A 120,401-nucleotide genomic window follows, 5' to 3' on the forward strand; every position below is an offset into this window, starting at 1 on the left:
CAGGGTGAAGTGTTGCCTTCGAAAACCTACCTGCCCAATAGCTCACTACCCATGACCCTCTATGTGGTTGTTGATCTCTCTCTCTAGCATCGACCCATATATCTTAGCAAGAGTGGGGCCAATCATAAGAGTGCGATAGTTTCTAGTGTCCATGGGATCGCCTGCCTTATGTATCGGTACTATAGTGGTGGTGCTCCAAGTAGGCGGGAAGCCATGGCATACGACATGGTTGAACAGCTGTGCTAGTACTAGGGTCAAGACCTCTTGTCCCTCATGATCTAGTGATCTCCGGTTGTGAAGCTGGAGAAGAGCAGCTCATACATTCTATGCAGTAAACAAGTGACAAGTAGTGGGTCTAGGCATAGAGGACATATTAGGTGGTGCCAAAACCGAGACATCATAGAGAGAGCGTGCATATGTATGCTAGACTACTAGATTGGTGATGGGGATGGGTGCTTCCCCTCCGACAAGAGTCCCAATCTCGTAGTCGGATCTACACCACAAAAGGATCTGATCACTTCATCCATCATGTGTATGAGGAAAGCCCGCTTCTTACGCTGTGTCACTTGGGGTGAGATATGCTGCACCTCTGGTAAAGTCAAGAGTCCCAGTGCTCGCTCCCGTGTGAGGTGGGCTCTTGTCTCTCTGTAGTCATCGTCAAACCAAGGATTCTGGGGCATCTTCCAATCTAGGACATGTGCAGATCGAGTCGTGGGAAAGGATCTAGTGGCAACATCCTGTATCACCGAGACAAGTGTATCTGATGCGTGTGCGAGGTCCATGCCCTCTCCAAGTAAGACTAGAAGCTTAGAAGTTGGGTGACTCACATATAACGGGTCAAGAGCACAGTCAAAATGGATCTGGATGTGAGTGGGTGGTGGGGGGGCCCTCCTCATAGTTGGCATGGCAGCCGAGATACAGAAGGCAAGGTTTGAGTGGTCAGTCCCGAGTGCAGGAGGCACCATAAAATCATGTATCCGTGGGACAAAGGATAGTGGACCCAATAGGTAGTCCATTGTACTATTGACTTCGCCATGTGGGAAACACCCAATGATGACCATCTCCGGATCCCGCTATATATGATCAAGTCATGGATAGCTCCCAACTCAAGTAAATGCCTCCCATATGCTGTCACTGGTGCATCTGCATCTATCGACTGCCTCCTATCCCCTGGTCTGCTACATCCATCTCTGGTACTATGAAGGAATCCTCATCGAAATCTAGCAGTCCCACCTGTTTGTTCCTAGTACGTGCATTGAAGTCACCAAGGAGGAGAGTGTCCCCCTGTCTAGAAAGCTCTATGATGTCCTCATGAATAGTCTCATATGGGCTATGCCCGTTAGTGGTGACTTCTCATGCATAGGATGATGTGTCTAGGGGAAAGTAACATACTGCAATGAAAATCGAACGTGTATCTGATAGCTGAACACACACTCACATGTATCGTGTGTGCTTCTCTCTTCAGATCACAGATATGAGTGGTTTTAGATGTGCTCTAAAGAGGACAACCACACCTCCCGACCCCTGTACCCCCCAGTCTCCTCTCATCTTCTTCTTGTGGGCTGATTCACAGGTATATCCCGTCACTGTGGGCAACCCTCTTTTCGGGCTTTCATGGTTCTCAGTGTAGAAGATCATGTCTCTATTGGCATATGTTTCTAGGAAACCCCCAGGGTCAAACCAAAGAGTACCATTACAGTTACACTGCTATTCTCAACCTCCCTTGTGCCCTCATATCTTGGGTCTGACACAGTCATGTGCTGTCCATCTCCCCCTCTTCTCCTTCATCCCTTTCCTCCCGTTCTGCGCTCTCTGATTATCACTTTCACATCTCTGTAGACAACCCATTTACCTATATCTCTTGCTTCCATAACACACACCATTCCCTCCCTCCGATGCTCTTGCTATAGCAATGTGAGGTCATCGTCCAAGTATATGCTCGTCGCTTTCAAGGTTGCTGTCATGCTCATGAGGGTAGACCTATCCATTGTTGCTTGAAGTTTCAGTATAAGGGATCTTGTTGGGCCTCATCTTTGCCAACGCTCCATGCTTTCTCGCATGTGAGGTTGACTCCTATCTTGGTGAACAAGGTTTTGGCATATGACATAGGGGTATCTCCCACTGTTAGGCCTCTAACCAAGATATTCAAAGCCTTGTTGCTGCTCTTCTTTTCTTCCTCCAGAGCCTCGAAGATGTTCTCTTTCTTGGGAGCTGCCACACCTTTCTTTACCACATTCTTCCATTCTTAACATATATGTTTCTCTTTTGGTGATTTGTTTTGTAAACTTAACATGCTTTCCTTGAATGGTTGTCTGCAAGGCTAACATCTCCAGTCTTAGTTGTTGTAATTCTGTCCCGATGGCTTGCAATTTGTCATTAAGGCTGGTTTTTTCAATTTCCCATGTTGCCTTCTCCTTCTCCTACTCATCCTTGTTTCTCTCCTTCCTCGAGTCATCTTGCATACACCCTCCTTGCTCTTGACTTCATTGAGTGTCTTATCAATGTGTGCTTTCTCTGCCATTAATGCCACTTTGTTGGTCTCTAGGCTATCTACTTTCTTGATCAAAGCCACACAAATCTTACTAAGGTGAGTGAGAACCTCTGGTGTTTTTAGGTGGTGATCTTTGCCATGTAAGCCGTCATTGCACAGAGCTACTCACTGTTCATTGCATGTTCCAAGAATAAGAGACAAATAGTTGTTGCCCTTAAGGCCTTCAAATGTGCTAGTAATCTTTCTCAACCCTTGCCTTTAGCTTTCCACTATTGCATTTGCTCGTGCAGCTTTCCTCTTTTATCTTCCTTGATGTTGATGCTGATTTCCTTGACTTGGTGTTTTTGTTGTTTTTTTGTAGGTTCAAAGCTTGTGGCGCGGGCTATGCTGGTCAACCTTGCAAGCCTTGCAAGTCTCGCAAGCTCTGAGGGAGAGCGGGGCACTGTGCATGGCCCCCGAAGGACAATAGGCACATATATATGCACCAAGAAGTGGGATGTGTGTGAAGAGGGCGTGCAACTATATAGCAACTGCTACATCACAAGAGGTGGATTGGATGCAAGGGAGGCTGTTGAGGTGCCGACAACGAGAGCTGAAGGCCGTGGCACCCGTGGCATCCGTGGAGGTGCCCACAACTAATGAGTGCCGTGACGAGGAGCTAGCTAGCACCACGAACAGGTAGGCTGGCAGAGAGAAAGGGAGAGGGCTTGCGGAGAGGGAAGGAGAGGGATGACTGGGAGGGACGGGGCTAGCGGGGGGGGAGGAGAGAGAGAGAGAGAGAGAGAGAGAGAGAGAGAGAGAGAGAGACGTCTATAGAAGAGCTCACGGGTCTATGAGACATAGTACCAACACCAAAAAGTGACTACATCTAAATAGCCAGAAAATTGAGGGAGTGCACAAAGCTAGCTCCTCGAGTTATTATAGGGCATAGCTACACTCTAACACTATCATAGTGGCCTTTACAACATCAGTTAAAGATTGAGAGTCTTTGGGTTTGGATTAGTTGGTTGTCATTATTTTAGATGGATACAAGCTACTTGCACCTCAACAATTGAAGTGATGATGTGAGCTTTCTTTAGTACATTTAACTAGTGGTTGGTGAGGAATGAAACGTTAATCTCACATTGTAAGCTTCTTTAACTATCTTATTCACTAGGTAGCCTCAAGCTCACATTCTCTTCCCAAATATAGCTATATAATACACATAAACTTGGTAGCTATCACACTCACTAGGTAGCCTCAAGCCCACATTCTCTTCCCAAATATAGCTACATCATACACAAGCATACTACCCATAAAGCTCTAAACCATGAACTACATCATTAGTACAATCATCAAGGCCTGGCTGCCTAAACATGGAGACATGTATTCATTGCATGAAGAAACAAACACAAACACTTTTCGCTAGGGAAATCCCTTCCCTGCAGCACGAGTGAAACATTACGTTCAGCACAAGCTATGTACTCTCTCAAAGTCTTACGCATGTAAGTTACTCATGTGGCGGGCCATCAATCAAAAAATTTAGTTGTCATTGTCCAACCCACGAGGATCTCATAGCAACTCTTCTCTTGTTTGTAAAGGAGAGGACAGACACATGCCAAATCATACAGATATCATATATAACTTCAGAACATGTTAAGGCATTGCATTCTGACTACACGTTTTTTTTGGGCAACATCCTTCTAGTCCTTCCAACAAACTCTCCTACTGCCCACACTCCCAATCGTGCAGACGTGTGTCAAAGGAAGGCCAACAAAAGAGAGCAGCGCAGATGAGATACATTTCACCAAGATTGGTGTAGATTGGTGTAAAAGGATTGCCCACTTCACACCAGTCTCCAGCTAATCAGCCAAATGACCACTAACATAGCAGCCACAACATTCAGAGAATCTGCATGTTCAATTAAAGCATCTTAAGCTAGAACATGTAGGTGTACCAGTGGTACTCACTATACGAAGCTCCTATGAAATGGGACAGCCGAATCCCATCACATAGTCCTAGTAATAATGACAGCACGATACATGATAAAAAATAGCCCCCCAATTTAGTCTATGATTTGTTTCCTTATCAATCCCCCCAACATTGACCAAAATTTCTTGCCCTTTTAAGGCATGTTTTACGAAATGGTACATTTCAAAAAAGTGCAGCCAACGTGACTTCATTGGCTTTCCTGAAGCCTTAAATCTGATTCATATTTGCTGCAATGCTAGCCCCACTCCAGAATCCTGTCATCAAATTGCTCATGATCCAAGCGGCCTCTTACTTGATGAACCATAACGGCCAAACCTGTGTGTAAACAGTTCAGAAATTGTGAGTTTTACAAATGCAAAACTCCATTGACAACGCTGGTAGTGTATGCAACATTCTGAAAATGAATGCCCTACAACAAAAGGAAAATATATCTGAATACAACCTCACAATTTCACATATATGACTAACATGATGTCACGACTTCAGTTATGTGCAACAGGGTAAAGGTTGGGGTGAGGACCTTCAATAACCCGTGTTAATGCAGACCACCATCTTTCCCTTGGAACTTGCCGCCTTGACAACTCTGCTGTGATTGTATCATCGTGTTGGCCTTGCAAAACATCCCGTAATACCTGAACAGCACTCCGTGCTGTCTCCAATATAGTATCATCACCCTCGATCTCAGCGATTTCTTCTAGATCTTGAAGAGAGGAAGACATACTCAAAGCCAAGGCCCACTGAGCAGCAGCTGCCCATCGTGCAGAAACGGTCCATTTACGTTTCTTTTCCTCTGCTACTCTATCAATGTCTGCCTTCAGATCCACTTCTCCCATTACAATACTCTGCCACATGTATAAAATTCCATGACACAAGAACTCCAGATCTTAGACTAGAAAGAATTCCTAGTAGTTGTCCAAATATAAAGGTCCAAACAATACAATCATTATTTGCTTTGCTCTGACATTCTTTATTTACATATCAGCGCCCAACACCATGCTCAATGCATATATGGAAAACATATTTATCAGATTTCTTACAACACTAAGTCACATATGTGTCCAAAACAGCAAGCTGAGTTCACACCAATGAATGACACCATATACAACAAAAGAGGTATTGCCATATGACCCACCCTCAAATATTGTGCATTTGCGGACCCAGTGCTCTTAACCATTTTGGAGAAAGCACTGTCTTCCTTTAACAACAAATGCTCTGGAGTATCCATCTCCACTGCCTGAGGTTGCCACAATAAGGTAAGAGACATTAAAGCAAAAAAAGGGGAAATTTTACAGAAGGATACCCCAGGAGAAGAGGGAAGTTTTCAACTTGTCTAATTTCCTTGGATAACATAGGAGAGATTAACATCAGTACAATAGAGTAAAGAAACACCTTAGAAAGCAATAGAACATATAAACAGCATAGAAAACAATAAAAGACGGAAAAAGTATCCAGGACGGGCAGTAGAGCTTTGACATACCCGGCCAGCATCCAACACAAGTATACGGTCACAGTCGATTATGGTGTTAATTCTATGAGCAATGATAAGCATTGTACAAAACTTGAACTCTTCTCGTATAGTCCTCTGAATTAAGGCATCTGTTCCAACATCAACAGCTGCTGTCGCTTCATCTAGTACGAGAATTTTGGATCTTCGTAACAATGCACGAGCAAGACTAAGGAGCTGCCTCTGTCCCACGCTGAAATTCTCCCCACTTTCTGCCACCTTCATTCATCACGCAAGGGTCAGGTTAAGGAAGCCAACCCTCAGTCAACACAAACTTCAGTGTACACACACACACATTTACATTCACATCCTTACATGAACCAGGAAATATGTTTAGTTAGAAACCAAAAGTGCTTGTAAACTTTATGGTGAATTTTACTTTTGCTCCCAGGCATGCATAGAAGGTCTATGTGTGCTTAGAATAAAAAATTCAGAGCATGAAAGTGAAAAGACAAGACCTCTGCGTCAAGGCCTAATGAGTTTCTTCTAACAACATCTTTCAAATGAGCCCTTTCCAAAGCCTCCCAAATCGAAGCATCATTATGCTCACTGAATGGATCTAAATTGAATCGTATACTGCCTGCAATGATGTCCACAATCAGACGGCTTAACAATCAGGTATAGCTTCAATGACCTGTAATACGAGGCTTGAAAAGCTTAGAATGAAGATGAGCCTGACAATTTGAACAGGATCCCTAGCACACCTGAAAATAAAACCGGTGTTTGTGGTATAATGCCCAGAGATTTCCTCAGATCATTTAACCCAAATTTGTAGATATCATATCCATCGATCAGAATTCTACCACTCTCAAGTTCAACAAGACGAAAGAGTGAATTTATCATGCTGGACTTGCCTGCCCCAGTACGGCCAACCACACCAACCTTTTCACTCGAATGAACCTCCAAAGAAAGACCAACCAAGACAGCAGGCAAATCAGGACGATACCGCATCACGGCATTCTTAAACTCAATTGCTCCCTCGGAAGGCCAACCTGGTGGTGGCCTGTTGTTCTCAATAATAAAGGCACCTTCTGGGGCCAAATCAGTATACATCCCCACCCTCTCAACTGCATTGAAACTGTTCTCTGCTATACTCGCAAGACGCAACGTTGTGGTCAAGAGGGTCGTTATGTTTAATGCGTAACTCAAAAGAAGTCCCATTTGAGAAGCAAAAGCTGCCTGGTCAGTTGCACGCTGGTTACCCAATACAGCAAAAGTTGCAGTCATCCAGATCATCAAGCCTCCCAGAAATTCAAGTCGTATCGCAAGCCACCTGTTTGCACTCGTGTTGATAAGAGTGAAGCGTGTATTGTTATCCACAGACTTGGCGTTGATTTTTCCCATCCTATCCTGGGCTTTATAAGCACGAATAGTGGCCAGACCATTTAATGCCTCCCCCAATTGTGCATAAACTGGTGAACGAGACACTGAATCTAGCCTTTTGACCTCTCGTGCAGTGGTCTGCAACCCAAAAAAGAGAAAAAAAACGTGAGAAGAAATCTGAAAGCAGCTTGCATGGCTGATGTGGATTCAAGCTTCAATGGTCATACTTAACTTTACACCAAAATTTTCAGAGACAACCAATTGAGATGTTTTCTTTCCCTGGAATTAGAATGAAGCCATATCTTCACTAACGCTAAGGGATTACTTTTTGCGCATGAGGATGTTGTGTATAACTAGCTCCATGATAATGCTTTGATCTTGGTTACATTTCAAGGACAGAATGGTCAAGCAGTTCCATTCACTTTCTATCGCAGTTGCCAAAAGTCCAGAATGGTGCCCTTCCCAAAACTATGAAACTTTCACAATTGCAGGACATAATGTGCACACATCAGACATCTAAAGCACACTTTCAATTTGTTTAGTGTCAATACCACCAAGATACCATTCAATAGGCATCAAAATTTCACAAAGATTGAAATACGATTGGCACAAAATACACAGCCTTGAGTCGAGCAATAAAAAGACAAACATTACCATCAAGATTCAAGATTCAAGAGTCATGACTCATTAGTCATAGTACATACTCAAAGCTCAACTCATGAGACTTTTATCTTTTTTGTCTGTATATTTGCAGGGTTTTATAAAACGTGTTTCATGTAACAAAACGTTTCAGTCCGTTTCCCATGGATATGAAATGTGTTTCGAAGCAACTATGAATCAGCTCCTGCTCTGTCAGTTCGACTAGTCTCCCTCTACAACCTTGTAAAGGACTGTCTCTCCTCCCAGGTCCCGAAAGATACAAATACATAAAAAGGGAACATATGCCTGAGAAGAAGCCCTGCCAACCTGTCTAACCTCAACCTGTTATGTCCCTTGACGCTAGTCAAGAGCTACAAATACATCAATTTGCAGAATACGCTTGCGAGTGTCCCACACGTCCTGAGTGATGATGTGCCCTTTAGTGAAAGTAACTCTCTGAATACTCTCCACCTCCCAAATGAGAAGTTGGTCCCCTCACACTCTAAACCACTACATTGATCCCAAGAAGTCCAGTGGATGCCCCAGTCCAGTGGATGTCCCAAAGTCCTAGATGGGTTATTTTCCAATCTCATCCTGAGTCTCAGGGGAGACCTATGAGAGGGAAGCATAAGAATCGTCAAGGACTGATGACTCTCCTTGGCCCGTTACAACTACAAGAAAAATTGAGAAGATATTATCAAAGATGCTCTTGTCTTTGTAAGCCTTCAAAGTGTCATGCAGGATGCTGCTCTAAATAGCTGTTGTTTACAATGAGCAACCTTCTTTGTGACAGCCTATCATCTGGCAATTCATGTAAAGAAATCCTCAACCATAAAGGAGCATGGTCTGAATGCGTAAAATCATTATCCACCCAGATTTTCGTAGTAAGATTATCATAATGTTGCGGGTTGACCCTATACTAATGATCTAGGCGAGACTGATAAGAAGAATGTGCATTACACACACACACACACACACACACTTTTTTTTTGTGAAAACACACACACACACACATATTCAATCAATATAGTGCTGCAGCAGCACGCGGGTTCCTTACTCGTGCTACTATAAGGAATATTTTACTTGAAAGAGGTCTCACACTGGAGCGAGCCTCTGACATCTAGTGCGCCAGGTAACTCTAGCCCCCATGACGGAGAACCACCTCTGTGAGTTCCTCTCTCTCTCTCTCTCTCCCTCTCCCCTCCGTACCTTCTCCCTCTCCCGTCCCGCTCTCGTCCGTACCTGCTCTTGCTCCCGCTCCTGTCCGTACTTGCTCCCGTCTGTACCCATATGCCCGTACCTCTTGCTCCCGTTCCGCTTCTGCTCCCTGCTCCCCTAGCTGGTTGTACCAAGCTCTTGAATTAGGAACCCCTAGCTGGGCTGAACCCCCAGCCCAACTAGGGGGTTAGCTCAGCCAGGGGGTAACAGGAGATATGGCCAGCAAAGCATGGTCCAGCCTACCTTCCTCCTAAACCCCTTCCACTCTAGCAGCCTCCAGTAACAAAGCCAGATACTCCATAGTGGCAGCCAGGACACCTTCCCCGTATGCACATATCTATGAACGAGGTGGTCTTTTTGACTAACCAATTCTTGGATATCATGAACAAATCTTGGAAGAGATTAAAGAACATGCAGCTAGAAAGGATAATGCTTTGAAAATCAGAATTGGGGGGCTTCCAAATGGATGGTATAAAGAAGATGAATCTTTTAGTGATACCTTAGCACATGTCCAAACAGCCATGCCTACTATTGACTGGACAGCAGATGCCAATGACAATCCTGACAACCCAGATGATGATGGTGAAGCTCGAGCAGTTCAAATCGGTCAACGTAATGGCCACGCTACCATTACATTCAACTCGCGAGACATACGTATAAAAGTTCTGCGACAATCTCACAAGCTGAAAGGGACGAAGATATGGATAGCCAAGGAACTCACCAAGGCTCAACTGAAGGATAAGGCAAAGGAATTAGCAAAGTTTCGGGCTGCCGGGAAGGATGGTAAATGGGCAGTCTACCGGGATGGGATAGCACTCATTAGAGAGTCTAAATCAAAACCAAAAGACTCTCAGTCTTAAACTGATGTAAGGCCAACTATATATATGTGTGTATGTTTTATCTAGGCTACAATATAGGTACTCTCTAAATAAATGGAGCTGCTTTTGCACTCCTTGGGAGCTGCCCTGCGCCCTCCCTAAGCTGATGTACTAGATGGCCTTCATGTTGTCCCGTAGACCTCTTGGTCTCCCGTGGACGTTAATAGACTTTCTTTCTTTCTTTCTTTCTAGATGACAAATCCAGATCCGAGATATATTATAATGACATTAGACTATCTTCTCATAGCAAGGACCCGGAGGATGTGGAAGGCCTTGTCTCTACTACCATAGACTGCCTCTTCGCCGACATTCTACATTCTACATATCTATTGACTCTTGATAATGCACTCCAATAGCAGCCTTTAATCACATGGAGCTTGTTTGGGATTATTAATTTCAGTTTCTACGTTGTACCCAGCTAAGTCTAGTTTCAATTTTTATTTACTTTGTGCTTTCCATGACGAGACATACCATAGGACATCCTGTAAACATCTTGTAATATTTGGCCTCACAAGCCAATTTGGCCCATTGCAGATGGTTGATTTCTTTCTTCCAGTGAAGCTGGGCTTCTACAGAGATCGCTTCTTACATATCACAGCGGAGGGTTTCATTGATCCACCACGATACACGTAGATTCACCTACCCCACTCGCTGAGGATCTCCCTTGGGCAGTTCCGGGTCACTTCACACAGACTTCGTATCGAGAGTGGCAGAGCAGAGCAGAGCAGTTATCCAGGGAGAGGCGCATATGCACACTGTGTGACATGCAGGAGGTTGAGACAGAGGAGCATTTTATCATTAGGTGTCTTGTTTACTATGAGATCCGAGGGCGTTTCTATTGCCTCTTTAGAGATAGCTATGGGGTGTTGGCTCTACAACCATCTGCACATGTCTCTCCAAAAAACAATGCGATCCCCTCTCATATTGGGTGCATAAATGTTGAGCACCTTGTGAAGTATTGAGTGTTAAACTGAAATGCAAACTCCTCGTGATCCAAGCGAACCAGACCAAAATATACACCCAAATACGAGCTCTTGTCTGTCTTGGCATATAGCTTGTTTGACAAGTTTATGCTCTTGGAGGAGAGGAATTTCAATCGCCCCACGAGTGACCTAGGTGTGAAGCTGGCCCCTAATGACCTACTTCCTGCAGCACGTACCTTAGATAATCAAGTTAAGCCCTCATTTAAAAGGGAGGGATGGATGGAGGTCCTACTCGACCTAGTAGTAGACATGGCCCATTATGGGTGTGACAAACCTGACATATACTAAAAGATAGAGGTAGAACCTCCACTAGAGAAAGATTGATCTATGTGAAATGAGCCTAATGAGCCCAAGCCGAAGATGAGGGATGACCAGTTGGCTCCATCAGGGTTTGTGGAGCCTGAATAATCACCTCTCGTGTCTGCGATGGTAAAGGATCCCAAAATGTCAATATTGCTAGGATCCTGAGTTAGGTCCTTAACATTGACATAAATGGAATCTCCAATTGAATCATGTATAATAGGCTCCTTACCTTTGCAGGAGAAGCATAGTGGTTAAAGAGGCCAAAAATGTGGAGGGGAGGTCGGAGGGAAAGAGGACAACTACGAATCCTGCATTACTCTGAACCCCCCCACAGTCTAGCCACAGATGTCTCAAACCCCAAAATATCCCCAAGAGGATTCTCTAAGGAGCATTCATAAGACATAGCATCAAAAACACTCTAGCTACCTGGTCAAATTCATTACTCTCTTTCAATATATTTAGAAGCGTTGACAGGGTAATCCTCGGAAAGCTCAAAATCAATGTGATAATTATCTTAGGAAATGAGGCAAGACAAATGGAAGTGTATTACATATTAAGAAACAAAGTCCAAATGTGAGAAAGAAAGAAATAAAGTTTATTAAATTCTTCAAAAGACTGAGGGGTCTATGAAACTAAAAAGACACGATACAATGAGATGAATGGGTGAAGCCTATAATTGGGGAGGACGAAAGTTGTGGTGTGGCGTTACTGTGGTGGTCCTCTATCTCCTAGCGGAGGTGTCAAGTCAAATAGAAGCTCCGGTGAAGTATGAGGCTGTGGCAGCATAATATCCATAATATAAGGTCAGTATGCGCGGTCCACTTCGGTCTTCTAGCTTGTGGCCCTGCGTCGGACAAGTGCCATTGTCACACCCGTCAACCGTGCCTATGGTTTGTGATCATGGAGGCAAGATCCTTGAGCCTAATCTGTGCATCGACACGCTGACGGGTGTGTCATATCTCGTGCTTTAAGCCTCTTCTATGCCATCTCCCGAGAGCCTATTGGTCCATGCTATCCAACTAGAAAAACTCAATGACACTCTCTGGGCAAAATTGAGCTGAGTAACATGATTTCGTCTATGTGCCTTTAGCAACTAGTATTTGTGTCGTATAGGCTCATGAATAAAAGTCACCAAATGTCCCTGATCTAGGTGAGGCAAGAGGCTAGAGAGGGGTCTGAATCCATTATTGAAGAGACAATGGTGACGACCTTGGATCTCATAGTACACAAGGCATTTGAAAGCAAAATTCTCCTTTGATTCAATCTTCTATAGATCACAAATGCAACCCTCTCTAGGTGCCCTCGGCCCATTCAATCTCAATGCATAGTTGGTGTGAGAAACATGGAACTACCCGATTGAAATCCTCAAAGACTTGAGGAAGTGGATCCATGTGTAGCCTAGTGGATCAATGACGCCCTCCTTTGAGATCCATAAGTAGTAGTCTCTATAGAAGCCGAGCTTCACAAGAAGCTCGCTAGAGGCTAAACAAGTTATGAACGTGTATAGATGTATGAGATCCTCTCCAATAACCTAGTTCACCTCATGGTCAATGAGCGAACTGAGGGGCCTCAAGGCTATACTAAAAGGGGAGCAATTTGTTCATATGGAGTCCTAGGCTCTGAAACCATGGTGTGTATGGGTGTACCAGCACCTTTGATCGCCCTCAACTGCTAATGTCGTGGATGATCATAAGGCCAGCCATGGTAACCTGAGTAGGCCAGAGCTCACAGAAACATAATCCCTAACTCGGTAGAGATCTATGATCACATGGAATGCTACATCAAGCTGTAGTGGGGGTTATCCCAAACTCACCCACAATGAACTAGTGTGGGACTGATGGCTTACTACGGATCATCCATGAAAATATGAAAACTTGGAGCCTCTCCACTTGGACCCAATCTACCTCTAATAGATCAGGCCCCCAACAAGGACTGCCATACATGCATAGACCAAGGAGTCAACAAGAAGACACTTGGTTCGGGAATCCCGAAGATGAGACTGAAAGCACTTTTGCTCGAGTCTACCAACTGCGATGTATCCCTTGCTCATCAGGCTTCCATCGCTCGACGCTTTGTGAAAATAGAGCTGGAGACACGAACCCCCAGATACATGTAAGATGCGACAACCTCCATCTGTCTAGTGTGAACTGCTCTCTGTGCGTGGCTGCCAAGGATGTGTTGAAGATCATAATCTTGGTTTTACAAACGTTGACCTTCAGATGATGTATCTCATAGAAGGATGGAGTGCGTCCAAGTGTAGCCGGAGGCTCTTAGTTGAGAGGAGAATAAGACCACATCATCCGCATAGAGGAGAATCTGGATGACAAAGCCAATGAGAGAGTAGTATCCCGATGAAGGTCTAAAGCAAAGTTTATGATAGTAGACATCCCTATACGATCCCAATAGTACGACTGATCTCCTCTATCATGTAGCCATCCGAATCCTACTTGAGACCCTCTCATAGAGTGCCACGACTACCCAAATAATCTCCTACAAGCATCTAATAAGGCGAGCTCTTGGCTCTTCAAAAAATCCACAAAGCAGCAATAAACCCTGTGTCTCCTGTGCTCTGGCCTTCTCAATGACCCTCTGGGTGTGAGGATTCCATCTAGAGTCACATGATCAGCTCATAAACCTACCCGTTCATCAGCTCCGAGACCTTGGAGCTTTGCAAACTGGCTAACCTATGTGTCAAGCACTTATGCATAGATCTTGGACATGCCATGTCCAATCATAATGGTTATGAAGCTCATGGGATCCTCTGCCTTGTGAATGACAGTGATGGTGCTAAGGGTCCAGTGCAAGCCACTTCGTCAAAGAGCTCTGCTAAGATCCAGCCCATAGTTTTAAGCCCATATAGCATGTATTCAATACATAATCCCTCATGATCTTTGGCTCAACCATTATGGAGCTTCAAAGCTGCATGTTTGACCCCACAAGCGATGAACAATGTGCAAGAAATGGGGCAAGGTAACGGTCATAGGGCAAGTGGTAGTTGGTGGGGAATGTAGAACAACATAAAGTGCCATAGTTGTGGTGTGTGTGGGGGCTTGTCGCTTGAGCAACTTCCACTAGAAATCCTTGGAGTTACTACTAAATAGAATATTTGGTAATTCCTCATTCTGGTGAACGAAAACCTACTTCTTTCGGTGGACCAAGCGATGATACTCGCATATCGTCTCTACCTCGCTCGGAAGTGATGATGTTTGATTTGTCAATGCCGATGATAGAGAGATGATTGTGATCAAAGGCTCGATGGAAGGGGTCGAGAGAGGAAAGTTGTAGTGCAAGCTTCCGCGGGGGCTTAGTTCGCTTGCCTAAGGGTTGGCACTCGCGTCGGTTAACGGCAATAGACCACAGGAATAGGGAATGACAAGGCTTGGGGTGATGCACAGCTCAATGTCACATGCAGTTTTTTAATTATGCTAGTGGACACCCAAGCCTGCACCTTGTTCGTTGAGTGAAATACATGGACAAACGTAAAGTTCTGCCCAAATTTTTTAAACAAATCATGATAATGTTCCTTTGGGGTGAAGTAGAGAAGGGGAACCTTCTGTGTGTCTTGTTATACTAATGGAGAAGCCGAGAGTCTTGAGGGGATACAGGAATGGCTATATGCTATACACTTCAATGGAAATCTAGGTCTATGCAGGAAAAGCAGTAGCATGAGAAGCATGTGGAATAGCACATGTGATGTTTGGCAGTAGAGAAGGTTGGTTGGAACGGGTGAATTCACCCAGGCATGCCAAGGAGAGCTCACAATCACCGAGGATAATAGCACACTAGATCCACTTGCACAGTAGCCGTGGATGCACAAAATAGAGGACATATTCGTCGGGAGCAATTATTCGGATGCATGCTTTGAGTATGCGGAATTTGTTGATGGTCTAAATGGCTTGTTGGACCAATGATCTGCTACAGAGGAGGAACCTATGGAATGTATGCAAGTGAGGATGCCCTTTAAGTGGATAGCCATGTGCAATGTCGGAAGATTCCTCTATGTCACAAGTCATGTATCATATCGGGTAAATTCAACATGGGTTCATTGTATGCATGCAACATCCCTGTGTGTGATGAAGGTAGGGTTGAACATCTGCAAGATGATGGTGATAATGTGGTCATTTCTGTTCTCGAAGCCCTTTTGAATGATGCTTTAGAGGACATGCTCGTTTTGAGTCGTCCTAATGAATTGTTATACAGGGTCCTTGCTCAAGCAAGGTGAGTGTTCGTGTCAACAAATACATGAATAATGAGCTGAATGGCATACTATATGATGCATTGGATGATGTGTTGGCATTAGTTTCCTCAAAGAAGAAACCAAACACTTGTATACAAGTTGCGCAAGATGGTAGCAAAAGTACGGGCTGATGCCATGTAAGATGCTACACTCATGATGCAGAGATGGATTTTGCATGAGTTGATGGTGATTCCAAGAACATGTGTTTTTTTCATGAATGTCAAGAAGGTGGTCTTGACGTGTATGGTATACTGGAGCTAGATGCAAGTGTAATTCAAAAGAATGTAGGCAAAATGACGAGCCAAAGATTGATGAAAGGATGTTTGCTATTCTGATGCATTGCAAAGCCCTTATGCTGGTTCTTATAGGATGCGTGAGCCGAGTGATGAACATGCACATGTGGATGAGATGCATGAAAAGCTAACAATAGTTGATGCGCAAGTCACATTATTCTTAGTGAGTGGACGTCACTATGAAGAAATACATAACATTCGTACGGAGGTGGCATGGCATACAGACTTCTACATTGGACGGGATGATGAAGTGAAGTTTTTTCAAATCGTACGGCTGTTGAGCATGCATTGCATCTTGGCAGCTAGAGGGCAATATTTTATGTGAAACATTAGTTGATGACCATATGGCGTGTTTAGTGCTCTCTCTCTCTCTCCCCCTCTCTCTTTCTCTCTCTCTCTCTCTCCCTCCCTCCCTCCCTCCCTCCCTCCCTCCCTCTCTCTCTCTCTCTCTCTCCCTCTCTCCCTCCCTCCCTCCCTCCCTCCCTCTCTCTCTCTCTCTCTCTCTCTCTCTCTCTCTCTCTCTCTCTCTCCCCACCCCCCCCCCCTCTCTCTCTCTCTCTCTCTCCATTTTTCCTTTTTTGGAAATTTTGTATTAATTTTTCCTTTTAAAACCAAAATTTGACCAATTATTCATGATCTAGTACTTTTTAATATATCAATCACAACATAGTTTCATGCCAATAAAAACTACATAGATCCAATTAACACACAACTTAAGCAACCATTTATATAACAAATTGGAGAGGCACGTGTGCAAGAGGCTGTACCAGAGTTGTTTTTTGTTAACTACCTCTGCCACCATGAGTCCAGAGGGAGGCAGGGAGTCTTACGGGCTTCTAAATGTGACCCGTTCTACATCAATCGGGTTACAAGAACCCGCATTATGTAATTACGCATGTTGAGTGGTCATGTTCCCATTGGGCCTAGGAGGGGGGGTAGAGAACTATTACCAAACAAGAATAAGGGAAGGTGTAAATGAGAAGGTAGGGAAGAGTTAGGAGATAAACTGATGGGGATACTTCTAGAGAGGGAGTAAGCAAGGAAAAAGGGAGAACAAGGTTCCTTGTGGAGAGGATGTAAGAGGCAGGGTGTACAGTTTTGGAATAAGAGAATTGAATTTCAGTCTCTCTCTCTTGCTTCCTTTGCCTTTTCTTGGATCTCGAGACAAAAAGAATTAAAAAATTGGCTTGCACCACTTTGCCTCCCCTTCAGGCATAGCATTCTATGCCACACTAGGTTGGGTATAAGTTTTGCAAATGAGACCTCCCAACAACAGGCAGGTAAGTTAAGGTACAAGATGTGTTCTTTTACTTCTTCAGGCTCATCCCCATGGTGCAAGACCAATATCTTGAAAGAAAAATCTTTAGACAGGTTGCTTCTCACCCGGAGGTCCTACCCACAAGGGCCACAGCACTCGGCTAGTACTCGACCAATATCAAGACCAATATTTTGAAAGAAGAATATTCAGACAGGTTGATTCTCATCCCGAGGTCTTATCCACAAGGGATGAAGCACTCACCTAGTACTCGATTCAATCCACCTATCCAAGGACATGTAAAAACGTGACTCATACTGACAAGAACAAGACCACTTACTGAAATCTGAATCATCTGTGTTTTGCCAACAAATGATGGACATAAAAGAGGTTGGAGTAGCAACCACTGGAAACTGAATTAGAGCTTGTAAAAATGGTCTTTGGTGCTAAAACAGGTACCATAGACATGGACTGAAATAGCCTTTGATCCAACTCTAGAACTAGTGCTTCCACAAAAGTACAAAATGGGGGGGTTTCTTAAAAGAATCAAGCAAGGCCACTGTCTGTTAAGAGGATGAGTACATTTAAAGAGCACCCTTATATCAATCACAACAATAGCAACTAAAAAACATGAGTTTGCAAACTGAATCAGACTTGGACCATGCCTTCACTTATGACACAGTACACAAATGATCAAGATCATGTGAAGTCTAACCTGGTAATACACATACGCAGCATAGAATGCAATGAGAAGTGGGAGAATAGCCCACAGAGAGGACGTATTCACAATTCCAATCAATGCGAATGTTGAGAGGAGCTGGAAAATAGAGCTCAAGAACATATTACTGAAGACAGCAACATTACGATCAATGTCTCCTGTGTCCTTTGAAAACCGATTAATTATTCGGCCAATTGGATTGGCATGAAAAAATGACATAGGAGCTCGAAGGATGGAAGCAAGCATCCCATTGTGCAAACGTTGAGCAGCCGCAAGGCTGGATAAGATCAGCCAAAAGGAGTTTGCCAATGTGAGAAGAACCTGTTATGCATAAATGAAAGACCAAGAATTAAGATATGGAAACACATACAACATGTGCAACCATCACCACTTTCGCATTTAACCAAAATGTGCAACATGTGCAACCATCACCATTTAAGCATTTGAGTAAAAATCAAGGGATAGGTTTGAATCCCTATCATAAAATGAGTTATATTACCTGACCAACGGATATCAGAGCATAGATGCCATTATAGAAGAGGGGACTGCGTGCTTTTGTAGATGATGTATCTGTCCAATATGATAGCCAAGTACTGCTTGACACCCGAAATACCTCTATCATAATGTACGTGAAGAACAGAAAAGATACCACCCAAAATCCTCCGAGTGCATTTTTGTACCTGTAATTACAAAGGAAAACAATAAGGAAACTCTAAGTAAAGAAGCATGAAAACCTCCTAGCATTTTCAAATGGGACTGCGAATTTCTGCTTTTAGCTCTCATAGCCGTTGCACTTAATTGAAAAGCAAGTATCCCATGTATATGCTTCTTTATGGGGTGAAGGGAGCTACGACCCATAAATTATGGACAAAATAAAAAGCCTTGTAGCATCTGCCAAAGACAAAAGTATTTGTTCGAAGTAATACATGCACCCTTGGAGTATCTTAGCAGATGGAAACTGTTTCTTGGCAAAACATTTCATGTACACCACTAGGAATCCATGTATCCGTGAGTCCCATCTCATCAAAAGGAATAGGCCATGATGATTTCTCATTCTAACAACATGCCAAAATCCAATCTGTATAAGATCAATCAAACTCTGCTAAATACTCTATCAGACAGATGCATATGTTAACCCACAAATAGCAGATGGTCCCCATAGTGTTAGATTCATGGTTTGTGAAAAAACTTTTAGAGACGAGGGATATTATTGCTACATTGACATACTCTGAATGAAGCTGTTTACGACAAAATTTTCCAGCCAGGCAGATGCCTTGCCAGAAAGTTCTGATTAACACATCCCGAGGACAGCACAAGCCTCTTCAATAGCCTTGCATAGTGGTCCACATCTTCCGTGTGGGCAACGTTGGTCTTGGTCAAGATTGGGTTCCTCCTCACGCATTTGTGGGTCAACTCTCCGTATCGAAGGGTCGTACTCGGAGTTGCATCCCGAGCTCTCTAAAGGAGTGTCATTTGTATCTTTTGCAGTTCTCCAAGTATAAAGTAAATTCTTCCCCATTTGGAAAGGGGGGGTCCTCAGTGGCTACAGGGACCCAATCTGGCGTCAATCTACATTCTCTCCCGAACCCTAATATCTCTCTCTCTATCTCTTACGGTGCGCATACTCCTTGCACAAAGGTTTAAAGGTCTTGCTGCACATTACACAATCATTAACCGTTGCATGTTACATTGGTATCAGAGCTTTGGTATGTAATCCAGCTTGACTACTGTGAGTGCATGGTCTTGTTGAGATCCGGAAAGGACACACAGACCAGCATCATGGAGCAACAGAGAAAGAAAGAAAGAAATATTAACCGATGGGTCTATGAGACTGAAAGAAAACCTGATACAAATCATAGTAAGGGTGGAGCTACTGAAACGAGCATCATCACCCGTGCTGAATCCTAAGTCTGATCATACATAATCAAATACATCTGGACGTAACAATGAAAAGAAAAGGAGCGGGGAGCGGAGCGGAATCCTCCGTATGTCGACTACCAGGAAGAATCGTAAAATTTCGACTACCAGGAAGAAAAAGAAAGTACGCTTCCGCCAAGCACTCGAGCAATGTTAGAGAAGCTCATGGAACACAATAGATTGCTCCTGGCCCAGCTTGACAAGACTTCATGGAAGTTGGGCGTAAAAGACAAGCAGCTAAAGGAAACGCAGAAACAGCTCGAAGAAAAAAAAAAAACACAGGAGGAAAAACCTGAAGAAGAAAAGGGACTCTCAGAATTCGAGAAACTGATGCCTGAGGAGCGCAAACAGGAGGCAGCACTTCGGCATGACGAGATGGCCCAAGCCGAGAAGCAGTAGCGACTCGACTGGGAAGCCATGTTGCTCTAGCACAAACAAATGTTGGCTACTATGCAGGCTAGCATGAGCATTGCTTCCTTCTCGAGTTAAACCACATTAAAGGCTACTCCACTCACTCGGCCCACTCTGAATTTCACAAAATACAATGGTAAGTGCGATCACTCGACCATTTTGTAGTTTATTCATCAATTTATAGCTCATTTTCCGCAACTACGAATGCAGTTCTACCTGCTTTTAATGCCGTACCCTCAGTGGTCTTTGAAGGTAAGGAGGGCATGCTCGACGAGAAAAATAAGGCCATCATCAATTTGTTGACTTATTCAGCATGGGGAGTTCAAAAGACGCTATCTCCCCTCAGCTCGCCAAAAAGATGGGGTGCACTTTAGTGCCTCATGAGCTTGCGGTGGACGGGTTCACACCCAGGCTATGCACTCAAATCACACACAAGGCCGAGAAATTTTCTTTCACAATTCACAAGGCCTCTTTTCAGCGTGACTTCATCCTCACACCACTTTTAGGATCCAAGATGATACTAGGTATCCAGTGGTTCTGAGAATATTCACCTATGTTTGATTGGCGGCAAGATTCTTGAAGGACTACCTAAGCCAGCCACATCCACCGGGACGGAAGCATATACCTCTGATCTCCCACATCCAAGGAGCTCGTGCTGTTCGCAAAGGCGTCATATGCGCGTTGGTGTATGTCTGCTGTCAGCTGAATTCAGTGCAGCCAGCTCCTCCTTTGGGGCAAGTCATGGCCGATCTAATCCAGGAGTTCAAAGATATTATGCTCCAGGACGAGATCTACCACCACAGCTTCTTATATAAGGTGAATTGGTCAAATGAGACACCCTGTGGTGAGTCATGCATACCAACACGCCAGTTTGATGTCATGTGGAGTGCATTGCTTCCCTCAAATCATGTGTGATAGCATCATGACCAGCAACCGCTCAAATCTCCGATCTACTCATTGGCCTCCTTGAGATCTACCATCTAGAAAGCTCCTACATATAGCACTCGTAGTCCAACTAAAGGATCAGATAAAGGCGACTCATGTTGACATGCTGAAAGTGGGCCTGAAAGGGCTTACATCTTGCAACAAGATCTTGGATTAGTGTACCTGATGCAGATAGTCTACTTGAATCTTTATTGAAGGTATTGATGAAGGGGAAGAATTTAATATCTGACTAGTACCTTGGCTAACGTACTCGACAGTGACCTTACCCACTACGTGTGTAAACCGATTGAGCCATAATGCAAAGCAACATCATATAGAACCCTCCAATGTTTTTGGGCATGCATTCTATGTGCATTTGATGTGATTTTGTGTGTTAATTGATATTATTCATGGGTGGAGCTCAAGGCTCAAGGGGTGGAAATAATGATGGAATGCTCTCCTTCAGATGAGAAGTTTGAAGCTATGGCTGGGCCATGTGTTTTGTACAGCTTCAATAATGACAATAGCTTGTCTGCGTAGAAACTTGAATTGTGAATTTGACTATTGCGTGTTGTAAACAGACATGATCCCTACATTCATAGGTTTCAACTGTAACCACAGATAAGCAGTCGTATGGTGTTCTCGATTCAAGGCAGGCATCTAATTGTTATGAGAAACTCCTAGACAAATAAATAAAGATCTTCTTTCCTGTCCTTACTGCACAAAGTCCCTGGATTAGTGGGCTTTTTATTCTTGTTTAGAGGAACATAGTCCATTGGAATTGCCACTCAAACAATTTCAACATAAATCAATTTCCTGCCTATAAAACTATCTACATGAATGACATCCAGGAATAGGAAATAGAAACATGCCATGAACGATGGAATCTGAAAGCACCCTACCATCCAGCACTTGAAATGAACACTGTTTTAGATCGGATGTCTCGTTAGGTTCACATTTTGATTAGAATACTTTGATCTGGCCATCTTGTTTGTGTGCTTTAGGAAAGGAGTCCATCTAATATTAAACGTGGTGGCGACTCATGAGGTGAAGTAACGCAACAGTGGGCAACAGGCCTTACAGTTCCTTCAACTGGGACAGCCAGAAAATAAACACTGAGACACTCCTTAAAAGAACATAATTTGCAGTCCAGGTTGCTGTCATATCCTGCAACAAGGGTCAAACATTCACTCTCAGTTCTCGTTTAAGGCAGCCACCTAGGCGAATGCTCCACCCACTCCAGAGTCAGCTTTCATTGATTACCACACAAGCCATAGTCATTTTGAGAGCCGTGGGTACTTGCAGCCATCTTGCTAGACTGAGTTGAAATATCAAAACAACGGTATCGAGCAGCATATCGCATCTCATCCTTATCAAATGGTTACTGCTAATCTCGATTAAAACAGATCCATTGTTCCATGATTCTTACAACCAATTCATTACAACAGACAGACCACATAAAAGCTGACCTTCTGAAAAGAGTATCCATCTCACCTTGAAAGGACAGTCCAGCTGATAACTCCTGTTTCACGTTCTTCCTCCTTAATCAAAATGGATTTCTTATCTTTTTTCTTTTCAGGACCTTTTGCAGGAACATGGGCCTCATTCTTTGTCATTTTCCCATCCAACAACGCAACAATTTTAGGCTGCTTATCTTTCTCTTCCATCTCCTCTGCACCCTCTTCCATCTTTCCAGCATTTTCCATGAGCTGCTTGAAAAGTGGTCCGGATGAAATAAGTTCCTCATATGTACCTTGCTCTTTGATTGTACCCTCATGGATCACGATGACCTTATCAACTTGAGAGAGGAAGTGCAACTGGTTAGTGACTAAAACCCTTGTTTTTCCACGAAGTTCTTCATGAATGCAAGACTCAAAGACCTGTAGATTTATCCCCAGAAAAAAGAAGAAAAACACATTAGTCTCTACAAAAGACAAGGGCTTGTATGACTGAAGTACATCAGTCCCATCTGAAAACAATTCACGAGCTCAGTATAAACACGTACTCTGGCACAACCTTTCATCACTTGCACTATGCCACTCTCAAAGAACATGTAATAAAATCACATTCACAGTCAAGTCAGATATCGGTCCTCATTCGGATGTGATTCAGTAAGCGTTCCTGTCTCTGTATGGGTATCAATGTGCAAAGGACTTGAAAGTACTTAAACTAACCTGACGAGCAACATGTGCATCTAGTGCACTAAGAGGATCATCAAATATGTATACATTTGAATCTGCATAAACGGCTCGAGCAATAGAGACTCTTTGTTTCTGTCCACCACTGAGATTGACTCCACGCTCACCAATCTCAGTGAGATCACCCCCCTGTCAACAAAATCAGAGTCACTTCTTTCATACTCCTATTGCTGAAACAGTATGGAACTATCAGGGCTGACTAATCAGTGACCCCTCCTACCATCTTTGTCCTGAAAGGCCACATCGAAAGAAAAAGAACTGACCGGTAGTACTTCAAGATCTAGCTCCAAAGCGCTGACATTTATGGCACGCTTGTAGCGTGCAGCATTGTATGGAGAACCAAATAAAATATTGTCACGTACCTGCAGGAACGAGATTGTACATAATCAAACATATGCTCAATACACAAACGTGTATATAAAGGCACATAGCTGCAGCTGGTAATAAAACTAAGTTGCCAACACAATAGCTAATGAACTGAACATTTCCAGTTTCTTGAAACGTCTTGCAAGTGCTTGAAAACAACTCAAATCTTAAAATCAACATTCCTGATCTTCCTACAGAAGTAGCTGAATAGAAACCTTACTGTAGCATTGAAGATCCAAGAGACCTGGGGAACATATGCAACAGTCCCCCGTATGACTACTTCTGAGACAGTGACTGGAGGTAGCTCTCCTAGAATTGCAGACACGAGGGAAGTTTTACCCTGACCTGTAGCTCCCACAATAGCAACCAAACTTCCAGCAGGGACTTCCAAATTGATATTCGATAAGGTAGGCACTTCTGCCTGAAATCCAACAGAGCATAACAAGTGTGATATGGAAAACTTCACTAACATGCCTCTGAATCTCTCCACCCTTATATCGCTTGGGATTCCTTCAAAAACGTGAACTTTTCATTACATCACCATTCAAGGGCCAGAGTGCCAAACCTTTTGATCCCAAGAAAAAGTTCCATCTTTGATTGATATCACAGGAAGCCCGGGGATAATAGGTGGATTAGGTCCAAGTGCATGCTCGTCAGCAAGCAGCAGGTCTTGCAAGCGTTTCAGAGAAACATTTGCATTTACAACCTGCAAATTTGTGCAAGGAGATATTGTAACAAGTTTGCGCAATGATCTTCTAGCTTTTTCAAACAAATATTCACATTTACATCCTGCAAAAAATAACTCTCCACACGGTTATCCTCGAGTCTAGTCACTAAGCATCATAGCACAGTCAACAACATATAACCCAGCACACATATTGATTGAGTCTCACAAACAAAGCCATCCCTTTTTTTTTTGTCTCTTCATGAGTGCAATGGAAATCGTACAACCCCAAAGGAAGGGTTTCCACATCATCCTTTAGGAGCCAGGTAAAGGAAAAAAGAAACCAGTCATTTTTTATTCTTCTATATCACTCTAGTATTTATACACACATTGCAAACTTTTTCTTTTACCACCAAAGTATAACAGCAGAAATGAACAACTCCATGTTTGTCTACAGGTTCCTACCTGTGTTATCAAGTTTGGAAGCATATACAGGGGAAATCTGAGCACAGAAAACAAAGAAAGGGCTGTGAAAGCCTTTGCAGCTGTAAGGTTTCCCTCAAGAAGAGTGTAGACCCCAAAGGCAATGACGGTTACCAGGACAGGCACACTGTTCAATAAGAAGCTGTTAATCTGCAAAACAACAGAGACGCTTAATGCAGATACATCCAAGAACATGCTAAATGCTGTATTCTTGTTACCTTTTTTCCCTTTCTATGCTAGAAACTTGATTTCTATACTTAATTTCATTATAAAGATCGCCCTTCCCTAATACACAATCACTATCCAATACAATAAAATAGGAAAAGAAAGATTCCCAAGTCTTTAATTATGATATGTTTCAGCATTATTATTTTTTAAAATGCTATTGCCACTAAAGATTGTGCATACTGCTGCTAGCAGTTGTGCTTTCCTGAACCAGCCAAGCTCATCTGTCCGAATATCCAAAACCTTTGACTGAAAACTGTTCTCCCAAGCATAACATCTGCAAGTTCAAAACATTTTTGTCATCCCATACACAATGAATACTATGAAACAGCTTCCATCACAAATTAAAGATCAATACTATCAACTTGATCTTAAGAGAGGGGAAAGCAGCCTCACTTTACAATGTCCATGGCACCAAGTATTTCATACATCAGACCAATGCGCTTGTCTGTCCTTTGCAAACCTTCCCTGGTGAGTTTTTGCATCTTGCTTATAATAAATGTCTACAGCGAATAAAAGTAAGAATTAGATAGGAGTTTAGAAGTTTGGGAATCACAAAAATTCCAGTCTCCCTCTGAAAACCCCAATGCCATTACTTCAGAGGTACTTCTAACATTACTGGTCTCATCATAACTCAGTGAAACAATGGTATTTACCTGTGCAGGAAACAACAATACCAGCACTGAGGCCCCAATAAGAGAAGCGACACCAAGTTGAAAATATAACAGACAGATGGCAGCTATTATGCGAACTGGAGCAGACCACAGGTTATGTAATTGTTGTAAAATTTGCTGCAGCAAAGAACCAGCACAAAGCAAAAAATGATTTTGTCATCCTTTTTTTAAAACTTCAACAAGAAATATTAAAATCAAGTCTAACCCCCAAACATATCCCGCCCCCCCCCCCCCCCCCAAAACAAAAAAAAAGAGTAGCTAGAAGCACAAATTTTGCCTGACTACACATTGAAGTAAACCCAAGACAAATCACAAACTGTCTTTGCTAAAACACCAATCACAAACTAAAACCAAGACAAATCCCAACTTTATTATTTAGAAAACACTCTGAGAAAATCTTTGCTAAATCACAAATCACAAACTAAAACCAAGATCCTTAGCTCTCAGGCTGAGCTTTATGGGTTGAGATTGCCCTTGAGACAGGAGCAGGAGCTTTTTGACTTTGAGTTGGCTGATGACACTACTATTTTTATTGAGGCCTCTTCGCAGTCACTTGATTCTTTCCGGACAGCCTTGGATATTTTTTGCTCAGCTGTAGGGGCACACATTAATTGGCATAAATCCTTTGGCTTTTGGATCAGTGATGAGGACACTCCAGGCTGGGGAGTTGACTTTGGCTTTTCTTGGATTCAGAGGGGTGTTCCTGTCAGATATTTGGGATGCCAGGTAGGATTGGGCATCTCTCCAACATAGCAATTTGCCCCAGTACTAGAAAGTATAAGGAAAAAGCTCCTTTTTTGGAGCTCAGCCAAACTCGACCTTGCCTCTAGAGTTGTGGTAGTGAACCAGGTTCTCTTGGCCACCGCCTGGTTTGTGTGTTCTTGTTGGTGCCGGTCTAGGGATTGGCATCACTCAGCTCATTAGACCAGTCAGGAATTTTTTATGGAGTGGACTTGAAGGCACGGCAAATGTTGCAGCGAGGGTGGCCTGGGAGACCATTATTCTCCCTACTTGGGAAGGGGGCCTTAATATCATTGACCCGGACTTGCAGTGCAGGGCATTGCTTTGTAAGGTGGTCGTGAGGGGACTCATGCCTGGGCAGGAACCTTGGAAGGATTTCTTTTTCGGACGCATTCAGGCTTGCACACCTACCTTAGGAGATGATTGGGTGGACAGCCCTCGCTGGATTTTTACTTCTGCCTCTCTCACGTCTCCTGCCTCTTCTCTCATGACTGCCATCCTCAAAGCTTGGGGGAGCTTCAGGAACACTCTTTGAAGGGTTCCGCCCTCTACCCTTGAAGAGATTGATAGGCAGCCAATCATTTGGAACGATAGTATACTTGATGAGCATGGCAGACCTCTGGGCACTTCCCATTATATGCAGTGGTTTGGATGGGAGAGAGGCCCCGCCTACACAGTAGGCACTTGGAAGGCTTTTATCAGGCTACCTGAGGATCAGAGGCTACAGTCCGTGAGTCACCTCAGAAGGATAGCACGCAAGATTTAGTAGATAGATGCAGCCATCCCAGTGATTGGACAGTTGAGATGCCTATTACTTCCACCACTTGGATGGGAGCTTTTTCGAGGACAACAGTTCCTCTACAAGTGATCGCTCTTCGAGGTCTCAGGGAAGATGCTCTGGTCTTTGACGTTGGGGATGGAGGTATACTCTCTAGATCCACGGATGATATTCTTCTAGAGGTTGCCTTTCAGCCTGTCAGGATTGCTAGTTTTGTGGACCATGGAGTGGGCTTGCAGTGGTACTTAGACCCCGACCCTCTACTCTTGGCCCTAGGATCCTGGAGGTTGTGGTTATATGGAGGTGCACCTATCAGGTGCTTGTAGTGGGACCTAGGAAAGTGGGAGTGGATAGATCATGGGCACCGAGAGAGGGGGATTCCCTTCTTTCGTTTCACGGTTGGTAATGCCAGGAGATTTCAGCTGAGTAGTAGAGGTTGGATTCCCTCCAAAGCCCCCCATTGGGATAGCTTCTTCATCACCGCAGATTTGCGTAGGAATTTCTGGAGGAGGCTCTAGAAATCCCTCAGAAATAGAAAGATCACTCTTTTCTTTTGGCTTTCTATTCATGGAGGGATTGCGGTGAACCTGTGGAGATCACGATTTGGGGCTGATCCCACTTGCCCTCGCTGTCATTCTGAAGAGGAGTCAGTGCGACATTGCCTTTAGGACTGCAATCAAGCGAGAATTGTTTGGAAAGGAGTTGCTCGGATACTCAACATTTTTCATACTTTCCCTTTCTTCATGACTTGGGGCTCGGTCGCATGGTTATCCCTTACTGGGCCCCAGGTGTTTTATGAGGGTGAGCCTTCTTCTTGGACACTCACGATCCGCCAACAGGTGATAGAGCCTTGCTCTCTTCAGGATGTACCACATATTCCTTGCAGAGCTTCACATGTTTCAGTGGACACCTCTTGGGAGATTTTGGCTAGCATTTCCTCTTGGCACATTTGGAGAGTCATATGCATAGAGGCCTTGGATGACACCCAAATACACCCATGACAGGTGTTCACGGGTATTTGGAGTGACACGATTGACACTTTGATAGCCATATGGGCTAGCATGCAAGGCCCTTCACAGGCAGCCTCTTCTAGGAGGACTGTATTTCTTCGAGTTTGGAGGGGTTCTCCCTTTTTCTCGGAGGTTGCTACTGGATTGAGATGGCACTATCAGCCCCAATCCTTTCTTTTTGGCTCTTGAGCTTTTCATGCATTGCATGGTGTATCCTGTATTCCCGTATGGAGCTTGCTCTAACGGTTTTCTTTAATACTTAATAGAAGTCTCTTTTTCGCCCCAAAAAAAAAAACTAAAACCAAGACAAATCCCAACTTTATTATTTAGAAAACACTCTGAGAAAATCAAATTCATGGTAACTACATACCACACTGCAATGAACTGCACCACAATGTCATCATGTTTTTAGGAAACTGTTTGGGAGAACAGCATGATCAGGTTTCACTTTCTTCCAGGAGCATAGAGATGCTTGTTTTTTAAAAAGAGAAAATTGTAGACCCAGATTTACCCCAAGCAAGTACTTAATAACACCGACAAATCTCTAATTGTATTAAACCTCTGAAGTGAGGATATTTTAGAGGGCAACATGCCACTCATCTCATGCCCCAAAGAGCCATCACAAGCTAGAAATTCAGTAGGGAATTGCACTTACATAAGATGAAGCTTACCACCATAGGCCACCTTCTAGGGTGACCCACCTAGATTGATCTATTCTGCTCGACACAACTCTCCCGCTCGACGTGCTGCTCCCAGCTCCCCTGCCTTCCCTCTTGTGTTCTTCTGCCTCCTCCCCCGTTCCCTCCTGCGCCTTCCATCTCCCTCCCCGTCTGCTCAAAACGTGAGCATCTTTCTCATGGGTTGTAAGCTGTCTGCTCAGCCTGCCAGCCTTTCCCTTCTCCCACATTTCTTCTCCATCCGCTATGCCATCGACCTCCTGCTTGCAACTATGCCCAGTCCCCAGCCATCGTTGCAACCTGTGGAGCAGCTCATTCGGTTTGCCCCCTCAACGGGCTGTGTTTAATTGCCCACGAACAGCAAGCAACGTGAGTTTTGCAGCACCAGTTGCTCTCCCAATAGGCTGTGTCGCAGCACACCTCTTTTCACATGGCGCCTCTAGGAAGATCCCAATGGTCACCTTGGGCTGGGTGCTGGGTCGGCTTGTGGACGCCGCCATCGGCTCTTGTACCACCTGTATGGTGGAGGGGCAATGGAGCTCTATTTTTATCTTCTTCCCTCCATCCTTTGCCCCCCCCCCTCCTTTTCCTCTACCTTCCATCCTTTCCCTTCATACACGCCTCCCTTCCCTTCTCCTATTCCTTCTCCCCCCTCCTTTCCCTTTATTCTTTCCTCCACTTCCTCCCACCTTTCTTTCTTCCACTCCCTCCCTTCTCTCCTGCTTTACCTTCCTCTTTTCCCATCTCTGTTCCCTCCATTCCCTTTCTTCTCACCTACCCTATTTAATCTCTACATTGACAAGCTCGAGACAGTGATGCGGACACGGGGAGCGGATATTGCTGTATGCAGATGACGTGGCACTTTTGTCTTCCTCAGCAGAGGGGCTCTAGAGACACCTTGATGCACTACAATTTTTTTGTCAGTCTCATAATTTGAAGGTCAACCTTGGTAAAACCAAGATTATGATCTTCAATACATCTCGAGCCGTGATGCACCAGGAGTAGTTCATGTTTGAGGGGTCACCTGTTAAGATAGTTTCGTCATACACGTATCGTGGGGTTGTCTTCTCGGGACCCATCTTCACTATGAGACCCGCGATGCAGGCCCGCATGGGCAGGGGATATGCTTCATTGGCCAGACTAGAGAGGCAGTGCTTTCTCTCGCACTTTCAAGATCCACGGACCAAGCCGCTTTTTGACTCCTTGGTCCGCCCAACGGGGATGTATGCTCAGTGTTTGAGCAGCCTACTTGGCACTTACAGTTGCAGAATTAAAGAAGAAAGAAAGCATTTGCAGTTATTCTTTGGGTTGGCATGTGCAGATTTGCAGTCAGCTTTGGAGCAGCCAGCTCATTACTGTTGAAAATGGGGAGAGGGTGAGAGACACTCATCACATGATTGGAGACAAAAGCTGAGGCACAATAGCTGATGTTGATTGTTGGGTGAATCGTAGCAAGTACATGGCCTCATTTATAGGCTGGGCAAGCCTTATCTTCCCACATTGATACCTCATAGATGAGGTCACACACAAGAGAATCTAGATCCTATAATCTAGGGGAGGAATCACACCTACCACATGAGGTGGCACAAGTGGCCTCAAGACTCTTCACACTCACTCAACTGTAGGACATGGCCTAGGACTCTAGGACCACACACACTAGGACCACACACACTAGGACTCCGATTCCAACAAACCCCCCTTCCGAGCTAGGGTGAGAGACTATGACATCATCCAGACTGTGCATCCCAGGCAATCTCAGAGGCTAACAGCTGAGCATAATTCAGAGGTTGAACCAAGCATTCTCATGGCTTAGGTGTCAACGTGATCAGAGAATCAAATCTGAGCATGGATGCATGACCAACTCATAGGTCTAGGGAGTACACCAACATCCTGGAACTCGGCCAGGCCTGATAAAGGAAAGACATAACAACCCCCCTGTCTCCTAACTGGGTACATGGAAATAAGTGGAGCCTTTTATAGGACAAGGCTCATAAAAATGACAAATTATTACATCATTTTAGGGGGACTACCCAAGGCAGAGTACCTAACACACATGACTCTAGAAAGCCCACTCTTCATCTATCACCTCATGGAGGGATAGTAGCAGTGCAGGCTTGTTCCTCAGGTCCAGAAGGTGTAGCTTCATCGTCTTCGTCCTCGCTCTGCTCCGCAACCAGATTGGCATGCTCTTTGGCTTGTACCTTTGCCATTTTCTTGAAGCAACGATCCTCTAGATGGCCAAGTTTCTGACAGTAATTACATTTAAGAGGTTTTCCGTTCTTCTTGGGCTTATTCTTGAGAAAGAATGCTTTGCCAGATTCGAAGGAAGATTCTGCTTTCTCTGTAAGCCTACGGTCCTCATCAATGAGATGAGCTACCATATCCTTAAAGCTCATATTGCGGTTGACTCTTAGGACAGCAAGGATCTCATTGTACTTAGAAATGTCTTCAATACTAGAGAGAAGTACAGCAACTTGATCATCATCTTCAACAATGGCTCGGATGGCAGATAATTGTTGGAGAATTGACCCAAGATTGCTCAAGTGTTCATTGAGGGTTTCAGTTTCCTTCATCTTGAGCTTGAAGAGTTTTTGTTTGAGAAATACTTTGGAATTATTGATCTTATTTCCAAACAAATTCTCTAACTTTTCCCAAACGTCATTCGCTGTCTTATCAAAATCCACATGGTGGATAAGGTTGTCAGCTAAAGCTAGGCCAATGATAGCCATTGCTTTATCATTTTGGTTCTCCCACCAATTGATTCTAGCATCATCACCTTGGGGTTTTGGCTCCTTGCCATTGGTGATATTCCATATGCCTTCTCGCATAAGAAGCCGGAGTTTTGTCTGCCAAGTTGGAAAATTGCTCCCTGAGAATTTCTCGATGAACGAGGAGTTTTTTATGCTATCCATTGGTGGGAAGGTCTTAGCTGTTATTACAGCCAGTGTCTAAATCCCTTACAATGTTTACTCAAATTTCAAAAAAGGCCCAAATTTTACATGGTAGAAGCTTCAATTATGCCAAAGGAAGACACAGAACAGAAAAGCCCTAAATTTTAGGGTTAGGGTTGCTGCAAAATTAGGGTTTGCAAAAAATTGGGGCTTTTCAAAATTTCCTAGAGCATAGTGTTCTAGCAATACTAGGGAAGCTTCAGACGATAAAAGCCCCAACAAGTTCATCCAAAATGGGGCAAAAATCTTCAAAATCGCAATTTAGGGTTTTGGGCTCAGAAAGGGGCTAGAAAAGTGTGAGCATGAGAGTAGGCAGAATATAGCGCATATTTCAAGGCCGACTGTACGGACAGTAGGCCTGTTTGTACAGCGCAACAGTCCGTACGGCTGTACGGTCTGTTTGCTGGTCAATGGAGAGGCATAGGTCCGGGCTGATACGGGCTCTTGTACACTGATGCTGAGGCTAAAGAGTAGTCGATGATGAGGCTTGGGTAGGAGCTCATGTGGAGAGGCGAACGAAGAAGATCAACAGCGTAGCTCCAAATAGAAAAAGAGGAACATCATTAGATCAGAATCTAGACTCCAGCTTGCAAAATAGGTAATCACGAACTAGGTAGTTTACAGAGGAAAGCGTGGGAAGAATGCAAACGCAGAGCAGCCACGTGGAAAACCTTTGCCTACCTCGCGACCTGTACTCAGGAGATCAGCCCAAGAGATACGCGATGAATAGCTGCAGATAAGCGATGCAACTTCAAAGGATATGTCAGGTAGGAACTAGAGATAAAGGGGCGCAACATCCAGCGTGAGTATCAATAGCACATGTTGATATAGATCAGCTCCTTCATGCAGCAGTTGTGATAGTATGGCCCATCAGTACGAACGGCAGGCAAGCATCAGAGGCTATATGGCACGCGTAGGAGCAACAAATCAGGCCTGTTGTGCGAGCAGATGACGTGCAAAAAGAGAAGGAAGGTGGTGAGAAGAATGAGGAGGAAATGGCGGGCAGAATGGCGCAGCATAAGGGAAGATAGCGGGCAGAAAGAGGAGAGAGTCAGGAAAGAACATGGCTGGCTCTTTCTTTAGTTCATGTCATCACGCCATCCTCTTTGTGTATGGCGCAGGTCTCAGACAGCAGCTCCACGAGTATGATGAGCAGGTCTCCATAGGAGAGGCTCGGGAAGGAGGAGTAGGAAACGAGGCTCTGATACCATTTGTTGAAAATGGGGAGAGGGTGAGAGACACTCATCACATGATTGGAGACAAAAGCTAAGGCACAATAGCTGATGTTGATTGTTGGGTGAATCGTAGCAAGTACATGGCCTCATTTATAGGCTGGGCAAGCCTTATCTTCCCACACTGATACCTCATAGATGAGGTCACACACAAGAGAATCTAGATCCTATAATCTAGGGGAGGAATCACACCTACCACATGAGGTGGCACAAGTGGCCTCAAGACTCTTCACACTCACTCAACTATAGGACATGGCCTAGGACTCTAGGACCACACACACTAGGACCACACACACTAGGACTCCGATTCCAACAATTACATTGTAGCCTTGAGACTTTGACATTTCCAAGGCACTCTTTTTCTTTGGGGATTTTCATTTGCAAAGGCTCACCATCAATCTCTTCGAATGCTTGCCCATGAAGAAAAGCTTGATGGTACCAACTATCCTTTGTGGTCGTACCCGCTGCGCCGCCTGTTACTATCCCAAAATGTTTACAAAATATTTAGGGTATTGTCAATGATTCACAAGACCTGTCTCTTTACCACAAGCACCTGCTGCCACCGTAGCCACTACCACTTTTGGTTCATCTTCCACTACTCCCACAGTGTCTGCCACAGACCCTCCAACACATGAACACATTCGTTGGGATCAGAGAGATGCATGGGTACATGCAGCGATTGCTATGAATAGCAAGAGGGAGGTTATACCTCGCATTCGGTTTTGCAACACAGCAAGGGATGCATGGGATACTTTGGCCAATCTCTATCAGATTCGCAATGAGGCCCGGGTTCCCTATCTATGCCTATCTCACAAAGATTAAGAATTTTAGAGAGCAGCTCATTAATGTTGATGAGATTGTCCCAGATTCACAGGTAGTGTCTACGGCACTTGATGGGCTCCCCGACTCTTCCCAGGGACTTGCTACGACATTGCAACTAATGGCCATGGGTAACGCCAACCACTACAGCTTTAATCACCTTGTTGCCCTACACTGCAGGGGAAGCAAAGTCGTCAAAACAGGGCTGCTTCTATTCAATGCAGATCAGGCCTTCGCCACCGATCACCGAAGCAAAGGCAAAGGGGGAGAAAATTACAGCAAGCCCAAACCTTTATTTGGTACCTCATCATCTTCTTCTCCTGCTGGTGGGAAGAAGAAGAAGCGCTAGGAAGCCTAGCCATGAGATCTATGAATGTCGCAAGCGCATTGCTTTGGAGAAGAGGTTTTGCAGTTGCAATGCTCATGCTCCCCATGATCATCCTCATGAGGCAGCAAACTTGGCTCAAGATGAGTGGGCATTTGTTGTGACCTGCCACTACAATCCGGAGCTGCATACTTCAGCTTTGTCTATTTCAGATTCGGAGTCAGCCTGGTATTTTGACAGCAGTGCTTCTAAGCACATTACTTTTGCAACTCTTTGACAAAAGTCGCCTGAAATGTGCCTTTCGAAAGCTGATCTGCAGGCTGTTTGGGCTCTGAAATAGCTGCTGTGCAGCTTAGAAGTGCTGCAGCAGTAGATCAGCGGCTGAAATCAGCTCTAGAAGCAGTCACACAGCAGGATAGCGTAGACAGCTCCAAAATAGGTGGCACAGTAGTATAGCAGCTTTAGGCAGCTCCAAATAGCTCCAAAACAGGTTGCAATGCAGGAAAACACCTCCAAACAGCTGCATAACAGGTCGCAGCTGAACGAATTGCGTTGCAGATGGTGGCTGGTCCTGGACAGGTCACCTGAAGCAACTTTGCTCACTTTGCTGCAATGGAAGGCTTCCAAAATGGCTGGAAACGGATAGGGCAGGGTTGGAACTCTGCTCTGATACCATTGAAGGGTTGTGAAGAAGCAATGGAGCAGCAAAACGAAGCTAGAGAGCTGAAAAACGAGCTGTGTTCTTGCAGCAGCACTCAAGTGCACGAGGAAGAACCAAGTGAAATTGAGTTATAAGGTCGACTTTATCCAAATGGACTCATAGTCCACACTAGCACACTAGCTAGCCTACAAGGCCATACCAGATGCTAAAACATATAAATTTGACATATTTAGGGCTTCCAAATAGTATAGGGTTAAACTGCCGGAACTCTCTCAAGAGGGGATGTCTTGGGCGAGGCTTCGGCCCTAAGAATCGAGAGAAAAGAGGGGCCCCCTTGATGAAAGGGCAGGCTAGAGCTGAGACGAGGAAGCTGAGCTCTCGCCACAGTGAGCAGATGGCCTAAGCAAGGGTGGAGGGTGGGCATTGTGAGGCGAAAGAGAGATGAGGGGATGGGGGTGGAAGTCAGAGCTGCAAGGCGGGGGGGGGGGGGGGGGGGGGGGGGGGGCGGGGGGTGCTGGAGGGTGGGTGGAGAGAGTGCTCAGCGGCTCCATTGAAGGGAGCGGAGGGGGAGGGAGGAGGGCGGTGGGAGAAGAAGAGAGAGGCGGGGCGGCTAGGGGTGGGGCTGGAGAGGGGAGGGGGTTTTAAGGCAACTTGCTAGGGGCTCAACCCTATGGGGTAGGCTTCAAGTATCTTGAATGTAAATAGGACCCCGTTTACTGAAGCATTATTCGAACAAAAATCACCCGAGGGACACCTACTGGGCCCTTTGTGCTGTGCAAAATGAGATACATGTCTGACCCTTCATTAGAAATAATCTAATGAAAAACTATAAGCATTACCTCTTCCTTATTCTATCAAGCACATTCAACCTGCATCGAATTCAGCTTCAGGAAAACAATCCACTTCCTTTTGAGGAGCCTGAATTATTGACCCCATGCAGAGCCTTTCTGAGGTCATCAGTCCATATCTCAAGGTTGTAGTGTTGTCAAATAGACTAGCCAAGGGAAAGTGATTGCACATCTTCGAAGCATGATGAGTCAATGGCTGACATTCCCCTAGAACAGCTCGATTGAAAGAATATTTCTCCCTTCTTGACCATCAATTGGCTCTTCCAAGCCAGCGTCTAGACTCAGCAAGCTTGTCAAGGCTCCAAATGTCCACCACAAATCAAAGGAGCAACCCAATGTATTTGAGAAACTTAAGCCAACATTGAGATAAATGATGTCAACAACGTTGACAATGCCTTTACTGCCCGAGCAAAGCGCATGGGCAAGGGAAAGCAAGATGTTACTCACAAGACGGACAGTCACACAGTGAATCTTTTAAGTCTTCCATTAAGAAGAACATCAAGTGCTTCTATTGCAAAAAGATGGAGCACTATGCCAAGCAGTGCACTAAGAAGGAAAATGACAAGAACAGTAAAGATGAGCCCATAGAGGAGATCAAAGGGAGATACTTTCTGCTGCAACCAGACGAAACATATATCATATTCTGAAAATCCTGCATTGTCCTTGTTTGTTTGTCCTATGAACTTCCTTTTCCTGGTATTCTTCAGAGAAATAGATTTTTGGCTATCCTTCAAAATAGAGGAGCTTCAACATTGATCAATTCCTGTAGCATACCTGAAGAGCTTCCACATCTGTTGTTATAAGATTGGTAATCCGTCCTGATGCAAAGCGTTTCTTTCCTTCATGGGTCAGCCGCAGGGTCTTACGAAATACAGCAGCAATCTGAACCACCCACCACTCTTTGTAAGCTATGCATCTCCATTCAGCATGTTTGCAATTATTTTTGTGCAAGGAACAAGAGTAAAACTTAACCATTTCAGATCGAATGCGGAACCCAACACGCATAACATTTTGGAAATATTGTGCTTCACACAAAACACCGCCAGTCTGCCCACAATACAAGGGGGAAACCTTTTTATCAGAAAAGCTTGAAGTCATTTTTTGCACAAAACCAAAGCCCGCAGACATTCATGACCATGCTTCAAAAATCAATTGATAATGTATCAGTAAAAGTTTTAAGAATTTTGAGAACAAGCCACTGATTAACTGCTTCAAAAATCATTGACAATGAAAGCAAACAATGGATTAAGAGATCCATTATAAATTTAAATTCACATACCACACCAAGAAATATTGATGCTCCATAAATATACCCAATCCATGCCGGATCTTCGCTTTGCATCGACTGTTCAAAAAAGGATTTTTTAGATAACAGAAGTATTGAATCAAAACTGAATTGACAGTGCATTATGTACAACCCAAGGATATATTAATTGCTTAACCAAATAAAAATTTGGCGCTTCCTGCAAATAAAACAGCTTTACATTTCTTACATTGCAACCTTACCTTGAGACTTCCCTTTTCATTTAAAAATATAATTTAACAGTGATGGTCATAATACTGACGTGTATCATCCTCATCTAAAGTTCATTCATCTTTTTTGCCATTCCATTTCATACAATGCTAAAAGATACCTTCAAGTCTTCGTGCGGTGACACTGAACCATAAAGTAAAACTGACCTGCAAAAGGAGATTTAAAAAAACTGGCCCAACAAATTGGGAAGCATCATTGCCTATCTGCATATCATACGTAAGTCAATTAGAGAGAATGCAGGATTCAGACTGATATATCCATGCAAAATGCCTGGAAACTAAGAAATGGAAGCTCTCACCTTAAAAATCCCACCCAGCCAAAACCTGTAACCAAAAACGCACTATCATTACGGCTCAAGGTTCTCTTGATATAGAGACATAGAAAAATCGTATACCAAGGCTCCAATGGCACCATGAACCTGACTTCATAACAACAAATTTTGTGTGGTTCTGTGTGCAGACTATATCTTTTCTCTTACCTGGCTCCGTTACTCCTGTGTATGGCTCTCAATAGCCAAGGTTTCGGTTTGATACGCTCTCTCTCCCAACACATCTGGAAACTGTGCATTGCAGGTTATTGACAATGACCTCCATATTATTCTTTTTGAAAGAAAAACTCATTTACCACTATTGCAGGAAAGAAACATCAGTCAGCCCATAGGTATAGACAAGTTAAGAGTGGTCTAGCAATTTCAATTTCATAAAGTGTATTCAAAGACGATCAGCTTGAAAAAGCACATCCACATGCACATGCTCACTGAATATGACAGACTTAGCTTAGACATCATCATACCAAAATTTGACAGCTCGAGATCAACAAGGCTGCCTCCCACTAACCGGTAACACATGAACTCCCTCCGCTCCTCCACACCTTTTCGAAACCCCACAAGAACATGGAAAACAGTCCCTCACCAGCCGCCATGCCTTTCATGGCTACTCCTGTTCACTTCCACTACAGGTGATATCAAACACACAAAGCTACCCAATCGCCAAGCCAAATATAATGAGGGGCTATGCACCTGATAAACTATGGCATCTCATAGTGAGAGAGGGTGTCTATGTGGGTGTGCTCGCCCTGGAGAGGATAGTTAGGTAGGCCCGGATAGGCTAGGTAGGTTAGGCAGGGGTTAGGGCTAGGTTGGGTGCCCAAACTATGCCCCAACCAGGGCAGGTCAACCAACCTGCTTGGTCAGGTCAACCCGACCCAAACAGGGTCGGGTCAGCCGACCTGGCTGGTCGGTTTAATGGGCAGCTAACCATGCTGGTTGGGGGCCTATAAAGGCTCCCCTCCACTCTCCACTCACTGTCTTACACATGGCCATCTTTGGAGCATTCTCTTCCTCACTTTGACGAGCCCCTTGGCTGTGGATTGTATCCTTGGATCTGGATTGTATCCCAGGTCAGACGCCACCTAATATAACCTCTATGCCCAAACCCACTGTGTCAATTGTTCACTGCACAGAATGTACGCGCTGCCCTTCTCCGGCTTCATAACCAGAGATCACCAGATCATGAGGGACTATGCACTGAGCACTGAGCACACGAGCAAGAGCTCTTGACTCTGGTCCTAGCGCAATTGTTCAACCATGCCGTATGCCATGGCTTCCCGCCTACTTGGAGCACTACCACCATAAAACTGATACACAAGGCAGGCAATCCCATGGACACTGGGAGCTACCGCACTCTTATGATTGGCCACCTTGGACCACATCTTCACCTTGAGGGCTATCATTGAGGAGGCGAAGTCGAGGCGCCGGAAAGTTTACACTTGCTTTGTAGACTTTCGGAAGGCCTTCGGCACTGTCCCACACTCCTGCCTGATCATGAGGTTATAGGAGTTGCAGCTCCCAGAGGTCATGATTTGGGACTAAAGAGGAAGTGCTTCCAAGCACACTTCCAAGACCCCCCAACAAAGGGTTGGCTTTTGGACACCGTGGTGAGGCCGACTACCATGTATGCAACACTTTCTGGGGGAGTGACATTTCAGCGACAGTGGAAGAGATTTGAGAGGCTACAGTGACTATGGGATCTAGGATGATCCAGAGTAAGCCCTCGATCCCCCCATCAGATCATATACGTAGAGTTCGCCATGACCCCTCTCCAGGTTGATGCCATCTTTCAGACAATGACATTCCTCCACAGAGTTTCGGCCTTACTCCAATGGAGATTACCGAGGCTAGCACTAGAGTCATCGCAGAGAGCAGTGTTGCTACACCATGGTATGCATGGGTGTCCACATTGTTTGATAGCCACAACATTCAGATGGACAGACTTCCCCCCTTTCAGTACAACATGGCTGCACTGCCCGAGCTGATCCCACAAGATCAGATCAACCGTCATATGGTTGGACCTTCTCCAGCTTCATATGTCCTGGGCTTGGGGGGGAGACAAGGAGTTCCCTACCAAGATCCAGTTCTACCATGACCACTTCTTGAGGGTATCGGAGTTCGGTCTCGTCATCAAACCTCAATATCTCGAGGATAGAAGAGTCTCAAATGCACTAAGGATTGCCATCGGACAGTTGCAAATTTTGTCACATCAGCTGAGGATTGAGGCACGAAGAGCTGCAGGCAAACCCAAAGAGTAGAGGATCCACAGACTATGCACGATGGGGGAGGTTGAGACAAAGGAGCATTTTCTATGTGTCTGTCCAATCTATTATGAGATCCGAGGACAGTATCACTGCCTCTTTCAGAAGGGGCTTGGCTTTGGTCTACATACACGACTAATCCATTTTCCTAACCAGGTTTGTGTTGGGCTCTATTGTTTTGAGACGTGACGATACAGAGATACACCGATACAATAGACCAGAAAGCAGCAAGGGGTGATGCCACAGGTCACCGAGATCGACCAAGCACAGGCACGCATCAGAGACTTCTATGCATCTGATTCAGCTCCAAGGGAGGCTGAGAAGGAAGAGCTAGATGAGATGAGGACATCATGGATTAGCAATGAGAGCCACCGTCACAATGCTGCCAGACGATGGCCCACATTTTACATGTGGCATAGAGAGTGACCAAAGCACACACGATCGAGGTATCAGCCCTCCTCAGAGGAGACCGCCAGAGACGAGGCATCACCCTTGACATAGCCCATCGGATACAGAGATCGAGGAGACCATGCCCTCCGCCCCCCCAAGAGACAGCTTGACAGACACAGATATGAGCGCTCTTTACATCCCATCAGAGAGCCACCATGGTGCCTGGATACATGGGGCCTGGGTGTGCACTCGGAGCATTAGTTTCAAGCCTCTCCCTCCCTCCCTCCCCCCCTCCCTCCCTCCCTCTCTCTCTCTCTCTCCCCCCCTCCCTCCCTCCCTCCCTCCCTCTCCCTCTCCCTCTCTCTCTCCCTCTCCCTCTCCCTCTCCCTCTCCCTCTCCCTCTCCCTCTCCCTCTCCCTCTCCCTCTCTCTCGACTTCGGATACACCTACTGTGTGCGTCTTGGCATTGTTGCTACGAAGTAAAAAACTCTCTCTCTCTCTCTCTCTCTCTCTCTCTCTCTCTCTCTCCCTCCCTCCCTCCCTCCTCAACCTCACTCACCCGCTCAGCCTCCCCGCCTCTCTTAGCACCGCCCGTACAACACTGCCACCCGTACAACAGGTCGCTCGACAACACCATACAGCAGGTCACCGTACATAGCTCGTCACCATCGTCCGTACCACCTAGCCCGTACACTAGTCGTCGGCCTCCCTACAGCTTGTTACCCCCGGCTGAGCTGAGCCCATGGCTCAGCCTGGGGGATTAGCTTCAGTGAAGGGCTTGGAGAATCTGCAAGGCCACCATGGATTTCCCGAAGGTAAAGACTTTCGCCACGACCCCCGTAAGTAAGCCCTCTTACTCCAACATTGCAGCTCCTGCAGACGTTAATATGACCTTGAGGAGGCAGGTATGCTACGGGTTTCGGCTGACAGACGAGGTCCACTCATCCTATGGGCAGGCCCTATTAGACCTGGGCAGAATACATGATCTCATTATCTATAATGGTCTTGACAGATGGCCCGCTTCAGGTGGTTTCACATGCTTTCCACATGGGGGGGGCTCCAGTGTTGTTGATTACATCATGGGATCCCCTGTCTTCACATCTCGCATTACTGACTTCACTGTAGCACCTCTCCCCCCAGGGGCTGATCACACATACCTTTTCTTTCGCATCTCCACTTCCCTTCGCACATCACCTTCCACCCCACTCAGTGCTTACTCCACCTACCACAATATACGCTTTGATCGGGATCACTCACCTTCTTACTCTGGCCGTCTGTACATACTTCTCGCTTATATTGACTTCATACCCTTTTTAGAGGATTGTGCTGCCCTTGTCACCCGCTCACTACACAAGGCTGCCATTCACGCCTTTCCCCACACCACCCGCTCCACCCGCCCACCACCCCCTGGAACCGTACCCTGTAATAGTTGGTACGATGATGAGTGTAAGGCCTTACGCCGTCAACTCAGATTCGAAACCAAAAACAGTCTTCCGAGCACACCAAATACGCTACGTGAATACCGTAGACTGGTACGAAGAAAGAAACTAGACTTTGTTCATCGAAACAAGGAGGAGCTATTGAACATTTTGTTTAGTAACAACTCTAAGGACTTCTGACGGAGATTTCTAGAAGGACGGTCCCCTCCGCCACTCACTGATACCCAGATCTGGTTTGATTATGCACGCACACTTTATGACATTCCAAATCAGCCAGTCCCTAGCCTCTCATTCACTAGAGGAGGGGTAAAGGATGCTGTAATGAAACTTCATAATGGCCGAGCGAAGGATCATGAGGACTCTATTGCCGACTTCATGCCTCCACTGCCTCATCCATCCTGATATCTTGCTGTTGCTGGGGATGATGATGATATTGATGCTGATGCTGAGATTGATATATAGTCGACCACCGACATGACTATGTTGTACTTAGGACTTAGTACTGCCATTCTGCATTTTTGGCATTTTGCATTTTGCATTGGTATGGACGCTCGTTTAGTAGCTCCACTACCACAGCTCGTTGTATCAGGATTTTCACAGTCTCATAGACCCATCGGTCTTCCGAAGACTTTAATAAACTTTCTTTCTTTCTTTCTTTCTCTCTCTCTCCATTGCTAAGCTCGAGACAATGATGCAAACACAGGGGGGGGATGGATGCTCTCTTGCTGGCACGCTGATCAGGGTATTATTGTACGCAGATGACATGGCAATTTTGTCTTCCTCAGCAGAGCGGCTCTAGTGACACCTTGACGCACTACAATTTTTCTGTTAGTCTCATAATTTGAAGGTCAACCTTGGTAAAACCAAGGTTATGATCTTCAATACATCTCGAGCCGTGATGCACCAGGAGTAGTTCACGTTTGAGGGGTTACCTGTTAAGATAGTTTCATCATACACGTATCGTGGGGTTGTCTTCTCCGGACCCATCTTCACTATGAGACCTGCGATGCAGGCCCACATGGGCAGGGGATGCGCTTCATTGGCCAAACTAGAGAGGCAGTGCTTTCTCTCGCACTTTCAGGATCCAAGGACAATGGGGCTGCTTTTTAACTCCTTGGTCCGCCCAACGGGGATGTATCGCAGCCCTTGCTAGGGGCCAAATTTGTCGCATATAGAGTGGGCTCGTGTGGAGCGGCTACAGGTTCTCATGCTATCGCGGATGATTCACGGTAAGCCATCCGTTCCTCACCAGATCATTCAGCTTGAGTTTCCATTACAGCTAGATGTGGCATTTCAAGTCATCACATATCTGTATCGAGTCAGGGAGTACGGGGATAACCCTTCTGGGCGCAGCTGACTATCAGCAAGAGGTGACCAGAGATGTCAGTATGCGCGCACAAAGAGATGGTTTGATCGACTGGGGCTTCACATGGATAGACTTCCTCCCTTCCAATACAGTATGGACACTCTGTTTTCTCCCCTTCTGTCACACGAGTCAACTAGGTCATCCATGTTGATCTCTTACAGCTACACACATTCCGGACCTGGCTGGGACCGAGCAATCTTCCAGTGAAGCTCAGCTTCTACAGGGATCACTGCTTGCATATCACAAAGGAGGGGTTTCATTGACCCACCAGGATACACGCAGATCCACTTACCCCACTCACTGAGGATCTCTATTGGGCAGATTCGGGTCTCTTCACATAGACTTTGTATCGAGAGCGATAGAGTAGAGGGCCTACCCAGGGAGAGACGCATGTCACCACAATGTAAATATCCTAAGTCAAAGTACAGTTGACCATTTATTTGATCATAATTAAAGAGTTTTATATGTGTTAATTATGGTCAAAGAGTTATTTTAATGGTCAAAGGATTGACTACGGTCAAAGATACTTGACTCTAGTCAAGTAAACCTGACTTCGGTCAAGGAGACTTGGTTTATTACCAAGAGGGTTAACTGCGGTTAACCAGAGAACTACAGAGCTGACTACGGTCAGAGAGTGTTGACTTCGGTCAACAAGACTTGGCATGTGCCAAGAGGGTTAACCCCGGTTAACCAAGATGTGCCAACTTCGGTTGGAGAGACTTGGCTATAATTAAGGCGCCTCGACCCTTGGTCAAAGCTCCTTAATTATAATCAAGAGTGTTGACTCCGGTCAACCAGAGAATAAATATTTTTTTTTTTTTAATATTTGTTTAGATGTGCACATGTGTTCAATGGGGACGCCCACCGTGACTAGAATTAGTCCACAGTGTGTTATTTGCATGCAAAGCGCTAACAATTAATGGGTGCCATGGTGGTGCGCTTTAATTAATTGTTGCAGGTACTAGGAAGAATTATTTTTTTCCTAAGCGCTACGGAAGCCTGACAAGCATCTAGAAGGCGGTTCGTGTGACCAAGTGCTTTGAAGACTCCAGAATGGCCCCTAGTGGCATGTAATAGGACTTAGTCTAGATTTTAGACAAGTGGCATGTTGCCAATTTGAAATGAGCTTGAAGCTCTTGTAATAAAGGGGATTTTTCACGTTTTGAAAGGGGAGAGTACCAGACAGCTCTACGCTGAACTTTTGTAACAGATTCTCTTCAAGTAATAAAATACCTTCGTGGGGTCCAGCCCGACATGTTGTCCTGGGCCCTATTGTCTTTGTAGAGAGAGGGAGAGGCATATGGACATAATGTGACATTGAGACGGAGGAGCTTCAGGTGTCATGTTTACTATGAGATCCGAGGACATTACTATTGCCTCTTCAGAGATAGCTATGGGGTTTTGTCCTGATTCCTCTCCTATCCACACCAAAGATGCTTGGCGGCTTTCATTCATGAGGTAGTCAGGCACTGCGAGAGGCTACTTCAATCACGGAGACAGGAGCAAAGATCCCTCTCAGAGCTCTATCACGGAGTTCTTCCAGCCAGATCACATAGACACCCACGATACGAGGCCTCGGCATGACCGTGACCTAGAGCCAATGACTCGATAGCTCAAACAAAGGGTTTGACGCACAGATTACACTTGGGGATATCCCCTCTCTGTTCAGAGTTGGAGCACGGCCGATAGGGGTTACTATAGCCCTTGTTAGGTGCAGAGCTATGACCAGGAGACGTCACAGGGCCACACCCATGAGCAGCCAACAGCACTCTATCGCCGATTTCATGCCTCCATTGCCTCATCCACCTTGATGTCCTGATGATGATGATGATGATGATGGCGACGACGACGACGATGATGATGAGATTGATATGTAGTCAACCACTGACATGACTGTGTTGTACTTAGTACTATCATTTTGAATTTTTTGCATTCTGCATTGGTGTGGATACTCGTTTAGTAGCTCCACCCTCACAACTCGTTTGCACCAGGATTTTCACAGTCTCATAGACCCATCGGTCTTCCGAAGACTTTAATAATCTCTCTCTCTCTCTCTCTCTCTCTCTCTCTCTCTCTCTCTCTCATAGTCTCATAGACCCATCGGCATTTGACACGGTTCTGAGAGTCCGCCTCATACGGCGCCTACAGGACTTGGGTTATGACCAAGAGATCATTTGGGCTGTCATGGCACTTTACGAGAGAGTTTCAGGCAGAGTTCGGGCAGGATCCCAGTGGACAGACGAGATCATGAGCACCATTGAGGTCAAACAAGGGTGTCCTTTGTCGCCTACCTTGTTTGGCCTCTACATTGACGAGCTTGAGATAGTGATGCAGACACAAGAGGGTGTAGGTTGCTCTCTTGCGGGCACGCTGATCCAGATATTGCTCTATGCAGATGACGTGGCTCTCTGTCTTCCTCAACAGAGGGGCTTCAAAGACACCTAGACGCACTACAGTCCTCTTGTGAGTCTCATGATTCATCTATTAAAATAGTTTCATCATACACTCATCTTGGGGTTATCTTCTCCGGACCCAGCTTCACTATGAGACCCACAATGCAGGCACGCTTGAGTAGAGGGTATGCTTCATTGGCCAAACTAGAGAGGCAGTGCTTCCGCTCACAATTTCAAGATCCACGCACCAAGGGGTTGCTTTTTGACTCCTTGGTTCACCCAGCGAGCCTGTATGGCAGACCTTGTTGGGGGCTAGACTTGTCGGATATAGTGTGGGCCCGTGTGGAGCGGCTACAGGTTCTCATGTTATCACGGATGATTCATGGTAAGTCATCCATTCATTACCAGATCATTCAGGCTGAGTTTGGGTCACCCCCTTTACAACTAGATGCTGCATTTCAAGTCATCACGTATCTATACCGAGTTAGGAAATATGGGGTTTATACCTCGAGGCATAGTAGGCTACCATGGATAGCTCTATCCTCTTCTATGGCACTTACAATAGGAGGAGACCAGAAGTGCCGGTATGCACGTACAGAGAGATGGTTTAAGCGACTGGGGCTCCACATGGATAGACTACCTCCCTTCCAGTATAGCATGGATGATCCATTTTCTCCCCTCCTATCACACGAGGTCAACCAGGTTATCCATGAGGATCTACTACAGCTACACACAGTTCGGACCTGGTTGGGACCGAGTGAACTCCCAGTGAAGCTTAGCTTCTACAGAGATCACTTCTTACATATCACAGCGGAGGGTTTCATTGACCCACCAGGATACACAGATTCACCTACCCCCCTCGCTGAGGATCTCTCTTGGGCAGTTCCGGGTCTCTTCACACAGACTTCGCATCAAGAGCGGTAGAGTAGAGCGACTACCCAAGGAGAGGCGCATATGCACACTGTGTGACATGCAGGAGGTTGAGACAGAGGAGCATTTCATCTTCAGGTGTCCTGTGTACTATGAGATCCGAGGGCGTTTCCACTGCCTCTTCAGGGATAGTTATGGGATTTTGGCCCATTTCCTCTCCTACCCAGACCAGCGGTGTTTGGCAGGTTTCATTCATGAGGCACTTAGACACCGCGAGAGGATACTCCGAGCACACAGACAGGAGCAGACTTCTTCCCCGGCTGATCCCTCTCAGAGCTCTATCACAGAGTTCTTTCAGCTAGATCACATGGACCCCCACGAGACAAGGCCTAGACATGACCGTGACCCAGAGCCTGTGACCCGACAACTCAGACAGAGGGTCGACACACAGATCACACTTGGGGACATCCCCTCCTTGTTTAGAGTCAGAGCCCGACCAATGGGGGCACAGTAGCCCTGGTCAGATGCGAGCTACGACCAGGAGACGTGCCAGGACCGCACCTCTGAGTGGCCGACAGCACTCTATTGCCGACTTCATGCCTCCAGTGCCTCATCCATCCTGATATCTTGCTATTGCCGATGATGATGATGATATTGATGACGATGCTGAGATTGATATATAGTCGACCATCGACATGACTATGTTGTACTTAGGACTTAGTACTGCCATTTTGCATTTTTGCATTTTGCATTGGTATGGATGCTCGTTTAGTAGCTCCACTACCACAGCTTGTTGTATCAGGATTTTCACAGTCTCATAGACCCATCGGTCTTCCGAAGACTTTAATAAACTTTCTTTCTTTCTCTTTCTCTCTCTCTCTCTCTCTCTCTCTCTCTCTCTCTCTCTCACACACACACACAAACACGTGCACCACTCTCACATGGTATGATTTGCCATCGGTGACGAGGGACCTAGAAAGGGCTGAGCTAAAGCAAATTCTGACGGCAATTGCGATGTAGATCTTAGGCTTGATGGGCTGATTGCCGATTTCCAAGATTCCAAAAGTTGTGCTGCAGCAGAGGGAGCCAGGGGCTGTTCGGAGGCAGTCTACACTTGGCGTGGACAGGCCACCAGTCTGAAGGCAGTCTGACGCCCTTCATTTGAGCTGAGGAGCGATTGGAGCAGCCTGTTTCAGAGCGATCTGCAGCAGTCCTCCTAGGCGCTCATAGGGGCAGTCTAATACGGTTCCATGAAGTGGATCAAGAAGGGTCTGCGCACTCTGCTCATGGCATCGTGAGGCCACAATTCGGGGCTGACTGCCCGTGGCAATCAGCAGCAGCAGTTCGGTGCAGTCTGCCCATGGAGAGGACAGCCCACATGGTCGGCCACTAGTCTGAGGGTAGAGACAATTGGCGGCCGTTTTGCAGTAGGCTGTTGGGGTTGTCGACAGCGAAGGGGGTTTGTGTTAAAGACATCAGAAGGGCAGTTTCCTTCAAACCTCCATCCCGGCATCTCTTCCTCTCTGCTTTGTGGACTGTTTTTGCCAAGATCAGCAGCAGGAGTACGAGGATAGGACTACTTTCATGGGACCCCCGTGTACGAGTAAAGAGGATAAGCTCAACCGCACGAACGATGCCCATTGGAACCTTAACATGAAAGATATGGTTCATCCATTAGGAATGGAAGCTTGAACTTCCCAAGAGCTCTATCAACTGGGATGCTGCCTGGGAAGATGATTTTCAAGAGGAGCTCAAAGACTGGGAGGATTAGGACTCAAAGGCACATTCAGCCTTGGTCAAGACAATCACAAAGGAGGTTTCTCCAGCAATCCAAACTCTGGACAGTGCATCTGAGGTATGGTCTAAGCGAAAGGATCTCTACACATGGGATTCGGTGATGCATACTGTCACTTTGCAAGGACAGCTGTACAATCTCAAGTTCCCGAAAGGTAGTACCGTGCAACCCTTCTTAATGCAGGCTGTCACGGGGGCGTGAAATTCTAAGTACTTTAATGTACTACAAGACCGTGACAACTTTGGTTTTAAAAGTCCAAGCATGGGCTTAATAATGTGTAATCAAGCGCGGCATGGTGCCTAGCACATAAGCGTAATTAATCCCTGGGCCCAAAGGCATTCCAAGGAATTAAAAGAGTGGTTGTTGGGAAATGGTGATGTGGCATTTTTAATGGGCCCCCTAGAGGGCCATGTACCTTCAATGGCCCCCCTAGAGTTCCAGGTGGCTCTAATGCCTTCTCTTTGCCATTCCTGGACCTTCTAAACTTCACATGTGTGGTTTTCTCTCTGATCTTCTCCCTTTGTTGAGATTTTGGACTGGTTTTTCAGCCTCCTTCAACTGAATTCCGTTTTTCTTCATAACTCCTCACCCGTTTGGATTCCTCGACTTCCGTTTGGCCCGATGGCTTCCCCTCTGCCTCCCCTTCGTAGTGATATGCTTTTCCCTCCGTGCGTTTGGTAGAACGGGCAGAGCTGAGCACTTCTTTTGCTGGTCGAATTTGCAAAAGTGGCTTTTTCTGGACCTTTTTGCTTCTACCGCCTCCTGGACCTCTCCTCTTGCAAAGCTACAGCTTTCTCTTGAATTTCGAGTGGTCCCACGCGCTAGTTGACTGGTTATTCTCAGTTTTGGAGGACTTTCCGGCGATGAAACTTCTCCAAAACCTTCTCAATGCATTCCTCTCTCAAGCATGCTTCTTTTGAGCCCAAGAACTCCCATTTCTTCACGACAGAAGTGCTTCTTTTCGCATTTTTCAGTGGAATGATTGCTGGTCGGCTCTTGTAAATGCTCTTTCTTCATGCCTTTGCACTCCTCTTTGGCTGAGAATGCAATTGGGCATTGGCTACTATGTCCTCTTGGCGATTGAGAACTTGGTTCGAGTTTTCAGGGCTTGGTGAGTTGTGATTTTGCTGCTGCAATTTCTTTTTGCCATAAGCTATTGGTTGGCCTCATGTGCCGCCTCTTTCTTGGCTCACAGGTGCCCAGGCAGTGCTACATGAGTCATTCTTTGGTTAGGTACTTTGTTGATTTTATTTTGGAGCTTTGAAAAGCTTTGTGAATGCCATCTGGAAACCACTCAAAGAGAGTGCAGCTGGGGTGCAGTGTGATTGCATCTGGACAGCCAATGGAATTGCACTTGGAAAAGAGAATGCCTTTGGATTGAGCCTATGGTTTAAGTGCACTTATGTGATGGTGTTCTATGCTTGAAAGCCTTGCGAAGGCTTAGTGAATTGGGGCTGCGTGCTCAATTGCAGGGAAGGTCTTCCAGATGCAACTTGTAATCATTTCACTGTGAAATATAAAGAAATACCAAAAGGGGCGGGGCCAATCGGGTGCACTTGTCTATGTTTGTTGAGTAGGGGCATTCTAGCCTCCATCCCTTTTTCAGTGGTTTTGTTATGAACAAATGGGTAAATGCCAAATGGTGATCATGCAATGGTTAATGGTTGTAATCATTTCACTGTGAAATATAAAGAAGTACCGAAAGGGGCGACACGGTGTTTGGGGCCAATCGGGTGCACTTGTCTATGTTTGTTGAGCAGGGGCATTCTAGCCTCCATCCCTTTTTCAGTGGTTTTGTTATGAACAAATGGGTAAATGCCAAATGGTGATCATGCAATGGTTAATGGTTGTGATATATGCTTTGTGAGCAGTAAATAAGTACTGAAGTGATTAAAGGTTTAGTTCCACTGCCCTCTGAGTGATTAGAGGCCGGTTTCATTGGTTCCATTGCCGGGACACCACACACTCTTTCTCAAGAGGTGGGCCTCGGTAGTTTGGTGGAAGGATATCTTTGCTGCACTTTTTAACAGCTGAATATTACAACCATAAACATGTTGAGTACCCATGAGCAAGAGAGCTCCACAACTCCTCAAAGGAGAAGGCACGAAAGCCTTAATGATCCAGCTAATGTACAGCTACAGGGAGCACAACAAATGCCTTTTGAGCAGGCCACACATGAAGCTACAACTGAGCTCAACGGTGATACTAGTTCTAGCAGTGAGTCAGATGATGCTACTATGTTGAATGCATAGCTTGCAAGTGCAGCGACTGCTTTGACTCAGCTGGCTGTCAGCTTCTCATGGCGGACCGCACACTCATGCATCAGTTTCCCATGAGGGACAGCCATCAAAAATGACTCAGAAAGTGACTTCCAAGAGAAAGGAATCACCCAAAAGAGCAGTTGAGAAAGAGGTACAAAAAGTACAGCCAGTGCAACAGTATGAGCAGCCAGCACAAGGCCTTGGTTTGGGTACTTCTACTCCTCAAAATAATAATGTGCAGTCCATAAATGTGGCTCAGCCACCTCAGCCATATTTGAGGCAGCAACCTGAATATTTTGGTACAGATTCTATCTTTGATGCTATGTTGATTTCACCGCCAATTGGGCATAGAAAGCAAGCCATGTATGACAATGTGGGAATGCAGCCAGGCATGCAAGCCATAGCATATGCTCCCGTGCCTAATGTTCAGCCAAGCATGGCTCTCCCTAGGGAAGGGAATGCTGCAAATATACAGCCATCTTTGGGACAGCCAATATCAAATGTATATAAAGAATTTAAGGATGGTGGTTCTCATGTCAAGTTTGATACATATAATGGAGTACAGGACAGGTACAAAGCCCTCACATTCCTTCAACAGTTTGATGCTGCATTTCTTGGGGGTTTGTTTACAGAAGCATCCAAGATGAGGAAGGTCGCCACATTTTTGAAAGGCAATGCACTTAAGTGGTACACCAACCTTATGCTTCATGGAGATGCACCTGCTACTTGGCTGGAATTTAAGCAAGTGTTCTCTTCTACTTGGCTTACTCCAACTTTTGAAGTTGAAGTACTTTCACACTCGCATGACTTGTCATACAAACTTTGCAAGAATCTTGATGATTACACCCAGAGGTTTTGGGATGTTTTGCTGCCATTGAGCTCTTACAGGCATGTTTCTTTGAAAGAGCAAATAGAGAGGTACTGTTGTGGATTGCCTAGTGAGCTACGTGATTATTGCATCAAAACCAAGGTGGGTTCTATGACTCAATTAATTGAGACTGCAAGGACAACATATGCATGGATGCAGGAGAAAAATTTGGGCTTTATGGACAGCAAGAAAGAAGACAACAAACGGGCTGCCAAACACCAGGATAAGGACATCAAATCTGAAGATTAAAATTATGGCAAACGACCGTTTCAAAAGGGAGGAAAAGCCCAATTCAAAGCTGGTCAAAGGCGTGGACAGCCTAATAAACAGCCCCGTACCAAGTTATCTGATGAAGAGAAAAAGTCACTCATGGAGCAAAACAAATGTTTTATATGCAAAGGAGAGGGACACCGCTCTTATGATTGCCCATCCAAGAAAAGAGACAAGTCAGATGATGATAAGAATGGTGATAAACAGGCTGATCGGAAGGGCAAAAGGCCCAAACCTTTTGCAGGACTTCTTCCAGATGTGATTGGGAGTTTGCCACATGCACATGATGAAGAGGAAACGAAAAAGACTGAGATGTGCAGAGCATGGGAAAAAATCAAAAATCAGAATTGTTTGTTTTTCTTTGATTCTGGGGCAAAGGCGAATTTCATAAGTCCTGAGATGGCAGGAAGGCTTGGCATCAAGCCTGAGGAAATGGGGCCATCCGGCATGTGTGATATGGCCAACCTTGAACTCAACACACCTGTCACTCCTATCATTGGCAAGTTGAGGATGCATATCCAGGGATATCAGGATGCAGAGGACTTCTACATTATGCCTTTGCCAGAGTGTGATGCTTTGCTTGGGATGCCTTGGATGTACAGGGTGGGGGCTGATGTGCAAATGAGAAACAAGAAGATTTCTTTAACTCATAGAGGCAAAAATCATGTACTTGATGTAAAGTTGAAAGGGGAGTCCATCCCTGTAGTTTCAACTTCTTGTATTTCCAATGTAATAAAGCGTCATATTTCAGCGTACTTGATTTTTGTCAAAGAGGACAGCCAACCAGTTCAAGAAGGCTCTACTCTTTCTGCTTTAGATAGAGAAAGGGCTGCTTTTATTTCAGATTTTCAGGATTGTTTCTCAGATGCACTTCCTCAAGAATTACCTCCCAAGAGGCCCGAGGATCATCAAACTGATATAATTCCAGGAAGCTCACCGCCTAATATACCTCCCTATCATGTCAGTAAGGCACAACAGGAAGAGATATGTCACAAGTGAAGGAACTCTTGGAAAAGGAATTAATACAGCCAAGTAATTCTCCTTATTGTTCCCCTGTGTTGCTTGTGCAAAAGAAGGATGGCAGTTGGAGAATGTGTATTGATTATAGGGCTTTTAATAAAGTCACAATTAAGAACCGTTTTCCAATTCCACGCATTGATGATATATTGGATCGGTTGGAAGGTTCCTCAATGTTCAGTCGTATTGACCTTAAAAGTGGATACCATCAGATAAGGATACGGCCTGAAGATGTCTACAAGACTGCCTTCCGCACTTCATTTGGCTTATATGAGTTCCTTGTGATGCCTTTTAGTTTGACTAATGCACCTGCCACTTTCAATAGAATGATGGACAGAATTTTTAGAGCACACAGAAAGTTTGTGGGCACTTTCTTCGATGACATCATTGTGTTCTCTAAAAATGAGCAGGAGCACAAGAAACACCTCACTATTGTGTTTCAAGAGTTGAAAAGACACAAGCTATTAATAAACACCAAGAAAAGTGAGTTCTTTATGCATGAGATTCATTTTCTCGGTCATATAGTCTCAAAGGATGGAGTCAAGATGGATCCTGCAAAAGTTGAGGCCATAAGGAGTTGGCCAATTTTGAAAAATCTGCATGAAGTCAGAAGCTTTCTTGGGTTGTGTTGATACTATTGGAGGTTTATAAAGTACTTTGCAGAAATTGCTTCTCCCTTGCATGCTTTACAAAAGAAAGCTATACCGTTTCGGTGGGGACCAAAGGAAAATGCAGCTTCTGAAGAGCTGAAGCAAAAGTTGTGTTCTGAACCCGTTATTATCTTGCCAGATCTTGCAAAACCCTTTGCTGTAACTTGTGATGCATGTGGGAACAGCATAGGAGGCACTTTGATGCAGGATGGCAGAGTGGTTGAATTGTACTTGTAGACATACGAGAAGGAAATGTTAGCAGTGATACATGCTTTGACCACATGGAAACATTACCTTCTTGGAGCTGATTTTTATGTGCACACAGATCATCAGTCACTTAGATATTTTCTCACGCAGAGAAAATTATCTGAAAAGCACATGAGATGGGCTAACTTCCTCTCAATGTTTCATTTTCAAATTGTACATGTGCCGGGTAACAAAAATGTTGTGGCTGATGCACTTTCCAGGAAACCACAGCCTGAAGCAATCTCCAAGAAACCCAACGTTTCAGCGGTGAGCATTGCTTACAACAATGTGTTAGATGAGATGAAAGATCAATATGTTAATGATGCTGATTTTTCAACTATTTATGATCAGCTTTCTGATGGTCAAATGCATGATCACTATATGTTGAAAGAGAGTTTCATTTTGATGCATGGACGACTCTGTGTCACTTATCAGATGCGACAAAAAGTCATAATGGAAAGTTGTGCTCTTCCATATGCAGGATATAGGGAATTACAGCAACAATTACAGCAGTGGAGCAATACTTTTATTGGCCATCTTTGAGGAAAGATGTGAGAACATGCATGGTTTGTCAGAAAGTAAAGTTTGACAGGCAGAAGGCACCTGGGTTGTTACACCCTTTGCCAATTCTGGATAGACCATGGCAAAGCATAGCTATGGATTTTGTGTTTGATCTTCCACGTACTCCTACTGGACATGATGGATTGTGGACAATAATTTGCAAGTTTAGCAAACAAGCCCACTTTGTGCCAGTAAGAAAGAAAATTACAGCAGATCAAATGGCCAAATTGTTTCTGCAGCATGTCTTCAAGTATCATGGGATGCCTAAATTCCATAATCAGTGATAGAGATCCAAGGATGACCAGCCTCTTTTGGAGAGAGGCTGTTTGAAAATAAGGGCTCTACGCTGAATTTTTCGTCATCTTTTCACCCTCAGTCTGATGGACAATCGGAGCAGGAAAACTCTACCATCTTGGATATGTTTAAATGCTATGTCTCAAACCACAAAAGCAAATGGGAGCATTATTTGCCTTTGCTGGAATATGCTTACAATAATACGATGCACACATCCACAGGTAAAGCACCTTTTGAAATAGTGGAAGGTGCAAGGAAGATACCTCCCATTTTGCATACAAAAGAGAAAATCTTCGAAGCTGATCGTTTTGTGAAAAGCCTTGAAGAGGCTTACAAGAAGATCAAATATGCCTTGCAAAGAAGTCAGGACAAGCAGAAAAGAGCAGCAGATAAGCATTGCAGGGAATTGGTATTCACAGAAGGTGATTGGGTTTTCCTGCGTTTTCAGAAGGCAAGGCTGAAAAATAAGAAAGGCAAGGAGAGGTTGTACACAAAGCTGAACATGTGTTACTATGGTCCTTTCCAGGTTTCTGAAAAGATAAACGAGGTAGCTTACAGGCTGAAGTTGCCTCCGCATTGGAAGATACATAATGCCTTTCATGTGAGCTAATTAAAGCAATATCATGGAGATATTCCCGAGGATTTACTTAATGAGGTGCAACCTGAAGTGGAAGAACAGGATGAACTTATGATCCTAGAGCAGATTCTGGCACACAGAGATAGAAAGCTCAAGGGTAAAGTTATCCGTCGCTACTTGGTAAAATTTCAAAATTACCCATCACTTGATGCGAAATGGATGAAGGAAGGTGAACTGGCAAATTCACCTGGGATATTGTAGCTTTACCTTGATGCTTTCCAGTAAGAGCCCCAGGCTCCTACAGGTAGTTCAGCAGAGCGAGCGTCTAGAGCATTACCTGGTGTTCGAGAGGGGAGTAGCACCTCCACTCCCTCAGTACAGACGGGCTCACCGTGATTTCATGAGGTCACTTGATGACACTGTATGTTTCATTTGAGATACTGAGCTGACAAGATTTCTGCTGTGAGACTTCATGATATTGATGCATCTTGACTATTGATCGCCGAGGATCACATAGATTCTGAGCAGTGTATATGGATGGATGCATGCCTCTCCTAGCCATATTTTCACTGTCTCTGTATACTATAGCTGCGGCTTTCTTGTATACTCTTTTATGCTATATTTCATGCTCACCCCTGTGTTTTGGGGCAGCAAACTGTGGTTTGCTGTTTCAAGAGAGGGGTATGTCACAGGGGAGTGAAATTCTAAGTACTTTAATGTACTACAAGACCGTGACAAATGTCACGGGAGCGTGAAATTCTAAGTACTTTAATGTACTACAAGACCGTGACAACTTTGGTTTTAAAAGTCCAAGCATGGGCTCAATAATGTGTAATTAAACGCGGCATGGTGCCTAGCACATAAGCGTAATTAATCCCTAGGCCCAAAGGCATTCCAAGGAATTAAAAGAGTGGTTGTTGGGAAATGATGATATGGCATTTTTAATGGGCCCCCTAGAGGGCCATGTACCTTCAGTGGCCCCCCTAGAGTTCCAGGTGGCTCTAGTGCCTTCTACATGCTCCTTTGCCATTCCTGGACCTTCCTGGGCCTTCTAAACTTCACATGTGTGGTTTTCTCTCTGATCTTCTCCCTTTGTTGAGATTTTGAACTGGTTTTTCAGCCTCCTTCAACTGAATTCCGTTTTTCCTTATAACTCCTCACCCGTTTGGATTCCTCGACTTCCGTTTGGCCCGATGGCTTCCCCTCTGCCTCCCCTTCATAGTGATATGCTTTTCCCTCCGTGCGTTTGGTAGAACGGGCAGAGCTGAGCACTTCTTTTGCTGGTCGAATTTGCAAAAGTGGCTTTTTCTGGACCTTTTTGCTTCTACCGCCTCCTGGGCCTCTCCTCTTGCAAAGCTACAGCTTTCTGTTGAATTTCGAGTGGTCCCACGCGCTGGTTGACTGGTTATTCTCAGTTTTGGAGGACTTTCCGGCGATGAAACTTCTCCAAAACCTTCTCAATGCATTCCTCTCTCAAGCACGCTTCTTTTGAGCCCAAGAACTCCCATTTCTTCGCCACAAAAGTGCTTCTTTTCGCATTTTTCAGTGGAATTATTGCTGGTCGACTCTTGTAAATGCTCTTTCTTCATGCCTTTGCACTCCTCTTTGGTTGAGAATGCAATTGGGCATTGGCTACTATGTCCTCTTGGCGATTGAGGACTTGGTTCGAGTTTTCAGGGCTTGGTGAGTTGTGATTTTGCTGCTGCAATTTCTTTTTGCCATAAGCTATTGGTTGGCCTCGTGTGCCGCCTCTTTCTTGGCTCACAGGTGCCCAAGCAGTGCTACATGAGTCATTCTTTGGCTCACAGGTACCCAAGCAGTGCTACATGAGTCATTCTTTGGGTACTTTGCTGATTTTATTTTGGAGCTTTGAAAAGCTTTGTGAATGCCATCTGGAAACCACTCAAAGAGAGTGCAGCTGGGGTGCAGTGTGATTGCATCTGGACAGCCAATGGAATTGCACTCGGAAAAGAGAATGCCTTTGGATTGAGCCTATGGTTTAAGTGCACTTATGTGATATCTATGCTTGAAAGCCTTGCGAAGGCTTAGTGAATTGGGGCTGCGTGCTCAATTGCAGGGAAGGTCTTCCAGATGCAACTTGTAATCATTTCACTGTGAAATATAAAGAAATACCAAAAGGGGCGGGGCCAATCGGGTGCACTTGTCTATGTTTGTTGAGTAGGGGCATTCTAGCCTCCATCCCTTTTTCAGTGGTTTTGTTGTGAACAAATGGGTAAATGCCAAATGGTGATCATGAAATGGTTAATGGTTGTGATATATGCTTTGTGAGCTGTAAATAAGTGCTGAAGTGATTAAAGGTTTAGTTCCACTGCCCTCTGAGTGATTAAAGGCCGGTTTCACAGGCAAAGTTTCTCCATGATCAATTACAAACTATGGGTGCTACCCTCACGACAAGTCAGCTGGCGACACTTATTCTCACCAAGCTTCCTCTACATTATCATGATTTTCCAATACTTTCCCATGATTTTCATGCTCTGATACCACTGAAACAGAACTAGCTCTATCTCTAAATAGTTCTTACTAATTCCGGACCAACAACTTTGAAAATTTGGCGTGTTTACAAGATGATACGTGACACATAGAGATCGGGGAACTTTCCCGCGATAATTTCTTGCATAGAGGTGGGTCTTAGGCTTCCAAACACATGCTCCCAATTTCAAAATCAATTTGACATGATTTTCCAATACTTTCCCATGATTTTCCTGCTCTGATACACTGAAACAGAACTAGCTCTATCTCTAAATAGTTCTTACTAATTCTGGACCAACAGATAGCCTTGGACCAGGCCACTCCAAACCAGTAGAGCAGAAATAGTCAGTTTTAGCAGGAATCCTTCCCTATTATGACGTCTAAGCTATAGCAGCAAGTTGATTTATTAGTGAAGTTTTAGAGCTGAGATGCTAAAATACAGGGAGGTACCTTTCAGAGTTGGAGAAGAGGTTAGTCAGGGGCTGGACTTACACAATAGCTTGCAAGCGGCTGGTTGCTCTTTCGTGATAAAAATGAAATTCAACCAGCTTTTAGGGTAAAGCCAGAAATAGCATGGCTGCCCCTCGTTTTATAAATAGGTTAATGTAGGTAGGAGTGGGTAGATTGGTCTAGCACCAAGCAGCAGGAAGCTCTAGGCAAATTGCAAATCAGCTAGGAGGGTTTATGCTGTGATTTGCAATCCAGACCTATATCATTAGGAATCCCTGTATGTGGAAGGTCAAGAAGACATGGTTGCCTAAGTGTTGAGGAGCCAGGTCAGCACAAGTCAGCTAGGCTTTGATGATCTAAGCTCCCTTCTCTTTGAGGAGGAATCAATTCTCATCTCCCAGGGAAGGCTTAGAGTCACTCTAGGTGACACTCCAAGTGGAGAAAAGCACTTTCGACAGCGAACAAGAAAAAGCGGAGCAAGTGCTACAAATGCGGGAAGAGAGGGCATCTAGCTAGAGATTGTCAGTCCAAAGGCAATTAGGAGTCGGAGTCAAATTCTTCTTCCCAATCAAGTGGTTCCAAGGCAGTAGTGGTTGCCAAGGGTTACCAGACAACACCAACCTTCTCCGTCTTCACCCACGAGTCAGAGAGGGCATGCGGGTGGGAGTGTCGGCTGATAACGGCCCCAATCGTTTGAAAGTCTAGCAAGTAAAGCAAGGTTGTGGAGCTATGGACCATATGAATTCGGAGTTTATTACTTGACATAGCAGAGACTATGGGCACGGTGTGTACCGGAGTTTGTTGTACGATGTTCATGTTCATGATGTGTTCCCCAGAGGATACGGGTCGTGGTGTATCCACAACACATCACTATACCCCACTAGGAAGTTAGTGTAGACTAGCATGAGGGCATCTCATTTGTTGTTCAAGGCGCCATATATCCAAGAACATGCCCAAAATCATCCTCTAAAAACACAACATAGTGCAATTCCAATCTCGTGATAGTCACTCATAAGGTTGAAAACATAAACTCCATCACGCATAGCAGGGACTAGCTTCTATGACAACCCCATTGACATCATCAACGCCCAACAGTGGGTGTTGTTCAAGGTGGCATAATGGTTCCAGAATCCACACTATTTGGTGTTCACTCAGAAGTGAATTCAGTAGGCACACTGATGGGGGGGTGATACTTGCATTTTCACCGGCTTGCTTCTTCAAATTATGTGCTCACCATGAGCTACAGAGAGGCTGTTAAAGTATGGCATCTCATAGTGAGAGACACCTCCTCCAGCTCCATACATCTCGGGCTTTGGGGGGAGATCAGGAGCTCCCCACCAAGACCCAATTCTCCTGCGACCACTTCCTGAGAGTCTCGGAGGAGAGATTCATCATCAGAACCCAGTATCTCGAGGACATGGGAGTCTCACACACACTGAGGATCGCCATTGGGCAGATGCGGGTTTCATCCCATCAGCTGAGGATTGAGATGGGGAGAGCAGCACGAATACCCAAAGAGCAATGGATCTGCATGTTATGCACACTAGGAGAGATTGAGACAGAGGAGCACTTTCTCTGCGCTTGCCCAGCCTATTACGAGATCCGGGGGCGTTACCACTCCTTTATCAGGATGGGAGTGGATTCGGCCCACTATCGCGATTGATCCACTTCCATGAGCAGGTTTGCATTGGGCTCTATCTACTTGAGATGCGCCGCCACAAGGAGACCTTGCTACGACAGATCAGGGAGCAGCAGGAGGGGACCACAAGATACAGAGGTTGACCAAACACAGCAGCATGTCATACATTTCTATGCATTTGAGTAAGCTCCAGGACACAGTGGGGTGGAGGAGGAGCTAGCTGATATGCGGGTGGTATGGATTGCTAGGAGAGGATTACAGAGGCCACCCGTGACACGGAGAGTAATCAGAGCACACTGGATTGAGGTCTGAGCTATCACTGCTTTCCTCAGAGGAGATCGCCCGAGACGAGGGGTCACTCTAAACATAGCTCAGCAGGTTCAGAGATCGAGGAGACCATGCCCTGAGGAGACCACAACTTCCTCCGCCACCACAGCGTGAGACGACTAGACATACGCAAATCTGAGACATCTTCGCCACTCATAGACGAGCGACCACAATGCCAAGTTTCGGATTCTGCATTCCTGCTCTCTTCTTCGTACTTCAAATAGCACATGATATGACATGACATGATATGATATGATACAATATGCTTTGTATTTGATTTTTGCTTGAGCTATTGAGCTCTTTATTTCAGCATAGTATAGTACTCTGTACTCTTCAAGGGCCTTAGCGTGCCCTTTGCTCCAAGCCTTTGTGGCTTGTATGAGTTTTTTCCCTTTTTGGTGTTTTCCACACTTTGTCCCATAGGCCCGCGAGGCCTCTTGCAGACGGTTTGTAGAAACCTCTTTTTTGTAGAAACGGTTGGTTGGCCCGTTTTGAGACCACCACCGTTATGCTCATTGTATCAGTTATCTTTAGTCTCATAGACCTTCACGGTCTCCCGAAGACTTTAATAAACTTTCTTTCTCTCTCTCTCTCTCTCTCTCTCTCTCTCTCTCTCTCTCTCTCTCTCAGTTTTTTCCCTTTTTGGTGTTTTTCACACTTCGTCCCATAGGCCCGCGAGGCCTCCTGCAGACATCTCTCTCTCTCTCTCTCTCTCTCTCTCCCCCCCCCCCACCATCTGTCTCTCCTGCTCCCACGCTTCTTCTCCGCTTGCTTGCACCTCCCGTTCCCGCCTAGCGCCTAGCCTTTCCCGCTCCTGTATCCTTCCGTCTGCTGTAGCAACAGCAGCACGGTACAGCAGCGGTACACCAGCAAGGAGCGGCACCCACGACTAGGTCGCAACGGCAGCAGCAGCAGCAGACCGTCTAGGTCACACAGGAGGGGGTAGCCCTATCTTCAGCCCCCAGGCTGAGCTGAGCCCCTGGGCTCATTTTGGGCTGTTAGAGACACAGCAAGAGGGCCCCCAGCTATTCACAGGCCACCATGGAGTTCCCAAAGGTGAAGACCTTTGTTGCAACCCCTATCAGTAAACCCTCCTACTCCCTCCAGCAACGATTGGATGTACTTCATACCTTTTGCGAGACACATAAGCTAAAGGTCAACCTTGGTAAAAGTAAGGTTAGGATCTTCAACACATCTCGGGTGGCCATGCACAGAGAGCAATTTACATTGGACAGATTACAAATGGAGGTCATCGCATCCTTTACAACATACTTTGGGGTTCTTTTCTCTTGCCCTATTTTCATGATGCAACCAGTGAAGCAGGCCCGACTAAGCAGAAGATAAGCTGCACTTGCTAGACTAGAGCGGCAGCGCTCTCACTCTCATTTCTAGGATCCCTAGACCAAGTCTCTTCCCTTTGACTTCTTGGTCCGCCCATGGGTATGTATGGCAGTCCTTGTTGGGGGCCTGATCCATGAGAGGTAGACTCGGCCAGTGTAGAAAGGCTCCAAGTTCTATTATTGTCACTAATGATCCACGGTAAGTCATCCGTATCATATCATTTTGGCTGAGATTGGGGCATCTCCCCTGCAGCTCCACACAGCATTCCAGGTGATCACATACCTCTTCTGAGATAGGAATTATGGGTTCCTCCACCTCAAGCCGATGCAATTAGCATTGATGGCATTATCCTCATCCATGACTTTAGTAGTTGAGGGTGATCAAATATGTTAATACGCACATACATGCAGATGGTTTGAGGCCCCTTCTGTTTTGCTCACCTACCACAAGGCTAATGGGAGAATCTCGCAAAGAGGGGGGTGTTGAAAACTAAAAATTTACACTATGGAATGGGCCATCTCACAATTAGAGGCCTGGTCGAAAGAATGAGGAGAGACTTTAAAATACACCCCTCTTCTAGATTACAACAAGGCTACCACATAAGGAGAAGGCTTATATAATACTAACTACACCAGCACCCACATGTGCTGGGTTTCATCATCAAAACTCTGAGCAAGGGCAGACGTAGTCATGATGAAGGCTAGGAATTAATCCAAAAAACTAATACCCTGACTGACAATTGCATGTCCTTGCATAAACACCCCATAAATCACCTAATACTACTTGTCCAAACAAATCACAGCTATTGACAGCTACAAAGAAGGTGGGGACTATGAGCTTAGTAAGCTCCACCTATGTTGCAAATTTTCCCAAGCGGGCTCTTCATCAAGCTGGAATTTACAAATTGCACTTAAGGAATGCAAAGCCTGTAGTATGCCTCTTCTTGCCCTCAAAAGGCTGCTAAGCAAAAACATTATATTAAACGCAATACACAAATACTAGCCACATTGCAAGACTTGAAGAACATACCATTTCAGATGCATTGTTTCTCACTCAGATATCTATGAGGAATTAATGTAAAAGAGTGAAAGAACTACTTGCTAGCACTTTGTCCGTCTTGCATAAAAAAGAATTGCTTGATGTGAATTTTTTGGAATCCGTCTTTAGATACTTTCATGAACAGATATTAAATGCATACCGCAGTTCTACAATGTTTCCAACGAGAATGATATCTCATTTGAAAAGTTGCAGATTAAAAAGCATTGAGCAATGTCACTCACTTGCTATACCGTACTTCTGTCTGGTCCCATGTATCAAGCTGCCAAATATCTGAATCTACTAGAGGTTTTTTGTAGCCCAACTTCATGAGTGGTGTCATCCAACTGAAAAGAATCCCTGCATGGAGAAAGCTTACATGTTAAGTAGCCGAAAGATGATGCAGCATTTTGTAGTTGAGCTTTTTTATGCATGTGCAACCTTGGAACTTCTATGCAAACAACCTATGGATGTCGAATTAAGAGAAGAAGACTTCTTAATCATGGGGGAAGAAGGAAGGGAGGACGGAGGAAGATGATTTGAGAAAAGAGGAAGGCATAAGGGGGAAAGGGAAAAGAGGAACAGAGAGAGAGAGGGGAAAGAAAAAAAGCCGGGGGGAGCGAGGGGGGGGGGGCGCTCTGGTCTAGGAGTGTTGTTATTCTTTTTATAGTAAAAACCCAATCTGCAGGTCTTGTGTGAAACGGTAGTTGAGTTCAATCCTTATGTTCAACAGGTACAGTTACATTTTCCATGTCATCCTTTTCATAAGATTGACTAACATGTCTTCCGCTTCCTCATGCTGAGGAGTTCTTCATCTTGAACCCATGCTTTGAAACTTTCCCACAGTGCGGGACGATTTCTGAGTAGGGCTCCAACAGGTATTAACGTCGGGCAACTGATTCCACACGGCTAAAACACCATCATTAGTGGGTTAAGGTTATTGCCACAGCCAGTGTATCAGTCTCAAAAGTGTGCATGCCGTGATCAAGCTGGCCATTTAAGGTACATGACAAGCAAAGAATGGAAAAAGATACAAATTGGCCTCAAATCATTAAAACATAATCGTGATTACTCCAGTTGCAAAAATGAAGCCCTCTAAAAACTCATTCCTCAAGTGTCAAGTGTGTATTGAAGGCAAAAAAAGGGCGAGCTAGGCTTGACAAACTGGGATATTTGGTCTAAAGAGAAGTAACAAGGGAGATAGTGGAAGGGACTATAAAATTACACCCGTCCACAAAAATTATATTTCTTGAATGGCATTTTTCTGACCTGCTCTATCTCCTATTCTTACTAACAAGAGCTCACCTTCCTTATGGCTCCCATCTCTACCTCTTAAACGGTCAGCCTTCACTAGAGCCATTGTTGTCGAGAATATCTCTTCTATCCTTAGTAGCCAGCAAGTGGATTTGGTCTCCCAGACAGCATACAAAGTTTCCAACACCTTGGTGGACAGCTGACCAATTGGTTCCGCATGGATCTGGCTCTCCTGCATACAGTTACGTTTGGCTATGTATGCCCTCCCGCAGAGACATCACACTATACTTCTCTACTTCTTCTCGTCTCAGACATCAACCTTGTAATTGGATGCCTGCTTTAGTGGCTCAACATAAATTACCCCCACCACATGGAGTTCTTGTTGTTCCTCCTCAGCAGTGATCTTCGATTGCCTCTGATAGACTGATACGATTTGCTATGTGCATCCTTCCGCAGAGATTCACAGTGTATCTCGACACCTATTCTACCCCCACCTGTTGCTCCCCTCCTCCCGCCTGCCCCTCCTTGCTCAGCCACAAACACTACCCACTGCCCTCTCTTTTAAAAGGGATGTAGAATAGCAACCCCTATTCAAAATGATACAAACTAATGCATCCCTTTCTCGATCAACTTATTGCAAGGCCTATGACACTACTACTGTAGCTAAGCATCAAGTCTATATAACCCAAACTAAATCAGAGTAAATGACCTTGGGTTAACAATTACATATTTGTCTGTAGGGGCAGAAACCTATTGTTGATTGAACCACAACCATAGAATTAGCAACTACATATTATATGAGAGTGCTCTCAACGGAAGCAAGAACGGAAGAAGGAGAGAGAGAGAGACAAAGAGCCACACAAGTTTTGGTGGCTGTAGAACCACCCTAATCTTCTTTTTCATTCATTTATATATGCGTTTGAGTATTGTACATAACTGGGGTTAAGGCACAGTGACCTTTAACCCCCACAACCTCCCACTTAAAGAACAATGTGCCTTTAAGAGAGAACAACTAGTGAGCATACTATCCAATGCCCATCAATACACGACAATACTCAAACTGCTGACTAGGTAGACTCTTCGTCAGCATATCTGCAGGGTTATCATCTGTATGAACCTTGACAAGCTCTATGCGCTTGTCCTCAAGTACCTCCCTGATGAAATGGTACCTGACCTCAATGTGTTTGGTCTTTGCATGAAAGACCAGATTCCGTGCTAGCTGAATAGCACTCATGGAATCACTATGCAATGTCAGTACACCTGTATGAATCCCCAAATCTCCCACTAGCCGATCAAGCCATATAGCCTCCTTGCAACCCTCTGTCGCTGCAACATACTCAGCCTCTGTGGTAGACAAAGCAATGCACTTCTGTGCGTGAGACATCCACGACACTGCACCACCTGCAAAGGTGAACACATAACCAGAAGTGGATCTCCTAGTATCCACATGCCCTGCATAGTCTGAATCTGTGTACCCAAGTATACGCATGTCTCCTTTACCAAAGCAAATGCACATCTCCTTGGTACCCTTCATGTACCTCATGATGCACTTAACTGCCTCCCAATGCCTCTTTCCTGGATTAGCCATATACCGGCTAACAACTCCCACTGCAAATGCAATGTCTGGTCTAGTAGCTATCATAGCATACATAAGACTCCCAACTGCTGATGCATAAGGAACCTTGGCCATCATGGCCCTTTCCTCATCTGATTTGGGACTATCTGTATGACTCAGTTTCACATATGGAGGCAATGGAGTACTCACTGCCTTCCCCCCCTCCATATTGAAACGCTGTAATACTTTTGTAACATACTCTTTTTGTGAAAACCAAAGGAGTTTCCTACTCCGATCACGCGTGATGCGCATACCAAGAATATGACCTGCAAGTCCCAAATCCCTCATATCAAAGGCCTCATGCAACTTGGCCTTTAATGCATCTAGCTCATAAGTATTCTTGCTAGCCAATAGCATATCATCCACATATAGTGCCAGGATTATGAGGCTATTATCCTTAGCCCTTTTAGTGTAGAGGCAGTGATCAATTTCACTCCTTCTAAAACCCTGGGACCGAATGAAAGCATCAAACTTCTGATACCATTCTCTAGGTGCTTGCTTAAGACCATAGAGACTCTTCTTCAGCTTGCAAACTAAATGCTCTTTGCCCTTTTCTTCAAAGCCTTCCGGCTGCACCATGTAAATTTCCTCATGCAAATCCCCATGCAAGAAAGCTGTCTTGACATCCATTTGCATAAGCTCCATATCCTCTGATGCCACTAGTCCAAGCATGCATCTAAGTGCGGTCATCTTCACAACCGGAGAGAATATCTCATCAAAGTCCACACCCTTCTCTTGCTTGAACCCTTTAGCAACCAAACGGGCCTTGTACCTAGGCACATCATCACCTGTGACCTTCATTTTGTAGACCCATTTACATGGCAATGCTTTCTTTCCATGTGGCAAAGAAACCAAGTCCCAAGTCCTATTCTTCATAAGTGAACTCATCTCTGATTGCATAGCATACTCCCACTTGCGTTGATCCTCACGCATCATAGTCTCTTTGTAGCAAGAAGGCTCCCCGCAATCAGTAAGCATCACATAGTCTACCCCTGGAACAAACCTATCAGGCGGTCTAGACACTCTAGATGATCTTCAAGGGCATTTCAGCTTGCTGTCCCATTTGCATATCAGCCACATTTGGCTCATCATTTCCACCAATAGATGATCCATCATCTACCCTTGATTGTATACCTGTGGGAGTACTTGGTGGCACCATTTCTTGCACATTTGGTGCATGGACAACTTGCTGTCTATCAACATATGCAGGTGGATTCACATCCTGGAAAGTGATTCTCCTCATTTCCACATCCCTCATGGGTGCCTTATGCATCTTCTTCTCATTGAAGACCACATCATGGCTGCGTATGATCTTCTTTGCTTCTGGATCCCAGAGACGATAGCCCATCTCTCCACTTTCACCATAACCTAGAAAGATGCATTTCCTAGACTTAGGATCCAGCTTCTTTCGAAGCTCTTTTGGCACATGTGCATATGCCTCACACCCAAATATACGCAAATGAGAGTAAAAGGGCTTCTTGCCACTCCATGCCTCTTCAGGAATACCACCATCCAAACTCTTACTAGGTGATCTATTGATCACATGCACTGCAGTCTTCATTGCCTCAGCCCAAAAACCACCAGAAAGACTTGCATTGGAAAGCATGCATTGCAACCTTTCTTGAATGGTACGGTTCATCTTTTCTGCAACTGGATTTTGCTCTGGAGTACGAGGGTATGTGAGCTCCCTCTTAATCCCACGTGTATCACAGAAATGCTGAAAGTCATGAGAGAGATACTCTCCACCATTGTCAGTTCGTAGGCATTTAAGCGTTCTACCTGACTGATTCTCAACCAAGGCCAGCCATTTCTGAAATACCTGGAACACATCACTCTTCCGAGCTATAGCATAAGCCCACACTTTCCTAGTTGCATCATCAATGAATGTCACATAGTATTCAGCCCCGCCTAATGACCGTGTAGGCATGGGACCACATACGTCTAAATGCACCAAATCAAGCATTTCAAACTCTTTCTTTCCCCTTCTTTTATGGGCTGATTTAGTTTGCTTCCCATAGAGACAATGCTCACAAAATTCAAAATCAGAGAAACTCAAATGCGGTACATAACCCAAATGGCATAAGAGTTTCATTCCATTCTGGCTCATGTGCCCCAACCTGCAATGCCACAAAGAAGTGCTTGGCTGCTCGATTATTGCAACAACATGATCAAATACCCCTGATACATGTAAGGGATACAAAGTCCCACACTTGGCACCCCTGGCCAAAAGCATAGAGCCCTTCTGAATTTTCCAACTCTGAAAGCCAAAAGTGGTGTGAAAACCAGCATCATCTAGCTGACCCACTGAAATAAGACTCTTGGTCAGCTTAGGCACATGTCTCACATGTTTCAAAACAAATGCAGACCCATTTGCAAAAGAAAACTTTATGTCACCTGCTCCCACTATGTCACATGCATAGTCATTTCCAAGATGCACACAACCTGTCTTTCCACTGTCATAAGTGGAGAACCATTCCCTATGGGGAGTAACATGGAATGAAGCACCAGAATCCAAAATCCAATCTTGGGAATATGCATCATCTGAAGTGGTAAGCAACTCTGCAGATAAACTAGACATGAAGAGAACATCATTGTCACTATCACGTGTGACTGCATTGATCTCCTCGATCTTCACTTTTCCTTTGTCCTCCCTTGGACTCTCTTCCTTTTGATTTGCACCCCAATTTGCATTCTTTTTCTTATCCTTTTGCTCTCTTTTCAGCTTGTAGCAATCCTTTTTCATATGGCCCTTCTTGCCACAATGGTAACACTCAATGTTCCGTGCCCTGGATTTGCTACGAGACTTCCCTCTTTCTTGGGACTTCCCCCTAAACTGTGATCTGCCCCTTTGCACATTTAAGGCTGCATCCTGCTTGTTGCCATCCATAGACTTCCGTCTAATCTCCTCGGCCAACAAGCTACCCACAACATCATCAAATTTCAGTACTCCACCAGGTGCAGAGTTACTGACAGCTGTATGGAAGGTATCCCATGAGGATGGCAATGAACATAAGAGAAATATTGCCTTAGTCTCTGCATCAAAATTCATTTTCTGAGCCTCAAGCTGGCTGAAAATAATATTGAATTCATTCAAGTGAGAAGCAATGGAGACCCCTTCCTTCATCTGCAGCTCAAACAACCTCTTCATGAGGTAAACTTTATTAGAGGCAGTTTCCTTCTCATAAGTGGCACACAGTTTCTTCCACAAATCTTCAGTAGTCTGCTCATTTACTACTGTGAAATAAACTGACTCTGCAAGATGAAGTCTAATAGTAGACTTTGCTAATGCATCCAACTCATTCCAATCATCCTCAGACATATTTGCAGGCTTAGCTTCAATCCCTGCCAAGGGTTTAATCTGCTTCTTTTGAATAAGCACATCCCTTATTTGTTCTTTCCACAAAGAAAAGTTTGTCCCATCAAACTTTTTAATGCTGAAAAACTCCTTTTCAGACATGAAAGAGGATGCCATGATGCAAATGAAACAAAATCCCAAATACTAGTACCTGCAAGAGAGAATCACACCAAATACTAGGTGCACCTAAATGTGTATGCCACAATAGAGTGAAATATCACCAAAATTCAAAGCTCAAAGCATCAAAAGATACATCTGACTCATGTGCATATACTATGCATCCATATGAGCAAATCTGGCCCAAAAGAAAATGCCAATAAGTGCCAAATGACTCAAGCATAAACACTGTCCACTGGCATATGCATCAATAATGTCTCATCCAAGAGAGCATAGCACTATCAGTGCATCACTTGCAATGTTTCAAAGCTGTCCCTCAGCATAAAATAGCATCCATGTGCAAAGCGTCCATAAAAAAATAGCATCCCACAAGGCAATTTGGGCCTATCAGCGCATCCAACAAGGACCGCAATGCATCCAAATGGCCTATAAATCATCCATTGCAACCCAATGCATACCACGAATGAGCGCACACTGCTCAAACTGCAACCAGAGTGATTTGCATAAGGTATGCTCAAGAAATCATAGTCCCACGGTAATGAGCGCTACTGAAAATAGAACCTGAGATGCTTCAAAACATGGGCGCCATTGCATAATCGGACTCAGCAAAAAAATCTGCAAATATCTCTCTTCTGCCAGAACTCCAAAATCCCAACCGATGAGTGAGAAATGGGAGTCCACTTATCCACTGCCATGTGGCATAAATCTAAGGTTTCAAAACCTTAGTATGAAAAATGCATAACAGAGAGACGAAATCGAATACACAGAGATTTATAACTCTGAAAATCCTCCACCGAATCACGCAAGAACTGATAGGTAGGGGTTTTTGGGCGTCCGGAACGCAATGGGACAGACGGTTTTGAAAACCGTGGTCTCAATCACTGGGTCCAACACACGGACTGAAAAACGTTTTTGAAAACAGAGCTATCTGTAAACTCCACCGGAGTGCGAATGATGAGCAACATAGAAGTTTTAGGACCTCCTAAGTCCACCGGAACTGACAGATCTGCAAATGGTTGCTCCAAACTTGAGTTCCAACACCCGGGCAAAAAACGCAGGAACTGACACAGTGAGTCAGAAATCCAATGAAATGATCCCAGATTCAAGATGAAGGTGTTTCCAAGCTCCTGAAGTAATGCGGACACCAAAAGCAAGCAATAGTTGCCTCTACAAGTCAATACGGAGTCTCTGTCATCGAACGAAACAGGAAAAAGCTCAAAAAACGACTTTTTCTTTGAAAGCTCTTAACAGGCTCTCAAAACCACTTCGCAAAGCCAAAGTGACTTTTCCAAAGGTTCCTCCAAGATCTCTGCACACTCGGATGCAAGTAAAGTCACCCACAAAGCTTCTCCTTCCTCCCACAGAGCTACTGAGCTTCAAGCATTCACGCACGCTCAGCTAGATCACTCGGGCTCTGATACCAGTTGAGAGTGCTCTCAACGGAAGCAAGAACGGAAGAAGGAGAGAGAGAGACAAAGAGCCACACAAGTTTTGGTGGGTGTAGAACCACCCTAATCTTCTTTTTCATTCATTTATATATGTGTTTGAGTATTGTACATAACTGGGGTTAAGGCACAGTGACCTTTAACCCCCACATTATAGGTTTCTTTGCGATACCAATTGAGCAGATGCTTTGCACATCGATGCTCTAATTCTCATGAAGTACAAGTTTACAAGCACATGATGTTAAGAACACTTACGTGAGAAGATGTTCGCATGACATTCGGGAAAAACCTGTTCTTCTCCATGGAGAGGTTGATAACCCACAAAGGTGTCCATGTCCGTTTGAGTTGCTGCAGCAGGAACTGCAATGTAACCCTCATATGTGATCATGTCGGGGAAGGAGAAAACCAAAAGTAGACCAAAAGCAACCTGCAAGACAGCATCTATGAATTATAACCATGGTAAGCGTAAGATAAACAAGAGAATCCAACCGCAGTCTTTGCCAGTCTTTGATGCAATGAGCTCACTCGTAAGTAAGAACACAACATCTTACTTTCTTTAACTAAATGCTGTCGGCATTGCTCTTTTGTACATTCCAATGAATTAAACACAACAGTTTAAGAACAAAACCAAGTATACCTTATATTAGTGAGCTATGAGTGCTTGTGACCATTGCCTTACATGTCTAGAGTTAGAAAATGCAATAAAGCCAACAAGCCTACAAGTTTAATCACCCTCATCAACTTCAAACCTGTCACTATTCCAAGCTATGATCCCTTGGACGTAAGGAAAACCCCACGCATAAATATCCTAGTTTTCTATCGATGTTGCAGTGCTTGCATCTAAAGAACCAGTTCTCCTCTACCATCATAAATAAGTAGTTTTGAAAGCATAAAGGTGATTGGCATATACTCAGACCATACATTAGGTTTCCAAGGATCATGAAGTTTATTAACAATCAAGATACCTTTACTATAATCCATAATGGAATGTTGTTGGAGCTGAGCATGATCAGTCTGTCCCAGTCCCTCCCTCCTCCTCTATAATCTATAGAAGCCAGCCAGTGCTACCTCATTCCAATGGTTTGTCTCCCCACATCGAATAGTAGACTGAGATATCTACGCCCGAGGTTGGGTCCCTACTACATCTCGTCCCTTGCTACCCCTAGCTCGGATCACCAGAGAAAAAGTCAGTGATTGTCTTGTAGCTGGGCTCCGACGGTCCCTCTTGTGCTCTCTTATGCGCTTGATCAGCTGATCTCTATGTCGTTGGGTCTCAAGGCCAAGCATTGCTGATCAGCATGAGCCATGAAAACTCTGAGAGGGCCTAAAACACTCCTAAATAGACAATGGTTGTTAGAAATATTAATCTCAAACGTAGTAACCAATGAAATAAGGGGCTAGGGGCACTTTCTCCCTTTGTAAGGATTTTCCTCCCTAAGATCAGTTAGAGGTTGAGTTTGTGGGTAATCACCATACATGTTGTGGGTGCATCCTAGGGTTTTGTCTCTATGACTATCCTTGTGTACTCTTTAATTCTTGTTGTTGCAATCTCATTTCAGCTTCGTGTTCTCTTGGTCTCTTTCTTCCATTTCCAACATTTGCTATCAGAGGCTCTTGCTCCCTAGCACCCCCCCACACCAGTAGACCATTTCAGTTGCAAAAACCTCGACTTTTGTCATGAAGAAAGTTTGCAAACAGTTCGTTTTTGCTGTCAGCTGACACATTTTTCACCTCAAGTGAGCTTGTACAGCTGCCCTCTTTATAGGCAATTGCTTCTGCCACTTTTTCACCTCAAGTGAGCTTGTGCAGCTGCCCTCTTTATAGGCGAGTGCTTCTGGATCAAAATCATCATTACTACATCCACATTCTTTGTTGGTCAATTGATTGTTGCACCTGTTTGGAGCCATTTTGCTGCCCACAGCAGGTGCCTTCTAGTGACCTGCTGTCCAGCCCAGTCGCAGCCTTTTGGAGCAGTGTTCTCAGCAGGCAACTTCAGGTTTGATGATTCAGAGATGTTTTATCAGTCTTTGCACAGTAAAACTGTTTTTTGACAGTTTCTCACCTCCTGTATAGCTTCGACAGCAGGGTGACTCTTCCTGGACAAGATTTGGTTGCTGTTTTGACAGTTTCAGAACTACATCAGGATCAAGTTCACGGATCTTGTTGTTGTAGTATGGGTTGTGATAAACACATGATACTTGGTGCTCTATATGGTTTGGCTGGTTGCCAGCTTCAGAGAGGGATAGTTGGATGTATCTGTTGTGTGCTTCTGGGTGCCTTATTGTCCATGGCGGGCTGTGATGGATATGGAAGTTTGTCACACTATCTTCTATCACTGGGACCACAGGACACATCTGTTTTCCACACGTAGCACATGTTTCGAGTGTTTTTTTCCTGTAACTAGCTGGTCGACTCATTTGGCGACTGTTTTCAAGCTTTTGGAGCTGTCTATTTTGACCCTGTTTCAAGCAGTGTTGTGAAGGACAGCTTGTTTAAGCACTCCCAAGTGCATACACAACCATATAATTCTGCAATTTGCTCTTTGGTTCAAAACAGAGGTGAATTTCAGTCATTTGACGCTCTACCCACCAAGGTTTGACTTGTTAGAATTTAGGCCACCTCATGAGTGAGGGCTTCTATGTGTGTGTGCCCAGTATGTGGGGCCTGTTCCAAGCTGTATCTGGGGCTGTATTTAAGGCTATTTACCCAGGTCTTGGGGCCAGCTAACCAAGCCACCAAGTTTACCTAAGCCTGGTTGGGCCAGTAGGCTGACCAAGGTCAGGTCTGCAGACCTGACTTGGAACGGTTAACTGTCCCTGGTTGGCCACATAGCAGCCCCAAGGTCGGCCACTTGGCAGCTTATTTATAGGGCCTTTCCTCCCAATTGGAGGTGTTCCATTCCACACACACACACACACAAAGTTTGTGCACAGCTTTCAATGCTGTAACAAGTGCTTCTTGCCTCATATCCAAGTCGCACTCTTTCTCTCTCTCTTGCTGTTTTATGCGTTTACATGTGCAATGTTTGGCATGTATCAGAGCAGCTATGTTTACGCCTTTCGGAGCTCGGACCTAGAGAAGCTACTAGTGCAGGCGTCCAGAGCAAGGTAGTTTGCATCGTGCACGGATAAAACCACTGCCTGTGTCTTGAACAAGATCGTGTAAGATCCAACTGGGGCTAACAGAGTTAGCTGCTGGAAGAGGTCAATTTTTCGGGACCGCACGAGCTATTGGAGGCAATCAAGAAAGCTTGGGGCTGAAGACCTGCCTGAGAGAGGCTGAAGTAAGGCGTGGACAGCAAGAGGACAAGCCTTTCCTCCTTTCCCTACCTCCTCTTCTTCTTTTCCAGCCTCTTTCTTTCCCCAGTTCTCTACCTCTTCTTCTTCTTTCCCACCCACCCTCCCTGTCAATGGGGCTTTTCGTTTGACTTTCCGAATCAATGTGAGTGCTTGGAGTGGGACCGTGGGACTTCCATGCATGAACAAGGAGGACAAACTCAACGAAACCAATTATGCCCATTGGAAGCTATCTGGTTCATTCACAAGGGTCTCTAGGATATCATTCAAGGGTACACGAGAAAGCCCGAATGTCCAAAGAACTCGATCCGTTGGGACACTGATAGTGAGGAAGCTTTCCTTGAGGAACTACACGATTGGGAGGACCATGACTCCAAGGCACACTCGGCGTAGATTCGGACAATTACGAAGGAGGTCTCCCCAGTAGTGCAAACCCTGCTAGTGCCTCCGAAGTGTGGCCTAAGGTGGAGGATACTATGCTCCGGATTCCTCTATGCGTAGGGTCAAGTCTACGGTCTTGAATTTCCTATAGGTAGCTTAACACAGCGGGTAAGCTCCGGGTCACTCTAGGTGGTGTTGAAGCACTTTCAACAGTGCAGAAGAAAGGACGGAGCTGGTGCTATGCTTGTGGAAAGAAAGGTCAACTGGCCAAAGATTGCTGGTCAAAGAACAAGGCAAATGAAAAGAGAAGGACCAGACTAATGACAAGTCTAATGATCCTAGGGCTCTGAATACTCAGATGGTTCCTAGCCAAAGGCTCAAGAGACAAAGCTATGAACTAGATGTGTTCACAAGTTCATTGCTCATAAGTAGCAAAAATTATGGACAGGATGTGTTCAAGTTCCTTGTTCGGGGTTCTTGGACTTGATGCGTTCACCTGAGGATCTTGGGCATGATATGTTACACAACTCAATATTCTTCACTTGGAATTCCATGTACACTCGTATGAAAAATCACAGCTCAAAAGATCTCTTTGCTATTCAAGGTGGCATTATGTTTCAAGGATCTAGGCTATCTGGTGCTCTCTCCGAGGTGAATGCAGTATTTGAGGTGCAAGAGGGTCCAATGTTGCATCTTCATCAGCTTTCTTCTTCGGACTTTGTGCTCACTATGGGCTGCAAACAAGGTGTAAGAATTTAGGGCATCTATGTGGGTGTGCCCACCCTAAAAAGGAGTATTGTTTTCTATGTATTTGGGGCCTGTTTCAAGCTCTATCTAAGAGCTGATTTTCGGCTAACCCAGGGAAGGATAGCTAACCACGCCACCAAGTTGACCTAACCCTGATCGGGCCAGTCGGCTGACCAAGGTCGGGTCAACCAACTTAACTTGGGTCAGGTCAACTGACCTGACCAGGGTCGGTTGACTCCCCTGAGTTAGCCACATGGCAACCCCTCGGTCAGCTACTAGGCAGCCTATTTATAAAGCCCTTCCTCCCAATTAAACGTGTTCCATTCCACACACACACACACACACACACAGATTTTGTGCACAATTTTCCATGCTATGACAAGAGCTTCTTGCCTGAAATCCGAGTCGACTCTTCCTCTCTCTATCTTGCTGTCTCGTGTTTTATGCTTCCACATGTGCAACGTTTGACGTGATTGAGGCATAGAATGTGCTTTGATCATTGCAATTTTTAGTTTTGTTTGTACTGTTTTCAGAGGCATTTTGCTGCCCATTTTTTAGTACATAAAGTTGTCAGTGGGTATATGCTTTGTTCAGCCCGTCATTGACTAGTTTGGGCAGAGATTTTGAGTGTGCTTTTGCTTATGCAAGGTGTTCACAATACATGAACTTGACAGAGTTTGTCGCCCTTTGTGCATTCGTTTGGAATGGCTCACAATCTGAATGATATTTTTGACATGCTTGCCCCGGAGGATAAGTTGGATGGCACCAAGTATTCTCTCTTGAGTTTTATGGTCAGAAATCTTTTGGTTGCCAAGGGACTTTGGGACTATGGCATAGGCCATCCCGGTCTTATTGCGCCAGGCACTCCTATGCGGCAGTGGCAGAGGACATGGGCAACAAGCACAAGCGCAAGCCGTTGTAGGTGTCACTCCTAAGCAGAGAAGATGGGACAACGTGATGCGCAAGCCTTATCTTTGATCTCACTTTCAATGAAGAGGTTTATTATACCTCATATTCCATTCTACCGAACTTCGAAGCGTGCCTCGCACTCAACTTATCTATGAGGGAAATCGAAAGCCTCTCACTTTTCAGGAGTTAGGGGGACTCTTGTTGTAGGAGGAACATGCAAGAAGAAATATGTCAACCAATACATGTAGTGGAAGCAAGCTTTTGCTCCTGCAACAAAAGAAAGGAAAATGTCATTATTACAAGAAGCCAAGTCATCACATCAGTGAATTCCCTAAGAGAATTGCAAAGAAGAAAAGAAAAGACTTCGGTATGGTTGTTTCAAGCTCAAACACTAATGCAGGAAAAGATGATGCTTCCGCTAATCTTGTAGAGCATGATTGGGCTTTTTTCACTTGCAGCTATTATGCCTCTTGGGAGTCACGCACACTCAATGTGAATGAAACGACAGACACGTGGTATTTTGATAGTGGTGCATCCAAACACATCACACCCAGAAAAGACTTGTTTAACATGCTGCCATGTACACCTGTTGGAAGGCCTCATGTGCCAACAATTCTTCTTATTCTATTAGAGGGATCAGAAAGATTTGCTCATAGCCGTTGATGGCTTGGATCTCCGTGTCTTGTATGCCTTGTATGTCCCAGGATTGAGAAGAATCTACTTCCAGTGTCCTCTTTCACTAGAAGAGGATTTCATGTCATCTTTGAAGATGACGGATGCGTCAATTTTACGAGCAAAAACCTATGAGCACATTTATCCGAGCGTGTTTTTCAAGAGATTTTTAAAAATGTTTTTCTTTAGGAAACATGGTTTTTACACTTTTATTTTCACTAGAACTAGATCCCTTTACCATAAAAATATACAGACTAGTCACTCATTCATTTTTACACAACATAATTTTCTTATTTAGAGACATCCCTTTGTACCCTTGTTATTACCTTAAAAAAGTGTTGATTCCTTTAAGAAACATTCCTCATAATCACTCTCAATGTAGTAATACTATGCATATATAATTACTTATTAACACATTTATATCATATGGCAATATCTTTTTAGTGTTTTTATAGCATATTTATGGACATGTTTCTAAAGAAGTTTAAATTACTATAAATAAGTATTAACTTAGGCTTATATATCACTCTCATAAAATACATGTAATATTTAATACTATATATGAAAGATTTTCCAAAATATAACTCCATAGATGTGCTCAAATGGGGTGTTCCGATCAATTTGAGTGGTTGAATGACTATATTTGGACATTGGATATGAAAGTTATGTCACTTTTAAAAGTGTTGTCCTTGGGAGACTTGCTTCAAAGGGGTTTCGCTGGCGAAACTACCTGGATGGCTTGCTTCAATGAGTTTTCTTTGAAGAAACTCTTTCATGAAGATAGGTTGAGAGAGGGTTTTCAATGTCACCTCCTATTAAGTAAAAGTTGTAAGAAGGATCATAAGGGAATTTTCATAGAGAAGTCTCTACATGTGGGTTTCTTCAAAAGCCATCCCATTATGCTCTCACCATTCCTACAGATTCACCTAAAGATTTTTGTATAAAATAGGCATTTCTATAATACTTTGCATATTTCTAAGTGAAACTATGTTTTCTTCTGATCGATTTTTGCCATATTTATGCATAGTTGGAAGCTTTTTTTTTCTTCAAAAGCCATCCCATTATGCTCTCACCATTCCTACAGATTCACCTAAAGAGTTTTGTATAAAATAGGCATTTCTATAATACTTTGCATGTGGGTTTCTTCAAAAGCCATCCCATTATGCTCTCACCATTCCTACAGATTCACCTAAAGATTTTTGTATAAAATAGGCATTTCTATAATACTTTGCATATTTCTAAGTGAAACTATGTTTTCTTCTGATCGATTTTTGCCATATTTATGCATAGTTGGAAGCTTTTTTTTTCCTTCGCTCGGACGCTCGGAAGATTTCGCTCAGAAAATGCTCGTCCTCGAAGATGACAGGTATATGGCTCGTAACAGAGAGAGTGATTATGCTTTGGTATTGACAGGCACACTTTGTCACGGTTTATTCTACCTTGATGCATATGACAAGAGAGCACAATCAGCATATGCAGCTTCTACATCTACCTCTACCATGCAAGATGTAGAAGTGTGGTATGCCAGGTTTGGGCATGTGAGCTTTGGCAGTCTTATATTATTGTGAAATTTCAAATGGTAGATGCCTTACCTCATTTGGAAGCCTCTCCTAAGCACATATGTGAGGACTGTATTTTGGATAAAATGAATGGTGCAGTCCGGAGCCGCCAAGAAATTACAGCTCGTTCATAGTGATGTTGGTGGTCCGATGCGAACATTATCTCTTGGAGGTCATTTCTACATTGTTACTTTCATAGATGAAATTACAAGATTCACTTGGGTGTTCCTTCCATACAAAAATCAGAAGTCTTCACTATGTTTAAGCACTTTATTGCCTTGGTGGAGAATCAATCTGAATGCAGGATACAGTTTCCAAGGCATCAGCAAACTTCTTGGCTAAGAAAGGCATTGTACATCAATGCACGGTTCGATATACTCCTCAACCTAATGAAAAGCGGAAGAACATGTCGCTCGTGGAGATGGGGACATGCATGCTTAAGGCCAAAATACTATTGCATAAGTTTTAAATGGAAGCAGCCATGTACTCCAATCATGTTTTGAATAGATGTCCACACCACAGCACTTAAGGTAATGGCACCATAGCAAGCTTGGTATGACAGAAAAACTGAAATGGGTTATTTCTGTACATTTGAATGTGTAGCCTATGCACATGTGCCTTAGGAATTGAAGGGAAGCTTGATGATAAGGCTGAGAATTGCATATATGTGGGCTCCAATAGTGAGAGCAAGGGCTACACACTTTACAATCTTGTGTCCAAGAAGGTATTTACAAGTAGAAATGTCATTTTTGCTGAGAATTCGGCTCTACCCCTTGCTGTTTTTGACCAAAATGAAGGTTCATCCGATTTTTTTAACAGGGTGCTACCCATTGCTTTTGATGCTACCGCTGAGATGCCTATCAAAAAAGCAGAATTTGCAGTAGGGTTGTTAAGTGGTTGATGCCTCAGCTCAGCCTAGGGCTGGTCCTATCACTCAGCAAGAAATTGAGGATGCAATGGCACAAGAAAGTACAGCAATGCAAGAAGCAAGGAAAGTCCTCGTAAGCTGCTCCGTAGTCTCCAAGAGAGCAAGCTCTTTGCAACTCTTCCAAGCCACACACGTAGTGACACCAGAGATGCTAAGGATGCCCATTGTTGTCCCTCAGCTTGGGCCAGTAAGCTACTTGAGATGAATCAGCCTGATTGCCTTTATGATGCATGTGACAATGTGCATTGGATGCAGGCTATGCAAGTGGAGATAGACTCCATTCCAAAAAAATCACATTTGGAAGTTGGTGGACTTGCCTATGGGCAAGAAAAGAAATTGGTACTACGTAATGGATCCATAGACAAGTACAATGCCCGTCTTATTGCAAAGCGCTATTCGTAGAGGAAAGGCATAGATTATGATGAGGCCTTTGTTCCCACTCCTCGTATAACTACTATCACGTGTGTGGTTAGAATAGCTACATTTTATGGATGGCATATACATCAATTGGACATTAAAACTGCAGTCTTGAATGGGACCTCTTGGAGGAGGTTTGTATCTCTCAATCCATTGGTTTTGTGGTAGCAGCCTCCTAAAGCCTCGTATGCAAAAATTGTTGGCTTTTTAACCAGCCAAGGAATGCAAAGTAGTCCAAATCAGAGCACCCTCTATGTCAAGAAATAAGGGGGTGATTTGCTCATTAATGTTTTATACATGGATGACATGCTACTCACCAGTACAAATGCCGCAAAAATTGCAGATTTCAAGGCTAAATTGCATCGGACATTTGATATGTCTGATATGGGGCTGCTAGATTATTACTTGGGCATTCAATTTGTGCAAGATGACAAAGGCATTGGTTTGTTGCAATCCAAGTACATTGGGAAACTGCTTGAACGGTTCAGATTTCTGAATTGTAAGCCCAGTATTTTGTTGCTGCTGCTCATCCCCCGCCTCCCTCCCTTGCTGCCCCCTCCCTCAGCCTCTCTGCCTCTCCCTTGCTGTCCGCCCCCTCTACAACCCTCTCCCTAGCCTCTCCCTACCCTCGGCCTGCTGCTTCTCCCTCCCTGGCCTCTCCCTGCTGTCCCGCCCCCCCCTTGCATTCTCCCTCCCCTCAGCTGACCACAGGTCCGCCCACCCTGTGGCTGTTCCGCCACCTTCCTCGCACTCTCCTCCCCCCCCCCCCCCGGCTGCTTGCAGGCCCGCCCCCCTTATGGCTGTTCCGCCCCCTCCCTTGCTCCCTACTCCCTGTCATTATCTGCCCCGCCCCCTTCCCTAGCTTCCCTGCCCCCCCTTCCTAGCTTTCCCAGCCCCCTCCCTATCTTCTTCCTCCCCGGCCCCCTCCCTAGCTGTCCTGCCTCCCCCCCCCCCCAACACCTCTCTCCTCCCCCCTCACTCTCTCAGTCTCCTCTCCCCCCAATCACCCCTTCCCCCTCAGCCATCCCTTCTGTCAGCCCACGTCCTTCCCCTCAACCTGCCAACACTCGGACTCTTGGCCCTTTATCCAAGTTGATAGAGACAAAGGGGCTTCCTTTCCTTCTTCTTCCTCGAGTGCGGGGAGGTTCAAAGGACCTCTTTTTCTATCCCGTCTTTGAGCATAGCGCTCGCAGCCTCCGATGAATCAAAAACAACCTAGAAGAAACCTCGCCCTAATAAGTGAACATCTTTGAGTCGAGGGGTGAGATCTAAAGGTAGCACCACAAGCATCCAGTCTCTGGCTTGTGATCTGAAAGGGTGAGACCCGTAAATGCGTGCGATTAACGTGGTAGAACTTTCAAGCTCTACATCTTTCTTGGGCTGCTGCAACTCGTCTTTTGAAAATGTAACTGCTTTATCCGTCGCGCCTTCTTCATGACTTGGGGTTCAGTTGCTTGGCTCTCTCTTTCGGGGCCTCAGGTCTTCTATGAGAAATATGACTCCCCTTGGATTTTATCGATTCGATGCCACTTAGTCAAGCCATGCTCTTTGGATGATTTTCCCACCTCACCTTTAGAGCTGTGCATGCCTGTGCAGACTCTTCTTGGGAGATACTGGTAGTATTGCAGTGTGGCATATTTGGAGATGCACATACACAGAGGCATTGGATGGATCCCAGGTCCACCCTTCACATACTTTGGCCAATATATAGACAGACACTATCCATACACCCATCTGGGAGAGCATGCAGGGGTCCTCCCAGGCAGCTTCTGCTAGGAGGGCTGCGTTCATAAGAGAATGGAGGGGCTCCCCCTTCTTCTCTAAGACTACTACAGGTTGAGATGGCACTTTAAGCCTCAACCTTGGTTGTTTTGTACCTGTTTCTAAGTGTTTTTCCTCATGCATTGCATGATGTATTTCCGCTTTGAGCTTGGGAAAACAAAGAATTGCAAGCCTATCTCAACTCCTATGGAGCCAGAGCTTAAGTTGTCCATGCATGATGACAGTGAACCATTTTGATGGCACCATTTGCAGCCAAGCTATGGGATGCCTCTATTCCACACTAAGAAGAGGGAATAGATTATCCACTACGCAACTATCGAGGCTTGTTTCTACCATTGCAGCTTAAAATTGTTGGAGCAGAAAGGCAACCCCATTGAGCCTCAGCAAGTCAATCCAGATCAGATCACATTACAAAGGATACCTACTCCATGTTATATGAGGAGCTCATATGGCTCTAGCTCGCACCACTCAATTCCACCTATAGGCTAGTATTGGTGCAGCTCCACGTTTAGAGGAGGACCCTGAGAAGTATGAGGATTCAGCCAATGGTATGACAATGAGGATGCTGACGAGGAGGATGTTCAAGACTTGGAGGATTAGAGTCTACTATCTACACATAGCTAGTAGGTTAGACTATATGTTTATTTTCTTATGATGTTTTTTTAGAAATTAGTAGTGAACTTTTAGTATGTACTATGACTCCTGAGTCACAACTCTTGAATCTCGAATATTGATGGTGGTGATGTTTTTCTTTTTATTGAATGACTCATGGCTGTGTATTTTGTGCTAATAGTACCATAATTATTGTGAATTTCTATGAAATTTGAACGGCTATTGAATGGTGTCTTGGTGCTAGCTTGCAATCGACTTTAAACTTTACATGTGTGCACATTATGTGCTGGAAAAATATATGTTTTTTCAGATTTCTGTTTGAAACCTTATTGAAACATTTCCCAAAATATGAAACTTCTAAATAATTTGAAACCCATTTCAAATCAGCCGTTTTTTAAACGCCTGGTAACTATGAAAATTGGCAACCATTTTTTACCCAATAGTGCTCGTGATCTCCTTAATCCACCTTGTCACGAACCCTTCTTCAAAGTTCAGACCCTCTCATAGAGGGCCATCATTGCCCAAATGATCTCCTGACTGCACCCCATATATTGCAAGCATTTGATTAGGCGAGTTCTCAGTAATGAGTTAAAAGCCTTGTGGAAATCCACAAAGCGCAAGATGGGCCCAAAAGCATGCCTCCCTAGAGCTCTACAAATTGGCTCACCTATGTGTCGAGCATTGATGCATAGATCTTTGACATGACATGCTCAATCATAATGGTCCTCTAGTTTTCCATGCTCATGGGATCCCCTACCTTGTGAATGTTGTTAAGGGTCCATGTGTGGGGGCATCCGTGCAAATTGCTTCATCAAAAAGACTTGCCAAGATCAAGGCCATAGTACTTAGTCCATACACAATGTATTCAATACATAGTTCCCTCATAATCTTTTGCTCGGCCATTACATAGCTTCATATCTGTGTGATTGATGACACCAGTGGTGAACAATGTGCAAGAGGTGGGGCGGGGTAGCTGTGAGAGGTCAGGTGATGGCTGGTGGGGAATGTGTATAGTGTGCGTGCATAAGAGTGCGAGAGTGTGGTGTCTGTGAGAGGAGAGAGGGCCCATCACTAAAGAAAATTTCACTAGAAGTCCTTGGAGTTGTTACTAAATAGAATATTTATCAAATCCTCATTCTGGAGAAACCAAAGCCTGCTTCTTCCTCTAGACCAGGCGACAATACTCACATATTGTCTTTGCCTTACTGGGACGGTGATCCTTAGTCTTTAATCTAAATTTGACAACTCAAAAAATTACACTCATCATCGCACCAGCTATTGCAAGGTACTGAGCCAATGGGCACTGGACAAGTGGAACGAGTGGTGTTACAAAAGTGGTTGGAGCGCCCAAGAGCGGAATGTCTTTGAGCCCTGTAAGCAAAGTGGAAAGATGTGCAAAGTACTCAGGGAAGAGGCTGTGATCCAAGTGGATGTCATGATATGTAGTGTGTGTTGACGGTGTTGTGATATGCATCATGTGGTGAGGGATGGATATACTAAAGAAAAGGTAGGCATGGTCAGCTCCTGATGGTGGTGGGGAGACAAAGAAGTTCGTGATATGCAAGGAAAAGGGAAGGGAACCCATGAGGTAGTCAACTATGCTCGAGCCCCAGTGTAGAAAGCAAGTGAAACCACCCGAGAGGACCTTCGGTCTAGACCATTGTAAAAGACAAGGTCATGTATCTTGCCCATGTTGAAGAAACCATGCCTATAAGATGAGACCGAGGCTCGTGTGTCTAAGAATGCTCGAGAAATCCCTACCTCATCTAGGTCAATATGTGGCAATAAAACAAAGTCATCACGGAAATCAAGAAGTGATACCCGATGCATACCCGTGCTCGCATTGAAGTCCTTGTTGCTTTCTCGTGGATCAAGAATTCCATGGTGTCCAAATGTAGGGTTGCGTATGATGAAGTCTTAGCCTCCTCATATAGATCTCTAGCGAAGTGTGAGGTCTCACCAGAGAGGCAGCATATTGTGATGAATGCAAGGGTATCAGATCCAAACCCAAAGAAGTCTAGAATATGTATCACGCCTTTTAACAAAGATCATCCAAGGAAGAGATGATCTATGTAGTACTTCCACTGACTATAAGCAAAGGGCACTCTAGGCTCTGATGGGTCTCTGTGCAGTAAGCCATATCTCGTCCTGTGTATGATTTCGAGAAATTCCCTGCCTCTGACCATAAGGTACCATTACGATTCCAAACATTGCAGGTCTGGGCCTTGGTACTCGAGTCTCATAGACCTCATCCCCCTATATAGAGGGACCACCAGATGCCTGTGTGGAGGTACGAGGGATCCCCCTAACTTTGATGTTGAGAGACTTACTAGGTGGCCGAAACGGTGGCCTTCGTAGGCTCCTGTTTCGCAATGTCCACCCATCTAGAGGCCTCCAAGATGGCTAGCTCCATGGTAGCTAGCTGTGTTTCCACTGCCAGCCCGCTGCTTGGGACTATCGCTAAGGTAGCAAGCTCCTTACGGAGTTGTAGTACCTCTTGCTCGAGGCTATGGATAAAACGATCCTGCTCCATCTCTCATGCACGTATGCAAGGAACCTCCATGATTGAGCGGCTCCCAGGCGAATCTAGTGTAGCTGATGTGGTTGATATGACTGGTATGAGTATGATATGAAGGGGGACTAAGTGGAATAGGTAATAGAGGCATAGGGGGGGCCAGGTTCATGAAACTCCTAAAACAGATTGCACAAGGAGATGAACCTTCACACTCGGCCGTGACGACAGATTGAGAGGGGTATGGGGACATTTGGGAGATGGCAGAGGAGGTAGGGTGGAGGTCCGGACTACAAGGGCATGTCAAGGCCGGTGCCCATGCCGACATCAATGCCATGTTGGAGCTGAAATTGGTCCCAATGATGATGAAGATAATGCCACGGATGATGATATGATGATGATGATGATGCTGAAGCTAATGCTGAGGCCAAGGTTATTTCCTTCTACACGGCCATGATGTCTATCTGAATACTGCAGCCATTGCAACGGTTGTTGATGTCATCGACCTTAAACTAACTTTGGGAGTTGCTGGATTTTCGGCTATAATTCTCTCTTTTCTCCTTTTTCTCCTTTTGCCATATCGTTATGCTGTATTTTTCTATCCTTTTTGTTGAGTTATGAGGGGGAGAGGGGCTCGGTGCCCTTCCTTCCCATCATCGCTACAAGAGCATGATCGCAGAGGATTTTTCAAGCACAGAGAGAGAGAGAGAGAGAGAGAGAGAGATTTATTAACGAGTATACAAAGGCCAAAAACGCAAACATTAATCAACATGAGAGTACACCTCCCCTGGGGGGCCTAGAGGTTTCTATCACACCTCCAAGAAAACTACTAATAAATAAACATGTGAAACAAACAGAAACCCCATGTCCGAAGAGTACTCCTATTGTGTCTTGTCCTATCATGTGTCGGTCATAAGGACTCTGAGCTCCACATGGCGCAACTAGGGTCCCATTGAGAATCCAGTTGTTAGAGGTCAACATCTCCTGATGTCACCTAGAGAGAGGGCCTTGCTTGTGGGTGTGCCCGCCCAATGAGTGAGGATAGCGTAGAGAGTGAGGGCCTGTGTTGTAAGTGTGCCCGCCCCTCGTGAGAGTAGGTTAGAGTGGCTGTCCAGGGCCTCTTGCACATTGCCACAGAGGCCATAGAGGTTCCCAGGGGGGGTGTGGAGGAGTGTGGCCAGTTCTACCCTGAGGGGCTGCATGGATGTGCCCCTTGTTAACTTCAGCTTGAGAGTGAGTACAAGGGAAGCTAGGAAGGATCTTGAGAGCATGAGAGGAAGCATGAGCAAGAGAAGCTAATCTACGTGCATGGAAGAGAGAACGTAGAGACCACAAAGTGAAGACTTGGACTAACAAAGGATTAGGTTCCTTGTATTTCAGCCTTAAGAAAGACTCTTTTGGGCTCCTTCAAAATAGAGCCAAGAGTTCCACCAAGTGAGATAAGGCACCCACTTGGTTGTACAATACCCATACACTTGTTTTTATCCAAAACCACGAGTACAAGCAACAAGTTCCATGTGAGCCTCTCCATAGACAATGTATTACAAGAGATTTTCATTGGATGGTGATTGTGTTATCATATTGCTCTCTTCCTTTTTAGTGTTGCATTCACAGGATAAATGTGTGGGATGGTCACCTCCCCATCTGTAAGCCCCCATATGAGGAGTGCATGGGGGGGTTGAACCTAGGCAGAAAAGATAAGGGAGGGGGCTGCCACATGGGCAGCACCTCACAGGGAAAGGACAGCCATAAGGGGCTGTGACACGACCCCGCAAGATCTGACCCTATCACTGACCTAGAATCTCGTCCTCAATACAACCAGAATCATAGAGCAGGTGCCTCGATCCTCCCGACCACCCCCGAGCACGTGGGCTACAGCTCGACTCATCCATAGAGGCCCGTATCTAACCCAGGCGTCCCATACCACCTGAGCCCGTCCAGAGGACCTTCGATACACCACCTATGATCCACCATGTAGATGGCCAGAGTCCCGGCCTGCAAGCCCCATCCATCAGTTGAGGAGCGCTCAACTGATCTACACAATAGCACTGGCCCTCCCTCTATATAGAAGGAAACCCGCTATAGATAGCACAATGCTATGAATAGCTCCCTCCATATAAAGCAAGCACTATATACGAATCAATCTCTATATATAGCGATCTCGGCTAAAAATAGCCATCCAACCCTATGCTATCCTGTAACCCACGTTCACCTGCTATCCAACCCTAGGTACACCATGCACATGGCATACTCCCCTTCCTCTAAGAACTCACTCCTGAGTTCACCAGAAAGCCCGAAAACTCTCTGTGAAGATGAGTCAATGCCAATAACTATACTCTGACTATCAGTTTGAGTGTGCTATACTTTCCATGAGATTCCAATCAAAGAGAATCTAAGGCCAAAGCCACAATCTTTGATAACCAACCCAAGGAAAGTAAATCCCGTACCTGAATGTAAATGATTCTATCAACCTGAACTATTGAGTATCCTTGTGCAACTACTATCATAAGTTTGGATACTATGAAAGAGATTGCCGCAAGAAGCAGTATGACCAAGGTGGTCAATCCAGCAGTCCAATCATAGGATCATCCAGTTCTTATGACCTCTTATCTAGGAACATTAAGTTCCAAACAAGGCACTGACATACCATCATCAGAAGAGATGCGGAAACCCTCCCTGAGATTGAGTCTAGACTATGGAGCTCCAGGGTTGAACCCAAAAAATACATGGCTTCTCTCAGGGTAAAGAATCTTAGTCAGCCCTCGTTTTTTTTTTTTTTAATAATAAATCTAATCAGGTTGCCCCCAATTCAATTCAGCCTACTTGTACTTCACCCTAGAGGTCCTTGGGCATTATTTCACATTGGATTATACCACCACATCAGAGAATCTTTAATGTAACATACCTTAGTGTCCCATACCACCAAAGTATACTACAAATAAAAAACTCAGTGGACAATATGAGTGAATTAGGTAGCCAATCCCTCTTCAACTCAGATGATCCCAGATTGAGTCCGTTCTCAATCCTTTTCTTAATGTGATTATATCACCCCTTGGTGTTACAATACCCCAACCAATAGGTCAAAGAAGAAAACCAGTAGGTAGCATCCCTAACAACTCTTGAATCCAGACTATCCATGACCTCGGGCTAAAAGAGTGAGAATCAGAATGACCCCGCCTTTGGACATGATTCAAAGAAGGTATCCAACAAGACTCATCCTGGTCTAATCAATAAGAACCTTGATATGTCCAAACGGTAACTCGAAGAAACGCCATAACTCACAATCACATCGAGATCAAAACTTCAAATAGAAACCAAACAGGAATCTACGCACCAAGATTCGAGAAAGGGAAATCCAATTGTCTTAGTTAAGTCCAGTTTAAGATGTAACAAAGTCTCAGGCATCCTCAATGTACCATATATCTAAAAAACTGCAAGATATATGGAACAAAAGTACACGTTATAAATCAAATTATAAATGCCACTTAGCTACAAATCAAATCCAAATTAACCAAATCCTGGTCAATTTAATAACAAGACATTCAGAACACAACTCATACAAAATTGGGGAGCTTCTTGAACCAAGAGTGGTTCAAAAGATCCAGTCGAGCAAAAAATAATTAGGTGTCGGTCGAAACTGAGGATTCAACTTCTTCATCGCTTCTCAATAACTTGGAAGCAGTACAAAGACTCTAAAACAAGCTGTCTACAGTTAGAACAGCATGAGCCTTCTTCAATATATTTCTGGTACTGAGGGGTTTTATAGTAGTGAAGAGCTGCCCAGAGTTCATCCATCAAGGAATCCATCTCTCGTAGCAGGTCATGAGGTCTACGAGGAATAATCTCAGATGTAGCCTCGCCCTCCATCTCAATAAAACAGTAATCCAACATAGGTGTTTCATTACTTTCGTGTCCTTCCATGGCTGGAAAATATCTCGCACGGGAGAGGGACTAGAAGATAAGCAGCTATGTCCAAACGCGTGCTCTTCACACTAACAAAAGGGAATCTGGTGTTGCGTGGAATCAAGGAAGAAGGCGAGTAGAGGACAGCAAGAAAGATGGCGGAATCTGATAGGCTGATCTCAGACGGAAAGAGGGTGAGAAATTCACCTTCATGCGCTGAAGTGCTGAAGTGAGAAAAAGAGAGAAATCCCGGGTATATAAATAGCCAGGAAGGGCCAGCAAAAAACAGTTTCGCTTTTGATAGATCTGGTCCCGCTTTTCTCCAGCTAGCTAAAAATAGCCAAAACGCGCTAGATTTAGAGCAAGTGCTTTCCTTGCTAGAGAAAAACAAAAAAGCAACTGCTTTTTAACCAAAAAACAGTCTCGCTTTTAATAGATCATGTCCCGCTTTTCTCCAGCCAGCCAAAAATAGCCAAAGCGCGCTAAAATCAGGCCATACACTCCTTCCCAGAGCCAAGCACCTGCCCCCAATCATATCGCCCCTGTCTTTGATGCCCAAATCTCCTAAACAAGCCGCTTTCCGGCTTATGAACGCCCTCTCTTTCCTCCTACTTCTCAACTGCAGCAAATCTAGGTCTCTAGGGTAGGAATCTCATCCTTGAGAACCTAGAGCAAATTCTTTCCCTAACCAGCCCACTCTCACGCGTCCCCACACAGCCAATCACATCAACAACCCAAGCGTGGGTAGTTATAGGTCAGAAACGATCCATCCTCATATCTCTTGCTGAAAGCATCTAGTCTTCTCATCGCCTACCCTTCTTAGGGAATCACGATTTCCAAACACGTAGCAACCGAGAGAGAGCACACAGCCTATGGACTTCTATTTCTTCCACAACTCTCCCAATCATGAGCGCACATCATCAGCCAACAATTCAGCCCATACATGAGCGGAAATTCAGATTTGCAAGAGCAATCTCAAAAAACGTACCTGGAAGACATCTTTTATGCATACCTTGCATTGAATTCAATCATGATAGGATGGCTTTGATACCAGATGACACGACCCCGCAGGATCTGACCCTATCACTAACCTAGAATCTCGTCCTCAATACAACCAAAATCATAGAGCAGGTGCCTCGATCCTCCCGACCACCCCCGAGCACATGGGCTACAGCTCGACTCATCCATAGGCCCGTATCTAACCCAGGCATCCCATACCACCTGAGCCCGTCCAGAGGACCTTCGATACACCACCTATGATCCGCCATGTAGATGGCCAGAGTCCCGGCCTGGGTCCAAGCCCCATCCATCAGTTGAGGAGCGCTCAACTGATCTACACAATAGCACTAGCCCTCCCTCTATATAGAAGGAAACCCGCTATAGATAGCACAATGCTATGAATAGCTCCCTCCATATCAAGCGAACACTATATATGAATCAATCTCTATATATAGCGATCTCGGCTAAAAATAGCCATCCAGCCTTATGCTATCCTGTAACCCACATTCATCTACTATCCAACCCTAGGTACACCATGCACATGACAGGCTGCCACATGAGCAGCACATGAGCTGTCATGTGGGCAGCACAGCAGCCTGGAAGAGGCGCTTCAAGGGCTGTCGGTATGGGCTGGAACAGGCCCCGAATAGAGGCATACAGGTGGCACTGACATCAGCAAGGGTGTGCAGGCCCGGGACAGGTGGCGCAACTGTACAGAGCAGGGTACAAGGCTGTACGGGGCTGGATGAGGCCTGTTGGAGCAGCAAAGGAGGCTGCCATGAGGCAGGGACCTGCCTTTATATAGGCTGGGCCCTTGCCTTGATTGGAGGGCCAAGGCCCTAGAAGAGTGGGCCCAAAAGGCTTTGTGAGCCCTAATGGGGCTGGACCAGCCACACACTAGTCGGCCAGTTTGGTGCAGGCTGGTCGGTTTTTGCCAGCCCCCTTGGGGCCTATAAAAGGAGAGGCATTTGGCCTCATAGGATATAACTTGGAGCAGCAGTTGGGGAGCAGACAGCGGCAGCAGCAAGCCCACCCTTGGACCTACACACAGGAGGAGAACGAGGCTGACATAGGGCTGCAGACTGAGCTCAAGGTGCTGCCCACCTAGGCTGGCTTCCGGACAGCAAGGTGGAAGGGATCTAAACAGAGAGTCTACATATGCTCGAGGTGGAGCACGCGGGCTCAAAGATCTTGAAGTGCCAGGCTTGTAATAGAAGGACCTTTTGGTATTGTATCCTGTCCTAGTTTCTGGACGGGACGGAAATATAAAGTGTCGCTTCTATATTTGTCTCTGAGCATTGTCTATTTACTAGCTTGCACATCTTTGCACATTAAGTTAAGAAGTTTGTGATTCCACACCCCACATCACACTGTGTGAGCTCCTGGGCATTACTATCCGTCTTCCGCTGTGCGTACCCTCTGTTGGGTCATTTCTAACAAAATGACCAAGTTCCCCACATTTGCTACGTCTCTTTTTCTTTGGGTCCTTGATATAACATCTTGACTCAGTATGACCTTTCTTTTTGCAGAAAGAGCATTTTAAGTCTTTGTCACAATCAAGGCTCCATTTGGAGTTGAAGTAGATGCCCCCGCAGCTTCTTTGCCTCTCTTTTCTTCGTCAAGTAGTGAATATATTACATTTTCCAATGATGGATTAGGAACATTTTTTAATGTTGTTACCAAGGTTGGATAAACTTTTGAAACAACCTTGAGCAACACAACAATGGCATCCTCTTCATCAACTTTGGCATTAATTGAAGAGAGTTGTACCATCAAACCTTTCATTTTTGAAATGAATGTGCCCAAATCTTCACCACTTTTAAAATCTAATCCAAAGAATTCAATCTTCAAGGAGATTTTGGAGCTTTTACCTCAGCGCCATATAGCTTTTCAAGCTCGTCCCATTTGGCCTTTGACGTTTTGAGTTCATCCACATGATGAATGAGACTTTTATAGAGATATCTCATGATGATGGATTGTGCTCGCTCATCATCTTCCACCTCATTGAGTTTAGAAGAATCAATTGCCTTTGTGCCAGTAACATATGGCCAAAGACCTTTACCCATGAGGCAATATTTTACCTCCACTTGCCAAGAATGAAATCCTTCGCCCGAGAATTTTTCAATGTCGGTGTACAATTTTCTATGGGAGAGCATGAAGTGGAAATAGAACATAAGAGCAGTTAAGAGAGCACCACAACTTTGGATGCCAAAGCTAAGAACTAAGCTGGTCAACTCATAGGTTGACTGACATTAGGGCCTTAGCTTATGACTTAAAGGCCAAAAGAATTAAGGGACACGTGGCAGCAAAGAAAGCAATCTTCTTCCACCTTGAATTATCAAGGTTTTATGGAGAAGGAAGGGTAAAACAGAGGTGTGCGTTTCGTGAAGAATTCGCAGGAGTCCACAGCTGCAACGAACCAGAGATTGGAGGATGCAGCAAAAGGTTTTGGACCCTTTTGAACACAATGGAACTGACAAAATTTTCAGCACACGGCTGCATTGACGATTCTGCTACAGCTTCTTTTGCAATCCCTATTCCTTTGAATGGGCTGCTCTTTGCTTGATCGTTGCACAAGCTTCAGCTCTTGATACTGCGTTGAAGCATTGCAATCCCTATTCCTCTGAATCGGCTGCTCTTTGCTTGTTCGTTGCACAAGCTTCAGCTCTTGATACTGCCTTGAAGCATTGCACTCTGCTTGCTAGCTTTGGTGCAGTCCTCCCTTGTCACAAAGTCTCCTTCATACTTGCTCTACTCTAGCTTGCAACTTTTAGAGCTTCTCACCTTGCTGCCTTGATTCGATGCAGTTGCTATGAGCGCTGCTGGGCTAAGAGGCTGCCTACTACCTTGCTTGCTTGCGTTGCTGGGCTGCTAGCTTAGTTGCTTGCTGCTGCAATGCTTGCTTTGCTTTGAGTGTAGTGCTTTTAGAAAGTTGAAACTCGGCTCCTTATGCATCTCTTAAGCTGCTCCACTTGTCGCTTGTGCTCTATGCTTGTCGCACTCTGCTCTCACTGCTTACTATGTAGCTGCTATGCTGCAGTTGTATAGCTTAGACTAACCAGGTATAGACTAGAGTGGCGACCATACTACAGGAGACAAATTTCTAAGATTAGACAAGACATAAAGAGGGAAATGGCGACTTGAAGAACAGAAGCATGGGCTTACTAGAGACTAGCAAAGGAGAAGATAAATAGACTGCAACATGGCTCTGATACCATGTTAACTTTTCAGCTTGAGAGTGAGCACAAGGGAAGCTAGGAAGGATCTTGAGAGCATGAGAGGAAGCGTGAGCAAGAGAAGCTAATCTACGTGCATGGAAGAGAAAGTAGAGACCACAAAGTGAAGACTTGGACTATACAAAGGATTAGGTTCCTTGTATTTTAGCCTTAAGAAGACTCTCTTGGGCTCCTTTAAATAGAGCCAAGAGTTCCACCAAGTGAGATAAGGCACCCACTTGGATGTACAATATCCATACACTTGTTTTTATCACAAGTACAAGGGACAAGTTCCATGTGAGCCTCTCCATGAAACCCATGTGCCCGTGTGTTTCATAATGAGAATGCCATGTGATCACACCACTCACCATTTCACCTAGTGAATGTTACAAAGCATAATTCTCAACACCCTTATAGGCGCCCCACGTGAGGGATGGAGAGCAGAGGGTGGGGTCGGCCACCTTGGCTAGAGACAGCCCCTATTGTCGGGGGGAGGGGGGGGGGAAGGGGGTGGGGGCATCTTTACAGGGCCATGTGCAGCCTTAGCAGTGGGTCAGCCCACACTTGCTGGTCAGCCCTACAGCAGGTGGTCGGCCCCCTCTAGATCAGCCGACTAGGCAGGGGGGGCTACCTATATATAGGCCCCCCATTCTCATTATTTTCATCAGTTCATTGTGCGGTCTGGCAGAGGAGTAGAGCCAGCCCAGTTGAGCACTTGAGGAGCAGGGTAGTGGAGCAGTTCATCCACTCCCTTGTACTCCCGATCTCTTGAGCTCTTGAGCAGCCCATTGGTTCCGAGGTTTTCCTGCAGATGTAGCGGGGTTTTTTCCAAAGATCACTTGCAGTTCTCTTGTGCCTTTCTCTCTCCTTTCTCTCCTTCACAATGTGGTGTGTGTGTGAGGCGTGCTATCTCTCTCTCTCTCTTCCGTTCATTTCCACTACACTTCTCACACTAGTATGTCTGGATTAAGTCCGCAATCTGCTACTATCACCCTCAACTCCTCTCTATAGGGTGTACTCATGGGCACCGTGATGCTTCCTACAATCAAGATGCCGCAACGATGATACCATGAATGGGACGGATGCTCAAAGGGCCCGTATCCAATCTCCTAGACCTGATGTGCCACAAATTTGGGTCTCAATCGACATCTTCCAAACATGCCCTCTCTTGTGAAGAAGTATGTAATCTTCTTTGTCCAGGGTCGTGTCATGAGTCTAGACCTAACCTAGGTGACCTCGTGAGTGAAGAGTGGTACACATCTTTGCTCTAGATAATCAAGGCTTCACTCCAAGTCTGCATTAAGAAACACAAACTTAACATCCATTTGGTAGATTGGCCATTGGAAGTGGGCAGCCAATGCAGTCACAATCCAAATATTGTCCCAGCAAGCTGTCGGGAAAAAATCTCCTCATAATCATGACGCATAGCCCTTGGCCTTGACTTTTCCAAAGTAGTGATGCTGATTACAAAGGTTATGAAGCTCTTCGGTAACATGATGAGCATGAGCATTGGTAACTGAACCAGGTCCACCTTATGACCAACTGCTCCGAATTGAGCTCTCAACACCTTCACCCTCTTGAGGTAGTCACGCACAGTATCTCCCTCCTCCATCCTCATGGTGAACAATTGAATTAGAATCCTTGTTGTATTGTTCGTTTCATACAGATTCTTCAAGATGTCCAATGCTTCTCTTAAATTATCCGCCAACTAAATGTGTTCAATCATTCTGTTTGTTGTTGTATTGATAACCATTGACAATGCTTCGGCACCCTTTTTCTCCATTCTTCTACATTAGTTACCTTTCTTGCCGCATCCACTTCGTCTTTAGGTTTCAATTACCTTCCACAACTTCCTTGTCACCAAGAGGCTCCACAACTTCACCTTCTAGACAGGGTAGTTATCTCCATCCAGCTTGCCTTCTTCTCGAAAGTTTGGAATCGGTGCATGTGTTACCATAGGATTGAAGTTCCTAGAATAGACTCAACACAGATGCAATTGATACAAATACTAGCAATCCATCACTAATGCAACCCCGTCTAGAACTTGGTCACCTAGGATACATTCAGACGTAGGAGATGACTTCGATTTCCACAATTCTGAACTGAAATCTCCGTCCAAAGGTTCTCAGCTCCAACCTCCATGCACTTATGAATCTTCCTAAGGGCTCTGATACCATGTTAGAAAACAAAGCCAGAGGTTGCTTGCTATAGCCAACACTCCCGCAACAGAAGCATGTATGAAAACGTCGCCCAACAAACACACAATGATTAAATCAAATCTCGCTCCTTTCCCTTGTGCACACAAATGTAGATAGAGATACATACAAACACAGATCTTGAACAATGCCCATTCGAGTAGAACAGGTGTATTGTAGATTGCTCCAAAGATGTACAAAGCCTAATACAAAAAGTACTCAGTGTGCTACCATCTAGGAAGGTACTGCCTAGATGTGGACCCCTAGAACCTCTCAAAGTTGTCTTCTACCTGCTTCTGGTGCCTTCAATCCTTTCTCAGCCTGAGTGCCCAAGGAAGCTTCAGTGGGCTGCTTGGATGTCACTCCATCAAACCTCCTTGCTGCTTTGCAATGCAGCTAATGGCGAGGCAATGTATATGTCCTGATAGACCTGTCCTTCAGACACCGTCACTAGACATGCCCTTTTTTGGCCGACACTCCCTGCTGCTCCTGTCTGCAGCCAATATCTGATGTACAAAGGACCTCGATCCCTGGCTTACCTGCTGCATTGGTGGGCAGCCAAATATGAGACTCCCTGAATGAATGCCAAGGCCCCCAATGGGACCCTTTTATAGGGCTGAATGCCCCCCAGTCTGGCCAACATGACTGAAGACTCACCCAGTCAGCCTTGCAAACTGGGCCGACCCAGTCTGAAGACATGCCACCTTGTATTGTCCTGTAAGCTGACCAGTACTTGCTAGGACTATGCACAAATGCTCCATACTCTTCTGCAAAATGCACCTGTACCAGCCACCGTACTGCAGTACCATGCGCCTGCTGCTGCAGCCAGCTGATCCTGCTACAGTCGATGGCAGGTGCCTACTGGCTTGCCACCTGTTATGGGCCGGACCTGCTGCTACAGACATGCAACTGGCAGTCCGTGCTGCATCTGCCCTGGCTGATCCCTTCAGTCTGCTGAACAGTCCTTCGTTTGACCTGCCACTCCAGCTCTTTCTGCATCTTAAGGCTCATGGAAGGCTGTTGGCAGACATATAGTGGTGGGGAGAAGGGCCCACGTGTAGGTGCTGCCCATGTGGTAACTCTCTCCTCTCTTCCCCGTGGTAGCTTTCTCATCTGCCCATGTAGCTTCCCTGTGAGTCCAACCTATGCTGCTGGCACAACTCCCCTACGTCCTCATGCAATGGGGGGAGCTGACCTCGAAACTCAACACAAAATGTGAATATATAACCTCTTTTGTCCAGTTACATGCATCAATATATTTTTCCCTTCAATCTATTGTTCTGCTTTACAAGCCATGTCTATTATGGCACTACCTCTTTTAAGCATGCTCAAAATGACCATCATTTGCATTGAAAGTGAAATGAGAGCATCAATACATAGATGAAAGCAGACAAGTCATAAAGCTGCAAAAAAGTCAGACATGTCACAATTCTACAAAAAATTTAAAAACACTCATCACACTCTGGATTAGAAGTCATGCCATCTGTGATTAATACAAAGGACGCAGCATCTAAAACATAAGTGAACTCTCTGGCTTCCAAAAACACAGGCTTGACTTCAAGAAAGAATCAGTCACCAAGCAATCCTAAAATGAACATTCGATATCCATTCTATAACATTTTCTCAGCTCAAGAGAATGTCATAGAAATAAATAAATGACCAGAAGAAATACCTGCAACGTGAAATAACCAGCACACAAATGAAAAATTTGTCTGCAAAATTCAAATAAAAATAATAGCTTGGTGAGACAAGACAGACCTTACTCATAGTAGCAAGGTAGTACTTAATGCATTAATTGAATAGAATAGTATAACCAAAACAGTTTCACAAAAAATAAAAATCCTCTCTCTCTCTCTCTCTTTCTCTCTCTCTCTCTCTTCTAGGGGAGTGCTCTCTCGGCACAACTGACTGGCAGAGATTTGAGAGGCTACAGGTGATTATGCGGTCCAGGATGATTCAGAGTCATAAATTATTGAGGCAAAGTTCACCATGAAACAACTCTAGATTGATGCCATCTTTCAGACAGTTATATACCTTCATAGGGTTTGTAGCTGGAGATTTGTAGCTGGAGACTACCGAGGCTGCTGGCACTAGACTCATCCAGAGGACCAGCAGAGAGGCCGGTTAGCACAGTCTAGTATGCATGTATATCTAGATGGTTTGCTAGTCAGGGTATTCAGATCAACCGACTGCCTCCCTTCCTATACAGCTTGGATGCATCGTCCCCTCTGCTTCCACGAGATGAGATCAACCATATCATACAGTTGGATCTACGTCAGCTCTATACGTCACGGACATGGGGTGGAGACCAGGAAGTTCCCAACAAGATCCAATTCTATCACAATCACTTTCAGAGAGTATCAAAGGATGGAATGATTATCAGACCCCAGTACCTAGAGGACAAACGAGCCTCACATGCATTGAGGATTGGCACTGGACAGATGTAGGTCTCGTCACATCAGCTAAGGATCTAGGTAGGGAGAGCTGCAGGCACACCTACAGAGCAACAGCCTGCAGACTACACACACTTACTTGCCCAGTCTATTATTAGATCCGTAGACAATACCATTGTCTCTTTCACAAGGGGCATGATTTTGGGCCACGCTCGGCTAATCCACTTTCATGACCAACTCTTGTGTTGGCCTCTATCTGATTGAGATGCAGCGACACAGTGAAACCCTACTAAGACAGATCAGGCAGCAGGAGGTGACAGTGTCACAGGAGATAGAAATAGATCAAACACGGTGACATGTCACAGAGTTCTATGCATTTGAGTCAGCCGTCGGACAGTGTGGAGATATGGAGGCAAATTAGATCAATGGAAAGAGACGATGCAGAGCTGTGTAGCCAGAGACACAGAGACCACGCACAACACAGAGGATGACCAAAACACGCAAGATGGAGCATCTCAACCTTACTCAAGGGGGACCACCAAAGTCGAGACAGGGCTCACGGGAAACAGATATTACATAAACAATGGCCCCCATTGCAATGTGAGACGACCCAACAAAGGGAGATATGCAATATCTTAACAATCGCACCAGAGAGCTACCATGGTCCCAGGATCACAGATGACACCCGATCCCATCTCTTGGCATCTCAAGATTTATGAGTTTTGCGTTTTTACATTTCAAGTACTACTTTTGAGTTTCTTAGAAAAGCACGCAGCAAGGGCCCTAGTGAGCCCTTTGTCTCAACCCATAACAGCTTGTATGAGTTACTTTTCTGATTGTACCATGACTCCTAGGCCCGCAAGGCCTCTCGAAGACATAAATACATCTCTCTCTCTCTCTCTCTCTCTCTCTCTCTCTCTCTCTCTCTCTCGGCTGATTATTCGTTCTTTCTTTCTTTCTCTCTCTCTCTCTCTCCTGTCCAAGAAGAGATAAAATGGTTATACTAGCATGCAACAACAGAAATCGAGAACACACACGAATACAATAGATGAAGAAAGCATAAACATCATTCAATTTTCTTTATTAATGGTGAAATCGCTAGCTCTCTCTCTATAGATCCTCACGCTCAGAATTTACTGCAGAAATACTCATAAGAGCTCTCTCTCTCTCTCTCTCTCTACACACTGCTAGGGCCCAAGACAACATGTCGGGCTGGACCCCCCCGAAGGTTTTTATTTCTTGAAGAGAGAATCTGTTACAAGAGTTCAGCGTAGAGCTGTTTTATAGATAAAAATCCAAAACGTGAATGATTCATTACAAGAGCTTCAAGCTCATTTCAAATTGGCAACATGCCACTTGTCTAAAATCTAGACTAAGTCCTATTACATGACACTAAGGGCCACTCTGGAGTCTTCAAAGCACTTGGACACACGAACCGCCTCCTCGATGCTTGTTAGGCTCCCGTAGCGCTTAGGAAAAATAACTCTTCCTAGTACCTGCAACAATTAATTAAAGCGCACCACCATGGCACCCATTAATTGTTAGCGCTTTGCATGCAAATAACACACTGTGGACTAATTCTAGTCACGGTGGGCGTCCCCACTGAATACATGTGCACACCTAAACAAATATAAAAATATATATTTATTCTCTGGTTGACCGGAGTCAACACTCTTGATTATAATTAAGGAGCTTTGACCAAGGGTCGAGGCGCCTTAATTATAGCCAAGTCTCTCCAACCGAAGTTGGCACATCTTGGTTAACCGTGGTTAACCCTCTTGGCGCATGCCAAGTCTCATTGATCGAAGTCAACACTCTCTGACCATAGTCAGCTCTGTAGTTCTCTGGTTAACCGCAGTTAACCCTCTTGGTAATAAACCAAGTCTCCCCGACCGAAGTCAGGTTTACTTGACTAGAGTCAAGTATCTTTGACCGTAGTCAATCCTTTGACCATTAAAAGAACTCTTTGACCATAATTAACACATATAAAACTCTTTAATTATGATCAAATAAATCGTCAACTGTACTTTGACTTAGGATATTTACATTGTGGTGACATCCCCTCGGCTTCTATTCAGTTGACCTCAACTGAAAAGCTTCCTTGTAAACATCCAAAAGCTGTGGATGGTCGGATAACATGTCTTCGTCCATCCACTTGGCATCTAATGCCGTATAATTCTTGAATTTTACAAGATACCTGTAAAACTCCTTGCCCTGAGGACCTTTGCGTACAGTATGGTACACAATCTGCTCTGGTTGAAGGACCTCCTCCAGCTCATCCACTTCTGGTGGATCCTCTGATACTGGTTCTGTAGGCTCTGGCCCCTGGAATTTCTTTAGAAGACTCACATGGAATGCATTGTGAATCCTCCAATGCTCTGGCAATGCTAACCTGTATGCAACCTTATTTATTCTTTCTGTAACCCTGAAAGGGCCATAGTATCTGGGAGATAACTTTGCATACACTTTCTCTTTGCCTTTAAACTTGCGGAGCCTAGCTTTTTTCAAACTTCAAAAGTACCCAATCCCCTTCCTTGAGATCTAACTGTCTCCTATGCTTATCTGCAGCTCTTTTATGTTTCTCTTGAGACCTTTCGATTGCTGTCCGGACTTGGCTGTAAGTTGTCTGGAGGTCTCTCACAAACTGATCAGCTGCAAATATTTCATCTTTGGTCCTCAATATAGGTGGTAAAATCACCTTCCCATATATGACCTCAAAAGGGGCTTTCCCTGTAGAGCTATGTACTGTATTATTGTAAGCAAACTCTACCAATGGTAGGTACTTTTCCCAGCCTGAACCTTGGTCACCCACGTAGCATTTCAGCATATCCAATGCTGTGGAATTTGCTATTTCACTTAAACCATCTGTCTGGGGATGGAAAGAAGAAGAAAAATTCAAATTCATCCCCATGTTATCAAATAAAGCTCTCCAGAATAGACTGGTCATTCTGGGATCTCGATCACTAGCAATGGACTTAGGCATACCATGATGCTTAAAGATCTGTGCCATGAAAAGCTTAGCCATATGATCTGCCTTTATGGTTTTGCGAACCAGAATGAAATGAGCTTGCTGAATCTATCAATGATAGTCCAAATCCCATCATTCCCTGACTTTGATCTTGGCAAATCAAAAATAAAGTCCATTGTAATACTTTCCCATGGTGCCTGAGGCACGGGAAGAGGCATAAGTAGGCCAGGTGCCTTCCATCTATCATACTTCACTTTCTAACACGTAAGGCATTTAGTAACAAACTGATGTATATCTTTCCGTATCCCTAGCCAAAAGAAATACCTCTCTAGTGCTAGAGTTGTTGCTGTAATTCCTCTGTGTCCAGCATAGGGAGGTGCATAACATTCCTCCAAAATCTTTTTCCTCATCTCCTGGGTGATGCATAGGCAATCATCTTTCATTAGATACCCATCTTTCAGGGAATAGTGACTAGTGGATTGCCTCTCTTGCATTTGCTGTAAAATCTCACCAAAATCTGCATCACTAGCATATTGCTCCCTCATGCCTTCTAGGTCCTGATGATAAGCAATAGTCACATTATTGACCTGGGGTCTTCGGGACAAGGCATCTGCCACTCTGTTCCGAATTCCTAGGGTATGGACAATCTGAAAATGATACATTGACAGCATGTTTCCCCATTTCATATGCTTCTCGGAAAGCTTGGTCTGAGTCAAAAAGTATCTCAGACTTTGGTGATCTGTTTTAACAGTAAAATCTGCACCCAAAAGATAGTGCTTCCATGTATGGATGGCATGAATTACAGCCAATAACTCTTTCTCATAGATTCCCAGATATCTTTCTGCATCACGCAATCTTCGTCTCTCATAGGCTACTACATGTCCATTCTGATGTAATGCAGCTCCAACACACTCTCCACAAGCATCGCAATCAACATCAAAAGGTTGATAAAGATCCGGGACTACAAGAATAGGCTCTGTAGTCAAGTTCTCCTTGAGTGTATTGAATGCTTTCTTCTTTGATATTCCCCATGTGAAGGCTGCATTTTTCTTAGTAAGGTCATGTAATGGAGTTGCGATATCAGCAAAATGCCTGATAAACCTTCTGTAGTAAGAACACAGGCCTAGGAAACTTTAAACTTCATGCACAGCTTTTAGCTCTGTAGAATGATTGCGGAATCTTGTGGGTAAGCCAAGTACTTACTAAGCTATGAAATCCCAAACCAAATGCCAACACAATGACAATAGCAAAAAGAAAGATAACAAAAAAGAAAAGCGAAGAAGACATGGAAGGCGAGAAAAGAAAGAAAGAAAGAAGGATGTATTAACGTCTACAAGAGGCCTCGCGGGCCTATGAGAGAAAGTACAAAACCAAAATTAACTCATATAAGCTGCTATGGGCTGAAGCAAAGGGCTACTAAGGCCCTTGCTCAAAGTTAAAGTGCTAAACTAGTGAGCAAAATAGCAGAGTAGCAAAATAGCAAAAGAGTATTAAGTACTCAGAGCTAATGCTCCTAGTACCATAGTTACCAGGGAATGGGAACATATTGGGAAGAGGGAACGGGGGAACGGGAACGGAAACATCACATCATCAAATCACATGGAAACATGCCAAAATATTCAAATAAAATGGGGGCTTGCAAGGGGGCTGAGTGGGTGACAGGAGGGGCTGAGTGGTTGGAGCAAGTAGAAGCAGCAAACTACAGCCAAAATCATGGCCAAAAACAGCAATTAAGTGACTTTTACCACTCCTGTGACCTGTTAGAAGCCGGAATGCCATTTGGGAACGTTCCCATGGAGTTTCCTCATCTGGGAACGTTCCTGGACGTTCTAGGACGTTCCGGCATAGTATGCCTTTAGGGAACAGCGTTCCCACGTTCCAAGAAGACAGAACGGCGTTCCCTAGTAACTATGCCTAGTACACGCCCACGTTCCATGTATTCGGGTACCCTGGTGGCTCTCTGATGGGATGTGAGGAGCTCTCGTATCTATGTCTGTCGAGATGTCTCTCGATGCGGTAGAGGGCGTGATCTCCTCGATCTCTATATCCGATGGGCTATGTCAAGGGTGACGCCTCATCTCTAGCGGTCTCCTCTTAGGAGGGCTGAACTAGACCGGACCTCGATTGTGCATGCTCTGGTCACTCTGTGTGTCGCATGTGCAGTGTGTGCCTCTCATCTGGCAGCATCGTGGCGGACTCTCACCGCTAATCCATGATGCTCTCATCTCATCAAGCTCCACTCCCTCATCCTCCCCAGTAGCTGACTCAGATGCATAGAAATCTGTAACATGTGTCTATGCTCTGTCGATCTCGGTAACCTTTGGCCTCGCCTCCTGCTGCTCTCTGGTCTGTCGCATCAGTATATCTCTCTGTCCTCGCATCTCAATCAGATAGAGCCCAAAACAAATCTGGTCGGGAAAATGGATCAGCCGTTAAGTGGACCAAAGCCATGTCCCTCCTAAAAGAGGTAGTGATATTGCCCTCGGATCTCATAGTAGACTGGGCAGACAAAAAGAAAGTGCTACTCTGTCTCGACCTACCCCATCCGACATAGTCTATAGATCCTCTGCTCTCTAGGTATGCTTGCAACTCTCCCTACCTCAATCCTCAGCTGATGGGACGAGACTCGCAACTACCCGATGACGATCCTCAGTGCGTGTGAGACTCTCCAGAACTCGAGGTACTGAGTTCTGATGACGAGACCATACTCCGAGACCCTCAGGAAGTGGTCATGGGAGAACTGAATCTTCGTGGGAAACTCTTCTCCCCCCCAAGCCCTAGACGTATGAAGCTGGAGGACGTCCAACCATATGATACGATTGATCTCATCTCGTGGGATCATCTCGGATGGTGCATCCATGCTATACTGAAAGGAGGGAAGTCTGTCAATCTGAATGCCGTGACTACCAAACAACATGGATACACATGCATACCATGCTGTGTCAACACCACTCTCTGTCACTCTCGATCCGTAATCGGTGTGACGAAACCCTAAACTCGCCGAGTGAAATCCGGAGCGCATGCGGTAGATGAATCTGTGTATATCCCGGGGGCGTGATGAAACCCTCCTGTGAGATCTGGAGGCAGTGTCGGCGATAGCAATCGAGCTTCACAGGGGAGAGAGAGAGAGAGAGAGAGATATGTTAAGTTATTTCTTGAACAAACGAAAGACCATGCTAACATAAGGAAACAAAAGAAACATCAATGCAAATAAGGAATAAAGTGTCTCTTCTTTATCCTTTTCCCTCTATCATTCCTTTGTTTCTTTTTTTGGGGGGGGGGGAAGGAGGGGGGCGAAAGATCCGGCCAAGACCTAAGAAACGCAAATAAACATCTTGTCCTAGCATGTAAAACATGACCTAAGATGTACAATAGTATCAGTTTCGCCTAGTTCCTACCACTAGCAATTCAAAATTGGGATGCTTGAAATCTGCCTATCATTTTTTGCCCACCCCTCAGCTGCGGATATTCATGTCCAGCACTCTCCTTTTGTTTTTCCTTGTTATCCTCTTGAATCAAAAGGAAATAAACCCTTCCCTCCGTACCGGTCACATTGCCCCGAGCCACCTACATCCAAGTATATTTGAGTCTCTTGTCCTTGTGTCTTCAAAGTCTGCAACCTATGTTTTGATCTCTCCAATATGCATGCCATCTTCAAATCCAATTCTTCAATTGATATACCTTTGTAAGACTAGAATATATCCAATCATACAAATTTAGATTTTTTATTGTTCTAAAGTCCAAAAATCTACACAGGAAATAAAAGAGAAAATGAAAGAGAAGAAAAGAGAGGTAACAAAAACTTTTTGAAAAACAAAAGGAAGACATACTTAGCAAGCAAAGCAACACTTATGTCATCATCAAATCCAATTCTTCAATTGATTCCTCCAAGTCCTAATCAAGAACCTCACGATTGTCAATGATTTGTGCATACACGACTCTATTTAGGAACTCTCCATAAGATGCATCATGCATTGAGTCATGTGGCAAAATGTCACCTGCTACATTTACTTCATCTAAGATTCCTTCACTTTCTGTCAAAAGCATCCAACTCACAAGCTTGTACTTGCAGTACATCCATAGCATCAAGAGGCACATCCCTGTGAGAAACTTCTACCCTCTGCTCAATTGCCACAATAGGCTCTCTATCAAACATCAACATCGAAGAGTGAGAAGGCCTCACTGGCCCCCTGCTCTTCATTATCACTCACACCTTGCTTGCATTGGCACTACCTCTTCATAAATATGGGTTGATATGGCTCATGCCCACCCAGTTGTCTACCTTCAGCTTGTGTGGAGACTTCTTCTTGTAAATTGGCCATCATTGTCTCTGCCTCATCAACTAGTTGCATAAATGCATCCCAAGCATCTACCTCTCCATCATGTTGAGCATATCACGTTCAAACAATCTTCTTTTTGGTTGGAAATATAAAATCACTGGCTTCTCCTCTTCTTCAACATAAATATCCGCCTCATTTTTAGCATGCATACTCGATTCTTCTTCAAGAGGTCCTGGATCCTCTTCTATTGAGCCTTATACCCATAAGAGCTCTCCGCTTCTTCTTCATCACCTCCTTCAAGAATCTCTAGCTCCACTTCATTGGCCTTTGCCAAATATCATTTCTTATCTATGATCTAAAAGTCCGAAGTGTCATCAAGCACTCCTTCACCCATCTTCACCACCTTCTATAAACGACTCTGTAGCACCAGCTTATGGAAGTGATACATCAGGAAGAAATCCATTGCTTGGCGTATAAGGCAACACAGACATATCCAAAGAAGGCTTTAGAAGCTTTGATGCATAAGACCACTTCCGTTGTAAACTGGACTCATTGACCAAATCCAACTATGCAAGCACGTGCAAATTCAACAGCTTCAACCCGACAAGGATTCTTCAATTCCACCTTCAACCTAAGATCTGGCGTGAGCCCAGCAACAAATCTCTCGATCTTCAATACTTCGGGTGGGACTTCAAGATGCCAAGAAGTCTTCCATTCCTATTACAGCTCAGCAAAGCGTTTCAGATAGTAATCCACTTCCTGATTGGGCGCTTGCTGGTTATTACACAACTCCTTCCAAATTCAATTAGGATCCCTTGCACATGCATATTGGACCAAAAAAGCAGCTCTTACCTCTTGATATTCAGCATCCCGATTTTGGGTTTCCGATACATCTTGCACAAAACTCTGAAACTATATCCTTGGTTCACCTTGTCGACAATAGAGAAACCGAAGGACTGTGACTGATCACTATAACATCTCTTCAACTCACAAATACAATAAGAGCATCGCAAATGAACCCATAAGCTGTATCTTTCATCAACCTCTCGACGATTTGCAACATCCCACGCTCTCTAGACGGAACATAATATTCATAAACATAACATAGGCAATCCTTCAAGCTGATTTTCCACAAAGACAATCATACATAATGACTGACAAGAGGATCAGCACTGATGTTAGGCAGCGTTTCTCCCACAAGTCCAATCTTAGCTGCAAGATAGGAGCAACCTGCCAAAACAAAACCAGTTGCCTGTCGTATTCTCAATTTTCAACCTTCCCTTCTACGGATTTAGGCCCCAACTTCTTCTAGAAAGTCGTAGAACACGATTTCAGCTTTGCAAAAAATCTGAATTATCTGCATGTTCTTTACCCACGCCTCCACTGGCCTATCGACCATTAGTTCCACAATCAACAGTCACTTACTATCATCATGCAAATAACCATCTAGTCCTAGCACACAAAACATGACCTGAGATGTACAATAGTATCAGTTCCGCCTCGTTCCTACCACTAGCAGTTCAAAATTGGGGTCCTCAAAATTTGCCTATCAACGTCTAGGAACCTCGAACAATTAATTCAGAACACATCATGTCCATAGTCTCTGGTAGACCAAGCAATGAACCTCAAACACATCTAGTCCATAGATCCAAAGCTTACCTTACCTACCAGATTTCAGTTACAGGAGCTGCAATCAGCCCGCTCTCCCGCCCAAAAGTCCTCTCTGGCTGTGGCCCTTGGGGGGACCCATATCTCAGTGCTAGAAAGCAGGTACAATCTGAGTATCCTAAGCAAGGGCTGCCCTCAACTCATCACACTTGTCATCAATGTCGTCCTTGTCTTTTGATTTACCCTTGTCCTTCAACTGGCAATCTTTGGCCAAGTGACGTCTCTTCCCACAAGCATAGCACCAACTGATTTGTTGTGACCTGATGCCACAACGCTCGAGAAACCATATAGTATACGAGGGGAAGCTTTGTGAGGATGAGGGGAAGCTTCGTGAGGATAAGGTTGCCGACTGAGGAGAGCATAATGCAACACCCATTGCCACAAGCTGGTCATGGATCAACTTGGCCTCATTAAGAACGGCTATATCTACAAGAAACTCAAGACTGTAGAACTGACCCTGCAAAGCGATAACCCGCATAGAGGAATCCCGGGCATAGAGATCCTCCAGCTTAGACCACACTTCAACAGCACCAGTCAAGGTTTGCACTGTCGAGGACCTCTTTCATAATGGTCCGCACCAAAGCCGAGTGTGCCTTGGAGTCACGGTCCTCCCAATGCTACAATTCCTCAAGGATGGCTTCCTCCCAGTCAGCATCCCAACTTATGGAGTGCTTTGGATGTTCATGCTTCCATGCGTACCCCTGAACGATCTCCCAAAGACCCTTGTGGATGAACCAGACCTTCATATTCAACTTCCACTGAGCGTAATTGGTTCCGTCTAGTTTGTCCTCTTTGGTCACGCACGTGGGTGCAAAGAGTCAGATGAACAGCCCTTTTGAAAGGGAGAGTGGGTGGGAAAGAAGAAGTAGGGAAAAGGGGAAAGGCTTCTCCTCTTGATGTCCACACCTTACTTCAGCCTCTCTTGGGCTCCTCCACTAGCTCCTGCAGTCCCAAACAATTGACCTCTTCCGGCAGCTAACTCTGTCAGCCCAGCTAGATCTTTACACGATCTTGTTCAAGACACAGGTGATGTATGGTGGGTGGGATATGGGCCACAACAATATCCCACGTCAGCCTGAAATGCCCGCAGTCTGTCCACCACTGTCTGCAATGTGTTCCATCAGTCCCTTTCTGACCTCCGAACAGCAGCATACAGCCAGAACGGATGCTTGCTCCAACTCACTTCAAACAGCAGCAAATAAACTCAATCTAAACGCCTGCAGAAGCCGCTTCTCTAGATCCCAGCTTTGATACCATGTCAAACATTGCACATGCGGAAGCATAATACGAGAGAGAGAGAGAGAGAGAGAGAGAGAGAGAGACTCAGATCAGAGGCAACAGTGGAAATGGGACACCTCCAATGGGGAGAGAAGGCCCTATAAACAGGCTGCCAAATGGCTGACCCAGGAGCTGCCGAGTGGTCGACCCAGATCAGGTCGGTTGACCAGATCCAGGTCAGGTCGGCTGACCCAACTATGGTCAGCCGACTGACCCAACTAGGGTTAGCCAACCTTGGTGACTGACCCAACCAGGGTTAGCCAACCTTTGGTTAGCTCCAGCAACTGGCCCCAAGCCCTGGAAAGACAGCCCCAGATTCAGCCTCAAACAAGCCCAAAATTCGGAGAAAAGACGACTCTCGTTAAGGGCCAACACACTCACATAGAAGCCCTCACCATGAGATGCCCTAAATTCTAACACCTTTTGCCCAAAGCGCCCTGTGACTCACACTTTCATTACTCTGGTAGACTAAACTGCCAAGTGCACTGAGCACCAAAACACAGGGTCACTAGATAGACTGACTTGATGCACCCAAATGGGGTAAGGGGTTTTGGGGGGTGTACCAATATCCTGGAATTGACAGTAAAGACCAATTCATAAGGTAGCAAGGCTAGAGGTTATTGCCAAGACTATGCACGAATTGCAGAATTAAGGACGCATTCAAGTGCACACGCTGTATCAACGCTAACTTGATGCACCCAAATGGGGTAAGGGTTTTGGGGGGTGTACCAATATCCTGGAATTGACAGTAAAGACCAATTCATAAGGTAGCAAGGCTAGAGGTTATTGCCAAGACTATACACGAATTGCAGAATTAAGGATGCATTCAAGTGCACACGCTGTATCAACACTAGGTCATGTTTTTATAGAAGGAAGCAGACTACCTAAAACTAACCCGCCCTGATAGCTCTGCAGCCCTAGGTCATTTGAAAAACTTTTTGACTAAGTGTTATGATTGTGTAGACGGAGGAGTGTACCAGTGGTACCTGGCAATCATCCCGATTGCATTACATGGCCTAACCCAAATAGTGTGAGCCCTCCTCATCAGAACACGTCACCTAACCATGGTGATTTCTGGGGTGGTCCTCCATAAACCAACTCCAGGTTCTCAAAATGGGTTGGACAGTGAGTCCCCAACCCCAAATAAACACATATATCCGATTCAATAAGTAAAAAATGAATTAATTAATTTTAACAAAACAATCACCTGAAAATGGTTATCTTGTTGATCTGGTTCACGACAAGAGCTGCCATGTAGGCAGTTGTCATGGGCTGCAGATGCCCATGACATACACCTTATCAGATTGGGATATACCATTGGACTGCTATGCATATTGCTGCTTGTGATAAGTCCATAACATCTGATAGATGTTGCCAAACATGGGGCAGATATTTAAGAGCAGTTGTTTTTTAATTGACATAACAGCAAAACAACCACTTCAGAATTCTATAGAAGGTTTCGTATGTCTAGATATTCATGTATACTTGTCTCAATTTCGTAGCATGCAACTTCTACAATTCACAAGCGCTATCAAAGAGAGGCGATAGCGCTGCTGTCACATCAAGTGAGAAACCATAGGTTCCACTAATCTTTGTATTTCCATATTCATTGTACTCCCTCATTGTTAGAGTGATCCATTCCGCTTTATTCAATGTTCAAAAGGCACATAATCTGCAGAATAAGAACCATCTAGAGGTGGAAAAGGTTAGATGGGCCAGAGCCAGGATCGAGCCAGGATCGCCAGGGAGGCAAGAATCTATAAAATCCGCCCACCAGGAGAGAGGAGAAATTAAGAGCATACTCTCCTTCAGTGCAGAGCATACATACACAACAGCAATGATCTCAGCCTGACCGTCCTTATGAACCAGCCCCAAGCAATTGGGTGCGTAGCTTAAGAAAACTCTGGGATACCAAGTAAAATTTTGGACATAGACGATAGGATGGCTAAGTTCATACTAACCACATAAGATTTACCGGAAAATGATGTAAAAGAGGTAAGTATCATCATGATAGTGGCTTCTAGTCTCATCAATCTTGTAGGTAGAGACAAACTGCCTCATGAATTGGGGAATCAACCCAAAGGAGAAAGGACACAAGCAAAGATATGCTAATTGAATTCCCAGTAAAATTCAAGAAAAACTCTGGTGAGAATCAATAGGAAAAATGGATTCATGCCAGAAGGACATAAACCAAATGGCATTCCATGTACTGACTCGCAAAAGTATATAGGTACTCTGCAAAAAGAGAGTGAACTCTTGTCAAAATGGAGCCCAACATGGAAAAAGCCAATCCAAAAAAGTATTAGGAAAGGCCGGTTATGCAACAGCTGTGAAAATTGAGAAGAAGATGAGCTTTATACCCTTCTGTATTACAGGAAGTTTTCAAAAGATGTGCTTCTTACAGAAATAGACTTATTGACATTATTGGGAGAGGAGCTTGGTGATCGCTTTGAGAGACCACTGATAAGATTAAATTAGCTAACACCTTACAGCACTATAGAACCGACTGTAATTTATATTTGTTTTCTTTGCCTCTATAGATCCTATTGGGGCTACATATACATGTAAACGTAGATGTGGAAAACCCCAACAGAATTGTAGGAGATTGCACATTAGAAGTTTCATTAAGTGTACATGCACATGCAAACGTAGATGTAGAAAACCATAACAGAATTGTAAGAGATTGCACATTAGAAGATTCCAATAAAAGTGTAGGCTCCACATTAGGTGAACTTATGCTTATATATAGTGGTCCCTCACAGGAGTCGCTAAACAATAATGTGGGTGATGCTCTCTCTCTCTCTCACAGATAATATGGCTAAACAGTGATTGAACAACAAAAAAGAATCTCATTTGGGTAGTGGCGTAAGAAACATACTGCTCATAGTATTGCCTCAAGTCGAACATAAATCGAAACATCGTGGCTTGTGCAACTAGTACATAGATGACTCCAAATCGCACATACCATCGGAATTCTTCGACGTATATCTTTGTCTCAAGATACAGCATCCATAACATAATACACCATGTGAGACTGCTCACCAGTAAAGTTACAATCTGGAAACATTCACAGTTATATTGGTAATTCAACTCTAAGCTTAAACATTTTTACTGCTCCAACTTGACTTTCTCGTTTAGTGTCTACAATTAGCTTTCTGTTTCTAATTCATTACACTTTCTTTGTAAAAACCACCCCTGTGGGCAACCCTTTCTTTGCTAGCACATAACATTATTACGCTTTCTTCGTTAAAACACCCTCGTTCTAGTTTAATCAAACTGATAATCGCCCTATCTCCACCGTAGAACAGAGACGTTAGCAATCCTAGCTTCTTTCTTGGACTTACCTCAAAAGGTGGAAGAAAAGAGCCTCCATCCAAATTGACAAATGATATGCCCAGGCCTATTTGTATCAAGGGTGACAGCATCAAGACTGCTGCTAGCAGAATCAGAAAGTAATTCATGAAAGGGTTCTTTAGGCGGAATTTTTGCAAGCTATGCCCACGCAATAGAAGCCGAATTCGGTATCCCACTAAGCAGCACAATGCGACATTGGACAGGGTAACCACGAAGACGTCCGCTATACATGGGGTGTATGCGCCGAAGCCGTTTTCGAGTTGCGTCTCCCAGACACCACCAGAGACAGGCTTGCAAAAGGACGCCATTTGGCTGGGACTACGATAGCAATACCGCCCAAATGAAAAAATGATAATAATAATTCAAAGGACTGTTGTGGGGAGTAAGGTGAAGCAAAACTGCAGATGTTGTAAGAGGGGAGCTCAAGGTGGGAGGAGGGGGGGAGGAAGCGAGCAATTGGGAAGGGTTTGGTGATGGAGGGGTGATGATGGGCGATGAGGGGTGATGATGGGCGATGGGAGACTGAAGAGAGGAGAGGAGAGGAGGCAATGGAGGCGGTGATGAAGAGGAGGGAGGTTGAAGGAGAGGTGACTATGGCGAAGAGAAGAGATGGCTGGCTGGCCGGCTATGGCGATTGCCACAGAGTTCGCTTCGCGCTTCCCCCTCAGCAAAACCTCCGGCAGGGAAGACACTGATTATATGTCAAAATCATATTTTTTGCGTCATCATTCCAATAAATAAGGAATATAATTTAGCACGGGTCCGAACATTTGCACGTTCTTAAATCTATTACTAAAGTCAACACCTTTGCTCACCCCCGACGTCACCCATGAATTTTACTCTCCCGAGCACCTCCCAGCATTTTGAATGGCACGTCCCCATGAAGACTTGTCAGGTTGGAGACTTTGATTAATGATGCCCTGGCAATGATTCTACAGGTTCTTTCAATCCAACCATGAGACAACCAAGGTCTATGGACCAATTAGAGCGGCCGGGCATTGCAATGATTGACTAGCACACCTTCAAATGGGGCTGCTGCGCTAGCATTGCAGTGCTGAAAAAGAAGAATCTCTAGCAGTTGAACACTCGTGGGGATGTGCAATCAAGCTGCTAGTAAGGCTCAACCCTATTAGCATGTGTGGGGAGCCACCCTCACATTAACTCTCAACAATCCATGAGCTTCCCAACCAGTTTTTAAATGTGTCCCTTCTACCTTGAATTCATTGCTACCTATCCATCTTCCCCTTTAACCACTCTCCCTCAAGCTTTTCTTCATCCTTTATAATTAATTGTCTTCATCCCCTTGCACACTCAAACAAGTTACATTTTATATCATTGGGTTTGTGCTCCCTTGCAAAGGAAATTTTGGTCTCTTTTTCCACAAGGTTGAGAATGTGAGTCCAAAGATGTTGGCCTTGATTGAGTGTCTCCCCCCGCCCCACCCCCATTGACAAATTCCAAAACTACAACCCATGCTTTGAAAATATTAATCTCTATATTAAGAGGCCAGGCAATTAGACGTTATGTGTGTTTGATAGGATTAGTTGGAGGTTTGCCCCCCTCCTTGGTCAGTTTTAGTAGTTGCTCATTGAGGTGGGTTAGCATTGAGCTCTTTTTTAAGTTCATTTCTAGACCTTCTTTAAAGAGGTCTTGTTTTAGCACGTTTATGTATTTTGGGGGATGTTTTTCGAGTTCTTATTGCTCTATTGGTTATTTGATTGAGGCATGGTTGAGTAGTGTTTGACTTTAATAAGCCTTTTTGGTTCTTCTGTGGTTTTTTGAATTTTTCTTGGTTCATTTTGTCTTTCCTTTTTTTCCCCTTCTTTTTCATGCAAAGGGTAAGGGGAGTGGGTCCTTCTCTTTATCTTTTTGAAATGTTGCAGCATTCTTTCTCTTTTTACATCCAATCTTTGGGTTTGTGTTGTTCAAGTTGTATTATCTTGTGGGTTGCTTACTTAGATCAACAATTTATCTACTAGTGCATGGTGCTTATTTCTTTAAGGCTGTGTTGGAGGGAAATCTTTGATCAATGCCGTCTCTTTATCAATTTATCACAAACTGTCAATTCATGGACACCATGCTCATGCACATTCATCACCAACTTCTATTGGCCTACAACTTGGACTAGATATTTGCAGCAACTAAAAAAAATAGCAAACACAATTTTTACTCTAATGGATTTCATCAATAACCCTACCACTCTTTAAATTGATGTCCTAGCTCCATCTCCAAGTAGTTAGGAACACAAATATTCCATGCAAATTGTTTTGTTGCAAATAGATTAAGATGTGTATGTGTGTGTGTGTGTGTGTGCACGTGTGCGTACGCATGCGCACACATGCATGTGTGTGTGTGCACGTGCGTGCGTGCGTGGGTGTGTGTGTGTGCACGTGCACGTGTGCATGCATGTGCGTGTGTGTGTGTGTGAGAGAGAGAAACTGAGATTGAATATTCAAATATCTAACATAAATGTTCTATGACGTGTCTTTGTTTGCAATGGAATGCTCTATGGCTTTTTTTTTTGGCACCATGATTGATTTTATGCTCCTTGCATTTTTTAAATGCCCAAGAAATCGAATGGATTGTCAAGATTCTCCATATTCTTGGATTCAAAAGAATCATAATGATTATGAGTAATTGCTTATTGATAAATACTAGACAAGCATCAAGATACATGAATGTTAATATCAAGGCCATTGGCAAACATGTGTCACCCAACACAAATTCTACATCTTCTAGACAGTAAATTACAATGCTTGGTGGTGGAACAATCTAAGGGGAAAATGACAACGTAGAAGGGAGGATGTTTCCCCATCCATCCATTTGGGATTTTGGAAAGCAAAATGCTATTGTTTTTCCCACTCTACATTCATTCTCTTCTCATTTTACAAGAAAAACTACTTATAGAACTCAATTTCTAAAGAAAGAATCCTATTGCAAGACCATTCCTTGGACTTAAATAGACACTCTAGTATGGAATCAAGAAACCTCCCTAAAACTATCTTTAGACTGAATTTTAGAATCAAGATTCTTCCATGTACACCCTAGGCCTTATCCAAAACCAAGTTCGCTCAAGCATATGAAAAATGCTTGCACCAACAATATACGTAATCTCGGATGGCATAGACAAGGGTGAAATTTTCTCTTAAACTTTATTTTAAGATATGACCTCATGGCATAGGATCTCAAGACTCATGGCAGCCAAGGTTTTTGTTTTTTGGGTCGAGCGGGATGACTTAGGTGTAAATTCTTGAGGATGGACCTAAGCAAGCATTGCCTTCAATCTACTAGCAAATCTTTTTAAGCTCATCCCTTGATATCTGCTTTGGTGCTCTAGGATAGTGATCTTGGTAAACTGAGGTGGGGGGGGGTTCTAATGATGTTGAGGGGTCACCTTTATCCTTGCTTTCCTTGTCACATGCCTAGATTGAAACTCATGGTTGATAATTTAATTGTTTTAAGTGGCACATATGTGCCAAAATGTCAAGTTGTTCTTCTAAATGGGGGAAGGGGTAAATTACATTAACTTGTAAGGGGTGTTTGAGCAAGTAGATGTGCCACTGCTCCTCACACTAATCTATGTCATGTACTACATTTGAGTGAGTGATGTCAAGATGAGTGAGCTTTAGTTGCATTATCATCCCCCTATCATCCCTATAGCTCCCTTATGTTCCATTGCAAAAAATGTTAGTTCATATGCTTACTAAAGCACTTCGTGCCCCAACTCACTCAACATGCTATCATAATAACTAGAATAGATAAACAAAGACAACAAGAGAAGAGACATCAGAAAAGGGAGCTTTGGGACAGAGAAGGGATCCTTAGAGAACACAAGAGAATGATCAAGAATGGCTTGCCCTCAAGGAACCAGAGTAGCATCTTACAACATTACAATTGAGGGGCTAACGATCCAAAAGCTATTTGGGATACATGAAGAAAGAACTGAGGGCATGGGGAAGAAGGAGGTCGTAAGGGAAGGAAAGCCACATGTTTGCCAATGTACAAGAGTGTGATGCCAGTGTGTCTAGCACCACGTGTATGCCAAGCTATAGTGCACATTATCGTGGCACATGTACCCGATTGTCACATCTTTCCCCCGTGAAAAATTTACCTCTGTGGTGTGGAATGGCTTCATCCTTGAGATGTGTGGAGTGGTTCTAGTTCCCTTTTGGCTATAAGTATATTGCTATAAAGTGTAAGTTGTTTTGCCTACAACTTTTAAAACTCGGTATGGTCCGATCAAATTTGTTAGAAACTTCTAAGCCAATCCTTTCTGTCTCATCGTGTAATGAGCCATGACTAGATCTCCTAGCAAAAATTATATTGCTCAATGCTTTTTGTTGTAAAGGAATCTTTAGACTAAGACAAAGTGACCCCATAAACTGACTTTCCAAAACTTCTATGCTCACAACAATCCCTCAAACAATCCACAATAGTAATTTTGGTTGATCAATCAAACTATTACATCCTAGTACTGATCTAATCGCATTTTGTCTTAACTTTGGTTCACTCATGCTAATAAGAAATGGCCCAAGTGTGAACTTATGGTGAAGCTCTTTGGCCCTTGGTGAATCTTTGTGTTCCTTTTTCCCTTTAATTCCTTAGTCTCATCAACATCTTTGCTTGATGTTGTGATAGCTATTTTTGCAAGGTGGCTATGACATCCTATATATCTTTATGAGTATCATCTCAACTAAAGCATCTAGTATTGAAGCCTTTTACTTCACATCAATGGATTTTCTATCTTGGAACTTAGCCTTTGATGTGTCCTCATAATAACCTTGAACTGCAAACAATAGGGAGTCAACAGAGTATGATGGGGCAAGATTAGAACACATAGAGGTTTCCTTGCATCAAGGATTAGGCTCATATTTCACTCTAGTGGACACATCTAGGACTCTAGTAGATATGGAGGAGTTGGTGGGCTAGGCAGACTAGAACAAAGGCATCTCAAGAAGTACATGATAGAGTTATGAGAAGGTCTACTGAAGAGAAGCTTTTACAAGGGGTTACCACACTCGATTAATATTGAAGGATGGGACTTTACCTTGAGAGTCACTGGAGGTCAAATCTTAGTTCTTGGGTTCTTAATACTGAGGGAATTTTTTAGGATGCTTGTTAGGAAGTTTTGTCAGCCTTGCTTAACCAATTTTGACTTTTCTACCCCTGATGCTTAGCAAGTCTCTTTCCAAGCTTTCATTATGCATGCTAAATCCAATTGTATTGTTTTACTAATGTTCTAAAAAGAGAGGATAGTATTTTTTGAAATTCTCAAAATTGAGACACGATCGAGTCATGACACCACTTGTAAAGAACAAATGCACAAAAGTCCAACTTTTGCAAATTTTACACAATTTTAAAGTTTATTTTGAAGGACTTTTTAAAAATAGAACGAGCTCCTTTAGTACAAAAGAAAACTTCCAATCATATAAGTACCTCCTTCTCACCCCCTTGTTCTACCTCCCACATCTTGTGGGAGTATAAACCCCCCACTAGGTATGAATTTTGATCTCGATCTTAATTTCAATTTCACTATCAATCTCAATGTTCCATGCCACACCCCTAAAATTCCTTAGCACCCCCTCTTTCGTTGTATTAAATCTTTGCTCCCTCTCCTTTATTCCTCTCTCTGCATTTTTTGCATCTGCCCCTTTATTTTTGTGTTCCTCCTTCTCCATGTGTCCATTCCATCCCCATGAACACCACCACCAACAATTTTCTTTACTGTTTCCTCCACCCCCTTCATTTCCCACCAAGAATCAAAGTGAAGTTCCAAGATTTTTGAGGGCTAGAGCATGAGGATCTCTATAGTCTAGCTGCTAATCTAAAAACTTTAAAATGTTTGTATTGTGTTTCACATGGAGTGAATGCAATATAGTGTTGTACTTGTCTTGAGTCTTTTGATATCAGTCAACATCAAGCTATCTACATGTGAGTATTTTGGTTATCATTGCCTAGCACTTATTCTTTCATTTTCCTTTCCATTTTTCTTTTCATTATGCTTTCCACATTTCCATTCCGTTCCTAGCTAGCTACTAGATCTCTTCATATGGTATCAGAGCCATGTTCCAAGCCCTGCTCTCTCTTTCCCTTTCCCTTCCAAGAGGTTGAGGTGAGGGAGGCCAATGAAGTTACTCTAACTCCTCCTCCTTGGAAGGCTGCCCTCTTCTCTCCTTTCTTGAGCTCTCTTCTCCACACCATGGTCTGCCACCTCTCTTCTCCTTCCTTCAGCTACATCTTTCTATGACCTATGGACGATGTGACGCTTCTATCCGGAGCTAGAAGCAAAATCATGGCTTTGTGTCTTCAGCAAAGTTGTAGAGGACCTTAAGTACTACAAATTTTGTTTTTACATCATTGCAATTCGAGTTTTCTGTGAAAAGTTACAGCCCTTGCAAGAAGTGACGAAATTTATTTCTGTGTGCGAATTTTGTTTTGGAGCTCACTGATTTGACAACCCAAGCATGATGCAACCAGCTCAACGTGGAGTTGTCCATTCTCTTCATCGTTGACCTCTGCTCCAGCCCGCCATTTGCTCCTTCTGCCCGACATTCTCTTAGAGCTACTACCCGCAAGTTCATGCCCACATTCTGCCCATCATTCTCTTGGAGCTGCTGTTCATGCTGCCTCTATCTTTTCTGCCTCTCATTTGATGTGAGCTCTTGACATTACATTGCAGTGACTCCTCCACGGGACTACAAATTTTGGTGAAGACTTCCTGAGCTAAATGTGAGTTCTCCAATACTACTTCGACACACTCCACTACAATGATCTCTCTGTATTGCATCGAGCTTGATGTAGACCACTCTACATCAACAAGTAACTTCTTCAATATTGCTTATTCGATCGGTGCCTGAGGTACTTTGCATTGATTGATTTTCTGATTGGTCATGGTACGTGAGGCTTCTACTTTGACATTGGTGACTCTCCTTCCTGCATTTTAAAGTCATCATGTAGCTACCCCATGGACTTCACTGACACATCTTTTGGGGCATTCTTGCCTAGCGCTTCTTCAACATTGTCATTGTCTCGCAAGGATGTGCACACGTGTGTAGTGGCTACTTGGAGGACATCTCTTATCATAAGAGATCTATTTTTTTATTACTACAGCTTGATGTATTTTAGGGTCCTTTGCCTTGGGTAGTCCCCCTAAAATGATTTATATTGAGTGTTTGGTTTTCATTGAGTCTAAAGGTCCTCTAACTTGGATAGTCCTCCTAAAAAGATGTATTGGTTTTCCTATTTTTTTGGTGTGTGGCTTCCTAACATGTCCTGTTATGAAGCCAAGGGGGGATGTACTGTGGGTATGTATTGGCTTTGATAGGTCTATTTGTTTATCAGGCCTGCTGGCTTGAGAGTTCCAGGATGTTGGTGCATTGGTTTCCTAGACCTCTGAGTTGGTCATGCATCCAGGCATGATGTGCCTCTGAGCCATGCTAGATGAGATTTCTATGTTATGCTCACTAGCCTCTGAGCCATGCTCACTTGCCTCTGAGATTGTGTGGGAACCATGTCTACCAGCATGCATAGTTCTGATGACCGTCATTGTCATGTTCTGTTCTTGGTTCCACTCCAGTAGTCTCTCACCTTGCCTTCATGGGGGGGTGTTGGAATATGAAGCCAAAGTGAGTCAAAACTGAGTGTACTAGGTGTCTTGGGGGTGTTTTATAGTCTAGTGAGTCTTAGACATGCCACGTGTCATATTGGGAGTTATCCCATATACACTATGGCTTTCTAGAGTCTAGTGTCACACTATATAGTGTTGTACTTGTCTTGAGTCTTGATATATCAGTCAACATCAGCTATCTACATGTGAGTATTTTGGTTATCATTGCCTAGCACTTATTCTTTCATTTTCCTTTCCATTTTGTTTTTCATTATGCTTTCCACATTTTCATTCTGTTCCTAGCTAGCTACTTGATCTCTTTAGTGAGGTGGTTTTAAAAAGAGAGTAAAGGGGAGATTTCTCGGGATATACATAAAAGAATAATTCATTGTTGGGGAAGTATACATGTGTGTGTATGTGTGTGTGTGTAATGTACACAATGTATTCTGTGTGTGTCATCTAAAAGGTATGTTTTTGACACACAACACGTGTTGATTAAAGGGGAATTAATTACTTAGGGTTTTACTTTTGCTCATGAACCCAAAGAAATCTTGTGAAAGAAAAAAACTTCTTTACGAAATCGAACAATAAGGTATCTTTTGATTAAATACAAACATTGTTCGTTTGCGAAACCTACTTAAATAGCTTAAGGGGGATTGAGATGCCTTTAGCATGTTCAAAGATCAAGTCGTCTTAAGAACAAGGGAATTGTAGCGCCCTAAAAGGGGGGCGCAAGGGGAAGAAGAAAATAGTTGTAGTCATTATTCATTGATGTATTGAGTTATGTGTATTTGAGCCCCATTGGTTGGGTGTTATTGCTTTGCAAGGAACATTGGATGGTCCATAGGAGATCTAGGGTATGAACTCTAGCTTCCATGGCAATACCACATCTCCCATAATGACATTTTGGGTACATGTTTAATTACATGCATGCGTTTTATTTCTTGGGTACCTTTTCTTCCATTGCACATAGAGCATGCAGAAGACCTCGAATAGGGGAGGAATAAGTTGTGCAAGAAGATTGAGCAAGCTACTAGTTTGTGAGAAACTCTTCTTGGAAAACCCTTGCTTTGATCATGGCCCTTGTCTAAGAAGTTAGTCCATAGTATTGTCGTAGAACTATAGTAGGGCCATCCTACAAGAGGTAGTGGGGCCTTGTGATCTCTAGAGTCTTGCTAGAGTGGACAAGGGGGCGACTAGGTGGTTATCCTCAAGACAACTAATGGTCTTGACTGTGGTATGCACTGTAGTGTATAAGTGTCCATCTCCTTTATCCTTCACGTTGGCTAGGTGGTTGGCACATATATGGGATTTTTTATTGCTAAGATTCTTCTTCTTTGACTAGTGTATTCAAAAATTCATCTACAACATTACTCCTAGTGTTATAACTGATCATCTCTTTTTGTTTTCATTTTGAGTGAACACTTGTGTAGTGTCCTTGGTTAATTCAGATTGATGGTGAGTTATCAATTCTTGATTGGGTTTGAGCCAGAGAGGAGGCCGGTGGTTTCTTTGTGGTGTTAATCATTCTATGCAAGGCTATAGGTTTTTTTAATGTTCTCTTTTTTAAAACTTTCTTGTTTCTTTGGTTTTTGTGGTTCTTCTAATTGCTCTTTTCCTTTTGGGTAGTAGCATGTTGTGTTTAGTGCCTATAAACTTTCCTTGTTTTTTGTTGGTTCTTCTAATTTCTCTTTTCCTTGTGGGTAGTAGCATGTTGTGTTTAGTGCCTATAGACTAGTCAAGACGTTTGGATTGGCTATGTTTCTATATTCGTGATTTGATTTCATGATTGTTTGTTTAGGAACTCAAGTTTGATCCTTTCTCATTAATGCTACATTTTATCAATGGTGTTATGAGAGTTAGTGGTTGTCTACTATGTTATTTATGAATTTTTAAGTGGCTCTAATATTTGTTTGTTGCCTTTCAGTATCTTTGGATTTGTTTAGCCATTAAGGCTTTTTTGAGAGTTTAGACAAGTTGGATTAGCTTGATCTTTCATGTGTCCTTGTGGTATTTCATCTCATACATGATCATGTGCTATTTCCCTACTCAAGCTTATTATAATTTATACTTTTTTGTTGAGGGTTTAGAGAGGTTGGATTAGCTTTTCGTACATGATCATGTGCTATTTCCCTATTCAAGGTTGTTATAATTTAGACTCTTTTGTGTGGCTTTCAATGGTGATTTATAGAGCTTTGATGCTTGTCTCTACAAACTCATGAGCCAAAACATGGACAAGTAAGTCATTGAACTAGATTATTCATTGGTACTTTTCTTTGTCTCTATCTCGATCATGATTGACTATGCATGCCAATCGCCAACTACTACTGATCTTCATGGTTGAGTTACTCTTCTTACGATTGTGGTAGCTCCTTAGTTTGAAATTCTCATTGGTTTTAGTCACCTTGTATACCATAAAACAATTATATATTCCATTTAAAACAATAGTAGAGGCGGGGCATTGCACAAACTCTAATAGGAACCAAAGAACGAGCATAGGTAGAGAGATAAACCCACACCCTGCTCTAGAAGAAGCTAGAGCATGCCCTAAACAACTACAAATAAAGAACCTACTTATCCCTTTCCAATATGTTGACAAAAGGGGCAGAAGCCATTTGATGTCGCAATCAGTGCTAATTGTTGAGAAAAGAGAGAAGAGACACTTCCCTCTCTTCCTAAAGAGTGGATGGGCAAGGAAAGCAGGGGAAAAACCTTCAAACCCAAAAAAAGACACTCCAATAGACCATCTTAGCCATGTCTATATCTGGAGATGAAGGAGGTCGGCCTGCTTAAACAATGACAATGACCAAGAAGACCAAGAC

General features: G+C 44.4%; 1 protein-coding gene across 1 annotated transcript; it reads right to left on the reverse strand.

Annotated features, from left to right (window-relative positions):
• Window positions 1-4,106: 4,106 nt before the first annotated feature.
• Window positions 4,107-110,658, reverse strand: LOC147885037 (ABC transporter C family member 2-like). Its single transcript, XM_087397122.1, has 28 exons — window positions 109,964-110,658; window positions 109,498-109,676; window positions 95,705-95,744; window positions 70,161-70,332; window positions 62,365-62,479; window positions 37,730-37,810; window positions 37,550-37,574; window positions 37,398-37,454; window positions 36,997-37,062; window positions 36,690-36,764; window positions 36,492-36,599; window positions 25,658-25,792; window positions 25,398-25,504; window positions 25,185-25,278; window positions 24,759-24,926; window positions 24,195-24,335; window positions 23,850-24,050; window positions 23,527-23,625; window positions 23,240-23,392; window positions 22,560-22,945; window positions 18,313-18,493; window positions 17,811-18,134; window positions 6,671-7,427; window positions 6,425-6,546; window positions 5,940-6,185; window positions 5,595-5,696; window positions 4,983-5,304; window positions 4,107-4,777 (listed from the first exon to the last, which is right to left on the reverse strand). Exons 1-28 carry the CDS (start codon window positions 110,279-110,281, stop codon window positions 4,698-4,700), a joined length of 4,854 nt encoding a protein of 1,617 aa, XP_087253248.1. The 5' UTR covers window positions 110,282-110,658; the 3' UTR covers window positions 4,107-4,697.
• Between the last annotated feature and the right edge of the window lie 9,743 nt (window positions 110,659-120,401).

The sequence above is a fragment of the Dipteris shenzhenensis genome, chromosome 26 (assembly GCF_047967505.1).
Source record: "Dipteris shenzhenensis isolate YYH24624 ecotype China chromosome 26, Dip_SZ_1.0, whole genome shotgun sequence".
Taxonomy (NCBI): domain Eukaryota; kingdom Viridiplantae; phylum Streptophyta; class Polypodiopsida; order Gleicheniales; family Dipteridaceae; genus Dipteris; species Dipteris shenzhenensis.

What these genes read in the sequence shown, in the direction of transcription:
- LOC147885037 (XM_087397122.1), bottom strand. Translation starts at nt 110,281, where the DNA reads ATGGCGTCCTTTTGCAAGCCTGTCTCTGGTGGTGTCTGGGAGACGCAA. An exon ending in TTGAGGCAATACTATGAGCA is followed by an intron (nt 95,745 to 109,497) that starts GTATGTTTCTTA and finishes TGAATTTTGCAG; the next exon opens with ACAAATTTTTCATTTGTGTG. An exon ending in AGCTGGACTGTCCTTTCAAG is followed by an intron (nt 18,494 to 22,559) that starts GTGAGATGGATA and finishes TTGTAATTACAG; the next exon opens with GTACAAAAATGCACTCGGAG.